Genomic DNA, 128,475 nt, shown 5'->3' on the forward strand with positions numbered 1-128,475 from the left:
GGTGGGACATGTCTAACATGTCTTGCTGTGGCTGCTAGCACTGCATCAGATTAAGTAAATCAGACATATTCCTTGTCCCATCTATTCCAATTCATCAATGTCTCCAACACATATATGGTTTTCTTCAGCTTTCTTGAAAGCTTTTGTTTGAATATTGGTTATTGTAGCAATATCCCCCTGCAGTGGCTTCCTTCTCTATTTGCCATAATAACCAGATTTTCCTTTTCTCCCAGACTGTATTATAAAAAATCAGTCACACCTCCATTAATTGGTCCATCTTTCAGTTTTTAGTGATCTATTGCTTTCTACCAGTCGGTGTGTGGCCATCTGTTGGGTGCAACATTGACGTGTACAGATATGATTGATTGGTTTTCTCCTCCTTTTTCATTGTCTCTCTTGATCTCTTCCTCTCTTCTGTGTTTCTGCTCTCATTTCATTGCAGTTTGGTTTAATGATATATATATATTTTTTTCAGAGAGTAATAGAAGTGCCTCCATCAATAAGCAAAGTTTGCTTGTGCCCTTGGGCACAGCCCTGAGACAAATGGGTGATGCACAAACTGCACCAGCCTTGGAGTGGTCCCAGGAGACGCCATGACTCAGAGTCAACCCTTGGAGGCATCATTTCCTCCTGTTTTCCCTCTGATGGGATTAAGCTCTGTTTGTTCCTTGCCTCTTTTGCATACTCCCTCTTTTGGTTCCCGAGAATAAGCAAGGATAAAAGAGCACTCCGGTTTCTCTACATAGACGTCTAGGTGTGAACGAGCCCATAACCATGATTGCATTGCCATGAAAATACTCTTACGGGTCACTGGGAGTTAGATCATGCTTGATTTCCCTTCCTGTACTGAAGAGGGAGAAAAAATGCCAATCCATTGTCCTTTTCCCAAGATAGGAACGCACAGGTATGGGTAAGGCAAAGAGGACACAGGACAAGTGCATGATTCACCACTCATTTATGCCAAAACTGACCAGGAGTAAATCAAGCAGAGTTACAGTGTGATAAATACCAAGGTGATGGGCTGAGATTCACACCTGACACCCAGATGGCTGAAGAAGCCCTGGTGTCCACGGGGTAGGTGGGAGCTGTTGCTGCAGACTGGGAATCCTGACCTGAAATCAGAAGCAGGGCAGCACACAAAGACAGGGAGTCGGAGGTGAACAGTAGAGATGGGGCAGAACTGCAAAGCCGGTATTTGTCTCTATGTCCAAGCTTGCCCAAAACTCTGAGCTGGTTCAGTGTCTGGGCTTTGTGCATTTTAATATGTGTCACTTTCAGAGGCGCGAATGGCTGTAGAAATTAGGTGTGGAACAAAATTCAGCATGAGTCTCATACTGTTCCAGCTTGTGTGTGTGTGGGTGGTGATGCCTTGGTTCACCATCACGTACGTTAATGAGTGACAAGCAGTCCTTCAGAGTCATGTTCCCAACAGACTCGTGATCTGAGGCTTTTGCTAAGTGCCCAGGGGGAAGCCTGAACGAGGTGCAGAGAGTGGATGGACTAAGTGCACTTTCCGCTGTTGGTGACGGCGTTTTCTAACAAGGTGGTTTCCTCCCCTATGGGAGCACGCTGGGATGCTGAGGAGCTGCACGTCCCACTCCCAGCAGCAAATGTCCAGCCCCAGGACACTCGCTTTTCACCGCATGTTCCCAAGGAAGACTCATTTGAACCATGCGCCAGGCCACAGCTGGAGCAACATCTCCATCCGTGGGACTGTCTTCTTGACACACACACCAAGTCCTCTTCTCAGATCAGGCACTGAACTTGTCCATACCTTGCACGTCACCTGTGTGCCAACAGGACATTTGCAGGAAACCGTCAGCAGTTCTCTGTCTTTCTCTCCTTCTTCTTTCCTCCCTCTCCACAGGTGTCACTGCATCCTGCGTCAAAACTGGCAGAAACTACTGTGCTAAAAAGTTCACGCAAAAAGCCTGCCCGCTCTACAGCTCTATTATGTATTTGTAGACTTCTCTGGTTCCAGGGCAAAAGCAAAGGAGTATTTGCATTTTTTTTTTTTAAAAATCATTAATTTATCTGCTTTTATTTTTCTTTTGCTGCTTTTGTTGTCGCTCATGTTACACACAGAGCCTGGCCATTCGGGTAGGTAGATAGATCTCAGAAAGCTTAGTGCTGCTGTCCAACACAGCCTCTGCCAGGCCGAGGGAAAAGGAGATACTCGGGAAGATGCAAGTCTTTCAAAGGACACTTAATCACACGAGTCACTTCGGGTGGGCGAGAGCAGAGCAAATCCATGCTTTTGCTGATGCTCTTCTTGCCAGCTCTGTGTTCTCGGCTGGTTGAAAAATCACTGTCTCCTATGGGAGACATCATCGGGGCGCAACTTGTGTCACTGCCTGATGTACCTCAGGATAGCCCAGAAGTCATTAGACCTATTCTATCCGACCAGTTTTAGCCTTTTTTTTTAAAAAAGTTTTTATTCTTTTAATATCAAAAAAAGTAGACTTCTCTCGTGTCTGCCTCAGAGGAAGTAGGCTCGAATCTGTTTCTCCACCCAGAGCCCAGCAAAGGGTTTTTTGCCTGTTTTATTTGCACGTGTGGACATCGTAGACTCGTATGCACTCCTGGCAGCGGACATAACAGCACCAGTGGAAGATACAGTGGCACTTCTCTTTCCGTTTCTCAGTCCTCGTGTTGTGCCCGCGGCCGCAGCACAAAAGGTCGCAGCCGTCAATCCCATGAGAAGTGACATTACAGATCCTGTCACGGGTCCCAAAGGAACCCGTCTCGGGGTTGGGCTCACAAAAGTTCGGTGAGTTCTCGTAGTAAACCAGGTCCTTCTCGGTTGGAGCCTTGAAGAAGTTGTATTTGGGCCTGAGGGTCTCCACCCAGCCGCGGGATTCTCGGTGTTTCTCCACCACCATTTCAGAAGCGCTGTCGTACTTGTCCTTGAGGTAGTCACCGATGACCCTGAAGTCTGGCTGAGACCACCAGCAGGTCTTCACTTCACAGCTGCCCGAGAGGCCATGACATTTGCACTTGAGATGCATGAGTTCAATAATAGACTGAAAAAGAGGAGGGGGAAGGCAAAGAAGAAGGAAGACATTAGACTGTATTCAAAACACATATTGCATTCTGCTATTTAGCCAGGTTTTCCTAAAGAATTGCGGTGTTTTCGCAGATAATTTTACACACTTACGAACAAAAATCACCTTATCCTCTAGTCAATGCCCTGCAGAGATGCTGGGTCTGAAGAAGATAAAACCTCTGCAACTTTATTGTTTTCAGTGACTATCTCTGATTCCTACCCCAACTTTAAGCATCTACCAAGTGCTTTCACCAAGGGCTGAAGAGATTTCTGTGCATGCTAACTTCTATCTTATCAATGTTCACGTGTGAATGTTACAGTACTGTCACCCAAAACCACAACTCAGACACATCTAGGCAGAGAAGTGAAGAACACACAAATCTACTGAAACAATGTCTTTGTAAATGCAATATACAGCTATTCTATTGGAAATTGAAGCAATATGAAATATCCTGTCTAGCATGGAATTCCTTCTTTTACATACGTTTCATGTTTACTTAAGCAAACAAAGTTCTAGCCTTGCTGTGGCTATGTTCAGAAACCTGAAAAGTAATGCGTTTTTATTTTTAAAACAGGTTTATAATTTTTCTAAAACCATTTCAAAGAAAACAAAATAGCAGCCCAACTTTGATTTTGAAAGGCTCACACATAGAACCCTGTCCTGGAATAAATGCAAAGGTAATTATTGATCCCAGAAGTTTTGCTTTTGCCTCTTACAAAATTGGTCTAAAGGTTTCTCGAGGTGTTGCCCTCCAGTACTCTGAGGTGGGAGATAGCCTTATGCAACTTGTTTGATAATCTGTGTTTTCAGACTGATCAGCAAATTTCTGGGTACGTGAACAGACTAGTGCCAGCCTGAGTCCAAAAGATTTGCCATGAATCAGCACCTTGGTGCTCACCAGGTGCTTTCCTGTGTTATTTACGGAGTATCACCCACCGCAAAGGCGGTGGTAATTAGCGATGAGAGAGAACCACAAAACGTTTGGTTCATATATTCATGCTGAACTTAATCAAAGCTTCTGGCCTAGTCGTAGGGGTTGAGTTCATATGGGAACTAATAAGAAATATTGCCTATGGGTCAGGTTTAGCTGGAAACACTTCAGTATCGAGGCCTGGAGATCTGTACCATGCGTGCTGGCATGGTGAGAATGGAAAACACTAGTGCTTTATAAAACAATAGGATTTCAGATAATAGTGTGACATTTGCTCTCTGATCTTTGACACCTGTAAAATGCACAAAAATAACTCAGTGTCAAGGAATAAGGCTTATGGTAAAAAGACCTCCAAGCCTGTGGTCTCAGGGATGTTTGTTCAAAGCTCAGTTTTTCCAAGAATTCTCATTTAAGGGCAAATATCTTCTTTCCACTCTACCCAGCTTCACCACAGCCCTCTTTATCTCATCTATCCCAGCAGCTGCTACCAGCAATGCGTGATACCTTGGGGTACATGGAATAATTTGGGCCAGAGCTGGAGGAAACCATGTAACTTCTTGTAGGTATCTTCATTGCAGACAATTTTTGCTTCTGCTGGTATTTCATTTTGAATGGCTGTATTCCCTACCAGCTCTGCTGTGGTGTGAGGTGCAGTAACTCCATCAGGATTTAATTGTGTCCACCTGAGGAGCTCACACTGAACTTCTAGCCTGCCTGAGGACAGCTGTTTCCCCACACAGTACAGTTGTGTTGGCTTTGCTATAGCTCACTGCACAGTCGTATGTCCTCATAGACATGTGTAAGGTTGTCTCCTGAGGCAACAAGACCATATAAATCTCTTCTGATTACAGTGAGGTATCTTTCTTCCACTCAGGGATAAACTAGCTCAAGTTTACCACATGAGAAAAAATTCTGTTATCTTAGAGGAGCTGTGGCATGGTCTCCATTTGCAAGAGCTTTTACAAATTGTTTCCTGTTTTTCTAGCATTTATGGGCTATTCTTGAGATGAAAAAGAGAATTTTTTCTTACTGGGATTGTTCCTCCTTATGGCCAAAGATCACTGTGTGTGAGGCAGTCATTGTGATGAGGGCAAGATTTTGTGCTTACAGTTCCCTTATTTATTATACTCTGTGACTGAAGTGAAAACACATTAGCTGTCTTTGGGTCATGGTCCAGGTTTAATCAGGAGGCACCAGAGTCACATTCCCTCTCCTTTTCTTTAAATACTACCCGGGGAATGGAACAGTGTTGAGAAGAGGGGTGGTGGGAAATGCTGCCCTGCTCTTCCCTGCCCTCAAACCTACAGAGCAGGGTGGTGGTCCCAGGGGAATGGACAGTTGCACTAAAACTAGGATTCAGTTGCCCAAACACACGCATCTAATGCCATTTGTGAGCTCTAGTAGTGTCCAAGGCATCAGTTAATAGATAGTGGAGGACCTGCAGGAGACCCAGACTTTCCCAGTAGCAGCTCATGGGCAGGCTGGATACTTCAGGATATCTCAGTTTACATTAAAATGCCTTTGCTTAAGCAGCTGAATCCTCTGGTCCATCTCTCCTAACTTCAGATATCTACAGTATGGACATCTCTGGCTGTACATCTCACTTTCTTCCTACAGCCAGCCGAGGTGGACAGGCAGAGCTAGGGCATCTTTAACTGAGATATTTCAAATGACTCCCTCAAGCTGGGATCAAATAGCATCCTAGACCTGTCTGAATTGATCCATTCTCTATAAAGACAACTGGAACACTGACTCCAAGGTAGACGTTTACATTTGGGTGGGCAAATTTATTTATAGTTTTGATAGGTCAAGTACATCAATCACCTCCCTGACAAGAACTATCATAGGGTAAGTATGAGTGTTTCATGATGTAAACCAGCCTAGATTTAGGTTTGGTTATTCCATCCCACTGTTCATTGTAATAAAAGATTAAAGAGAGATCGAGAAAGGAGAAACTAAATGTCCTTACGGTCCTTCCAGCTTCGTTATTGTGCCTGTTCATGGCCGATCGGGCATCTGGTCTGTTCTCTCGGGCGTCCGCAAACTCCCGAGACACCATGCTCCCAAACTCCACGTCCTCGCTGCAGCCCCCCCATTTCCAGCCTTCCCCAGGAGAGCCCTTGTGGCGGGTGTCGCAGCCGCAGATGGTGGCCGAGCCCTCGGCGCAGGATCTGGTCACTGCGAAAGCCACTCCGGCAGAGGCAATGGCGTGGACAAAGGCTGATTCCCTGGTAGCTGTGGAAGAGAGAAATCAATGAATAGTGGCCAGTGAAGGCACCACCCATGGCTACGATCAGAATACCTTCTCTCCAGTGCATGGCAGAAGGACAGGAAACTCTCCTCTTCCCTGTGGTCCGGCTTGGACCTACTCCAAAGACATTTACTTATACTAAGAAATAAGCTTCTTGTGTAGACAGGACCAGGCTTGATTCAAGGTCAGCCAAGAAGTGTTGACTAAAGTCATCTTAAGGTCTTAGGATGGGATCATGGCAAAACAGTGCAAACCTGAGCTTCAGAGGCCATATGGTATATACTATACGGTACTTTGGAGGCAGTGCACCTCGTAGCCATAGCCTGTGCTACAGTCGTCGTGTCAAATGTGCAGAATTTGGGCTGTGTTCCCATAATATGGAAAATGCAGGTCTACACTTACTGACAGCCTCCACCCTTAGTGGTGGGACCAGCACCAGTTAAAGCACCTCCTCTTCCTTGACTGGGAGAGGTGCTGATGGCTCGAAGGTAGGAAAATGCGAGGATGGACAGATATTCCCCAGTCTTCACTATGTGAAATAAATATTGTCCCCCCCCTCCATCATCAGGCCACCTTCTTTTTTCTAGGCTGTCTAGCTCACTTGGCATTCAGTATATGGCATCTTGAACCTACCCAAAACTTTGCTCACTTGCCTAATTAAGGTGACTGGGAATGAACTTTCCTTTTCTGCCCATTGCTTCAGGATGGGGGGGTGGAATCAGCCAAAAGATTTCATGGTTGGGGTCTGAGGAGCCGTGGTCTGTGTGGAGACCTTTCCTCACAGCCCTTAATCCTAGTTGGACCTGGGTGGGGAAGGGCAGCTCAGCATTAACTTGTTTTTCCTGGATGTTAGTGTTTTTTTCTACACTGTGCTGAAATGAAAACCAAACATTTAAAACTGCTTTGCGAATGGGCAATATACCAGAATATCAGTTTTTATTCTCCAACCCCCCAGTTTTGGTCTCATTATGTTTCTTCACTCACTTGAAAAGACCCTGGAGTTCAACACCACATCTCAGAAAACACGACTGCTATGTTTTTTAGCTTCAGAACAATGGCATTTTTATCGTGAACAAGGCTATTCTCAAATCCTTGAGGTAGTTCTAAGAAGACACATGGATTCTGATAACTGGTCTCCCTTAGCCTACACCATTCCCCTCATTAACTCGTCTCATGCCTATACACCAGTTAGCCACGAAAGCAGGTTGTCTCTGACACCTTTCAGATCCATAAAGGCAGGTCAGGTTTTCAGTTGATGCATCTTCTCCAGTTTCTCCTGAGCTTTGCATCAGCTGACGAGGTGCCTCCTCAAAACCACTCAAACCTTCTCTGCAACATATATTGCTGATCTGAGCTTTCCCTCAGCATTTTGGCTTAATCTTTACCTTCAAGATGCTTCCAGGCTTTACTAACACTAGGAGAGTTTAATATGCCAAGCCAAAAAGCCAGAATGTTCTGGGGGAGAAATCAAAACTGCATGCTTGCAGAGCAGTCCAGGCTAGATTGAAGGCTTAAGCAAGAACTTGTGCAGCACTACTTCGCTTTGGGAAGACTACCAAATACAACAATATGCAAATCAAATAATGTGCATGAACTTACAAGCCGAAGGTATGAGCAATGTCCTGGAATATGATGTTGATGCTCATCATGAGGCTAGTAAGTCACTGAGGTCTAGAACCAAAAAAAGGAAAGTGCAGGAACCCTCAGCTCCACAATGTGATTTTGAAAAACCCTTGTTCAGCATCTGTCCAGCCTGGAGGATCCCAGGTTCCTGCAACTGATGACCATACAGTTCCTGAGCTGTGTGAAAGCTCAGCTTTTCAGCGTGAACAGATGAGTCCAGTTCTAACAGGACTGGGGACTTAGCATCTTGCACTTGCCTAAGCCCAGATGGAATCCAGAAACCAAATCTTGGGGGTAGGAGGCTTGGTGTGGTGTCTCCGAGGGCACTAATTACCAGCCCTGTGGTCTGTAAAAGGCAAAGGCTTCTTGCAGAAGCCAGTCAGATAAACTGGTGGGATGAATGCTGAGGATATAGTGCCTGACCAGAAAATAGCTAACACACCTTCCACCTCCTTCCATTGTGGCCCAGTTAATCTTGAAACCTTTTGATATGCTGCTGTGCCATGGACAGGAAAGGAAGAGGATAATTCTTCTTCTTCTTCTTCTTCTTCTTCTTCTTCTTCTTCTTCTTCTTCTTCTTCTTCTTCTTCTTCTTCTTCTTCATCTTCTTCCTCTTCTTCTTCTTCTCCTTCTTCTTCTTCTTCTCCTTCTTCTTCTTCTTCTCCTCCTCCTCCTTCTTCTTCTTCTTCTTCTTCTTCTTCTTCTTCTTTTCTTCCTCCTCTTCTTCTTCTTCTTCTTTTCTTCTTCCTCTTCTTCTTCTTCTTCTTCTTCTTCTTCTTCTTCGTCTTCTCCTTCTCCTTCTTCTTCTTTCCCCTTCTGTCTGACAGCTGTAGAGGCTAAAGGACATTTCTCTCATCTCCTGTGAATCACCCCTTCCTCTACTCAGAAGGAGAGACCTGGTCCAGGCCTTCAACTACCTGGGAACGTGCCATAGGTGCTGAATTGATGTTTCAAATGCCATGGAGAGCCCTTGTGGTTTGCCACACTGAGACAGACAAGAAAGCTACTGCAGCCATGGTGTTTGTGTAGAAAAATTTGCATGAGGATGAGAAGAATGGTCTTGGCTCAGGAGCCCAAAGGCGGTGGATCCCACCTGGACTTCAGCAGGAGCAATTAGCTCAGAACAGAGGTGATTCTCTGTGCATACAAGTGCAGAGCTCACCAAAATCCAGGGAGCTTTAGGCAATGTAGCCAGAGAGTCTGCAGAATTTCTGCATTTGCCATGGTCTGGAGCACAAGTGTGATGGGAGCAGCTGAGGGACCTGAGGGGTTCAGCTGGAGAACAGGAGCTGAGGGGAGACCTCCTGATCTCTGAACTGCCTGAAAGGAGCTTGGAGCCAGGGGGGGTGTTGATATCTTCTCCCAGGTAATAAGTGATAGGATGAGAGGAAATGGCTTTAAGTTGCACCAGGGGAGGTTGAGGTTGGATCTTGGGAACAGGCTGCACAGGGCAGTGGTGGAGTCACCATTCCTGGAGGGGTTGAACAGATGCGGAAATGAGGTTCTCAGGGACATGGGTTAGTGCCAGAGTTGCGTTAACGGTTGGACTGGATGATCTTGAGGGTCTCTTCCAACCAAAATGATTCTGTGACTTGGTTGCAGCTGAACAAGGGGTTACGGAAGCACTGCTTTGGTTGTAGATACCCAATTCTGCCTAAATCCCAGATCTGTTACCTAAACTCTCCACTGGTGCTAGTCCTTACTGAAAGCCTACCGCTCCAGAAGGGTACTGATAGGATTTTCTCTAAGAAGCACCGGTTCTACTCAGCTCTCCTCTTCCCAGAAAGAGCTCAATGTCTTTTTACAGCCTGTACATGCCGTAATCACTCCCCTGCTTTTGAAATGCAGCCACCCCTGGGGTGGAGTGCAGCCACCACTTAACAGCACACAACAGGAAGCAAATAGCATCGTATCTGATTGTAACTACCTGGGGAATGTAGGCAGGCAGAGAGAAGAAGCTGAAATCTGGCCCCGGGGCACTGAGGTTAGGAGTTTGTCTCTCTTGAGAAAGTTGCAGCCTGATCTCTTCTTAATGACTCCACGAAATTAGGGCACACTGGGTTTACATCTCCTACCCCTAACTTAAGGCACCGAGTTCAATATTGACGCAGATGAAAGAGTGCCGTGGCGTGAATCATGTCCTGCCACCCCCTAAGTTATAGGACTGTCCTCCAATTACTAGAGCAGACCTGACCCTGCTGAGCTCTGAAGAGCTCCCCAGGTTGTAGCCGGAGGCGGTGTGGCTGCAGGAATGGAGAAGGAGTGTATAGAGATACAGATAAGCAGAAGGAAAGCATGCACTTGTAATGGAAATGAGGGGTTATTAAGGTGCCATATAAAAATGCAAGAGACTTTAGCAAAGATAACAGGAAAGTGCAGTATATTTGTCAGGTCGCCTCATTCCTCTCTGGGTGGTTCGGGTAGCAGGAGACAAGCAGCTCGTTAGGACTTGAAGAGAGCTTCTGGAAAGTCATCTGGCAACAGAAGGTTAATAAGGACTAATACTTCATGGGGATGTTGACTTAAGAGCATTTTAACCACTTTTTTTTTCCCTTTCTTTCTTTTGCAGTGCAGCACAAGGTCACCAAAGCTCTGGCTTCAGCTTGTTTAATTCCTGCTTGCTCCTGACTTTCCCTGCAGGGCTTAGAGACTTGAACTGCTGGTGTTCCAAGGTAGCCTGTTCTGGACCCTTTTTGGGGGATGTCTGCCAGTGAAAAAGGTGCTGAGACATATGTAAGGCCTTTAGGGATGCTTTGTAGCTGCCCCCTCATGCAGAGCTCTCCAAGTCACTGGTCGTTTCCAGAGATCAATTCCTAAGGAGCCCAGTCTGGGAAGCTGAGAGCCTGAATGTCCCATGCAGAACACTTCTGATCACCCTCCCTCAGCAGAAGAAACATGTTGGGATGCAAAAACACATGGCTGGGCTGCATCAATATGAGAATTCAGAGGCCTGAGGATGGGGTGACCTAAGATTTGATGTCCTGCTTTCTCAGGGCTTTTATATGTGACTTTGGGCAAATCCTTTAGTCAGTTCTTGCCTCTACTTGCTTATCCATACACCTGAGAACAATCCTCTCTCTCTCCTCAGGAGCCTGCATGTCTTCAGGATTGTGGGAAGAAGGTGTTGGAGCTAAATAGCAGGTCATCAAGTTATCGGATGAGGAAGACAAATGAATAATCACAGAAATATCTCAACTGTCTAATATATGAAAGCCGCTTTCATGTGTTCTTCTGCCCAGACAATGACTTATTTTCCCTGAATCTTTATCTGAATGACTAAATGATTAACCCCAGGTCAGGTAGATATCCCAGAAATGGGATGGACCACGGTGGTGTAAAAGGATGAACATGATGGTTTATTTTGGTCTTTAAAAGCTACAGTCTCTTTTTACCACCTTTGTACCATAGTGCTGAGCCCTGTTGTCCACATGTTTGACACCCTAAATCTTTCCCTGCACAGTGTCCTGGTGGTAACAGCAGGTTCTGGGGATGGGGCAATGCAGGTTGCAAGTCCTGTGTCCTGGACCACAGCTTGAAGAGCTGGATGGTATTTTAGAAAGGGGGCACCACTGTTTCCACTGACTGCTCTTTAAAAGAGAGAAGTGAGATCTGTGCAGAGAAAGAAAGGAAGAAGAAAAGAAAACAAAGAAAGGAAGAAAGGACAGAATCATAGAATGACCTGAGTTGGAAGGGACCCACAAGGATCATGGAGTCCAACTCCTGTCCCTCCACGGGACAACTCCACAGTTCACACCATGTGTCTGAGGACGTTGTCCAGTCTCTTCTTGAACACTGTCAGGTTGGGGCCGTGACACCTCCCTGGGGAGCCTGTTCCAGTGTCCAGCACCCTCTGGGTGAAGAACCTTTTCCTCATGTCCATCCTGACCCTCCCCTGGCACATCATCTGCCATTCCCTCAGGTTCTTTCGTTGGTCACTAAAGAGGAGAGTTGAGTTCCTACCCTTCCTCCTCCCCTTGTGAGGAAGCTGCAACCACCATCAGGTCTGCCTCAGTCTCCTCCAAGCTGAACAAGCCCAGTGACCTTAGCTGCTCCTGAAACAGCTTCCCCTCCAAACCCTTCACCAGGAGGGGAAGGAAGGAAGGAAGGAAGGAAGGAAGGAAGGAAGGAAGGAAGGAAGGAAGGAAGGAAGGAAGGAAGGAAGGAAGGAAGGAAGGAAGGAAGGAAGGAAGGAAGGAAGGAAGGAAGGAAGGAAGGAAGGAAGGAAGGAAGGAAGGAAGGAAGGAAGGAAGGAAGGAAGGAAGGAAGGAAGGAAGGAAGGAAGGAAGGAAGGAAGGAAGGAAGGAAGGAAGGAAGGAAGGAAGGAAGGAAGGAGGGAAGGAAGGAAGGCAAAGAGAGGAAGGGAGCAAGATGTCTTGCTTGAGGTGGTTCTCGATGGTACATCTTGCGAGGAGGGAAGCAGACCTCAGCAGCTGGAGAACAGATAGCCAAGCAGTAGAGATGGATCCTGCTCTAAGTGTTTTCCACTCAACACACAACCGTTCTAGATGGTCCTCCTGAGTCTGTGGAAACTCCTTTGCAAATGGAACCTGGATGTCTCCAGGGCAGCTACTGGCTCTGCTGTGTGGAGACAAATCTTCAATTCCAACAGCTCTTTACTGCCCCTGACCCTGGCACCATCCCTTTTGAAACATAGCCCTTGGAGTAGAACAATGACTTAATGCCTTTTTTTTTTTTTTTTTTTGGTCTGGATAATATGTAAACGACACAGAAAAGAACAGAATTGTCTCAGATTGTTCTGGAAGACATATAGTGAAGGAAAAAGTTCCCACATCTTAAGCACTCCTCCCAGCCATCATTAGCATATCTACTCCTGAATAGAGGATCCTTCTCCCCGTTCCACACTAGGAAAGACACTGCAATGGTGTGGCTGCAACATACGAACTTCTGACATGACAGACGTCTTGACTGCTCTTGGGAGAGTCACTTAGCAAGCTGGGTAAAACAGAGAAAATCTCATATCTTATAGAACTGCAGGGAGGACACACATTTTTCTCCTCTCAACTTCCTTTTTCAAAACTAAAAGACACGAGAAAGCTACTTGTTGCATCAGCTATTTCAGACACCCATCTCTGAGGGGCAGAAGGTGTAAAGCCTTTCCAACATTTGTCTGGCAGGGCATGTACCCAGGGAGTTTGAGGAAGGGCTTCAGTTCCCTCCTTGGCACAAGGGGACACAAACTCATAGCTCTCACGCTAGGATTTGCACAACAGTTGACACATTGACTCTGGGTTTAAAAAACAAAAAAACCCCAACAAACCAAAGCAAACCAAACCCAAATAAACCCTGAGAACCAAGAAACTGGAAATAAAACTGGGGCCAGACTAGTGTTTCTGATATTTGGAGCCAGCACAGCCCTGTCCTTTACACTGAAGGCCTGTCCTGACAGCTTGTTGTGGTTGGGGTCCTTCTTGCAGGGATTGTAGGGGAGGAAGGAGTTGTCTAGTGGATGAAGATGGTGAGGAATTTGTGAATCGAGCTTTGAGAGTTTTGGAAGCCCAGTCTGTGACTCAGGGTGAGGTGAATTTTGTTTTTTGACTGTAGTATAAAGAGGACCAGCCAGCTGCAATGAGCAATCTGTGGTTTCCTCCTTGTATCCATCAAGAGAGCCATCTTGGTGAGATATGGGAGGGGAGCTGTGCCGTTCCCTTGTGGGGAGGGTCACCCATAAACACCTCCATGGTGAAAGCTAAGCCAGAAGGGCTTGAATGAAATACCATGTTGCATGATTTTGGATGGAAAAGAAGGATGCCAGAAAAAATTAATACCAAACGCTCCTCACCGTGCATGCGTGAGTTGAAGTACTGATGGTGCAGGTCAATGCCTGCTCCTTGTTTCCAACTACACTGAAGCCGAGGTTGGAGGAAGGCCTCATCTCTGAAGGGTACCTCTCAGAGCTACCTTGAGCCAAAGCCTCATCAGATGCTAAGTAGATGATGACCCCCCAGGGGAAGTGGGTTGTTTTAGGCTCACACTGACAGCCTTGCTGGCTCAGCTACCTCCTGAATAACAGAAGTGAAATCCAATGGGACTGGTGAATCAGAGCTCACAGGAGCTGCAAAAATACACTCAGAGATCACTACGGCATGAACAACATTTCCTGTTGGCCCTGAAATCTGTGTGCAAGGTAGGCAGGGACCATGTGCAGCAATGAAGCCTTGTATGTGCCAGACACCAGGAGAAGAAGATCCTCCAGTCCTCTCAGTCCTGCTGGTCTCTGTGCTAAACTTGACAAAGCCATTAGATCCCTCAGAGCCAAGAACCAATGAATCAGGACATGGGAATGATGTCCTCCACCTTACGATGCGGTTGGCACTAAAGGGAGCTTGTAAGAAAGGTGGGACAGACTTTTTAGTGGGGTTGTGATATGAAAGGGGTGATGATTTTAAACTAAAAGAGGGGAGACTCAGACTAGAAGGAAGACATTTTTGACACTGAGGGTGGTGAGAGCCTGGCCCAGGTTGGCCAGAGAGGTGGTGGATGAACCATCCCTGGAGACATCCCAGGCCAGGCTGGACGGGGCTCTGAGCAACCTGAGCTGATGAAGATGTCCCTGCTCACGGCAGGGCTGGCACTGGGGGAGCTTTGAAGGTCCCTTCCAATCCAAACTATTCTATGATTCTAAGAAGTGAAGAGTCACATCTCAGAACACAAGACATATTTCTCCCCAGGGAAAGGAGGAGGGAAGGTGGGAAAGAAAACGTTAAAATGCGCTTTTTTTTTTTTTGCCAGATCACAAGGAAACAAATCGTTTGCGTATTAAACATTGGCATGGCACCAGGTGAAAACAGAGAACAGGGAACCCTTTGGCAAACGCCAGCTGACAGATCCATCCACACTGCAGAGACAGTGCCCAAGCGCTGGAGGGGAACAACTACTGTTCCCATTCTAGGGGAGGAGGAGGAGGAGGATCACAGAGGTGTCACGGCTGCTGTGAGCCTGACATTGCTTGTGGGGAAAACACTGGGAATGTTGGAAACAAAATGTTGGCTCTCGTGGCCTTGGAGGCAGGCGAGCTTCAGTTTCACCACATTCCTTTCGATTGTAGAAATAGAGGAACCTATCTCAGATAAATCAACTGGAAGGGTTTTACATAAGCTGTCTGGCCCAGCCTCAAGCTTCCTCTAGCAGCTCTCCAGAAAGGCAGAAAGCGCTCATGTTTCCCCTGACCCATCCTCACCAACATCAATGTGTTGGTCTCCTCCAGGAACATCTCCTGGCCTGACACCGAAGGTTCCTCAATGACCCCTTTACCCCAAAATGGGATCTTTGTACCACAATTGCTTTTTTCTTTTGTAGGTGCATCTGCTACCCATTAGGGAAAGTGGAGAGGAGAAAGTTGTGGCCTTGGATGCTCTGAACACAAGGACAAAGGAGGGGAGAAGTCAAGCTTCTTAGTGGGAGAGCAAATCATTCATAGGGCACATCTTACTAGGTGTTGGAGAATGTTCTCCAAAGTCAAAACTGCAGGAAGAGCTCCTGAACTTCCTTAAAGCTTTCATTTCTTTACTTGGTGTCACTCCCAAGTCTAAACACCAAGCAGCCAAGTGGCCTGATGCTGATTTCTATTTGATCACAGAAGCATCGATCAGGAAGTCCTTGTTGTTAGTCTGAGAAGATTCTGGAGGCTTTAGGAAGATTAGAGCCTGGTGGCACCTCACAGGGCTACAAATGCTGTGCTCTCTGGACATAAGTGATTCCAAAACTGCCTCAGTTTCTCCTGTTTGCAAAAATTGGCAAAGTTCACATATCATGACACGTAAATCAAACACTCATTGATTCATTCAGATGGTAATCACTATTGACTGACACCACAGACCACATCTAGCATACTGTCTGTACAGGACAGAGACAGAAAGCTCAGCTTACACTCTGTAGCCTGAGCTTTGATCACCATTTCAGAGTACAATGTCACGGAGGAGAGGGACAAAAGGGAGGACCTTTCTCTGCACCCAGTATTGCATGATGCCTTATTACCCTAGAAGTGATGCTTGTATCACTCTTTTCCATAGGGTCTTCCACAAAAACATCAGTACCCTGAGCTGCCTCTGTCCTGACCTGTGTGGACATGGCTACTTTCTCGTCTGGGCTTATAGCCATTGCAAGTCTCAGAAATAGCTCCAGGACTTTCCAGAGCAGCTCTTCATTGCACAGAGAAGATGTGTTCAGAGCTATATAAACTCACACAATCTTGTACAGAATCACAGAATCATTTTGGTTGGAAAAGACCCTCAAGATCATCGAGTCCAACTGTTACCCCACCGCTGGCACTACCCCATGTCCCTGAGAACCTCATCTCCGTCTGTTCAACCCCTCCAGGGATGATGACTCCAGCACTGCCCTGGGCAGCCTGTTCCAATGCCCCACAGCCCTTTGGGGAAGAAATTGTTCCTCAGATCCAACCTCAACCTCTCCTGGTGCAACTTGAGGCCGTTTCTTTGTGTCCCTGTCTCCCCTCATCTCCTGTTCTCCAGCTGAACCCCCCAGGTCCCTCAGCTGCTCCCATCACACTTGTGCTCCAGTCCCTCACCAGCTCCATTCCCTTCTCTCAACTTGCTCCAGCACCTCAAGGGCTTTCTTGGCTTGAGGGGCCCAAAAATGCCCCCATTATTTGAGGTTGGGCCTCCCCAGTGCCCAGCACAGGGATGCAATTGCATGGGATCCTTTGGAATAGAACAGACCTGAAATAATCACATGGGATCCCTTGAGTGCAGAAGGATCACTAACTCCATTCCTCAAAGATGTGTTTCTAAGACTACAATTTCACTGTAGATTTACAGACTGACCTGAATGATTTGGAACCACACACTAGTGAAACCCAAATACCCACTGCTGTTATCTGGTGTGTAGCCTTGTCTCAGGTCCCCCAGTCTTTAGCAGAATTTCCCAAGTGGTTTTTTCACCAAATCTGGGGAAGCCTGCTTTAAGAAACACCAGTCCCTGGGGGCTGCAGGTAATTGAGCCTTTCAAGCCTAACCCTGACATGGGGTGGCTCTAAGAGCAGATGCAGTGATAGGAGAAATGCAGCTTCGGAGCACTCACAATGGAGCAAGTGATGTCAGCCAGGAGCTGCCCCACGGGTCCATGCCCAGCTGATTCTGCACTGTTTCTCATAAAAATCCATCTCCGGGGTTTGTTTGAAAAATCAGGCCCCCAAATGCAAAGACTTATGCAAATGCGAAGCATAATAACAAGAAGCTAACCACGCTTTTGCATATCTTAAAGGAAAGGTTAGGTTTGGGTCCCATCTGTGTTTTGAACGAAGTTCTGGTTGAGCTCTTGTTTCCTCTGAACCAGCGTGCTAGTGTCAACACATCCCTGGGAAGATGAAAGGCCCTAAAAAGACATTTGATCAGATTAGCTGTGATTCAGATCATTGGAGGGAAATTATTAAATGGGCAATTCCTGCCAGGGAACATGAAGGTGATACAGATAAGGGGGAATGCTGGATTGAAGGAGGTTGGATTAACACAGTTTGTAAAATCCTGAAGGCCAAGTTCCCCTTAAACACCTAAAGAGCACTTCTTTTTCTTTTTCTTTCTTTTTCTTTCTTTTTCTTTCTTTTTCTTTTTTCTTTTTCTTTTTCTTTTTCTTTTTCTTTCTTTTCCTTTCTTTTTCTTTTTCTTTTTCTTTTTCTTTTTCTTTTTCTTTTTCTTTTTCTTTTTCTTTTTCTTTTTCTTTTTCTTTTTCTTTTTCTTTTTCTTTTTCTTTTTCTTTTTCTTTTTCTTTTTCTTTTTCTTTTTCTTTCTCTTTTTCTTTCTCTTTTTCTTTCTCTTTTTCTTTCTCTTTTTCTTTCTCTTTTTCTTTCTCTTTTTCTTTCTCTTTCTCTTCTTCTTTCTCTTCTTCTTTCTCCTTTTCTTCTTCTTTCTCTTTTTTCTTTTTTCTTTTTTCTTTTTTCTTTTTTCTTTTTTCTTTTTTCTTTTTTCTTTTTTCTTTTTTCTTTTTTCTTTTTTCTTTTTTCTTTTTTCTTTTCTTTTTTCTTTTCCTTTTTCATTTTCTCTTTCTTTTTCTCTTTCTTTTTATTCCTTCTCCTTCTCCTTCTCTTCCTTTTCCTTCTCCTTCTTTTCCCTTATACCATGTCATTTTCCCTTTTCCCTTTTCCTTTATGCACTTTTTTCTTTTTTCTTGCTGTTTGCTTTTGTTTATCCTTGCACCCAGCACAACAGAGCTGCAATCTCCGGCACTGTCCTCTCGCTTCCAAACCTTTCAGATTCTACCCAAAACAAGTAGAGTCAGATTGTCAGATGCTGGAGCATCCTGGGAGCCTCGTACATGGCTCTGGGATCAGGGCTGGTGCTCCCTGCTGCCCTCCCATTCTGTGTGAGCCGATGGCTGGAATGCAATCCCTAATTAGCTACTGTCAAAATAACCCCAGGTGACCACAGGTAACCAGACCCCCAAGATAGGCAAATCAGCAGGATGGTCTGGTATCAGTAACCAAGCCTAATACCTGCAAAGCAAACACCCCTCTATCTCTCTCTCCATCGCCCTATCTCTCTGTCGATCTAATCACCACCATGTATGTCTCCTTACCTACCCTGCTTAATGCCAGCACATTTTATCTGTCTTTCTGTTGGTTTGGTCATGTGTGAAACACTCGGTGTCTGACCCCACCTCCTGCCATCCCAGAAATGCCTTCTTCGGAATATTCCATTGCCATCTCAAGTCCTGAAACAGCACAGTCCTCTCAGCCCTTCGAACCACCCCAAATTACCCCGACCCCTCGTCTCCCCAACGCCCGACATCCCTGGGAGGCTCTAGACAAAAGGAGGCTGTGCACCAATTGGGGGTTATTAGCAGAGATACAGCGTGCTCATTGTGGCAGGACGGGGTCCTTAATGAAAGGGGAAGGTGGAAAAGGAGCTGGGGTGAAGTTCTTCAGGGTGTGCTCCAGGTTAAAGGATCATGGGGGTCCCTTCTAGCCGCCCCCCCCCCCCCCCCAAAAAAAAGGAAACAACCCCAAAAGGCAAACCCCAAAGAGTGCTATGAAGAACGGTTCCGTTGTTTAAAATTATACAGGGAAGGAAAAAAAATATACATATAATTGTATTCTGTTATCAGAAGCAACATGGTCGAACAAAAGGATCGCCTTTGCCCACCTGAGAATGGAATGTGAGGCTCCATTTCGCTGCTCTGATCATATTTGACAGCCCCCCTCGAGACTGCCTGGTTGGTATGGCAAATCGTCCTTATTACCTGCTGGGGTGAATGAATCCTCCTTTGTGCTGGCACTGTCACGCTGCATTAGGTTGACAATGGCCCGAGATATTTTATATGAAATTTGCCCTCACTTGTGATTAGCCAGCATCAACTAAGTCATAGCAACCTAGAACTATGCATTGGCCGGGCCCCGTTGTCGGCCGAAAGGGAAATCCCTATTCAAATGGTTTAATAAAACAATCTAAAGGGCGTGTGAATCGTGAAAAGCATTTTCACTTTTCTCTTTAGCTTAATCTCATGGTCGCTGGGATATTGTGCTCTGAGCAGACCCCAGCAGGGTGTGGGCTAAGGTCCCCCATCAACTTCTTTTACAGCCTCCTTTTCTGCGAGTTAATGATATACCGGTGTGATTGCCTCCCGCAGCAAGAAGAAACACGCATTTGATGAAAAGGATGGACCTCCTAACACATCCTAAATGGCAACAATTTCTCATCCAAAGGTCACAGGTCATAACCTGGATTTTGAATCACCACCCAGATCTTTTTCAAAAGCCCCTGCTAAAGCTGGGGGATTCTGCGAGGCCGTTTTACACACACAGAGACACACACACACACAGACACCGTGTTATCTCTGGAGGTTCCCGCTCCCCTTGAGTTTAGTGTTTGGAAATAACTGGATTTTTCCCTGGTTTTGGGCTACACTTTGCTGCTTTTCACATCTGCTCAACCCTGGGTTGAAATGCAGGAAAAGCACAAGAAATAGGTGGGCAAAGCAGAGATGCATCATCGCTCTGTGAGATGCCTCCTGAAGCATGAGAGAGTTGGGGTGCTCAGCTAGAGAAGAGAAGCTCTGGAGAGACCTTATTGCGGCCTTTCTGTACTTAAAAGGGGCCTGTAAGAAAGATGGGAACGGACTTTTTAGCAGGGCCTGTTGTGATAGGGCAAGGAGTGATGGTTTTAAATTAAAGGAGGGAGATTCAGGCCAAACATGAAGAAGAAATTTTTTACAGTGAGGGTTAATGAGACCCTGGCCCAGGTTGGCCAGAGAGGTGGTGGATGCGCCATCCCTGGAGACATCCCAGGGCAGGCTGGACACTTCCAACCCAAACTATTCTGTGATTCTGTGATCCCAAGAGGGGCACCCAGAGCTCAGCAGCACCCAGGGTACCAGCAAGACCTTTGGCTGAATCAGCAGCTGGCCATTCACCCCAATTGTGGCACACTCCCAGCCTCCAGCAAAGCTTTGAGGTCTCAAAACTCTCCCTACTCGCTTGCACAGATCGCAAAGCTCCCCCAGTGCTGACCCCTTGATAAGCAGGATCTACCGAGGACAGGAGAGATACAGCCACAGAGATTTATTTGTGGATGGGATGGGAGGAGGGGGAAGGAGAAGCAAAGGGTTCCCCTTTTGCATTCTTGCTCCTCTTCCTCACCCAGGCTGGGAAGCAGAGGAAGGCAGCAGGTGCAAGGTGTCCCCAAAGCAAGCTGAAAACCAAGTGCTCATCTTAATGTTTACCCATACAGAGGAGCACTTTGCACTGCAAAATGAGGCTGGAAATCCCCAAGAAAACAAGCTCCCTCATGAACCTCCCCCAGCTGAGCTTCCGAGTACAAATGAAAGGGGAAACCAGCACAGAACTGTTTCGTTTTCCCCACCTGTCTTTCCTCTTCTCTATCTTTTTTCCCTTGCCCTCCTGAAGCCTCGGGCCTCTGTTGGTTGTATTGTCAATATTCTCCTTCGATTTTTTCCCACCGGAGCTCAGCAAGAATGGGTCTGCAGGGAACATACACAATGGAAACAGCCCAGGTTCTCATGAGGGACCCTTTTGGCTTTGGAAATCCACGTTAATATCTCCTAAAAGGTGTTCACATGAGCTGTGGTATGTTTTCACTGCAGCTTTCCATGTAATTGTAAGGTTTCTGGGGCAAGGAGTGATTTGGTTGTTATGTGCTTGTACAGTATTCAGCACAATGGGGCCCTGATCTCTGCTTGGGGCCTCAGAGTCTACTGTAATACAAATAATTAACCATAATAGAGCTGGGTGAATATCTTAATAAAGGCAGGGAATCAATTTGAGGCAATTAAGCAATTTTTCAGCTTGCAGAATTTTTTGCTTTACAGGCTCAATTTGGAGAAGGGAGGAGATTTTTTGGGTGCTGGGGGAACTGCAGGGAATAGCTCAGCCCCATGCAGCAGGCTTTGGCGAACTTACTTTATTTCTTTCCCATTGGATTCAGTTTCACCCAGTTGGGGAGGCAGAAAAGTTTTATGCATCTCCCAAAGCACAAAAGCCACATTTTATAAATATCTTGTGAGAGGAAGCGTGGTTTGGAGGCTGGGTTGATGGTTCCTGGTGGAGAAGGGGCTCAGTCCTAAACAACATGACATTCCAACAGCTCATCTGCTTTGCCTCTACCCCAAGTGCCCACCTGTGAAAATTGAGAGCAATCACTATTTTCCTGCTTTCTGATCCCAAGCACTTGAGGACGCAGCTAGCTGCTAAAGCAATGGGGATTGCAGATTTATTTAGACAGGGAGGAATAAGAAAGCTGCAAAGGCCCTGACACAGACTGGATGGTTTACAAGCAATTAGAAGTCAGCAGATAAGCTTTGGATGACAGATATTCTGATTGTAGCTGGAGTTCTTGTATAATTTGCAAGTGGAAAAAGGAGCTAAATATAGTGAACATTTGTTTAAAGTTGTATTCCGTTCTGTACTTGTCCATCACAGAGGGAGTGCATGTGAGGGTACTACAGCAAGGGGCACATCTTCTAAGTAGCCTCAAGAACTGAGCTACAGCACCATTTTCTGTAGGAAATAGCTATAACCTCCATAAAAACATCTGCTGGCCTTCTGCAGACATCAAACTTTGTCATGCATAGATCTTTTATGTCCAAGCCTTTGCAGGGACTCTAGTGACCAACAGCCTTGTTCTAAGAGGCATTCCTTAAAACTTTTAGTCCTAGAAAGACACAATCAGAATAATCACAACAGCAAAAAGTGAAAAAAATGAATATATCCCTCCATACAGCATTTTGCATTGGCTGTATGGCTATTATAAGTCTGTCAACTGGTGGTCAGCCTGTTGTTGGCCCCAGACATGGGAAAATACGTCCTAGTACTGAAAAATTGCAGAAAAGACTCTGCATCACAATGCTTTCAAAGTTGACCTGACTATCTACTGCACCTATGTCCTAACAATGGTTCATTTTAGCTACCATGAGGAGCTAGTCTGTCATCCTGATGGTCTGAAAATGACATCAGTTTGATTTGGGAAGTTAAAAAAACATGCAAGGTGAATACTTGGCTAGGAGACCACCTGATAATCTGTGACACTCAGAATAAGACAGAGAACTTGGGTTGTTGGTGAATGTAAGACCACAGAAATGACATAAATGGAAGTGTTCCATCAGCTTCACTGTCAAATGTTAGACAGACATTAAATAATAATAAAATCAACAATAAAATAGCCATAACTTGTATCTACTTGTGATTTAAAACAGTGAAGCTCTCTCGCACACAAACAGCATCTACTTTGCCCCCACCAATGTGAATGGGCTTTGTGTCATGGACAACTGTCCACCCATGTGCCTGTGCCCACACTGGTGAAGTGAGTGACATGCAGTTCTCATAGAATCATTGAATGGTTGGGGTTGAAGGGACCTTCAAAGCTCATCCAGTGCCCCCCCTGCCATGACAGGGACATCTTCACCAGCTCAGGTTGCTCAGAGCCCCGTCCAGCCTGGCCTGGGATGTCTTCAGGGATGGGGCATCCACCACCTCTCTGGCCAACCTGTTCCAGTATTATCACATCATCCTGTGATGTGGGCAAATGCCACATACAGGGACAAGGAATCAGCTCAAGGACTGAACTGTTTTCAGATGGAACATCCAGCCTGGGTTAGAAGAATGGTTTGAGTTTTCTGATGCCCACCAGGAAGCTCTCAGACAAGGTGATTTCTGTTCCTCACTGAGCCACACTCATTTTTTAATCAGTGACCCCCAAACAGTTTCAAAATTGTGTAGAGATGTTGTCAAGACTCTGCTACATGATCCCTCCCATAATCAGAATTAGCACAGATTTTGCAGCATGAGACAGCTACTTGACCTCAAAAAACCCACCAAAACAAAAAAATTGCTGTAGAATAAAGGACAGTAAACACCTCCAGACAACTTCATCAACCTGCCATCATTTGTATTCATAAGACAAGCCAATTCCTTATGCTTACCTTATTTTCTCCAGGTTTCTTAAGCTTGAAAAACACCCACCTACCTAATTAGAGAGATGCAGCTTTCTCATCCAGCCCCGTGTCACACACTCATCAGCCCTCATGACAAGAGCTGCTGGAAGTGTGCAGGGATGCTCTCTCTGATGGAGACGATCTCTTGCAGTGTGAACTGCACATGGATTTTGCCCTCCCAGGCAAGTAAAGAGACACACAACCAGAATATGAATAACCACCAGGTGGGATTGGAGTCTCTCTGAAGACATATGGGGGCTGTGAGCAAGTGGGAAGAAGAGGCAGGTGCTGGGGGTTTAGATCCAGCTTCAATCTCTGTCTCTGGGTTTGCCTGTGTTAACCCGTTTTAAGCCAAATGATAACATTTGCTTTGATGAAGCATTCTCTTCCTCAGGCTTTGCTTCATTATGGTATTTTTGCCTCTTTTCTTTCACACTGTGAAGCTTTTCCAGAGCCTCTCCACTCTGATTGCAAGAAAACTTGCAATTCCAGCTTATACTTCTCATTCTTGCTGCTTTTAATTCACCAAATGCCTGCTTGCCCTTGTGTCAGCCCTGCCCTTGTATTTGACAAGTGGACGCGATGTTATTCCTGATTTTGCATCCTAAATGATCCTGTAGCTCTGCTACAGGTTGTTAAAGAGCATCCACACCCCACAGCTATGGGTGTGTGCACCCCGGAGTTGGTGGGAACAACTCATGGCTCCTTATCCAACATATTAACTTGGGGAGGGTAAGGAAGGGTGATGACCTGTTCTGCCTACAACATCTTCAGTGACTTTAGTGGGAGTGGAAGGCATTTGCCAAACTGCTGGAGGAAGCCAGTACCTTAAGGGTTATACTGACAGTGCACATCGCTTTCATCCCTGACTATCTTACAGCAACAAAAATCAAAGCCATGCATCCTGCAGCCTCTTGGGATGGGAGCTGCTGAAGATTCCTCTCTTGCTGTTAAATGTAAGCAGCACTGCTGTTGCCCTGTGTAATGAGTGGGGGTAGATGAGATGTGAAGTGCAGAAAAAATTTAAAGAAAAAAAAAAAAAAAAAAGAACAAGCAAGAACCCTTAGGAAATGTCTTTGAAAATTAGTTGCTGAATAAATCGGGTGAAGTAAAAAGTATGTTTTGGCCACCAGCGGAACAACATGGGGCCTGATTCTTCTCTGGGCCTGGTGTAAATCAAAACAATCTTTTTATAATTCAGTGTAAATGGCAGCAAAGTTAAGTCAGCATCATTAGGGGTACATCTCGGTATAGGATAATTTTTTCCTACGAAAAGCTTACTTTTTCTAATGAGACACCTCACTTATTATTTTGCATGAAACTGATATCTAGATGCCCTGGCAGGCTCAGGCCCTGCTCCAGGAAACCTTAAAATCATAGATATCAGACTTGGACCTTGCACCTTTCTGCCCAAAGGCAGGATCCACTCTGCCTAAACTATCCCTGACAGATGTTTGTCTAACCTGTTCTCAAAAACCTCCCAGGTCGGAGCTCCCACCCCTTCCCCAGGCAATCTGTCCTCATGCTTCACTACCCTCACCGTTAGACCGCTCTTCCTAAAGTCTAACCCCAGTCCCCCCCGGCTGCGATTGAGCTGGACATGGAGGAGAACTTGTCAAATTAACCTTGGCAAACCAAAGGAGGAGGAGGAAGCACGAAGAGGAGAGAAAAAGTGATGCTGTGAAGTTGTACAGTGGTAGAGCTGGGAATAGAGCTCAACTCCCTTGACTCCATGACTTAAGCCTACGTAAGCGAGGGAGTCCTTACCTTATTAATCCCACTGGGTACCTTGCCTTTCTCCTGGCATTTTTTTTCCTCCCCTCCCTCTTCTCACTCGCTTCCATCTCTCATGTTAATTTTCCTTGCCTTTCAGCATCTCACATGTGCCCGCAGAGGGAGAGGCTGTTGTAACATACGCAGTCTTCGACTGATTCATCCCTTTGCTTATACATGACTAACACTCGTGCTATTTGTCTAACTATTTCGACTGATGTACATTTAATATGTAAAAATTTAATTAAAGTGTTATTCATAAAAAAATATCTGGGCCAGTTTAATTTTTTTTTTTTTAAATACCCAAAGGGAGTATTCCAATTAGGGATTAAATGCCAGAAAACACTGTCAGATTCCCCCCCCCTCCCATCTCTAATCAAAGCAGCAGGTTTTGATATTATAAAGAAAAAGCCACCAAAACCACAACAATATTTACAGGCATTTGCTCTGCAGGTGTAGAGATCAATCCCAAGAGAAGCTGAGAACTTCCAGCTCTCAGTGGAAACCGGTGGAAGTTACTCTGAGGAGAAGCCAACTATGTATGCAGAGCCAGCTCCTTACCTAGTGGATCTGTGCTAGTGCTCTGATTGGAGAATTTGCTAAATCTTTCTAATCAGCTTGGTCCTGCAACCTTTAATCATGTAAATGGCTCACGTCTTCAGTGCAGTTCCAGACTTGCCAGCAAAAGGGAAATTGGGATTTGTGCTGGCACAACAAAGTTTCTGACGGTTATGGGCCTGAAAATGCATCCCTCCAAATAGATGCTTCTCCCAAGTTAGCTGGGAGGAGAAAAAACTCTTGGGCTTGCATATTACATGGCCCAACAAGTCTCTTTAGTGGACAACGTCATTCAGGAGCTTAGCGGATATATTAGCGTTTGCCGTTTCCAAATAGGCAAGGACTATCAAAATGAAGGAGTTAGGTGGAAACAATGGCCCAAAAAACCACAGCAATCATCTTAATTTGTTTATCCTAAGAGGACCAACTTGGTCTTGGGAAAAGGCTGAGATCAAACCCCCCAGTCTTCAGTTTAACATCATCCTGACCTGATTCACAACCTTGGTCAGAAGGTCTGGTTTCCAGTAATTTCAGGTAACTGTGTAATAGTGGTTCAGTTCAAAAGTCTGCCCGGGACAATTCCCCACAACAAGGCTGGATGTGTTAACATGCAGTGCACACCAGGCGGTATAACAGTGAGGAGACAGAATTCTTATGTGACTCAGAAAGAGGTGCCACACCAGTCAGTGCTGATGGTGGCCCTTGGTCTCCCTCCTCCTTCCCAGCCTCATATTGTCAACCGAAAGTCGTGAAAACTTGTGCTCCCTAACAAACTCAAGACTTTCAGCATGAAACAGCAAAGCTTCAAGAGCAGCAATGATCAAAATGTTCAGTCACCCCCATCCCAGATGGACATCTTTATGCCAAAACTTCAGCTGCTGTATGGCTGACATCTGCCTACAGGTTTTTGAGACCTTTTCAAGGTTTATAGAAATTTGTGAAAGTCTTGAAATGCCTCACTGTCATTCCAGTGCAAAAAGTCTCAGAAACCAGTGCAAAAATCTCAGTATTGTCCTCGAACTGGAGTGCCTATTTGCTACATTCATCAAAGAAGTCACAAGTGCCGTGTCAAAAACGAGGCCAATGGAAATTCTGTGTGTTATATGTAAGGAGAGGTCCCCAAACTCTCTAGCCGAAGGCTGTGGATGAGTCATGAGATCCATTCTTCAGGAAGACCTCCAAGCCCATTTAACCCAAGTCTCAATTTCAGGCATTTTTATGAGGTTGTTGCAAAGGCTCAGTCATTTATGTCTTCGGATTGAGATAGTAAGGTACCTGAAGTATGTGTTAGTACGTGATTCACCTCCATGGAGCAGCAGCCTTGCAGTGCACAAGTAGGAGCTGTTAGATATGCTAATACGCAACACAGGCCTCATCTTGAAATCTTAAGAGGGGATTAGAGCAGATGAGTCCTCATTTAGTTTTCCACAACAGTGGTAGAAATAAATCTGGCTGCTCTTTTGCTGGGTGTTAAAGGGGGATTTCCTGGTGGGTGGGTCCCCTCAGCGGAGTATTATTGTCTTGACAGTGGGGCGGAAAGGAATGGATTAAGCAACTGGCAATGGGATGTGGAGCCTTTGCATGTGCTGACAATGGATATGAGCTGGGGAGGGTGGAAAGCTGTCAGTAGACTATAGGAAATCAGGTTTGGTTCCTGGCTTATTCCTGGAGACCATACTATCGCTCTTGAGCTGGGCATTACTCATCAGAAACTCAGTCATGGCTCCCACCCTGAGTATGTCACTGGCGACCAGTGATGGGGCCCAGGTGTTGTGGACACTGCTGGACCTCCTGGTGTGGAAGGTGGTCAGCCAGTTGGAGCTGCTGAAGCTGGGTCACCCATACACTGACCAACCCTGCAGTGGAGTGATAACAACACTGGTAAGAAATGTTAACTCCTGCCCATAAATCACTCCCAGGTCCCACCATCCTCTTGGTTTTCTTGAATATGTGCATTTTTTTTTTGCTATGTTTCTTGTCTGTGGTGAAGATTTTGACATGCTTTTCTTCTAATCTGCATGTTTTGTCTTCTAGTCTGGATAAACACAGGCGCTATGGGCGTCACCATCAACTTTGGTGCTAAATTTGGGGGATTGGTGCAAACCTGCAAGGAGTTCAGGAACTGAGAGCAGAACTGAGCAAAACAGAGCTCAGAATGAGTTTCCACTTCACCCTGGAAATATGGTATCATTTAGAGAGGAGATATTTAGGTGAGGATCTGCAGAGATTCTTCAAATTTCAGGGCCTGTGTTTGCCCCTGTTTTAATGTTAAGTGAAACATGCTGACCTCCAAAGCTCTAAGTCCTGTTGAGTAAATACATTTAACTTAAGAAGCAAAACGCCCATGATCCGCAGATTCTCATAGTCTCACAGAGCTGCTTAGGGATCAAACACAGAAATGAAGAGCTCCCAGGTGGTAAGCCCTACACAAGGAAGACGCATAGAATCATAGAATCATTTTTGATTGGAAAAGACCCTCAAGATCAAGTCCAACCATTAACCACTGTTACTACTTCACCTAGTCCTTTGACTAAGTCAGGTGAGAACCATTTTCAAGGCAAGGAAACTTGTGTATTTGTTCAGCTGAGTATCTTAAGTTCAAGGCAGGTTTGGGTATTATCTTCAGTGAGTAGCTGAAGTTAGAGCTGCTATTGCAGGAACGTCTCTTCAGCAGCTCCTGAATCACATGTGACTCTCCAAAGTTTTGCGTATGGCTCTTTGCCCTGGCTATGGTATGTGGTTGGTTAGCAGGAGGGCTATGCTGCGTGGGGGCTGGAAGCCAAATATCACTGGGCTGTATTACTCTGGGATGTGGCTTGCTTGCCCAGACCAGCTCCAGAGAAGCCAACATCATCCTCTGAGGTAGTCCTGGTACACCTCTACACCAGACTTTCTGATGTACATCACATGTGGCTCATAAAGTAAAGAAGATCCACCATCTCACACTCAAATTCATCCCAAAGCTGTCTGATCCAAATCAATACCAAGCTTAGCTCTTCTGTCCTTTTAAGACAGGCTAATTGGCTCAGTTGCCCAGTGAGAATTAAGAACACCATTCTTCTTCTGGCAGGGTTGATGGAACCAAAGAAAAGTCTTAAAACATCAAGAGACACAAACCTCACAAAAGAGGTGTAACCCTGGATTAACAAACTAGCGGTCAGCTCCAAGCCTCTCAAATGTCAGAATACCCAGCCCTAGCTAGAAAAAGCCTAATATACTTTCAGCTTTTGGTCAACCACTTTAGTGGTCAACCCCTTTAGTGGTCAGCCCCATAAAATAGGCTAATATGTGTAGTTAACAGTTCAGAGTGCTTGACGCAATGACCTCACTGAGTTGCAACACAGGTGATTACAGCCTCTTTTCCAGTGGAGCTATAATGCTGATACATATATTTTTAAATTGCATCTTTCCAACTCTGCAGATTTTGAACAACTATAATTTTGTAGCCAGCACCAGTGTATGAGGCTTGTGCCAGAGTTGTAATGGTGAGAGTGGCTGTTTGAGCAGAGTATCATCCATTTCTGAAGTATCTACCTGAAACGTCAGGTTAAACATGGAAATATGTTTGGGTTCCTTAAAAAAACAACAAACCAACCAAAAACTAACCAAGTCCACAAAAGAAACACCTTTTTTGCTTTTCTTTTGCTGTTCTTTTTGAGAAGACACTGACATAAGTCAGGTTGATTTAAAGATTTCAGAGAAGTCACAATAGCCTTAACAAGAATAATGAACAAAAGTATTAATGACTGATGGAACAAGAGTATTCTGAAGGTTAGTGAACTGCTTTGGTTCAAATGAGGAGGTTCTAGGGAGAGTTTCTAACTCTTACAGTTGATTATTCTTGCATATTGATTATTGATTATTCGGTATAGCTCCTGAAACCTTAGGACAAACATTGGCAACATGGAACTGGAAACCAAGACGGTGCTTTTCTGCTGTCTGAGAAGTTCAAAAGCTTCAGTGTCCATCTGGCCTCTTGAAATCCAAAACAAGAAGGCAAGAATCCGCTGTCTTGCTTAAAGGAAGTATTTTATGATAAGACATTTGTATGTTCTTCAACTCTTTCCTGGTCCACAGGGATCGGTGACATGATGTGGAGATGTGTTTGGACCAGGATAATAATTAATAAAGCCATGAATAGAACTTTACAAAAGCTATTATTTGATAGTGTCTTGCCTTCAGGAGCTCACTAAGTTATTTCTGATGTGTTCAGGTGCAAGTGATGCTCACGTTAACTTCTGGTTGAGAAGACACTGTGACAAGGCGAGCTAAATACAGAGAATATTCCTCATTGTAGGTGCTGGGCACAGAAAATACTTGAATCACAAATCTCACCAGAGTGCTGCTGTGCTGGGCACAGGCTGATCATCTAATACAGACTGTCTGTGCTCCACAGACCTCCCATCTACCTCTCTGAAAATACATCTATATCTTCACATTCATCTACCAAGGAATCTATATCCAAAATGCAGTTAGGAAAGCAGACTGAAATTGTTGCATGAACCGAAGCATCTTTCTCCACCAAAACCAACAGCACTAAAATACTTTTTCACCTTCTGTTTCTTCTCTAGGAAGGGCCTGTGCAATTTCCTGCTGGAGCATCTTCATGACAGGACCCTGTTTATAACGGGGCAGAATGAGTTGTGGATTTGGGGCTTGTCTTGTTGCAGCTCTCATTTTATAGAGCTGTAAGGCTGCTTTATGAATTTAGAGGGGTCCTTAGGAGAGCCTTACTAATACTTTGTTCTCAGTTAATCTGGATTCGGGAATGAAGGAGTTTGGCAAGTATGTCATGCCTAAGGCCAGTAAGGAGGGTCGAAAAATCAAATTACTATATTATGGGAAATTCTGTTTTATTTTATGTTTAAGAGTTAAAAATCAGATGGAAAAAATTTGGATATTTTTTGCTTGAGAAGATAAAATCATTCAGCTTCAATAATATCAAAACACTACAATAGTCTATAAAAATATCAAGGTACAGCAGTGTGTTTTTTTGATAGTTTCATGTCTTTCTATTTGACATCTCATTCAAAGTAAAAATAAGTAAAATGTCTTCTTTTCAAGAACTCAAATTAAACTATCTGAAATGAAAAAACAAGAAATCAAAAGCTGTTCATTTTTGCTTTGAAATTGATGAGGTTCTGTAAAACATCTCCATTTTGATGCAGCTGCCTTTTCGGACGGAAAAGTGGCCCAGAAAATAAATAAATACACTTGACGAGATATAATATCTCCTAGGCTGGATCCTGTGTGCCTAGCCTAAGGGGTCTCCAACTTTTTTATGGCTCCGGGTGAACAGAAATATCTCCTTGTGCCCTCCCCACCCATTCACACTCCCACAACATCCCTGTGGCAACAGCTTCCCTGGGAAAGTAGCATGATTAGGAAAGGATAAACCATAATTATTAGCTATCATTTAATGTGATTTAGCACCTGGAAATAATGGAGAGGAGATGGTGCCAGATGCTTAGTCAATGAAGCCTAACAGGAAGCGCTTCATGAAGCATTACTGTCCCGTCGATCAAAACTGAGAGCAACAGACCTAAGTAGGCCAATAAAACTACCTAAATTATGTTGCAAGAGCTGCAGGGCCCTACATATGACCTACTTTGGTATCGCTCTCTTTGAAGTATCCAGTTGTTGCTGTGGTGCACTCCGTCATAAGCGGAGATGTAGAGGAAGGAGGACGTGCTCCACTGTCTCCACCACAGCCAAAAGCACAGCCAGAACCAGAACCAGAATCTCTCTTTTCTGCCTTGCTACCCATCACTGATCCAGGCTGGGTCTGGAGAAACCAGCCAAATAACACGTATGCTTTGTAAACTGGTTTTCTTCTCTAGGAAGGGTAAGATAAGTCAAGCTGAAATGAAAAGCGAAAGACAATCTCCATTCCTCGGCCCATGACCTGCACCCAGTCTTGAGTTCCATCTCAAGCCAAGCTCTGTGTTTCCCAGGATATGTCTGTGCTTTGCTGTCAGGTTTTAGCTCCAGTCCCTCCCTGAGGTTCACCATGACGTCTTCTACTTCCTAAAAAATCCTTCCCAAAGCAAAACAAAACCACAGCAGTTTCCTTCAAGTCCTTCCCTAAAGCATATCTATACTGTGACGTATCTATAACCTTCTTTTATGGGCCCATCTGCTGTAGGCAACACTTTCTAGAACCATCTCGGTGACCCATGAGAGCACGGTGAAGGTGAGCAGGAGACAACACACCGTGCACTTCCCTGCTTAATGTCTTGGGGTCTACTTCACACTGTCCTCAGCTACGTCGGCTTCACCCATCTCATGCTGTTTTTTCCAAAAAATGACGCTTCTGCGCAGCACCTCTGCTTACCCTTGAGTGGTGGAAGGCCCTACCTACGACAGCTGGGTGCTGACTCCCATGAAACTCTCTAATCCTGTGACTTCGCACGCCCCAAGACTTTAGAGCCTCCCAAAATCCTGCTTTCCCTTTACTCCTGCTTTGGCCTCAGTGCTCAGTCTTAAGTCAGCTGTGCCTTAATAACTGCTGTAACCACATTGCTCACATGTGCAACACAAATCCAAAGAGTCTTAACAATCCTTTTGAACCCTTCCCTCTTCCTGGCAGCCGACCTCTGCCTCCTTGTTAATCCCATGGATCTTCTCGCATGATGAGTCCTTCCTTTGAAGGACGTGCTCCCTGAAAGATGAGGGAGCAAGGAATGAGAGAGGTTGATCCATCGAGGCGCACGCTTTCTCCTGCATCAGACCTTCACAGGGAACATGCAAGAAACCATCTCCTGCCAAAACATGCTTTGGCTGTCTGCCCCATCTTCTCTGCAGGAGACAGCCCCATTCCCCTCCCATGCAAGCACACAGAATCACAGAATAGTTTGGGTTGGAAGGGGCCTTCAAAGGTCATCTAGTCCAACCCCTCTGCACAAAAGAAGGCACGAAGGGCATCTTTATGTGCCCTGTTTTTGCCCTTGCTGCCCTGACGTATCTGCTCAGGGAGGAGAGATGGGAGGAAATTCTCTGCTTTTTATACAGGAATCCAACCAGATGATCCCACAGCCCCTTCTGGCCTTAAAATCCCAGCGTCTATTCAGCACTGCCAGCTCATAACACATCTCACAGGGAAGAAAAGCCACATTCACGGGCTTGGATCTCTCTTTGTCAGACGACTTTGCTTGTTTTGGCTGTTTGATGCATAGGAGCGCGGGCAGATAGATCTACCACCTCAACCGGCAGAAGTCACCCTTGCGGACCTAAGGACGGTGAACCTCATCTCCAGAGACATCCCAAAGTGGTGCTTAAGGGTGAAACCCACCGTGTCCTCCTTCCCCCCCAGATGAAGGCAACCAAGCCTCCGCCATCCCCATTTCCCTCCCTGGCTCCCGTCCATGCGTGTGTGTGTGTTTGTGCCACCCCTTTGTGCGCCGAGGGCCCATTTGGGGCTGGGATTCTCCTGGGACAAAGGGATGCTAATCAGCTCCCTCTACTGTTGCCTTTTGTCTAGGACTAGCTCCCACGCTTGGACTTGGCACTCTGGGATGCGGCAGAGGGAGCTCCTTGTTGCAACCAGCCTGAGCCCAGTTGGGGAATGCAATGTACCCAGCAGGGAAAGGGGAGGAAAGGGAGGGGAGCGGGGGAAGGAAATAAATCTATAACTCTGCTCAGCCCCACTCCCTGCCAACCCGTCGCATTGTGCATGCTGCCCGAGGCAGAAGTTTCCAGTGCCTCCCGCCACCGGGAGAGAGACACCACCGGTTTTGTAGCCACAGGCTGTCTTGTTCCTTCTTCCCTCCCTGATCCCCCGTCTAATGTTTTAGTCGCCAGAAAAAAAAAACAAAACAGTAAAAAAAAATCTCCATGTCAGGGCTGACAGATGAGAGTTGGTGCAGTGGGAGGGAGGAGAGGGAGCATAGAAAGCAAACAGGATCAGCTCCTGGCATTGCTGCCATTTCCTTTTCACCATCCCCGCTCTCCCGGGTTTGCAGCCCGTGTCTGGGTGTTGGCTGCTTACAGCTGTTTACATGGGCTGTGTCATTTCCAGAGAACCGTACAGATGCACAAGAGTCAGATCTTTATCCTGGGATCACTTTTTGAGATGGAGAGGTGATGAGATCAGGGTCTCTTGCTAAAAAGCCTAGGTCACACTTAAGACCACCAAACCCAAGCCATGTGCAGCCTCCAGTTGACTCACCTGGCTGCATGGAGGATGGAGAGGCAAATACAGCCAGATGTGATGCTAACCATAATCTTCTGACTGCTATCCCACTGTACCAGAGGACTGCCCAGTGTTTGCCCTTGAACATCTCTGAAGTGACAAGAAGATGAACTGACCCCTACTTTCCCAAGTAGCAAGGGGTAGGACAAGAGGAAATGGCCTCAAGTTGCACCAGGGGAGGTTTAGATTGGATATTGGGAAAAATTTCTTCCCAAAAGGGTTGTCAGACATTGGAACAGGCTGCCCAGGGCAGTGGTGGAGTCACCATCACTGGAGGGGTTTAAAAGACACATAGATGAGATTCTCAGGGACGTGGGTTAGTGCCAGTGTGGGGTTAGTGGCTGGACTCAATGATCTTGAGGATCTCTTCAAACCCAAATGATTCTATAATCCTGTGATTCTATGACTGTGACCTGGCCCTAGCAGCAGCCCCACCAGTAAGAGAAGGAGCTCCTCTACCACCTCACTGGTGTCCTGTTCCCAAAGCTAAGGGACTAACACCTCGGAGACTTTCCTCAGCATCTCTGTTTGCTGCCATCACAATTTTGCTCTTGCCGAGGCCCCGTGAATGCTGCTAATCCCCCAGTACTGATATGGGCTACAAACCAGAGTCGTGTCTACGGCTCATCTAGATCTCCCCAAACTGCATTTCCTTGCTGCTGCTGCTGCTGGGACTGAATTACCTACATGAAAAACAGCTCAGAAATGCTGCGACAGTGAATATGGGCTGTTCTGTACCTGTGGGCTGGAATGTGGACTCAGGCAGCGCAGTGATGTACAGGCATTTATGTCTCATCACTGGCTCTGAGATCAGTTCACACTGACACTAAATACAACCAATGCTTCTGCCTTGAGCCAGGATCTGCCAGTCTTCTTCCCAGCAGCACTGGCAAATCTCTGGCCTACAGTATATATGCATCTTGACGGCTGAGCGGAGCTTGCATACTCACATTTTCAATCCTGATCCTTCCAGTTTCCTTCCCCATAGTTACAGGGTAGAGTTTGTAGATCTCCGTTGTTGATACCAGGGCAGCTGCCCAAATTGCCATTAGCGGAGAGGTAGACGGGGTGTGGCTGGAAATCAGATCCTCTTGGGAAGAGTTTCATGAGAGAGCAGAGAGTACCTCCTACATGTAACTAACCTCCTGGATGGATCAGTATCTTGTGGCTTTCTGCTCATGCCTTACTTTATTGCAGAAGTGGAGAAGTCTGATCTAGAGCAAGGAAAAGGGGGGGGAAAGCACTTGGCACAGAGACAACTGAGATGCCAGAATGCCATCAGGAACAATATGACGAGGTCTGCTAATCATCTTAATTTTAAATCATGCAAGACATTATGAGATGGTATTATGCCTGAAATAACAAGGGACTGCCTGGATTCGGTGGTCCAGGAGATCCTTTTCAGTGCCATGTTCTTGCTTTAGTTAAATGGTCTCTCCAACAGAAGCTGGATTTCAGGACAGGTTTCTAACAGAAGAAAGATGAGGGGTGGGTATATTTGCCCCCAAAATGGGCCTCTGAGAAGTGGACATGGAAGTTTGAGCCTGTAGCCCTAGGCTCCCTCTATAGTCAATGGAGAGAAATAAACATCTTGGTATGATTCATGTTATCCTGAGATAGGTGTCTAAGATAGGTCAGATGAATTGCTCCCTGGAGATGCCGATTACTCTCCACTGACTGCAAAGGGAGCCTGGGGTGACTAGCTCAGACTTCGACATCTAACTTTGGTAGATGAGATCAGGCCTATCAGAGAGCCTAGGGAGCAGTATTGTTACGACACAGCAAGAAAAAAAATAGGGAGAAGACTTGTGTCTCCGAGGTATTATAACTGAATTTAAAAGTCTTGTTCCACTCTTGCTAAACCCAGAGAAAAAAAAAACTCATATGGATTTTGCTAGACACAAGATGATGTTTCCCATCCACAGTAGCAACAGAGACAAAAGAGTCAGCCCATGAACACAGCTACATTTTGGCTTTCTTGAGACAGACAAGACATGGAGTTTATCCCTAAAATGTTTAGACTCCAAAATAAACATAGCTGCAAAATAGGCCTAGTCTGAAACAAGCCTAGCTGCAAAGGTAACAGTGGCCAGCATCCCGCATGAAACTGGATGTGACTTGAATCGCACATCTCTCATGAGCTAGACAAATGCCTGAGCTGCCCTTCATGTGGTCCCAGGGAGCGGGAGTCTTCTCATCAAGAGCCGGTCTCCCTGGATTCCCTCAGTGATTGATGGAGAGATGTAGAAACTTCAGGGTGTGAATAATTTAATACTAACTGTCTAGAATACAGCAGAGGAATCATCGCCCAGAGGACCCCAGCATCAGATGGAACTCCCTTGACCTGTCTCGCTGTCTGACATAATGGACCCAAACTTTTGCTGACCTACTGCTCTTCTGCAGGCCTCGATTTTAACTTTTTATGAAATGAGAGTAGCAAAGAAGATGCTTTGTTCTGTAAGAGTTATTCTGAGCCTAGTAAAGGAAAATATAGTGGCCAGTTTTCAACAGCAGAGTGGTGTTCCATTAGAAATGAAAAGGTTGGTGAAAGGAGACATAGATAGGTTGTCTAACTCCTCGTGTCAAGGCAAGATGTCTTTTGAGAAGAGATGCCATAGCCAAATTCGTATTTTGGTTTTATTCCAGAAGTCTTTAGGGGAAATTCTACCGTCTGCATCATGCAAGAAGTCTGCTTGGATAATCTGACAGACCTGGCAGGCTGTAAATGTGCAGTGTGTTCTCTACTGTGGGAAGGATGAAAGCATTTGAGATCCAGAGACCTCATATCTCTCTACCAGTAACACACTATTATTGCTGTCCCTTTCCATTGACAAGTGCCCTTCAGAGAGATTATTTGGTATAATTTTCTGAGGGACATTCTACTTTGTCTATAATACTGTGTCATCTACAGGAACATCAGGAGTGAAGATAATAGTAATTCATGGTCTCCCTGGATAATATGACAGGGAGATATATACCACCCAACCCCATCGCATCGCATCCCATCCCATCCCATCCACCTTGATTAGAACTAGAAGTTCTGGAAACCAAGACATCTATCCATTTTAATAATGAGGCAATCAAGTGGTTTTCAATACTCCCTATTTCATTCCATGCTCATCCTGGTAACTGCACAAACAGAAGCTGTATGAAAATGAACATCCCTTTGCTGGACAGGAACAGGGTTAACCCAGGGGGACACGGACAGTGGTCACTATGCAGCTTTTGTGGCTCTTGTCATTTGCCTTTTAGCAGGGTCGACAACCAACAATTGTTTCCGGAATGAACTTATGCCTCCCAGCCTCTGCATCACCCATTAGGCTCTCATTTGTCCAGTGGGCAATTTGATATATGTCCTCAGAGGACACATCCGACGGGCGCAGACACTCGACAAAGCAACGGGACACTCGCGCACCCGCCCTGGCTCGTTCAAACCCCCTCGCAAACTCCCTGACGTATAAAAAGGGACGGTGGTGGCTTCCCAAGGTCGCACGAGTGTTAAACTCTAATAAACAAGCCCCGTCGGCAAAAGCTGAAAGAATCTGAGCCCTCTCCAACAAAGCATTTAATCCAGTTTGGCATCACCTTTGACATTATTAGGGATCGCAGTGACCCTAATCCAATCAGATTGATTAACTAAAGCGGAGACCCCATAAGCTGACCCCCCTCTGGCCTCTGCTATTTAGTCCTGACCAAACAGTGGGAGAGACGTGCCGTATTTACACCACAATGGGTCCGCGCTGAGAACCTGTTTCATTACAGAGCGACTTAAACTCCCATTACTCCATCAATGTATCATTCTTCAATAGTTCATTAAAAGCTGCTCCTCCACAATAACTATTAACCATTTCTCAGTCCAGCTGGCAGGTTTAAAGCCCCAGCCAGTCTTTAGCAGAAGGAGGTAGGAGTGAGTGAAAGAAATAGATAGACAAGGGCTCCCTTTTAAAATTTAAACGAACTGGGGGCTTAAATAGTTTGAGGTAATTTACTTTTATTGAATGGGGGGGGAGGAGAGGGAGGAAACTTTTATTTTGACTTAATTATGTGCTGAGGTCCTTTAAAGAGAAAGGGCCATGATAAGCTTGTATTGTATTGCTTCTCTTGAGGTCAGTTCATATTTCTGCCCAAAAGAGTTTCAAAGAGAGCTCGCGTGGTGTTGAGAGACTAGAAAATGCCCCACAACTTAAAACATGAACAGCGTCTTCAGTCCATAAATGTTAAAAACAGGGTGAAAGACACAGTTTCCAGTAAATAGCACTTGAAATGGAAAATGCCCATTAGGTTGGAGAGTTCATTTTCTGTTGCTAGTGATGGTATGTCCCTCTACTACATCCTCCAAAGTTTTATCCTGTATATTTTTAAAGGCAACTCATAAATCTTCCCTTGTCCTTGGAAAACTGAAAGATGTGGCAACTGCCTTAAAAACTGTCAAGCCTCTAAGGTAAATGGCTGGTCATGAGTTGTGGCTTAAGGTCTTGTAGCTATGGCCATATTCTGCTCCACTGCTTCACGCAATACAGGTGAAGTGACCATATCAGTCCCAACGAAACAAGTGAGAAGAAATTTTTTCCTCTAGAAGTTACTGCCTTAAAAAAGTTCAAGTGACGTGTTCTGTCCTCTGTCCAGTAATTGAGATTTGAACCTCTGAGAATTTACATTAACTGTAGTCTCTAATATATGACTGGTAGACAAGTAAATAGGTTTAGATAGGGGGGAAAAGATCAGGCTCAATTATTTTCCTATATATGCATCCTGTTCTTCGCACTCCCAATAGTTTAGGGTACCTGAGCCACCTATTTCCCAGCCCTTAGCAAGACAGACCCAACAGTGGCATCTATCTGAATGTTTCTCCATGGAGCTGCACATATGCTTATACACTCCCAGGACACAAAGGAGGAGGCAAACCCTCTTCCAACAGCCCCGTAGAAATTTCACCTCCTGTTAATGCCTGAATCATTCCCCATGCAGGTAACACAACACAGCGAGGAAGGGGACTCTGTTCCTTTCGAATAAGAAACATTTATTCCACAGCCAAGGACAGGCAAAACTGAGTAATTGAATAGCTGGATGGGATGGGGACTTATAAAGAGCTAGAGGGACATAGGGGCAATCCTGTCAAGTGTTGACCCCAAATAGCAGCAGATATGGTTCTCCTGAACATCACCATTCCCTTGTAGCTGGGCTCATGAATATAATCACTGTTTAATATGTGATTCATTAGGCCTGGCTACGGAAATGTAGAAAACAAAAAACAAAAACAAACAAAACCCCCCCCCAAACCAGAACCAAAACCATAAATATAGTTGTTGCTAAAACACGTGGGATATCTTTCCGTAAACAGGCTGATGGGGAAAAAAAGCGTCTGGTTTTAGATGAGATATCAGAATATGGCTCTTAATGGGACCAAAGTCTGGTGACAGTTTGGCACCGCTGAATCACAGCTCAAGCCTGGCCCTGAATTAGTAATGAGATAGCAGAGCAGCAAGGGCAGCCTAGACACTGAGGCAGCCTCGGCGAGATTTGGGCCTAGAAAGTATTTCCTGAAGGCATAAAATCAGTCCTTTTCAGTGAAAGAATTTCAGATAGTCTTGTAAGGCAAAAGGGAGTTGCTTTAGTGGCTATTCCGGTTTGTGCTGAAGGAGGATGGGGTTCTTATCGACTCAGATGAGAAGCTACAGTTAGATCTTGAAGTAACTTAAAATTCAAGCTGCAAAGTTTTGCTTGCTTGCTTGCTTGCTTTCTCTCCTTTTCTCCATCTCTCTTTCTGGGTAGGAACTCAAATATGTTCCTACCCTGGGGGATCTGCCGCACAAGAATGTGACTGAGCTGTTTTTTTTTTCTCCCCCCCTCCTGCTGTAGGTGAAGCAAAACTGAAGGGTGGTTTGATTCTCCCTCAAGGAACAACATTCTTCAGTTATGAAATCGTCCCAGCCTTCTTTCCCTCCCTGAGCCCAGCTACTGAAATCCTGCAGTCTCAAGCAGGGACAGACCCTTCGTGTAGAGAATGTTGTGAGATAAGAGAGTTTTGGGGGCATTGGGATTAGGGCTCCTTCGGTCAGCAAGGAGGTGAGGATCGCTTTCCTCCTGTACAGGGTGTAATTGCTATAGGAGATTTGGAACTTCTAATCTGAGAGCATCTGTCGTAAAACGCTGACCCAGGTTTCCCAGATTGGTGGTGGATGCCCCATCCCTGGAGACATCCCAGGTCAGGCTGGACGGGGCTCTGAGCAACCTGAGCTGGTGAAAATGTCCCTGCTCATGGCAGGGCTGGCACTGGATGAGCTTTGAAGGTCCATTTCAACCCAAACTATTCTGTGACTCGATGTGTCCTTGTGGACATCCAGCCTGTGATGAGGCCAAGGTTTGGGTTATCTGGTTCACTTACTGCCTTTGCTCAGTGAATGATCTTGGGCAAGTCGTGTTGAGCTTGTGTTTCTGAGAAAAATATTCAGCTTGGCTGTGCTGGCCTAGTTCAACTGCTATAGACACCGTAGAGTGATGTAGCCAGAATGGGTGTTTTAATTGCATACAGAATATTGTGGTATGATACTTTGATATGGGCTTAAGTGCACCATGCTGTAAATCTTACAAATGTAATTATTTTGGATGATCTCTCACCACTAAGCCTGAATAGTGACACCAGCATGAATATGGTGTCTTGGTTCCCCAGCTCTAATGGGGTAACCCCATCAGCTGAAACCACCTGTTCTCCTTCTGGATTCTGGCTGGTGGAGGCCCCACCATGATACAAATCAAGGCTTTGCTCTCCCTTGGCTGCTGCATTTTTCAAAATGAATCCAAGAAGTAATGCCCAAGTGTCCTCTGAGTAACAAAAACATCCCTATCTCCAGATGGCAAGCACTGGGAGAATGAGCCTCAAGGTGAGTGTAGATCACCTACATATGTTGGGTCAGGACATCCCCTGAAACTATCTCAGGTGCTCCCTAATCTCCTTCTACAAGCTAAAATGATGCTACCCCACTATTCCAGGCAAAGTCATTCCAACTCTCAGACTGTCAGGAACCTGCAACTGTTTTCCTTCTGTGAAACGGAAGGAAGGAAGGAAGGAAGGAAGGAAGGAAGGAAGGAAGGAAGGAAGGAAGGAAGGAAGGAAGGAAGGAAGGAAGGAAGGAAGGAAGGAAGGAAGGAAGGAAGGAAGGAAGGAAGGAAGGAAGGAAGGAAGGAAGGAAGGAAGGAAGGAAGGAAGGAAGGAAGGAAGGAAGGAAGGAAGGAAGGAAGGAAGGAAGGAAGGAAGGAAGGAAGGAAGGAAGGAAGGAAGGAAGGAAGGAAGGAAGGAAGGAAGGAAGGAAGGAAGGAAAAGAAAGAGGATATCCAAGCCTTTTCTGTGGGTGCTGTCCTAAGAGAAAGCAGACATGTTCTTCCACAGATCTGGACAGGGTACCTGGACTCACCACCTGGGCAGGATTCAAATGCAAAACCAGTCTACCCCTTGGATGAATCCCTTGGTGCTAAAGGGAAAGGCAGAGCTTGACCCAGACTTACTGAGACCAGCAAAAGCAGGCTGGACTTTAAAAGGCATACTGTGATGGCAAAGAAGGATAAAACAGTTCTTATGGGCTAAAATAGGCTCAGGCTAATTTAGAGGGGAAAAGACCAGATACTCAGACTATGCCAAGTGCTTAAATCCCACTGCATTCAACAACTTAGGGGAAAACATTTCTAAAAGCCCCCACTTATATCAATGAGTGCAGTGTTAGAATTAGTTGCCTGAATTAGCATCCTGTCTGAAATTGCCACATTCGTAACCAATGAAAGCAGAACCATTAATTGATGGTGATTTCCTCAGACCTTTGATCTTCATTTTATCCTATTGTGGTATCAAAACTGATAGTATCTGATAAGTCCAGCCAACAGCCCATCAATTCACCTCCGCAATTATTGAGAGAGCTGAAAATGCGGCATGAAATTCCATGGGCTCAGAAAAGGAGCCAGACAACCAGCTTGACCACTGAAAACACAATAATCCTTTGTGTTCCTTGCAAGGGGCATAGGATCATAGGATAACTCGTGGGATGGGCCCTGAGAGGTCTCTAGTCCAACTTCCTGCTCCAACTAGGGTCAGAGATGACCCCACTCTCTACGCACTCAGAAATGGGGCACTTCTTGGTTCTATGCATCACCTGTACCCTTTCAGTAGAGCTTTGGGGTTGAAATAGTTGTTACCTATGACTGGATGTTGTTTGTACAATGGAGATGGTGGATAACCACCCTCCTTGCATAGGGGCGGTACACACTTACTAGCTATCCCCATGAGAAAGCTTAATAATCCTCTTTTCTCTACAAAAGACCCTCTGAGTCAAGTTGAAACTACTTGGATGAGGTCCTGGGTCAACAAAACTTTCCCTACCTTTGTCACAAGTCTCCTTTATCGAGACAAAGTCCTGTCTCCAGCAGCCCATTCTACATGACGCTTTATCACAAGCAAATGAGTTCACAGTAGATTTCTCAAGATCTCTGCTGCCGCTCCACCATGGATGCTGCTGTCACCAAACCCATAGCACTGCACTCACCTTTATCTAGCACAGGCCCAAAAATGGCTAAGCTGTCATTGACGGTCGTGCAGTTCCACCTCCTCCCTCGAAACTGGTGTTGGCATTCTTGGATTCCAATCTTTACCCCTTCTGCCACGCTGGGCATGATCTCCACATAGTTCCGACAGAAGCGTAGCTGCTTGGGTACGAGTCCTGGGATGCTCCCGCAGAGGATGGGCTGAGTCCCCAGGGAGGAATACTGGTGACCAATTGCCAAGGACCTGGGAGAAAAGAAACACAAGGAAAAAGAGATGCTGTCAGTCTGGCTTTCACCTTTGTACTTGGTTCACAAGAATGGGGACAGAAAATCAACATCTTCGGTTCCTCTGCATTCCCCTCTCCAGAAAACATCCTTTCCACAGTCATCCCTCCCCAAAACAACATCAACTCTCCTGAGTTCCCTACTGGCCCAACAAGGCAAGCAACTCTGCCTTTAATATCTTCTCGTTTCTTCATCCTCTCAAAACCTTAATCCATCATTGTGCTGCTTCTTCCCAAAGAGGCTCAGCTCATACAGCTAGTTTGCTTTGCAACCAAAGAGGGTCAAACCCACATTTCTTTCTTTGAAAACCAAGCACACTTGTAAGAGAAAAGGTAGGTTTTATAGGAAGTTTCAGCGGCTGATGAATCCCAGGAATTAGAGAGTCAAAAGCACTTTCAGAGCTACACAAAATAATAACACCAACAGTAGACTAAACTATACTCCAAGTATTTGGAAGGGGAACAATAAAAAATTGATAGCCATCACACAATTCAACAGCGTGCCTTATACATTTCAATTTTTCCAGGTAACTTTTGTGCACTGAAACCGACCCTAAAGTCACAGGTAGTTTGGGCCTTGAGAACTTATAAAAAATCCAATTCTGAGCTAAATGCTGCAGGAGTGCTACAAAAACACACCACCCCATGATGCTTTCATAAGCAGTTATATTTCCTGTGCTGTAGAGGAAAGGGGATGGAAACATAGCCCTGCTGGAATAGAAACAACCTAGGGAAAAACACTCCTATGGCTTAATATGGGTCCTACATCAATGCTATTCCCCTGTGTGAACAACTGCACTCATGTTACTAGAAATACTCGTGCATAGGTTCATACAAGTTTGGAGCCAGGACTGGCATATTGGTAACTTCCTTGAAAGTGTGGTCTAGAAAAGATTTTCTACTCTTTAGCAAAGCATTTCCACACCTAATTAATCCAGATATGTGCTCTGCAAAGCTGAATACTAGGGCTTTCTAATCCAGTTCAAATGCTCTGAAAATAAGTTATTAAAATGGCTGCCAGTGTCCTTGTGGTTATTAGTTTAACACATTTTCACTTTACTTTCACACCAGTTTCAATTTGGGAATTTTCAAAAGTAGAGCTGTATTTTCACAAAACAATGCCGGCTTTGCTGTGCTGTCACAGGATATGGAGAGCCTGCTTTGATCATCAACCTATACGTTGCTTTGGTTAAAGTGAGAAGAGTGAAATTAAAACAAAACAAAACAAACAAAACAAAAGCTAAAAGAACAATAACAAAAAACACGACAAAACCAAAAAACAACAACAAAAAATCAACAAAACTTGAGTGCAAATTCTGTGCTCAGCCAAATGGAAGTCTGTTGAAAGGAGTGTCCATGAACCATTAGGTTGGTTGAAGCCTTAGAGACAAACAAGTCAGCTATGCAGAGAGATCAACAGATATGTAGCTAATTATATAGATTTTTAAAGTGTTTTTACTAGTGTTTCTAATAATAACCTTGATTACTAAAACTGAAGGGATTTTTGGAGTATAATTTCCTTTTCTTCTAATTAAATCTCTAGATTGACTTTTCTGCTCAGAATTAATGACAAACAGAAACCTGCCTGGGCAGTGTGTATTCCTGTTTACATTCATTTTTGGTATATGATCGTCTCTGGGCTAGGATAAAAACTGTGTTAAAATGTCTGTCCTTTTTATCAGACAAGGCTACTTGCAGTCAATTATCTCCCTTCCTGGTGGGTACCTGGTCAAGAGGGGACAGAAGTGAAAAGAGTTGGACATTCAGATGGGCAGGTACTGGGGGATTTTAGGCTGAACTCAGTGGCTTTACTAAGCGTGCATAGACTAGGCTTTACATATCAGTCCTTTCTAGGCAAATGAGGCACAGGGACCTCCAAATGACTCTGGTAGGAGTCCAGAACCAAGGCAATCAGCTCAGCCAAAAATGTGCCCTGTCCCCCAGTAAATGAAATTTAGGTGGGCAGGATAGGAGGTATCTGGGAAAGCAAAGGATTTTCAGCTGATTTCCTAAATTTACATGCCTCCTTTCCACCTCAGCTCCACCTTTGAGGTATCAATCTCATTAGAGGACATTAGAGGACAACTGATCCTACTCTGGGGAGGGAAGATGAGAGAAATAGCATGAAGTTCCTCTTTTTCACTGTATTAAAAGAGGGAGGAATGCAGCTCACATTGACCAGGAACTGTGTTCATCTCATCCACATTCTGATGTCTGCAACATGGACATCTCCAGCTGATCTACTCACCCCAGCCTGCTTTTGTAATCAGTCAGTGGAGAGAAACAGGCACTTCAAGGTACGATTCATCCTCTCTATTTTAGATGTCTGCTTTGGGGTGAAGTGAATCATGGCCTTGCCTCCATTGACTGTATTGGCTAGACTATCAAGACAGCCTATCTCTTTGGTTGACTGGTTGAGTGGGATATGTCTGCACTGCAAAAGTCTCCAGATGAATCATGCTATGATATCTAACAACTGGGACGGCTAAATTCCTGGAAAAAGTCCCACCCAGGGAAGCAAAGTGCTGTGTTGAAGGACATGCAAAGAGGTCAGCTGTAGGAAGGAGGCAAGTTCCTGCAGGAGCCCACAGGAGAAGACCAAGGAAAGGACACAGTTAATTTGTTTTCCCTATCCAAGTGGCTTGATATGTGTTCGCTTGAGTTTAAGATTAATTCAGGGAACAACCAGTGGCAAAAAAGCATCTGTGAAGTGGAGCCCATGCCAAGCCAAAGAGTGTTTGCTCTGTGTATGCTTTTGTTTCATTGCTAAGTTATATAAAAATGTTGGATCACAGTTTCTGGACTAAACACAGCTCCTAAACCACTCTTTTAGGCTTCAGAAGGCTTGAGTGTGTTGCCTCTGTGGCCTTGTTGGGAACGCGGAGTCTTTGGGTACCACATCTCCAAATCTCAACCTATTCAGCCGCCTGAGTACTGGGATCTAGGAGGTATTCACAGATGCCAGCTTCAGGCTTGGGAGCTGGATGATCTCTGTAAACAATAGGGAGAGATAGATGCCTTCATTGAAGCCTCCAGAGAGGAGCACCAAGTTGCTCTGACTCATCCTTCAGTCACTGAGTATACAGAGAGTCCAGGATGTAGCCACCTTGCAGTGTCTAATGTTACCTTTAATGGAAACATCTGTAGAGTTTGTTCCAACAACTAGAGTCGCCAACATCCTTCCCAAAACTTTCAAAAGTGCCCTGTTCAGTTCCCACTGAGGACAAAGTATCCACTGAGACTGAATCAACCTGCTGCAGGGTCCATCCATAATGTTGTGAAGCCAGGAGGACTTTCTTGAGCCATTTTAACAGGACCTGGATTAAGTTTTAGGATTCAAGTCTCGTAAACTTTACTTTATGTGAACCACCAAACTCATTCCTGTCTCTGTGGTTTTTGGTGGTTACTACAGTGGTAGAACAAAAACGTCAGTCATAGGAAGAGAAGCTTATAGGTTGATGCCCTCAACTGTTCGTTTCCGTTGCTGGGAAGATCAGCTAAGATAAAAAAAATAAAAACATGTAGAAATACTTTTAATTGCTTTTCTCACTGCTCCCTTCTCAATACAGTAGGGAAACAGTCACACCTTGCTTTGATGTTACAGTCTGGAAAGTTTATATCTGCAAAAGACAATCTCCAGCAAGAGTCATGTTCTCAAGGCGTCATCAGGTGCTGAGGCAGTGTAATGCAAATTTGGCGTTTCATGGAGGAGTGCGTAGTCACTTGACTTTCAGCTGAAGGTACAGGGTGGAATCTCAAAACATGTCTCCATGAACAGCATCTCTGCCATTAAACGCCTCTAAGTACTTCTTCCTAGCTCCCTTGAAGACTCTGGAGTGTGATAACTTATATCAGACCACTCTCTTTTGGTCTCTGCTTTGCTTCCAGCTTCTGGGTATAAATGCTTTCTCCCTCTTTCTAAAGTCAATTTATCTTAAGGAGGACCAATTTATTTCAGCATCCTGTCATTTTTATTGATCATGAGGTATGAACCTTAAGAACCTTCCTCCTCTTCCCCTCAAAAAACAACAACAACCCAAAACCTTTAGAAAAGATTGGCAAAGTTTATAAAGATCAAAATCTTATTTCAGTGTTACTCAACCTGCTAGTAGCTCCCATCATTCATTTTTCCACACTGTTTCCGATGATTAAACCTGCCTTTTGCATTTTTCCACTCTCCTACCATCTGCTTCTAAACTGTCTTCTGCATGTGGGTAATTTTGAAAATGTGGTGTTGAGAAACGGGCCACGTGTCATCTATTGTGGTCTAACCAGGCATCATCTTAAGCATCAACACTTCCTGGATGTATTGACACCAACCTCTTCTTTTCCACTGGACAATTAACGAAACACTCAAGTTCACAAACACACTCATCCCCAGAACAGGTACTGCTCAAGTCTGAACCAAAGGGAAGGGTCAAAGAGCTGTTTTTTTTCAGACCAATTAGCTTTTTCTTCCCATTATCTCGGGAGGAGCCATGAAAACACTATTCTGTATGTCCACAGCCAAAGTTCTTGGCTTATCTTTAAGCCTTGCATGCCCTGAAGTGTTTAATTCTACCTTCAGTGAGCATTTTTCTTTGCCAACACACCTAGAGAGCTCTTCATTTCCCTTATCTCAATCTATCTGCTCCTTCAGCAGAGCCATTGTAAATACGTACCTGGCCACCTTCTTAATAAATTACGTGTACCCTCCCTCTTGGAATGGACACCCAGCCAGTTTATGAGGAAGAAATATGCAGGAAATATATGCTCATAGCTTTTTCAGAAAATGAGAAGGCTTCAGTTCTGGATGACCTTGCTGTACAGCACAACTCTACTGACTTTTCAAGGTCCCTACCTGCTCAGTATGGCTGTCAAAAGTCCTTGACATCAGTAGCAGTATGTAGAGGCATGTACACCTGCCTGTTTCTTCCTGAATTCAATTATTCTTGAACTCTGTAGGAGCTTTATTTTGCTGTTCATCTTGGAGAGGCCTTTTGCTGGCTCCAAGTGCTGCCAAGAGCTTCCTCAGCAGACATCCTTCTGGGATCCTGACCCAGGTGAAATAACTGCATTTATTAATGCTGTACAGAAAGAGTGTAACTTGCCTAATGAGCTGGTATAAGATCCAAAGAGCACTTAAGTCCCCATTGAATATTGAGAACTGAACAACGGTAGTAACTTTTGTCTCATACAGATGCAAGTTGGCAGCCAGTCCTGGTGCAGAAGTTAAGTCAAAGGATGTTCATCTGCTTGTAATAGAGGGAATTTGTGTTGGCTTGAAGATACCCTAGGTTTTCTTGCATGGGATCCCCTAATCGGAGGATTTCACACATCCTCCAAATCCTTTCTCATAATCTGTTCAGGTCTCCATTGTTTCATTGTCTTTTCCTTTCTCACCCTTTTTTTCTGCCCCTTAATGGTGCCACATCTAACTCTTTGAAGATGAATCTCAGCCACACTATGAAGAAGGGGACAAAATGTGCAAAGCTGTCTGTCTAAAAAGGTGAACACTCAGAAAGCACCCTTGGTATTGCGAGACAAAGATACTGAAAAATGTTGCTTGAGAAGTATTTATAGGTCCTGCCAAGCTATAAGGAAAACCCAGCAAGGGTTGTTTCACATCTCCTCGTACCAGACCAGAAGGGCTCACAGGGAAGCTGCTTGCATGTGGCGAGTAGGCAGACCTTAGACCATCCTACAGTATTAGAATTAGGCCATCTGAGGTACCCTACCCACAATCCCCCATGGACTGCTAAGGTTGGCAAGCATGAACTTCACATATTTGATGCTGCCTAAAAACTGCTGAACATCTCAACCAGTGCTAGGGACCAGATATAGGAGATGTAGTTGAGTTAGTGTGTTTTCTTTTACATTTCTATAGCATCCATCAGTTCCCAGCCTCTACAAAACTCTTCTGTAGAATTGAACCACCAGCCCAGAGGCCAGGTTGGTGGGTGGGCAGGCAGAAATATTAATAAATCTGCATGCATTTAATGGTACTCTTTTTCACAGAAAAACACCACTATTCTAGCATATGCAAAGATTATTTTTCTGTTTTGCTAAGAAAATGAAAATAAAACAAGGAGAAATTTTAGAATGGAAAGAAAAGGACACTTGCCAAACCCCATCAATTAAAATGGAAAAGGGTAATTCCACTAACTAATGGCCCCCCTGGATGGAAGTGATTTTCTTGTATGGTGTTAAAACTATCCCAAACTCAAGCAACTACAAAATGTAAATTTTAATTAATGTTTTAGTTGCAAATATTTTAGCTGAAAATTTGAAAACCACTTTAATGTAGGTCAGCAAAACAATAGGTTTAGCTCTAGAAAACATGAATCAAATAACTGATTATCACAACAAATATTTTTAAGTTAGAGGGGATTTTTTGTTTATGTAATACTCAGTAATATTCAAACCTAGGCCTAAGCAGTATAACACTAGTTGCAGAAGTAACATATTGTGATTGAGAAATTATGAGCATTTGTAATATTGATTGCAGTGGAATCTTCCACTTTTGATCTCTGAGGGTCTGGCTGTTACCAGACTTCTCCTAAGAGGTCCACAAAGAGACCTAAAAAATCTAAGCCTGTTGTCAGACAGCTCAAATTAACTGTGTGGGGATCTATTCTTCCAGATTTCTTTTTCCAGTCTGGAAAAACAAAAAAAAAGCCAAAACAAAACCAACCAACCAACCAAAAAAGACTGAAAACTGCTGGATTAACTGTTCTTTCCATCTCTTTTATGAGATATCTCTCCTTTCATCCTAAAGTAGAGCACGAGAGCTACATTTAATTATTTTTTCTCTTCTACATACAGAAAGTATGTACACAAATGTGTAGCTGGGCCTGATCCTGCAAACACACAGGCATGGAGGTAACTTTTCTCCCACGAATAATTCGCTAACCCTTGCCCTGCATTAATAACAATGATGGTGATGATGATGCAGCATTGTATTTCTCTAGCATCTTTCATCAGAGTTTCTCTGAGCGTGAGACTCATCTCACCCAACTTTGACCATTTAAAAATTATCCATCTCAGCCAAGTTAGCTGTCTACTAGAGTCCGTGAAGCAAGATCAGCATCTCCAGAGGGCAATTCAGCCCATCCTAAGATAGGTGCCTCAGATAGGTGGGCTGAATCACTGGAGATGCCCAGGAGGCAGCACTGGCTGTGGAAAAGTGATGAGCATAAACTAGATACCTTGTTTTTAGCAAGTTAGGTAGAGACCAGGGATCTCGCCCTTTTTAGCTGAATCTCAGAAATCACAGGATAGTTTGGGTTGGAAGGGACCTTCAAAGCTCATCCAGTGCCAGCCCTGCCATGAGCAGGGACATCTTCACCAGCTCAGGTTGCTCAGAGCCCCGTCCAGCCTGGCCTGGGATGTCTCCAGGGATTGTTCATCCACCACCTCTCTGGGTACCTGGGCCAGACTCTCAACACCCTCAGGGGCAACAATTTCTTCCTCATGTCTGGCCTGAATCTCCTCTCCTTTAGTTTAAAACCATCACCCCTTGTTCTATTGCAACCAGCCTCACTAAAAAGTCTGTCCCCATCTTTCTTATCAGCCCCTTTTAAGCACAGAAAGGCCACAATAAGGTCTCCCTGGAGCTTCTCTTCTCCAGCTGAACACCCCAGCTCTCTCAGCCCGTCCTCCCAGCAGAGCTGTTCCAGCCTCGGGTCATTTTGTGGCCCTAAACTCCTAGAGGGCTGGTAAGAGGACACAAAGGAAAGTCTTTGCTGAGAGACAGAAGGCAGCTATCTCTAACGTGGACCATGGCAGCTTATTTATAACACCCAATAGTGGTTTGAGTCTGGATTTGGAAAATAACACACTCGATGGCACCTTCGAGTGGATGCTAAGAAAGCAGAGTGTAATTATCTGAGTTGAGGTTTGGCCAGGACAATGTGTTCCCACAGGAACTAAGGCAACACCACAACACTCAGCACCTTCCACTCTCAGTGCAAGAGATGTTTCTTTGACTTTGTCTTCCCTTAGGATCTACAGAACAGAGCAGAAGGGGAGAGAATATGAGTATTAACAACCCAGATCCTTGCAAAAAGTCTCAGGAACTCTTTAATTACCCTAGGCAATTAACTCCTCTGTTATACATGTCATCTGAAAAACAATCCATCCAGCAGAACAATGGCCCCTCAAACCATATTTTCAAGCCTGGCTCCCGGACACAGTGACCCTGATATTGTTTCCATACCACATCCTATATTCTCCCTGGAGGTCTCTCTTCTGAGATCTGCCTCCCTCCAGCTCCATTTGTTTTATAAGATTTGCCAGGATTAGAGATGTATAAGCATTAACATTTTAATCTGCCACCTACACTGCAGTTTATGAGAGCTGTAAATCTGGTGGTTACAATGAACTCATCTAATGATATTGCTGATGGATAAATTTACCTGGGATGAGGAACAACAGTTACTTGCAAATGAAAGAAGAGTAATTTGAAGTTTCATGTAAACACCTTTGCTGCGTTACATCTGACTTCTCCCAGCCTAACCCCTACCAGAGTTTCATGACAAATGGAAAGTATGTATGTATGTGTGTTTGCAATACAACAACTGGCTGGCCTATGAGAGAACTTGCCTCTTTCTACCCAGCTTATGTATCTTAGGCACTGGAATCAAGTTTTAGCTGAAAATCAAATTTTTCTGGGTCATGTGAGCTAAATTAGGGGAATGGCAGGAAGAAAGAAGACAATTATATTAGGCAATGAAAAATGCCCACAGTATTTAAAGATATTTAGACTTCTACTATGAATTGCAACAATAATTAGGAGTGTGGCTAGTGCTAACCCTCCTAGTTCTCCCCCACCCCCAAAACATCCCAAGTTGAACTTTTTTTAAATGATCAGCAATACAAATTACATATTGTGGTTTCAAACCTCTCGTTAAGGCCCATCCCCCTGAATTGAGGTCTGTTCTGGGCTATGTCAGTGCTAAATACCTTGGAGGACTGGGCTTAAAGACCTCAGATCCTTGTGAAGATTGGATTTGGACTTCTAAATTGCTTAAGTGCTTAAATGCTTGGGGGAATTTTATCCTGAAACTCCTTAGTGATGAAGCCAATTTTGAAATGAGAACCACGGATGGAAAGAACTGTCATCGTGGTGTTTAGGCAACCCTATAAGAACAACACAATTTTCACTGTTCGTTTTTCTAATACACCAAATTATTCCAAGAATGCATTCAAAATACATATATCCTCCAAGAATATATTTTGGAAATGCATTTGGTCACACCAAACACATACCCTCACTCAGTCGTGCACGCATGTCTGCGAGATCCTTCTTTGGCTTTCACTGAGTCATCAGGCTACCAAATGTGTGAACTCACGCTATAATGTTCTCCCAGAAAAATAACAAATTGATTTCATTTTTACAGGCTACAGCATGCTATATAATTGGAGACACTGCCTTGTCAACTCAGACCGGTCTGACCCGACCAGAGACATTGCTTACAGCTGTTTACGAAGCCATAAAGTTTCCTTCTCTTTGTTTTTCCTTCCTTTTGCACCCTCTCTCTCCCCTTTTTTTTTTTTTTCTTCTTTTGCCTTCTCCCTCTAATGAATCCTACAGCTACTTTTTGTTCTGGTCATAAAATACTGTTAAGCAAAATGTAGGAAGCCTTGATTTGGAAAAGCACTTCAGAGTGTGCTTCAAGTTAATGGTGTAATCAATGGGAGTTAAGCACATATTTAAACCTGAGCATATGTTTAAGGACTTCTATTGTGCCAAGGCAGCCAGCAAGGAACTTTCTGTTGTGCTGGTGTGTGCTTCTTTTTTTTAATTATCGATACCAAATTAGAGGTTTTGATTGAGCAATCTCAGGGACTGTTTCCTTTGTTAGACCCAGAGCACAGCTCCAGTTGCATCAGGAATTGTTCCATTTCTCATTGTCACTGTGTCCAAATCCTGATCATTTGAAGAAGAGCAAACTCCTACGTTAGTTCATCTACTCTATTGAAACTGCCTGTTAGAACTAGGCGCATTTCTTTTTTTACATGAATCTATTTCCCATAAAAATACATCTATATCAAAACCCCCACCCTGAAATCTGCTAAGTATTTTTCACAGTAGTTTGCCACATTTGCCAAGCACTTGGAAGGACTTAAAGTTTCCTGACCGTTGTAAAAATACAGTTATGGAGGGTGGTTCTGCATACAATTTTACTTTGCGTAAATGTATTTTATGTTTATGTTAAAATACTCAGAACCTCAAAACTTAAGTGAAATACTTTGATTTCTGATCAAAAAAAGAATTTCTGATCAAATGTTTGATTTTCCATCCATGAAAAAGCTGTTTCCATTTTGAACTACTGAACAGAAAAAGAAAAAAAAAAACAAAATGAAAAAGATCCCAAACCTGAAAGAGCTTTTCATCTAGTTGCACCATCCATCAAGATACCATTTAAGTACTTTGCAATAAATTACGGCTGTGCTTCCTTTCATATCATCCATTCATCACCAATTCTACTCCTCCTTTGGTCTGAAATGTCTCAAGACTCAGCTTATTCGATCCATCTGAAATGCTCAAGGATTGATTAATACTGAATGGACTGTTCCAAAGTCATACACAGATATGAATGTATATTATACCCTCTTTGAGGGCATTTCTGTACACAAGATGGGCTTAGGACTAAGCAGAGTATTTCTCTGGATCTTGGTCCATACTTATATGGGAAAAGGATGTGAGAGTCGGTCAGGAAAAAGAAACCAGCTTTCCTCCAAAAAGACATTGAAGCTTTTCAGGTTTATATTTTTCTTTTTAGAAAGAATTGGAAAGGAGCAGAAGGCAGAGACCTCCTTAACCTCTCCTTCCTTCTATTTTGGAAGGGCTGCAGAAAAAGCTCATTGAACAGCAGAGAAAACACATGGAGGAAGGTCATGATGAACACGCCAACCCAAAGTGAAGTCAACTCTTACTTACAGCTCAACATGTCCAAGACTGCCATGAAGCTCAGAATTTTTTTGCTGCTTATAAAAACATTTTTTAAAATGAAATGGCCATTTTTTTTCTGCAACAGAACAACTGGATTTTTTTTTTTTTGCAAAGAAACTACTTTGCATGGGAAAAAATCCTTATGGCTCCTTGACATGTTTCAGCTAGATCTCGCTAAAATTAAGGAGGTACAGACTGATGAGTCGCTCAAAGGTACAGGAAAAATGCCAGTGTGTGTCCTGGCACTTATATACATTTTGAGAGAGAGAGAAAACTTTTCCCTCAAAGGTGATCTCTCACAACAGAAAAAAAAAATAACAACAGCAATAAACCTGACGCAGAGAAAGAAGTGAAAGATTTCATTCAGTCTGACATTTGTAGACACCTCGTGTCTGCTGAAATGAATATATTTGGTCTCCAGCTCAAAATTTATTTTGATGTGAATGGAATAGGCATGGATGTTTCAGCCATAAGGCAGCTCAATTTTCCTGGGCTGCTAAGCAAAACATCCCAACTTCCTACATCTATGTCAATGTTTTATAGTCTGTTTTCAAAAGGGGAAGCCCTATACATCTGTAGTGAGAATCTATTCACAACCAGCTTGCTTTTCTTAGCCATCTTCTGTGGACTATTGAGCAACAGGCCACCCATGCCAAGGGTCAAAAAGGGTGATTTGGGTGAAAAGCTTTTCCAGTCTTTTGAGTAACCAAGGAACAGACTTGATCTGATTTCTTGCAACACGGCTGGATAATTACAGCACCATGTGGGCATCAGATCATGAAGAGAAGGACAAAATTTTCTTCTCCGGGCTCCTCTCCCTAAACTTGTTGGAGTTCAGTGTTCGCACACCAGGAGCCATGGCTCAAAGATCTTGTCCAAGTGAGTCAGCAGGTGAGGTGCCTTGATCACAGAATCATAGAATCATGGAATAGTTTGGGTTGGAAGGGACCTTCCAAGCTCACCAGTGCCACCCCTGCCATGAGCAGGGACATCTTCACCAGCTCAGGTTGCTCAGAGCCCCATCCAGCCTGGCTTGGGATGTCTCCAGGGATGGTTCATCCACCATCTCTCTGCCCAACCTGGGCCAGGCTCTCACCACCCTCAGGGCCAAGAATTTCTTCCTCATGTCCAGCCTGAATCTCCCTCCTTTAGTTTAAAACCATCACCCCTTGTCCTATTCCTACAGGTCTTGCTCAAAAGTCTGTCCCCATCTTTCTTATCATCCCCTTTCAAGTCCAGAAAGGCTGCAATAAGGTCTCCCCAGAGCTTCTCTTCTCCAGCTGAACACCCCAACTCTCTCAGCCTGTTCTCCCAGCAGAGCTGTTCCAGCCTCGGGTCATTTCTGTGGCTCCTCTGGCCCCTTTCCAACAGGTCCATGTCTGTCCTGTGCTGAGATCCCCTCACAATAATATAACCATAACTGTTCTCCAGCCTAGTAACTTCTCAGTGTGACCGGTGACTCAGTGCCTGGCTGAAAAAAGCTGGTGACGGTAAGACTGATGAATGGGAAAGAAACTTGGGTGAGAGAGGAAGCACGTAGGAGGGGTACAATTTGGAGGAAAGAAAGAGAGTTTCCTTGGAGCAGGAGAAACTAACCCAATCTTTGTCTTGGAGGATGAAATAAGACGCTGGATGAAGAGCAACAACGATAGCAGTGGGCCCATTTTCCCTGGTTGGTGAGGACAAATGACCCCCTAGTCCTTGGGCAAGGTGCCTCCTGCAGAAGGACCTTTGGAGGGTGGCAGCAGCCAGGAGCCTCACCTGCAGACCTGTGCGCAGGATCGGAGCCTTAATGATTTCTTTCTGAAAGTGGCTGGGGAAACGCAGACAGTCTGCCAGATAGTGATCAGCTCACGGAGGGGTGATCACTATTAGGCAAAGATACCAGCTTTGACATGTAGGGAGGGAAGCGGCCAAGAATTTGGGAAAAGCAATCCCAACTTTCTGCCGCATGTTCCTCTGCCAAGATACCTCCTGTGTTTACTTTAGAAACCAGAGACGAGCCCTCCGCTTCATAATAATAATAATAAAGCTGCAGGGTCACTCAGCTTAACAGATGGATGCCTTCCAGCTTGGATTTCTCCTCGTTTACCTGCAGAACTGTTGCACTGATGTATCTGGGGCATTATGCAATGTTAATAATTGGGTTTCACAGGAGATCTGAACAGTGACAAGGGGAGGCTGTGGGAAGGAAGCTTCACTGGAAAAAAATCAAATCGACCCGTGGATCTCACGTGGAACCTGTGGACTTTGCTCAAGTTTAAGGAGCCTGAGTAGCTACAGGGACCATGCAGCCCTCTGCAGCAGGAACTTGTTGCTTGCCAGAAAATTGCTCGTATTCATGCAACAGAAGTAGCTCTGTCTCAGCAAAGAGCTGCAGGAGAAATGAACCAAATCGCTTCCTCTCCAGTTTCTGGATTTCCTGTGCTCATGTACTAGATCCTAAGTATCATAGAATCATGGAATCACTGAATAGTTTGGGTTGGAAGGGACCTTAAAAGCTCATCTAGTCCAATCCCCTGCCATGAGCAGGGACATCTTCAAGTAAATATCTAGCGGTGCCTTACATAGCAGGGTTAGAGAGAGAAATCCTGCAGGAATATTCCCTTCCATTTCTTTTCTATTAGTACTGAAGCAAAACCTTAAGTTGTGGATGTGATTGTGCTGAAATCCTCAAAAGCCTATGCACCTCAAAGCTTTTTGTGTGTGTTTGCAATTTTTCTCCTGTGATACAGAAGACTAAACCTGTGTCATTGCTGGATTTAACCTGCTGAGGTTTTATTTTTTGCTTTAAAAAAGTGAAATGTCAGGTTGCAGTACAAGTAGCTTATTTTTCCACATTGAAGCAACTTTAAGTACTGTAACTATTTACTATAGCTCTGCATGCATTAAAACATGCAGAAAAGAAACAAGAGAACTAGAGACCCAAAGGAGATGTTTTGACTGGCTGGATATATTTAACTGAACAAGGCACTTGGAATTTTAGTAACTTTTTTGATTAAGAAATAAAGATATTTCCATCTACCTATATTGTCTGAAAAGAGAAAGGCCAGTTTTCAAGGATTTTTATAGGAAGAATAAGTTAAGTCATATAGAGATGTTACAACTACTACCTCATAAGGCACTGCACAACTCTGGGTTTCATAATTATTGAAAAACTATTCTGTACAGTGTTCAAGTATTTAGTTAACATAACTCAGTCTCACAAGTTATTGTCAAGGTTCAGAGCTGAGCAAGAGTAAGAAGGGATCAGCTATTCTACGCACGACGGCATGGAGATGCCAGGGTTTTAAAGGTGTCTAAGCACTTCATCTACAGGACATTATCCCATTTATCACCAAATAGGAGGGCAAAGAGGCAGATTTCTTTGGACGGAACAGGCTATTCCTTAACTGCAAGGCTGAAAGTGGCAATGAAAGCAAAACCATGAACAGAACAACATGTTTACCTTTGATGCCACCATCAGATGTTTTCTGCCTTCTGTTCCCTTCCCTTCCTGCATGTACCCACGCAGAGACACACCTATTGACACATCCCTGTCCACAGAGGCACAATTTAGCATTTCTCTGCTCTAGTGCGCCTAAGCATTGACCAGAAACATCAAATGCCCTCAAGGAACTCTTTCTTACTTTTTTTTTTTTTTTGCTAATACCGACTAATAATATTTGGAAATCATAAGCTCAGAACTAGAGGGATTAAATTTCCAAAACCAGAGAGGTATTTCAAGACATGGGAGGGTCAGTTTGGTTGACTGCACATAGGCATCTCACACCCTTTTAGCTATGCTTGGAGGTCCTACCTGGTTCCCAGCTGCTGCACCAAAAGGGCATGGGTCTTCTGTAGGACCTTGTCTGGTAGCTACCAACCTCACTTCATTGTCTTGGGTACCATCAGGAATCTACAGCAGAAGTGGGTGCCTTGATGTGGCCCACTCAGCTGGGTGGGATTCAGCTCAATACCTTGTAGAAGACTACAGCATAGACCTGAGCTAGCCACCCTACGTTTCCCATGTGCCCAATGGAAAGAAAAAGGCACAATTAAGACACAATGATTTGGCCTGGTTTAGATATTTGTTTCAATATGAAGTGAAGTCACATGCTGGGCTCCACTGGCTAGTAAAATAGTTATACCGCAGGTGGGAATTCCTGACACTGTAGGTGTTCAGTGGGATGAATCCCACCTTGAACACAGGATTGTGTTTTCAGGTGATAAACAAGAGCATTATATTCAGCTGTACCAAACCCTTTGGCCAAACAAAGGCCTGGTTCTGGAGAAGCTCCAGAGAGACTTGCTGAGAGAAGGGGGGCTGCGGTGAGGTAGAGACCCCTCCCATGGGAAGTATAACAAATATAGGAACAGAGACCCACATCCAGATTTCATAGAATCATAGAATAGTTGTGGTTGGAAGGGACCTTCAAAGCTCCCCCAGTGCCACCCCTGCCATGAGCAGGGACATCTTCACCAGCTCAGGTTGCTCAGAGCCCCGTCCAGCCTGGCCTGGGATGTCTCCAGGGATGGTTCATCCACCACCTTTCTGGACAACCTGGGCCAGGCTCTCACCATCCTCAGTGTCAACAATTTCTTCCTCACATCTAGCCTGATTTCCACTGTAGCCCAAGCCAGGACAGAGGGAGTCTCCCTGTGACACAAAATTCTAAAGATTCAACACCTTTCCCTTTGCTTGCCTCCAGGTGAGGTAGTTTTCCTCAACTGGGGCATGTGAACTGGTGAGAAGCAATCCCCAAAAGCTAGGAATTCTGCCTGGTTTCTCTTCACCGGCATTGTAATCTTACTGATTCATCAACATATATACTTTCTAAGCCAGACCACCCATTAGCTCATCTCCTCTACAGCACTGGCCATTGCTGAATCATCTTCTTCATAAAGTCTTGATGCAAAGATATCCAGAGATGGGGAATCTACCAGTTCCCCTGGGGATGTCCTAATCTCTTTCCATGGTATGAGCTGCTGGTGCTGCTGAAGCCAATCACCTGTGGCAATGGTGGCAATCACAAACCACTTTGTGGAGACTTCTGCAAAAGGAATATGGCTTTAAAGACGTGGGCCTAGCAAGTGCTAATTTTGATTCCACTGAAATCGGTGAGACCTGAATCCTGTCTAGAATAGGAAACAAAAAGGCGAAGACAGTCAGTTCCCTATAATTTTTCATCTGGACTGGGTTTGCCTCCTTAAAAATAATAATTAGTGGCTTCACCCGCTCCCTACAAGAGATCATTTATTCATTCTCCTGAAAAGATGAGTTTGTAAGCAAATATGCTGGATGTCTCCTGGAAGTGCTTCTGCTGGGTATTCACTTTAACGAGGGTGATCTCACCAACTGCAGAGGAGTTGGTGGTGGGGAGGAGGGGAAGGTTTGCACTGTTTAAGGAGGCTTGTGGGGGAGGATGGGGGGACCTACCTCCCCTCCACCCCAAGCTGCTTCCCCCCACCACACTAACCTCCTTTTACTTTCTGAGCAGCAAGCTGCTGCTGCTGCTGTTATTGACACATATTTCAAACAAGCCCGTGCAAGGGACTCGAGACACATTACATTGCACATGGTGCCCCGGGCCACAGATTCGCCTCCTTACACCGACAGCACGTTTTGCTTCATAAAGAATGTGCAGGCCTTGTCCTCGAGCTATTTATCTGGTGTGCTCAGAAGAAATAAGAGAGAGGGAGAAAGCCCTAAATGCCCATGTTGGCTGTTAACCCCATAGTACATATACCCTGTAACTGGCCAAACATTGACCTCTGTCTGTTTGAGGTCTGGACCATCCTCTGCTGATGAACCTGGATGGGTGCCTGCTGTCCATCCCCCATCTTTCTGTTCACCTACATTTAGGAAAGTGGCTTCTTGCAGCTCTTTGTAACTTCACTGACCCATTCATACAGTTCCTAGTGTCTGTTTTATCACAGAGCACGACTGGAGCTCTCAGGCTCCAGTGACGTCCCACACTGGAAGAGGAAGATTATCTGGTGAACAAAAGTTGCTGATACACACCTCTTTCCAGGATCAGGGTAATCTCTTGCTGTTAGCAACATTTTTTTTTTTTTTTTCTGCTTTCTCTAAATCTTTCCATCATTGTTATTATGATGATAATAACAATAATTATTACTATTATGCCTCGAACTTGAGTCTGAGCTTAGGGCTCCCATTGTGTTCAGACCTTGATGGAGAAACGTCAAGAAGCCAATTCGTGCTGGAGAAAGCTCATTGTCTGCTTTCAGGCGGGACATGAAGGGGTGAACGAAACAGAGAAAAGGGGCCAGGAATGAGGTAGGATGAGAGGCAGCAGTAAGTGGAAAATGAAGAGCAGTTAGCAGAATAGCAGGAGTCAGCACTGGTGCCTTGCCTAAGCAAACCCCGATCCCCGTCTGTGTCCACACATGTCAAATCTCGGCAGGGAGAAGGGGAACGCTCCCTTGAATTTTCCAGCTGCAGAAATGTGTAATTTTTTTGACATAGCAGGGGGAAAGCCTTTAGCAGCTGCACACAGGTCTAATTGCTGCCATTGCCTCTTCACTGATACAGCTCTGATCCAAATACGTCAAACGCCCAGAAAAAAAACCCTCAGTGGCAAAATCAGGGTGTAGAGCTTTCCACCACAAAGAAAACCTACATTACTTGTACCTTGAGAAGAGATATCTGCAGTCATGTCCCTTTTGGGGACTGGAAAGCTGCCAGGGATCTGGGGTTAGGAGTTGCTAACATCGTGCCATACTAATAATTCTTCATTTCACGCACCTTTTTTTCTGTCTCTTTAGATTAGATTTGAAGCGCTGGAGGGCAGGGACTGTCTCTCGCTATATGCGCATACGGTGCTTAGGACAAGTAGCTTTTCAACTTCCTTGGAAGTGGCAACTGCTAACGTATAACAATTAATAAATAATTGGAAGGATCTCGAAAGTTGAGATGTGAAATGACAACAGACTGACTGAGAGGGACAGGGAAGGGTATAAAAATTTTGCAAAGGATTTTTTGGTGGGGAATGGTAAAAAAAGTACACACATTTCCTGTCTATGTACAGGAACAAGGAATTAATCCCTCCACCTGGACACAGCAACACTGAACCACAGCTTAGGTCAGCAAGGGTAAAAGAAACGTCTGTCCAGGTGGAGTGACATGAGAAAGTGAATGTAATTCCCTAAAGTGAACATCTTTGCTCTTATCAGGAAACGACAACGTAAGTGAAATCCCACAGGTTGGTTTAAAATCATAGCTCATAGCATAGAATCTCAGACTAACTCCATTTCTACGTGCACTCATAAACAATGTGAGAAGAGTGGGAAATTGTGAATACAGTGAATATAAATTAGCACTAAGTAAGGCAGATAAGAGAAGGTCAAGCCATCAGTGATTAATACATGGCTAGTAGTGCTAATAACATGAGAATGACCAATAAATAATTGTTTAATGTGCGGTTAGAAAATATACAGATATTCAAACACACACACACTCATACACAAACATACATTTATAGTTCCTAATAATGTATTAACCATATGCAGATAAACAAGAGATAAAGAATGAAGGGAATCTAGGGTATTTCTGGGTAACTGCTGTTAACATTTGTAATAAATCTCGAAGTGATGATGGAAAACAAGAGAATGCCAAATAGGTTAGGAATCTCCTGTGTTGTTAAAGAGCAAATGGATAACTGTAAATCTGTTATCTGGCCCAAAAGGGAAACGGATGATACAAGACAGAACCCATAGAAAATTAAAGAGTTGCAATATGATTAGTGGCAGTAACCACAGTTACATGGTAAATTAATTTCATGCAATTTTTAAATGAGATTGTTAAACACAGATGACAAAAGAAATTTTGTTGATATAGCATTATTGTCAGAATATAAAGAAAAACACTGAATAAAGTTTTCAAAGTGGTAATATACTGAATCAATATAGCACACAATAAATAGATGCACAGCTGACGGCTCTCCAGTGTCGTTCTGCTAGGCAATCATCATCAGGTGGGGCTGTTTCTAACTGAAACTCTCTGAGATCATCTCAGTGCTATTTAACCCTCTCACCAACACTCAAAAAAACCCTCCATCACATTATTATTTTAAAAGTCTGTAGCATACTGAAGCACCAGGCAAGAGAGAGTGAAGTGGAATCCCTCACAAAGTGAGGGATCAGGATGTGTCCACCTAAAGCCATCTTCATGGCCAACCATGTGGAGGCTCTGAGAGAACATAGAGATTTGGGGACAGACCCCCATGATGTGAATGCTGAACACAACTGGGCTGGTTAGGAAAGTGAAGTCATAGGAGGAGAGAATAACCTCTGCCCACAACACTGGTGAGGACGCTACCAAAACTCCACATCCAGATGTACTGAAAAGCTGGAGAAGACCCGGGGAAGCAGAAAGACATCTGAGAAGAATGACTGATTCATACCATCTGCAGTCCTCTGCTGCTACATCATTCCTCCTTTTACAGATAGTGAAGACAAGAGACACAGGATTGAAGTCAGTCACATACAGAAGATGCTTTGAATTTTAACAAAGCTTTTTTTCTGGTGACTCAGACAGTGCTACAGTTTTGACGGGAATCATTAATTACTTTCTTGATCTCAGATGCCATAGTATGCACTGATAAGTTCCTCTATGGTCTAAGGATAGTGATCTGAATATGGACTACAGGAATTTCAGAAAATGCCACCTTGAACATCTCTCTAAATGCCGTAGCTCTAACACAAGTTATTAGACCTGATGAAGGAGTGACCAGGTGTAGCTCTCAGATGTGATAGTCATAATGGTCCTGAAGAGACAGAATCACACTCAGATTTCCTTGAAGGTTTCCCACCCAAGTAGTGACTCAACCTCCTTATTGTTTCAGGTAAGGAATCTGACACGATCAGGCCCAAGATGGTCCATGGCTTCAGGCCATAAAGTCCCCTATCACCAAGTGCTATAAAATTCTCTGATCAGAGGAGCATTCACCACTAGCCCTCAAAGGGCTGAGTACCAAGATCTGCCGTAGACAATGGGATGTAATATATCTACAACCATATAAATAGCTGGTTGGATGAGAGTTGGATAAGATCATGGCTTTACAATGCTGCCCCTCCTGCTTTTAACTCATCTCAGCGTTGGCTGAAACCAGGATGTGGCAAGCCTTAAAGGGATTTATACCTTGAAATTGCCAGCCTTCTTCAGCCTTTACAGGAATAAGGATGTTGATTCTCACCAGCAAATTGCTCCCACTCAGCACTGGCTTTCCTGTTGATCCTTTTAGCACCACCTTTTTTGTTTAGAGCATCTAATCAGTTATCAGCAAAGGTCCTAAACTAAAAACGCTGTTTGGAAACATCACAGTTGTGGCCCTTTCATTCCATTGTCCTGCGGCATCCTGCTCAAAAAAAAAGGCTTTTGCACCCCGGACTCTCCCTGTAAGTGATACTCTACTCAGTTTGGGTTGTCATTGTGAAAGACACCCTGTGCTAGCAGAAGAAAAGGAATTGCCTTGCTGCAATTCTGATGCTGCTTGCTGCGACAGGACAGAAATGTCTCTTCGGTACCCAGAATGTGGTTGGCGCCAGAGCTCTGGGAACAGACTTAAAGGCGTGGGTTGGATTTGGATGAATCATGTTTTTAATCATCAAACACTGCCAATCAGAATTGCAGCAGATTTTATTTTTTTTGTTTGTTTGTTTTATTTTGTTTTGGTTTTTTTTTGCCTTAAGAATGATAATTTCAGGCTCCCAATTCCAGATTAAGCACAAATAGGAACTTCACAAGCGCTGACTAATAGAACCTCACAGCCCTCTTATTTTAGGTGGGAGAACCTTCAACACCAAGAGATTAAGTGATTATGAACCTGTCCTTAATGGATCTGACATGAGATTTGAGATAATAACCCTTCCAGTGTGCACATGGATCAATTATATCAGTGACTAACTTTAATTAGGAGAGATGATGACGTGATTATTAAGGCACGAGTATAGGACTGTGGGTTCAATACCTCATTGCACAAAAGATCCCCTGTGGACTTGAGGCAAATCAGGCATTTTGGTTTGCCTCAATTTCCCACCTGTGAAGTGGGAATAATATTACCATGCAAATTCATGGAAACAGCCATGTATTTAAGGAATTAAAGACAAGCACCATTAACAGTTTGATCATGGATTATTAATAAATGAGCCATACTTCAGTGGTAAATTGAAGCTCACACCAACCACAGGAACAGAAGTTAACTGATGGATCACTGGATGTGTTTTCTTCTGGAAAGGATGCAAAGATGCACATCATGTCTCTGCCTATATCCAGCACTTTAACACTAAGTATGACAGAGTACGCAAACTTGACCTCCAAGTCACTGTAGCATCTATGAACACTAGTTTTGGATGGGAGAGGCTTCAATTCTATTTCTATATAGGAATCCCCCCACTTCATCCATAAACCTTTCTTGTAGTCTTTGGAACAATAACAAATGCAGTTGTTTTCTACAATTCCAGTAAATCCTTGTTCTGATCACTGGTAGATTTTTGTTTTCAACCTTTCAACCTACTTTTCTAGGTAGGACAGATGGTGGGAAGCTGGAAATTTCCTTCTCTCACTCCCAGGTCAATGACATTTGTTCCCGATTTACCCAATGATCCAGTCAAGCCATGGATCAATGAGACATAAGCAAGTATGTAAGTACAGGATGTCCCAGGTGCTTAAACATGTGGTGAAGTGCTTTGCTGAACCAAGGTTTTCATAAGGATTAGATTTAACGCAATAAAATTGAGTAATCTCACACACAACCCAGGTTTTCCTGTGTTAGATGCTGTAACATTGGACCCTACCCTGAAAAAACTGCTGTTATATTTTAAATTAAGACTTTCAGAACTTGAAAGCATGAAAATCTTCATCTGTTTAAAAACAAAAAAACAAGCAAAAAACCCTTTAGATAAAACTTCCAATCAATTTATGTTCTGATCTACTTTACCAATCATAATAATCCATTTACGGGCTTAATTCAAAATTTGTTTACTGAGGGTTCTACTTCTTTGTATCAGTTACTAAGTCAGCAAAGATCTATGGGGACACTTTAGAATTCATAGACAAAAGTGGGCACATCATACACTTATATTAGATGGAAAGCTTGATCTATAGCCTGATCCGTGTGGTCCAAAGACTACTACTGAGTAGAGACATCCAATAAAGAGACGTCTAGGAAACCTCTGCCTCTGCAGCTGGTTTAGTCTGGCTTAAAGGGGAGCCCAAATAGAGACATGATAGAGTAGCCTGAGTTAGGAAACTGGAGTACCAAGGTGGAATGTTTCTGTCTTTGCACAATGGATATTTTAACTGATGTTAACTCTGTTACAGCATCTTCTTGAATGATGACCAGCAGGCCAAATTTAGCCAGTGAAACACAAGTAGATAGGAAGGTTAGATGAACCCAGAGAAGAAGCAGCTCATGGTTGTCTAAGATCTGGTACTCACGGAGCAGAAGGTAAAAGTCCTGACCAGACACCTTCAAGACAATCACACAAATACAACACAGATAAGAGTCCTGAGCTCTCATATTCACTTTAGCTCTCCTTGACCATTGTTAACTGCGGTCTGCATACTTCTAGTGTCTTCTTGTATCATCTCCCCTTCAAAACCAGTTTGGAGCTTCTGTTTCTATTTATTTTAAAGGTTACATGAGAAGAAAGAATCAAGGCAGTCAAGTCAAGCACCCTAATTTTTGAGAATGTCAATTTCGGGTTGCCTTTTCTGGTCTTTCTTTTCTTTTTCACAGAGACACGTAGGGAATCACGTGCTCAAGCTGTCCCTTGGGAAAAAGCCTGTATTCAGGTGGCCACAACTGTCACATACACTGTCCCAGGAGAAACAAGCCCAGAACAGATTGTCATCATCTGACCTAGGAGCTCAGGCATTTTATGTGTTTAAGGCATTTATTGTATACCCTTCACTTCAATCTTTTTTGAGTGAAATCAGTATTTCCTGGAAAAAGTTGGCTTTTGATAAAATAAAGCAGCATCTTGGTCATCTTTTGACACCCTGAGTCCCATGCATAACTTCTGCCAGCTAACTGCTCTCGGGTACCCATACAGCGCAGACAAGATCAGCTTAGCGCACAATCAAGATACAGGGATTCGATCAAAGTGAGGAGATAAGAATCACAAAGGCCAACTTTATGACTCTGTTACTGATAAGGTGACAGAGCAGGGACTAATCTAGATACTAGCATAATTGATAATAACCTTGGAGCTTCTCCGGGTTGTTTAATGACCTAGGAATCTGGAGAATGCTGTTGCATGGCAGAATTCCTGCCATGTGTCTAACACAATCTCTACCTCGGGCTGTGAGAGGAGGCATTAGGTCGGTTAGGTTGGATTGACAGGCCAATACTGAGCAAAAGGATTACTTCAGACCCAAATGTTGCACGTCTGGCATCTTGGATCCTGGTGCATCCAAGATTCTGGAGTACATCATCACAAAAGATAGAGAAAAAAATATATAAATCTTTAATAATTCAGCAACTGGCAGCCAATCCAAATTCACTAGGCAAATTTGCTCATATAAGCTGGGAACCTGCATGTCGTGCCTTGACCTGGAATCAATCATATTTCAGTAGCTATGGTAAAATATGCAAACAGTGACTTCCAGCTGAGACAAGTTCAGCACAGCTCGGTCAATGGGGTGTAGGCTCAATTTTTGACTCACCCGATAGAGTTACTGCCTAAGGACCCTCTGTGCAATGTGCACATGAGCCATGAAGTCCAACCAATGCTGGGAGAAGGGGTGAGGAGGATCTGTTTGCGCTTTTGGTTGCCAGCTAGGTGTGAAGTGTGAAATTCTGCTCCTGAGCTTGTCTCAGCTGGAAGGAACTCACTGCAGACATAATTCATCCAGACTCTGCCCTCTGCAGCTTTCTGTATAAATCTCATCCCAAGGCACTTTGGAGCAGTACATAATGTGACATGACAACGCTGCTGAAATCCAGTGATCTCTATCAGCTCTGAGAGAAGACAGGACCTCAGGTGGTGTCAAGCTGCAGCACTCCTGGGCTCTCAGGAAACAAGAACTTGGGTCCTTAAAGGCATTTAACAACCAGTCTGTCTCTACAGATACTTACTCCAACTCGACTTTGATGACATCAACTCTCCTCCTTCCTACCAACTCCGTACGTGTGCATTTACCCAATGATCTAAGCAACTCCACAGCTAACAGGACACAGGAACTTCAGCAAAGAGGAGTTTGCAGGTTACATATTCCCTTCTTCTACCTGCATCTTGTTAAGTCAGTCACTCAACTCTGACACTTTGTCCCATATATAGGCATTTCTTTGGCCATTTTACATGTCCTGTGAGAAGCCTCTTCTTCAACACCAACTCTTTTACTGCATGAGCATGCTGGTTGCCCAAATTTTCAGCACAGTGTTAAAGAGAGAAGTATCACAGTGTTCAAACAGTGTTGATCCTGGGAGTCTTTTTTAGATCTGCTATAGGTGCAGCCCTTACACACTCTGTAAGACTGGGAAATTGAGAAAATAACCATGTCAGACTGAGAGCATTTCCAAAGGAGAGGAATTCTAGCTCCTGCTCTGGCAAGCAGTAGGACATCACTCCTTCACTTCATCACTTACGAAAATTTAAAGTAAAGGATTGACCTTAGCTTAAGTTCTCTGATGAATTATTATCTGTTCTAATGCACTCTGGAGCTTCTCAAAAACTCATTCACAGCTCAAGTAGAAACCATCTCACCTACCATTAGCCATCTAAAATGTAGATGGTTAGTCTCACCTACTCATGCAGTTCCTAATAGATTTGATGGAAGGAAAAGCACTTGCAGGAGGCAATTCAACCTAACATATCTAAGTTGTCATAACCTTAGTGAGAAAATTCCTATTTGTGGAATACAGTTACTTGTTGGGCTACAAGACACATTTAATGACTAACACCATGAAGGTGCATGAACCTGATCACAACAAATTAGTGGAGTCAAATGCGAATTATGAATTTACACACTTTGTTGTACCTGGTACACAAGGCCACAAATTGGCAATTTCAACATTTTACATCTAAATAAGTGAAGTCCTCAAATTGAGTACATGGATTAATGCCTAGGGAGACCACACAGTTGTATCCTGAATTCCAGCTCTTCAGTAGCCTCTTCTATATCTCTGGATATCTACAACAGCTCCACCCAAGTCGGGGAGCTATAGTGATTCACACTAGCTGTAGATAAACCCTCACTGAATTCCGTACAAAAATTACTGATTTACCTTGGCTTTACCCAGCCTCTTCGTAAAATAGAAACCTCCATCACGAATTCTCCACGACCTTGCCTGGGATTGTGTAATATAAGTCAAATAATGACAGTTCCACCATTTGAAAATCACTCCTCTACACTCTTGACATTCTAGAATATCAGACAAGTTGCATTCCCTGATGTTTAGCTGATATCCCCTTTTCGTTCCTTCTCCTAGTAATGCAACTAGTACCCTGTAGAATGATTCCTCCTTGCTCGGTGGAGGGCTCAGTGTGTTGGATCATGTGGGTTCTTCTTCCCCGTCACCTTGCATTTCACACTTAGGCTGAAGGATGCGTGCCTGTGCAGAGCTGATCCGTTCACCTCTACCTATGTGAAGTTGTGCATGTTGACATGGCAACGCTCTTCATAAATGTGGAGATAGGGGCTCTACCTCCCTCTGTTTACTCACCAAGGTGATGAGAAGCGAGGTATTGGCACGCAATGAATGAGATCAAGTAATTGGCAAGTTCCTGCCTGCCAGCAGAGCTGCTGCGACTGTCCATGTGAGTGTGCTTAGCCTACACCAACTGGGAGACACACAGGCTTAAGTCTCTTCCTTTAGCCTTGACATTAAATTAAGTTCAGGCCACGTATGGGTGTTGTTGCACCGCTGATGGTTGGTATATGTGGAGTCACAGCAACTCTATTGCAATCAGTTATCTGAAGATAATGCACACTTTTATCACAAAGGAAGTTCGATGTTTTGATAACCCACGTCTTTAAATTTAGTGCAGCTGCTGAGGTGGTGAATTCAAGATTATGCTGTGCAACATCACAACTTATCCTTCTAGGTAAGACTAACAGCTTAATTTTCTTCTTCAACAACAACCAGATGCAGATCGATTCTGTGATTCTATTCGATCTAAATCACTAATAGTGGATTACTCTTGAAAGTGAGAATTATTTGAAGTCCATTTACAGTCAGTGACTAGTGCTAGGATACCAGTTTCTGGAAACAGTTGTCTTCCTTCATCTCCACACATCTACTGTCAAAGTGAACTTCAGCTGCTCTGAACATAGGCTAAACCTGATCCAAATTAACTGAACCAAAACACAGGGGGATGGTTAATTCTTTTCTTTCATATTTCAGCCCTCTGACTTCATGATCAGTGATTCCCAGTATGTCCTGTTATAGTCAAGAGCTTCATGGCCAGGCTAGCAAACCTCTCAAATATTATTCACATTTATCAGGATAAATGTTCATTGCTGCACACAATTAAGATAACATTATTTCACATGATACTGTTAACTGGGAAACAGACATCCTGAAGCAAGCCTGCTAACAGCTGGTTTTTGGGAGAAATTGCATGTGCGTGCTTGAAATTATCTTATTTTTTTTCCCTTAGTTTATCACATGTTGAATTCTCAGGGTGGAATTCAACTGCTTAAGCAGAGGTGTGTTGAGTGCCATTTGAGGTTCTTTACAGTATCCACCTGGCTCCAGCCTGCTTTTCTAAAGCATGTGGATACCTCAAATAACAAAAATCATCCTGAATGGCACTACACGTTTCTGCACATATATAACTGCATTGAACCTTAAATCTCCACTGATTGCAGCAGGACTCAAACAACTAGCTAGGCATCGATGTCTGTTATTGTAGAAAACCAAATGAAAATATCTGAATCTGAAGCTCAGGAATCAATTCAATTGGCGAAGTATTTCCATGTGAAAGACCCTATATGAGATACCTACACAAGGCTTGCAGATATAACATGGGACTTATGGTAGAGCTGCAGCCTTCTGGAGCAACACATGGACTTCAGGGAAATCTCAAATGGCTTTTGACATCTATGTTTAGTCAAAAGTATCAAACTCTCAGTGAGGCCTATTACTGTTCTGTTCAAAAATTCACTATGTGTAATACTGGACTAAAGTCCTCCTTTTTTATTTTGCTCAGACTGTATCAGAAATAAGGAATCACAACAGTGAGATTATGGAAAGGGCTATGTTTGGGGAATGAAACTTGCAGCATTGTACAGGTTATTGAAAGATACTGATTAAAAAAAAATACTGTATCAATTCATTATTTCTCCAACTCTCAGCCTCCCTTTTCATCTCTTGTGGGCTCATGTATCCAGCTACCTTGGAATTTGACCAATTCTCCTATTATTTTGGCTCGAATTAAGAGAAGAATCGCATGCTGCAGAGAATCTGTAGTTCTCTGAGTCATCATATACACCTATAGAACATGTATATAAGCCACTAATGATTTACCTACATGAGACATCATCACGTAGCAACCTGGACTGCAAATACATTAGGTGCTACCTATTCCTCACAAACCCTGAAATACAAATAGTCAATAGCACGTGCATTTCAATAATCTTAGTTGGAATGTCCCAAAAGTGACTCCTTCTTTGAAAGGGGGCAAGTGTGTTTACTTTTAGGTTGTAGTTTCTGAGATAGGCTTGTGGGATTGGCAGATATGACACTGGACATTTGGGAGACCTGAGCCTTTTTGGAGGGACAGGTGGAGGCCCCCCAGGTGGCACTAGGACCTTATGGCCTGCAACAAAATTCATCCCTCCCATTTGTCCCGCTGCTGACATCTGCAATGTAGAGGTCTACATCTAAGCAAGACATCCAGATTTCCTTTTCAGCAATTAAGAGAAATACGCCATTTTAGGGCACAGTTCAATGTGTTTTCAGTTTTTATTTTAACATCTTTAGGGTGAGAAAAGTATCTCAATATAAACACTAATTTCTCTTCTTTATTGACTATAAAGGAGACAGAAAACGATGTCTCTGTCGCAGATGTCAGAATGTGGATGTCCTAGAGTGCCTGCTGAAGGAATCAATACACGGACTCCACTGCATGATGCATTCAGATCTCCACTTAGGGCTCAATCTCACGGTCAAGCAAGTGAGGCTCAAATTACTATGTACTAGTTGACCCACAGCAATCCTACATATATGGATTCCTAGCCTACAGCAAATGCTAGCGAATGTGATTTAAATTAACCCTTTTTTATTGTGGGTAAGCAAAGTCTAATTACCTCACTTGCTGCAGGCTAGCAGTGAGCACACAGACACTTACCAAGGGTCAGCTGATGTGTGGTAACTCGTTACACCGCAGAAACTTGATCATGAGTTTAATTTGCTATAACTTCCACACACAGGCAAACCCTTAGACCTGGATTCTAATTTCTGCTAAAGCCTCGGGCAGTACAAAATGGACTAAAAGTTGTATTGAGCAGAGGGAGCCGTCACACCGATACCCCTCTCTGCTGGGAGATGATATGACATGGTGGACATCAGTTCATATTCCTCCAAAAACTTCAGTTTTCCACAAATTAACTAGCATAAAAATAAAAAAACCCTAAACTTCTGAATATTTTTCTGGATTAAAACATTAAGAGATACTTGTGTCAAATATCTACACATGTATTTCACAAGAGACAGCTAATATCTGTTGTAACACACCCCTACCTAATAGAAAACCATAAAATGCATTTATTTCTTACAAATAAGTTATAAATAAGACAATAGTACTTTTGTTTCTGAGCCAGGAATCAACAAGTAAAAGTCACCAAAGGTCCTTAGTCATAGATATTGCAACAGTCCACCTAGTCTAAGGTTTCTAAGTCAGAATCACAATCTCTTTGTTGTCAGAAGAGAGATCTTCCAACAGAGACACTGACCATTTCTTTTCCCTCATCCCATCAATGTTGTCTATTGCCCAGGTACAAGATAGACACGCTCAGCAGCAATCTCAACATAAAGGAAGACCTGGGCACCTCACCAAGCTCAGAGCAGGACAGATAAAACTTTGTTTCTTGGACCTCCAGTGGCTCACAAGGTGCTTTTGAAATAATTTACTCAACAGATCCTCCCAAGCAGATACTTAGATCATATGAAGGTTTTTTTTCAGCCTATCAGTGAAATGGGAACCGGTGATGGTTCACTGAAACCAGCCAAATCCAGCTCAGAGGTAGACCTGAACTACGGCAAAGTTGATGAATCGCCAAGTCTGTCAAGAGGAAGAGTGGTTTCTCCCTCCTTCTTGACAGCTTCAAAATCACGACTGAAAGCTCTTCCCAAAAGCGCATTTCAGTCCAACACAAGTTATTTGGATGAGCAGGGGAAAATGTAGTGAAATCCTCATTGTTATATTAAGAAACGAACCCACAGAGCCACATCCCAGACCCACTTTGAAATGGCTCAAACTATCAATCACCTAATGCTGGAGTTTCTCAGGATGGGACTCAGGTCACAGGCTGAGACATATACACATAGATTTTACATATAAAAATGCCCAACAGGGCTAATTCTGGCTTTACTGAATCCACAGCACACAGAGTATTCTGCAGTTAAACCTTATCTATCCAGGACTGCAGGGGTCCCCAGTCACCTCTGGGACCAAGCCCTCAGTATTTATGAGAAATACCTGGAAACATGGACCACTGTTATGCTAAAGAGCTGAGCTTGCTACTCCCATCATTCCCTCTGACTTCCTAAATAATGTATGTGGTTGGATTGGACTGTACGAACAAATGAAAGAGTTTCTTAAAACTTAGGTGAAACGTGACACAAAGAGCAGGAAATGAAGGGAAAGGTGTTTAAACAACATGGAGTTACAGGGAAGCAGATTAATGTTTTACTTATGAGACAAAATCAGTTTTAAGTTTTGCAAAGCCAAAACTTTGCACTTACTTCAATGGTTATCACTTTTGCCACAATGGTAAGAATGTGAAAACGATCCTAAAAAAAAGTTCCATGGGGCTTTGAAGCTCAATGCAGACCAGACCACTACTCTGCACTACCACATTAGTTGAAACGATGTCTCTCATTTGTTCAGGATGTTCTGAGGAAATCTCCCTGTTTCCAGGTTGCCTCGTCTGAATACACATCCACAAAAACCTAATGAAATGCCAAGGCTTGTGCTTATGTCTGGAGACAGAGTTGTTCTCTATGTAGAGGGTTGAAGAAAAGTAAGAAGGAAACTTCCAGAGATTCATGGCTTGGTTAAAAACTTCCCTGAAGTCAGGGTTGCTACAGGATTAGCAAAATTAGGCTTTAGAAAGGCTTGTAGGTACTAGTAAACTTCTCAAGCCGTAACACTGTGCAAGCAGCCTCTGTAGCTTCCTCAACCACAATGACCTCATATTTCATCTCTGCACTATAATACCATTGGTGTGATGTTTGTCAGTTGCGGTCCCCATCCTCCAGGCTATAGACCTGTGCCAGTTCATACCATTTCAGCTTTAAACAGGTTCTCAAGCCTGCAGGACTTCAACAGATTTGCAAAAACCACTCGGTTCACCAGGACTGAAATCTCATGCATGTTAATGGCATAAACCAATGCTCATGCCTAAGCTGGTCACCTGAAACAGGATTCATCTAATCTCAGATCTCATCTCATCACATCTCTGTAGTCATCAAAAAGTTAGAAATCCAGTTAATGATACCACCTCAGCTCCCTGTGGCTTCATAACAGAGAGAAAAGAAGGCTCCAGGGAGACTTTATTGTGGCCCTTCCATACTTAAAAGAGGCTGATAAGAAAGATGGAGATGGACTTTTTAGCAGGGCTTGTTGTGATATGACAAGAAATGATGGTTTTAAACTAAAGGAGGGAGGTTCAGCCTGGACATGAGGCAGGAATTTTTGACACTGAGGGTGGTGAGAGCCTGGCCCAGGTTAGCCAGAGAGGTGGTGGATGAACCATCCCTGGAGACATCCCAGGCCAGGTTGGACGGGGCTCTGAGCAACCTGAGCTGGTGAAGATGTCCCTGCTCATGGTGGGGGTTGGATTGGATGAGCTTTGAAGGTCCCTTCCAACAGAAACTATAAGATGATTCTATAAGATCAGCACCTCAGAAGAGCAGGTTGCTTTGTGTTGAGGATAGGTGGGGTGAATTGGTTTCCAGAGATGTTAGTCCCTACAAAGGGACGCTACACAAAAGCCATAAACTAGATATTACATTTTTAGATGTAAGAAGCTTGCTGAGATGGATCATACAATTTTTGTGAGCCTTATACAGACACACACACACAAAATTCAACAGCGCATTCAAAGAGAGAAGTTTTTAAATCACCTTTCAGCATGGTTAACGTGTACTGTTGGCAACTCAGCTTTACATTTCTCCAAAACATTGTCAAAGTTGTACTGAGCAAGTCACAAATCATCAGCTGCCCTCTGAAGGGTGCAGTGATGAAAAATTGCATCTATTTCCTCTACAAAGATCTTGGTGTACCCCTTGCAGCCACAAATGGATGAGCATTTAGCACATCAGGCTCGTAACAGTGCTCTAGTACTATAGAAAAATGTGAATTAGCAGACGTGAGACCAGTAACATTTTCCTAGAGTGGCTGAAACCGGCTGATCCAGAAGAAAATATAACTACACTTGTGGAACATTCTCTCCTTGCAGGAATCTCATTATGATCTTCAGTAGCCAGAGGTCACCTTAAGCCCAGAAATAAGTCTAAAAATACCTGTTGTCATTAACTATGACAACCCTGAAGATTTGTAATATATCTGTAAATATTGTCTTGAAAAATTCTATTGAAAAATTATCTTTAACTTCCTTAAGTTTTCAGCCTGATTATCATCCTGTTGTTTATCCCAAAGCTAAAAACTGGCAGGTTCTGCTTCTACCTCAGGACAGAATATAAAACTCACATTCCATGGGAAGGGAGGTTATTTTAATTTCTTTCTGAGGCCTTTTTGGTTTTTAGACCAGACCTGCCTACCCCTTCCATTTTCATTTTTTAATGGCAAGCTCTTCCTTTCTCCTGAAGTAACTTTGCAAATCAATATCTACTTCAGTTTGTTTATGTGCATAAATTGGAAGAGTTGTGCTGTTTGCACCGCAGAGGATTTGGGTCTTTTGCCTCTTATCTCCAGGCAGAATCTCTGAGGAAGGTCAAGGACCTGACAAACACTTAAGCCTCCTCATCAGCCACTCTTAAAATAGGGATAAAAACCATCCAGACACCAACTGGCATCATATCAATGACGCCGGTTGGGTGTTCAGGTGCTCAGTCATACCTCCCAACTTTAGCTGTCTAAAAGCTGGGTGTTTAGGCTGTTTCTGGAGTGGATGGAGAAAGATAGGCAACTCCAGACAGTGATTCATCACATCCACTAAAAAAGATACCTATCTCAGGAAGGATGAATCGCCTTCAGAAGATGCCCATCTTTCTAGAGGGAGGTAAGATGATTAGCTCAGATAGTTATGTATTACATGGCTAAAATTAAATGAGTGAATTCCATCCCGAGGTCTGTTAGAGGAGTGTGCTGTCATCCAATGGAGCACAGATACAACTCACTGTATGCTTGGAAACAGAAGGTGTCCTCAAACTTTCTGGGAAAGCCCTGTTTTCAAGACGGGTTGTCCAAAGTTTGTGTAATGCTTCCTTGAGCATAAACTGAATATTCCCAGTCTAACTTGAAAGAAGATGTCTCAGTATAGCTCGAGTCAGCCAGCCTTTGAGATCTTAATGAGACAAGGTCTCACCCCAGAAGCAAGTAGGGTTTGTTTGTTTGTTGGTTTTTAACTGGAACATTGAGTCCAGCCCCCGGAACATTTTGAAGGCATTTTTCCTTATTCAGTCATTTAAGTCCAGGTACAGTTATGCTCAGCCTGCTCCTAAGCACAGTTGTCTATCTCTGCAACTTTGGAAGGTTCCCAGACCAATATGCCAAAAAATTAAATGAAAATCATCTCTCCAGAACTGTGACCATCTCCCAGACCTATGGGAAGTGCATGAAAAAGTGCTGAGCACCCCCTGACCTCAAGGCAACCTGCAAGCACTGCTCATCTCACAACCAAACCACCTTTACTCCACATGGCTAAATAGTGTTTTATGTGCCCAACTTCATATCTCCACATGTTTAAACCTCTTCAGGGCTCAAGGGCTGGCTGTCATAAATGGGAATATTAACATTATGTCAGTGCCCAGAAGGTCTCTGACTACAAGGCAGGCAAAGCTTGTGAGGTGTCAGTAGACTATTTGCCCATGTTGGCTAAAGCTGGCCATAAGGATCTCAAATGGAGCTGTTCTCTGCCAAAACAGTGCAGTGGAGTCAAGCTCAGCAAATCATTTCTGGCAAACCAAAAACGCACTAAAATTATTATAATTGGAAATGTAGAAATGGCAGATTTTTTTTTTTTTTTGGTAAAACTGAAGAGTTTGATTTTTTTTTTTCAGGATGGATTTTCAAGGCTACTGAGGTTAGAGGCACAGACCCAAGTTACTGGGAGTTAAAACCAGGGTGTGAGCCATGTGAACACCCATGTGAACGTTCTTGCCCCCTGGTATATATGAACCATCTTGTATTTATTGCAGGGTAAGAGCATTCACACGGGCAGTTACCACAGAAAAACTGGCATCTTATTAGTTCACGCCCTAATTTACCTCGTGGTAATTTGTTCATGTGCCCATCCCCTAAGGTGCCATTCCCAAAGTGAAGTTAGAGGATGCAATGTCCCCTTTATGCTCATAGTCAGCAACTTAGTGGTTAGGGCATTAACCCATGGTATGGGAAAATGAGCTTCGTAAGTTTCCTCTGCTTGATTTGAAGCAGGGTTTTGAATTCGAGTTTCTCAAATCTCAAGCAGCACATCCTAGCCAACAGATTATGCTGTTCCACAGAACTACCAAATCAATTATTCACATTGATTGAGTCTTGGCCAACACTGGGGATTAGCCAGAAACCTCTGGAGCTCAGAGCATAAGCTCTCAACTCAACACCCATAGTATCTGAGACCTGGGTGCAGATCAGGATAGGTATTATATGGAGGGATTTTGCAAATGCTGAAACCCATTAAGATACACGCAAAAGTTCTGCAATTCTGCCTTTGCATGCCCCAAAACTCCATTCAGCTCCTCGCCAAGTTTTGCTGCATGTTGTCAGATATATGCAAGCCTTAACTGGGTTCCTTCTCTCTCCTGCAATGGGATAGGAGATGAGACCAAGAGATATGCCTGTAATTTACATACATTATTACTCTATGTCCCTGATAGCATGTATATTAATGTGCTATATATCAGCCCAACACAGGAAAGACTGCTCTTCGGCTTGATCTCAACCTATGTGACCCAGCTTGGTGCTGGTGCATAGAAAATGAACAGAACTGTCCAGATATTTAAGGATAAACACAAAGCTAAGCAGCACTTTCCTGGCCCAGAATCAAAATATGAAGCAAATTGCAGGTTCAAGACCTAAAGGAGCTCAGAGTATAAGACACAAGATAGAGATTGCTTCAAAGTCTGTGAAATTCAAGGGAGTATTTCCCTTAAGTTTGACCTGTCTATGGAGTAGAAGCTAAACCTAAAGAGAGGGATATATGCATAATATTCATAATAGGCACTTTTTTTCTCCAAAGAGTCACCAATGTCATCAATAACTGGACTTTCTGGGAGATAGACACCAGTCCACCAGGGAAGTGGGTGCATTTCTGCAGCAATCCTGTTCCCGTGCTCACAAAACACAAGGTGGCTGTTCCCACAAACCCTTCATCACTCTCATTCACTTTGTCTTCTGACCCTCTACTAAAATGCCTGCAATGCACAGGTGTCATCCGGGTTGGGGACATGTGGAATGTGTTGTCCTGGTATGGGAGAGAATCCGTGACTGTGAAGCAGGGACGTTCCAAGTAATGGAGTCCTCCACCCTCCTTGAACCTAATGAAGCTAACAAGAGGGTTAATTCACTGCATCTCTTCCTCAGTCATACAATGCGATATTTACTATCAAGAGATTCATTGCATGGCCCACTCTCCCCATGTTCTCCTTCCTCCCACAAAAGTCAGAGTGAGAAGGAAGGGGAAAGAAACACAGGATGAAAGAATGAAAAAAAAAAATTAAACAAGGAATTATTCTGCAGGCCCTGAAACTCGTGAGCACTAATTCTCTGTCCTCCTGTCTGGATTTCTGATGTCCTGGGAAAGTTGCACACACGTGTATACGTGCAAACGTATGTACATGGTTACTCCCATACATACACACATACACTGCAGCCTCTCAGGCCAGACACGAGGAAGAAATTGTTTACAATGAGGGTGGTGAGAGCCTGGTCCAGGTTGGCCAGAGAGGTGGTGGATGAACCATCCCTGGAGACATCCCAGGCCAGGCTGGACGGGGCTCTGAGCAACCTGAGCTGGCGAAGATGTCCCTGCTCATGGCAGGGGGGGCACTGGATGAGCTTGGAAGGTACCTTACAACCCAAACCATTCTACGATTCTATCGTTTTCTCCCTCTGGGAGGGCAGCAGTTGCATCTCTCCTCAACTGCCCATTTTTGTGAGACTTGTGGGTATCCGATATCTTTGAGAACCTCTGCCAAATGAAGTTTGTATGGCCAATAGGTTCAAGCATCTTTAGGAGGGCAAACAGGCAGCAGGATTGCTTAAGCCTTGCTTAATGCAGAAACCAGCTGTAAGAGATGCAGTAGAGGAGCAATGTATCTGAGAGCCCTTCCAAAAGTCCTTCCCTACCCCAAGCCTGCCAGCCCCTCCAGGGCCACAAAGAACGTGTCCCTGAAGGATGTCAGCCCCTTTGCACAAGCTCTTCCCTTACAATTAAAGGTCTACATTTAAAACACACTTTGAAAGGGGCTGAATTTTACAGAGAAGGGGACCAACACTGCCTGAAAAGTACACAAATTATACCTGAGGTGTCGACATCTATTCTCTCCTAGTATCGGTAATAAAATCTAACATAGAATAGTAGTACCTAAGGTTAAGTTCATGCCTAACTTAACATCCAGACAGTTTTAATTGCAAAACCTATGTAGAGAACTGAAATTCAGGCAGTTTACAGGGATGTTCACATCGCTTCTCTCACTCTTCCATTATATTGATGGCACCACATTCTTCTGGCATGAATGAAAATCCCAGGCATCTCTCTTGACATCTTTAAGATCAAGGAAATTTAAGATAAGCCAAACCCTTCCTCATTCACAGCAACAGAAACAGTCTGGGAATTTGAGGACTAGACAGCACAAGTGTGTGAATAAATGTATACAGATCTTATCAGCAAGGTCAGCAGAACCATAGAAATCTCAAGCTCAGGGGAAGACAATATGAGTTGGTGACTCTTGCCGCAGTGATTTTGGAATCATGATTGGCCTTGGGGGTAGTCTCTGTCACGATAACTCCACTTGGCAGCTCACTACTGGTTACAAAAATCAGTCTAAATGACTATTTTTATGAATTATGCTTCTTCAAGGGCACCTTTCTTGAATCAGCCTTTGTGTTGTAGGCTAGCATCACAGAAAACCAAAAAGAATAGGCTTTTGCAGAAATACAGATTCCTTAATTGTGGGATCACACAGAATGAATGCAAGGATTTGGGCTTCATGGAGTTTGATCATCTGACATAACCTCGTTCAGCCAAAAGTCAGGCACCCAAATAGCCAACTTGGTTCTCTTGAACACCAACATAGAGAGATCAGCTACTACAGGGAGAGTCATTGCATCCAAAGATTGACATCAAAGATAGGTCTGATGAATCAGAGTGAGGAAGTGTCAGCCTCCATTCATTGACTAGAAAGGGAGCTTAGATGACTACCTGAGATGAGATGTCCAGCTCTGAGACGGAGTATGACGAATCCCGCTCACCACGGCTGCAGTACGTAAGCATTACGTACGTCTCTACAGTAAAGTGAACCAACCTGAACTCTTCGCTCATGGTCTGTATTGTACTGACTCACATGTCCAGCTGCCCCGACTGTTCTCCTCACCCGTGTTGGGGTTTTTCTTTTTTGAAACAGTGAGTCAAAGGTATGTCCAGCACAGCTTTTCCTCCTGCACCTCTGGCTCTGCTTGGTGACCCCAGACTGTACATTGAAATAGGATGTGTGCAGCCCATCTCTGCTGTAGCAAACTGTCTGATTTTCCAGCTTTCTGATTCTCATCTGTCCAGGTCACCAAGCTTTTTCTTTAGGTTTGTGGAAGGCAAAGAAGAGGAATGACCAGAAGTCCCATGTCCTAAGGATGTGCTTTAGCCCCTGAGTTATTTTTTTTTTCCCCTGGCTTATCACATTTCATATCATATTTCCCTTTCCTCCCTCTTGTACTAGAGATGTACAAAACCGGGCTCTTGCATGCAGGAATCCAACCAAGAGCCTGTATTGCCTTATTCCTGGAACCTGTGTACAAGACAGAATTTTTCAATTTATTCTGTCTGGGTACCAGTGTCAGAGGCAACAGGAGCCACCATGAGCATCACTGTTGGTGGCAGACACCACCACTGGATCTGTGGTTGTAAATATGGGCTAGACTATATAACCCTTAAATTAGTTTCTGTATTACAGTTTGGAGACTTTTCTGGTAAACATGACGGTTTACTTGTAGTTTTAGAGGAGCTGTTAGAAAGCTGTACCGACAACACATTGCCTTGTATGATGACTGAGCCTGAACCTTTCATTCACCAGGAGACCCAGACTACATGTTGCGTCAGCAGGACAGATGGACTCAATGCTCCCTTTCTATCACAGACTTCCCTTATGCCTGTGGGCAAGTTGCACCAAGGGTTTCAGTGGCCACCGAATTAGCATTTCGCTGTCTCATTCCCAATCTTCTGCTAATGTCTCTTATCTATTCTCTTTCAACTCAGTTGTTTGCCCCATCTGTCTGGACCTTATACTCTTTCAAGCGAAATCTAGTTCCCACTGTGCCCTTAGTCCTCTATTGTAAGTGACTTCTAGGTTTTGCAATCAATCCACTAATATCTATGACTTGTCTTGTTAGAAAAAGGCTGTGATCCAGTAAGCTCCTTCCCTAACCAGCTGATATGCTTGGTAGTAATAGCTCAGTGCTAACTACGTCTTAAAACCAACACTCCTTCACAGTTCTGATTTAGGTACTGATTTAATCCAGCCTGGGGCACATGAGGAAGAATGAGGTGATTTCTGGATTGAATGATTTAATGATGATAGAAGCTGTTATACCTATTATTGCAAACCCACAGTGGGATGAATCTCGACTAATCTAAGGTGCCTAATAGTTAGACAGCTAAATCTGTACTGCTTAACTTCTGTTCCCTCTACAAAATGCAAGGAGAAATAAGCACTTCAATAAAAGCAACAGAGCTAATCCACTTTTCTTCACATTCAGAATGAGCTCAGGGTATTCATGGACCAGTCACTGCAACCCACTGAGAAACAGCAGCTCAATAAAATCAGTTAATTGATCAGGTTGCAGCAATGCAGTCAATAAGTCAAAGGCATAAAGCAAGAATTATGTGTCTAAATAGCCTTGTACTTCACTTCTTCGGTCCTTTTCCACTTAAACTCATATTGTTTTGTTCGAACACTTCCACCAGCAAAACTTTCCAGATGGTGACCAAAACACATCTCTGTTAATGCTGCAGAAAAACAGCTTTCAGGCCCTGGAAATCAAGCTGTCACTTTCTTTCTATGTAAATTTACACTATTTGTAAATGGGAGACTATCAAGGCTTTGAAAATGTCAGCACACTACTTTGTTCAAACCAGCTGGTGAATGGGCTAAGCTGGACTGAGCTTTTTGGTCCCTGCATCCCCCTCTACCTCAAATGAGGTACCCAGCTCTCCTGGTCTGGATCAGTAAGGCAAATTATTTCACAACAAATGCATCAGGTCCGGTCTTACCATGGAAGAACTCAAAGAAAATGATACTTCATGAGAATTCCCTTCAAACAACCCCTGAGATGTGGGATTGTCACTCAGTTCTTTTATACATATGTGGAAGGCAACACCAGGACTACAAGTGATGGGTTTTTAGAGATAATTCCATTGCTAAAGATCTAAAGCAATGCCCACCAGGATTTTCAAAAGGATCTCGCAATGGAAGTATCCTCTTCCAGTATTGTACATGTCTAGATAGATCATAAAATGCCTAGATGCTCCTAAGCTTTAGGAGCATATTCAAAGTAAAATTAAAAAACAAACAAACAAACAAACAAACAAACAAACAAAAAAAGGCTGGATTAATCTATCTCAAATGAGATATCTTGGTCTGACGTAGCCATCCAGGATCCTCTTCCAGGCAATGGTTGAGAAAACTGGCATAGCAGAGATATGATTCATCTGATACAAAAGCAAACGTCTACCACATGTCAGATGAGTTGCGTCTTACTTCTCGCCAATAACTCTAAAGGCAACTTGGCTAGAGACTGATACAGCTGCAAGGTGATTCTCCCTCTGGAAGGGATAGGAAAAAAACCTGGGTCTCCCCAAAACCAGCATTAACCAGGTTTTTATGCCTCTAAAGGAACAGTGGATCTCTCAGTAAATTCTACAAATCTCACCTGATGCCCAGTGGTGTTTCCCCAGTCGTCACTGGGCTTTGGATGGGGTCCTACCTGTTTAGCAAGAGTTTAGACTGTCCTATTTCTTGCTAGTTACTGTAGGGTCATTAAAAATATATATATATATAAAAGGAAATACTCCCTTAAGTGTGTCCCTCAGCCTGCAAAGGATTTAGAGTTTCTTTCTGTCATGCCATGCAACACTGTCTAGCAACAGGCTCTATTGTTGTTCTTCTGGAAGCAGAGGGACAAACTGAATGGTAGGCTTGGCAGCTGTTCAAGGAGTTTCATTCCCACCTTCCCACCCCTCAGCAAATATCTCTATTAGACAAGGTGCAACACCCTTTTGGAAGCAGAACGAACTCCTGCTCTGCTCGGTGTCATTTGGCTTCATCTCACAGCCTTGGCTACAGCAGAGATGGGCTTTGCCTTTTCTCGCTGCTCCATCCCATGATGTGAAATCTGTTCAATAACAGCGGCTTCCTTGGAAACGTGAACGTGCATAATCTCTGCCATAAAACTGCACCTTCCAAAAGAGATATAGAGGAAATACAAAATCTGGGAAGTGAAATTAAGAGATATAGACTGGGAAAGGAGAAAAGGTTTGATTTCAGAGAACTGAAAGTAAAACTGAGTCTCTTCAAAATGCAGATACAACTCTTTCATTACTAGGAGTGACCGTGCCCTCTGCTGAGATAACTTTCACAATGGGAAAGCAAGAAAACCATTTTATAACTATTTTAAAAAAGTTTGGGGATGAAATTCTATTACAAGCTTGAGTCAATGACTCGTGGATGTGGTTGGAGGATGGTGGGAGACTCTGGGTATGTTTTGAGGATAAGGAGCACTAGGAAGATGTATTTGTGCTCTGGCGTGTGCTGGACTAGAGGTAGAATTAAATGTTACAGAGAAAGCTGCAAAACACTCAAGCTGCTTAGGCTTTCATCAGCTGTGATGAGACGTGACGAAATATAAGGTGGTGTGAATTGGCTGAGGAGAGGGCTGGCCTAGAGGCTTTTAGTACCAGCCTGGATGGATGTGTGTTCCTGCAGTAGCAAACCATGGCTGCACCCATTCCAATTCACCAGCGAGCACTGTGCACTAAAGAGCTTGTTTAAATAAAGGAAGAAGGTGGAGAAAAAGTCCAAGAGTTGATTTTAGCCTTGTAAAATTAAGCCAGGCAATGGGAATTAGAAACAGAGCTCATATCTTAACAGCCAGGAAATCGGCAAATGAGCAAACTGTCAAAGGGGATTCCCTGTATTGGAATAATCTGACTTAACCTGGATGACAGCGGTGGAGGCACCTCTGAGCTGGTTGCCTCAACTCCTCCATAGTCACAGAGGATTTAACCAGTCAGGCTCAGTTAAAGGACTGAGACATGAATTGCACCATGAGAAAGTATCCATTTTTTTTCTCCCCATCAATGAAAGGAGCCAAGAACACCTGGTTTGCATGGAGACATTTAAATTGCAGACACGTAACAGGTGAAATGAATTCCACACCAAGGCTTTGCTCAGTTGCCTGCAGATGGGCATTGAGTGCCACCAAGATGCTCTACAGTTTTCTCGACTGGCCTCCATCTGCTGATGAGAAAGGAGCATGTAATGGGTGGTATACAATCCCTGCCAGGCCTCTGAGGACAGCCAGAATGTCATCAAGCATCTTGACTGGAAGTAGAACCCGCTCATGGACTGCTGGTGGGAGCCTGGGCGTCTTCGTTTTTGAACTAGATGTCTCTCCTAGGAGACATGCTTAAACTGAACACTAGGGCTGATGCATGGCAATCAGGAGAGTTTCCAAACCTGTGGCAGACACAAGGCCAGGCCAGAAATGTGAGGGTGGGTCTACCATTATTTGAGCTCGTGGAACCTCTAAGGCACTGTCTGAGACTTCTAGGCAAACCTTCTCCAACACACTTTGAGCCTCCAGAGCTCCTGTAGAAGAGGAGAAATGACCATCCCAGACACCTGGGGTGCCTTGTGAGGCCTGTGACCCGAGAAGGGAATCAGCCCACATGCTATGATATGATCTTGTTGGTGAAGCCTGAGACTGTTCAAAGATGCCATCAGAGAAGAGCATTTCACACCAACGGAGCACGGAGGAATATCCACATTGGAAAAGAGTAACAACATACCTGCTGAGGATTATCACTACACCAATATAAAGCATAACTGACTATTATTTACACCAGAACAGAAACTGTGATGAGACCAAAGACACCTTGAACTCCTTTGATGGCCCAGGCTCTACAAATGCAAAGTGCTCTCTGGGTATCAGCAACATCCAAGTGGGAAAGGGACTGTGAATATGCAGGTGACAAACAGGGACAAGAGACAAACAATGCCTTTGTGATACATAATGCTCTCCCCTGGTTTACAGGCTCTTTTTAGAAGCAGTGTCCTATGTTAGGAGTTCAGAACAAGGGAGTTAATGTATTGATTCTTCTTCCCTCCCCTTGATGTTTTGCAAGTGCAGGTAGAATTTAGAGTCAACTAATGAACTGATGAATTTTTACACATTGTGCCAAGATCATCAGAGGTCTTAAAGCAAACCTTGCCACTTTTAAAGGGACAGAAGGGGAGAAAAGCATTGTGAATGGCCTGGGCTAGATGGAAATGGCATAGACAGTGTCAGGAGTGGTTTTTCTGCAAAGCCACTCCTGTACCAACCCTCGGTCTGATCCAGCAAAGCTCTGGTGGAAACAACATGGGAGGGCTCCTGACCTTACAGAGTTTCCTGAGTATTCCTTTCCTTTCAGTATTAAGCCCCGATGAGTTGTCTTGGTTCTTACGGACTCTGGGTCTTCATTTGGCTCCTAGTGGCATCAGCAAAGCAGAGAAGTTTGGTGAGACAGGATGAGAATAAATCTTGCTGGAGTCTTGGGCCTGTGCCCCATCCATCCTTAGCTGAGTGCATGGACAAGACATACGTGTTCTGGCCAATACTTCTCCCCGTGCTATTTCCCCTTCCCTTTCACTATATTTTTTACTGGACTCTTTGGCCCTACAGGGTTTCCTGTGGGATCCAAAGCAAGATCATGAGGTCAATCCTGCTCTGGGAAGGAAATTTCAACACAGATGTTGGTGGGATCAGGACCAGTCCATCCCTGCTCACAGGAAGCCCTGGTGATGAGACTGCATGCTCAGCACAAAGCCAACCGCATTCACTGTACTCCATAAAGCTCAGCTGTCCAAATGGAGCATCCCTGACTCAGAGCCCAGTGGATTCCCCCTGTGACACCCTTGTGCAATGCTCGTTAAGTGCTGTCATTAAGCCCAATAAAGTCCTTTGAAATGCGGCTGGGCTCTTTGAGTCATGCACTCGAGGAACACAAGCACAGATGCTGAGCAAGGGGGAAGCGGGTGTATCAACCTGTGGTTGTCCCATTGGGCTTTTCTTGTTCTCCCGTACATACAAAGCAAAAACATTTACTCCTCGCGAGGTTTAGCACAAAACAGGCTCCTTCCCCTACTCCTTTGCACCAGTGACAGGGAAAGAACTGCAGAAACTAGCAACCCCTGTCTGGAGAGGCAGCAGCTTTGCTGCGGGCCTGGAGATGAGTTGGAAGTGGGATGCAAGCAGGAAAGGGATCCTATAGTTTTGGGATGAAGACATCTGTGAGTCAGCCTCGTTTTTCCTGGGTAAGAGCAACAATCCCTGATTTTCCTTTCCTAGGAGAAACCACAGATATACAGCAAAAGCCAAGGCTCCTCCAGCCGGACCCTTTGGATGAAACAGTCAAATGTCTTTTTTTTTGGCCACCAGAAAGCAGAGTTAGAGCCATTCCCCTGTTCCAAGTTCTCTACTTACACCAGACCTAGCTGTTTAGCTGAATCTGAGGATTTATGAGGAAGAAATTACAATAAGGATGGCAAAATACTGTCCCAGGTTGGCCAGAGAGGTGGTGGATGAACCATCCCTGGAGACATCCCCGGCCAGGCTGGACGGGGCTCTGAGCACCCTGAGCTGGTGAAGATGTCGGTGAAGATGTCCCTGCTCATGGCAGGGCTGGCACTGAGTGAGCTTGGAAGATCCCTTCCAACCCAAACTATTCTGTGATTTTATGATCTGGAAAAGAAATGCCATGTGCACAAGTGAAACATCTCGTCAAGACAGCACAAGAGCTCAGAGAGGATCACAGGACCCACCTATGTCATTAACATCTACTGCCCCTCGGAGCAGCTGTTTCATTATCCTGCCCTGGTGCTGTGAACTGCAATAGCACCTAAGGACGGGGGGTCTGTGCAGAATAGAAAGAAGAACAGACCTGTCTGTCCTCTGCAGGTCTTGGTGCTACACCCAGCCCTGCTGAAGGATCACTGTGATGTCCAGGGCAGGACTTTAAAATTCTTCTGCCTCTGCTTACTCACTTGCAAAATGGGAATAAAAACCATCACTTCTCTTCCTGGGCACATAGCAGAGTTTAAGCCATGTGAGTAGGTGCTCAAAGCTTTTCAGGTGAGAAGACTTAGAGGTGTTCAAATGTCTGTAAAGGACGTATTTTTGCCTCTGGGGCTACCTGAAAAGGGTTGGGGAGCAAAATGATTCACTTTATCTTATTTAGGAAAGTCTTGCTTGTTTGATGCCGTGCCTTCATTCAGTGCTTTGAATATCAAGCTGCTGGGTTTCAGGTTAACTTAGCTAATAAAGTCCTCTCAAAACTGGAAAAAAAATATGAATACGTAGTAGGACAACACAATTTATTAAAATGAATCTAAAATATGAGTGGATGGGGGCTCTTTAGCACACACTGCGCTCTCTGGGAGAGTTCCAGCCTCCCCACTGTGTTTGAAACAGGGGCTTCTTGCTCAGACCTTGCAAAATTTTCAGTTCCTGCCATGGCAGAGACTTCTTATATGATTTTGGTCCAGTCACTTAATCTCACAGCACATCCGCTCCACTCCTGGACTATACCAGAAGCAACATACATACCATTACACAGAATCACAGAATGTCAGGGGTTGGAAGGGCCCTGGAAAGCTCATCCAGTGCAATCCCCCCATGGAGCAGGAACACCCAGATGAGGTTACACAGGAAGGTGTCCAGGCGGGTTGGAATGTCTGCAGAGAAGGAGACTCCACAACCTCCCTGGGCAGCCTGGGCCAGGCTCTGGTACCCTCACTGAGAAGAAGTTTCTTCTCAAATTTAAGTGGAACCTCTTGTGTTCCAGTTTGTACCCATTACCCCTTGTCCTATCATTGGTTGTCACCGAGAAGAGCCTGGCTCCATCCTCCTGACACTCATCCTTTATGTATCTGTAAACATTAATGAGGTCACCCCTCAGTCTCCTCTTGTCCAGCTCCAGAGCCCCAGCTCCCTCAGCCTTTCCTCACATGGGAGATGCTCCACTCCCTTAATTGTCTGTTAAGAGTCTGTTTCTTGGGTTTACTATGAAAAACTGGAGATGGGGAAATATTTCCCTTACCCTCTGCACATCACACCCTAGGCATGGACCAGGCAAATGCTTTTTCTTACCACTTACATCTCCAGAGCAATGTCCCCTCCACCCAGTTGCCCTCTATCACCGTTGCTGTTTGGGTGCAAATCACCCATAGTGTGCTGAAGAAAAAAACACGCTGGTGGGCAAGTTGGTGTCTGAAAACAGCCTAAAACATCATTCTCTGCTTATACACCGCCTGGCAAAATGGGGCCATGCAAGATACTGTTGTAGATACGGGGATATAAAGATAATTCCCGAGCCTTGGGGCAAGAGCGCAACTGAAATGCAGCCTCTGCAGAGGAGCACGGCAGATATTTGACATTGCACCACAACCTGCGCCAATAGCAGAGGAAACGGAGACGAATGCCATCGCCTCGGAAATATCAAAATCCTCAGCTTCAGCTTATCAAGCAGAGAAGTGGGTAGATGCAATTCATATTTCCGAGCTCTAGAGATTGCTTTAGGAGCTCTGGTGCCAACGTGCATGGCTCACGCTGTCCCTTGGGTGACCTTCCCCAGCTCTGCCTGCCTCCTGGCTAACGAGGGATGATCATCTCTCACTTAACACGGTCTCTCTCTGCCAAACCTGAGCTTTGCTTTCTCAAGTGCGGAGGCTGCCAAGACTCAGCTTGGTTCTCCAGGGTTTGCAACAAAAGGAGAACTGGGTTTCTCATGGGATCCAGAACCCGGCCTGGCTTTCGCTCACCCCAGTGCAAATCTGCGGTTGTTCTCCTCACCCCAAGGGGGACAGACCCAGGAGAAACCTGAACCAGCTCACAAGCCAGGACTTCATCCATTCACTGTTCGTATTGCGGCGATGCCATCTAAGTCTGACAGGGGCAGGTTCACATGTTGCACCTGCGTATTTCTGGAGTAATGCCATTGGGTTACCTGTCTTTCTGTTGGCAAAGCTCCCTGCCACCCTGCTCCCGTGCACTTGCATTTCCTGAATTGCAGAACACAGAGATGGGAAGTTCTGTTAGATCACTTTTTCCAGCCCTCATGGGCTGTAAAGTGGCTACATCACAGACTTTGGCCAACTTCATCCTATGTGGTTGAGTAAACCAATAGAGCTTCTGTGTCCAGTCTTGGGGAATAAGCAATAAGAAGCCAAGAGCAAATACGGGTCACAGCCAGGAGAATATTCCTAACACACATCCATCATAGAAACATAGAATCATTTTGGTTGGAAAAAAAGCTGAAGATCATTGAGTCCAAGTTTAACATAACACTGTCAAGTCCACCTCTGAGCCACATCAACATTCCAAATACCAGCCTGGCATCTCTGACAACACTGCATTTACTCTGCGACTCGTGGTTGTGGCTCATCTCTTTGACCAGTTTGCTACGGGGCTGTTCTCCTCCCACTACACTCCAGATGTGATACAGATGTTAGAGAGAGCAGCATAAGAGACAAAAGCTCCACCACAACCAGGGGACGGAGGAAGGAGCACACACCACTGCCCAAATCAATGCCGACACACGAGGTCCCAGCCAGTTCCTGTCTCCTCTCATAAGATGTCCTCCTCCAGCCCTTCTCCAGGCACATCCTTTAACTCTCTGCATCCCCCAACATGCACCGAGCCACCTCGCACGCCAGGAAGAACATTTGAGATGCCACCTGGCAGGTTTCTCCCATTCCAAAGAGGTCTGCCTGTACTTCTAATTCATTCCCATGATCACCTCCCCTAGTTCCAGCCTCCCAGGCTACAGAAGGTTGAGATCCCCAGTGCTGAAGCTCTGTGTTGAACCAAACCCTTCTTCCTTCTGAATCATTTCTGCACTCTGTGTCTCCTCAGATCAAGTCAGGCCTCATGCCATTTATTAAAAAATAAAATAAAATGATTTTTCCATTCCACACACAGCCAGACCATCAGCCAAGGCTAGAAACAGTTCTAAATTTGTTCATGCTGCCGTTGTGAATCTGCATGGACACCAGATCCCAATAGGACAAGGAACAGGTAACATCTAATCCTCCCCCACCCATTAATTCTGCTTCTGAATTTCCTAAGTTTTCTTTCACTCATTCCAACCTCCATTCTTTAAAACAACAACAACAACCAAACACAACAACAGCACTAACATTTGAAAAACAAACACATTTTTGCTGTTAATCTGCCCTCCCAGGTGTGGAACAGCCTGTTGCTCCTACCAGTAGCTCTTTTAGGCTGACCAGCTCAATTCTATGCTGTGGTGGAGAAGGTCCTGTGGGGTTGCAGAGCCACAATAAATCACATCAACACCTCCCAAAAAACTTGCCACATCAGTCTCAATAGGAACCGGTGCCCTTTTCTTTTACTATTTTAAAAATAATTATTTCTAAAGCCGACTTCATCCCCCTCTCTAAATACATTATTTAGGAATTTTCTGTGTTTAAGAAGACCCAAGTATCCTTCCCCCCCCGTTGTTGCTGAAAGGATGTGGATGGAACGCAAGAGCATCACTGCTCTGGGGGATCCTCTTCATTTTACTTCACTGATTTTTTTTTTTCCCAAAAGTACATATTTGGGTCTGTGTGGATGCCACCCAGCACTGCAAGGCCTGATTTTAAACAGCTGCCCCTATGCCATGGTAGGAACAGCAATTTAAACAGCTCAGATAAGCAAGGAGCTCTATTTAGAGGTAGGCAGAAATTACAGTAACAGACACATGCCCACTTGCTCCCCCTGACAAACACGCACTGGATGTTTCCTCTAATTTCTTTCCTTTGGGAGAATAATTAACCAAAACCTACAGGGGAGTGTGGCTTCTCAGTCCCTGCTTTTGCTCCAATTGTCTGGAAGCTGAAAGCAGCGTAAGCACCCACAGCTCTGTGTGCTTTAGGATGAGTTTACACTTTAATTAGAAGCTATTATTCGAGGGGGGGCACAATTAGGGGATGGTTAATTACAGATTTTCTGCTGTAAGCAGTTAAGTCGATATGAGCCAAGGTAGGGGAGCCTTTAAAGAGAGATGGTGAGATGAGCTATTTGTTGCTTGCACTACCAGACAAAAAAAATTCCTGGTCCTTTTCTGCTGTCCTTTCAAAAATGAAAAACAACTAAAACCCTTCAAATAAAAGAGAAGAAGGAAATTAAAATAAAATAAATAAGCATGATCAATGTGCTAAATCAGCTGATTTGGAAAGCAGATTGTCCTTGACTAGGAGAAAAGAAACCAACACTCCCGACATTGGGATATGCATGTGGGGGACCCATATGGGAGTATAGGGGGGACCCCTGTGCCACCCCCCCAGCCCTCCTGTCTCCAGGGCTGCTCCCCAACATGGGGGTGGCCGCGGGTTTATATCTTGCTTAAGGATAAATGAAGAGGGAAAGGGGTGGGGGTGTGTGAGAGGGGGAATTTAGGCAGCCAATGTAACAGCACCCGGCCTCTCCTCCGACTCCCCCACCCCAATCCAAACCCTCCTTTGCATTTCCATGGCCTAAGGGGGGGGTTGATGTCTTTGCGAAAGAAACGTCTAAATAAACCGCTGGTTGGAACCGGGGAAGGATAGAAGCGGCATTAATATATATATATATATTTAAAAAAGAATTAAAACACCGAAGCGAACCAAAACCCAAAGAGTCGCCGCTGTGGTCACCCCGCACTACACCTGATGCCCCGGTTGGGAAAAAGATCTCCTGTCCCCTTCTCGGACCTCCTGTCCCTCTCTTAGACCTCCCGTCCCCCTCTCCATCGCCTTTTCCCCCCCGACAGCCGCTTCTCCCGCACCGAGACTGCGGGGTCGCCCCGGCGGGGACAGGGGGACAAGGGGACGGAGCCGCCCCCCTCTGCCCTCCTCTCCCCTCGGTGGGTGACAAGGGAATATTTATGTTGGTATTAGAGGAATGCGATTCCTTCTCCAATCAGGAATGCGAGCCGAGTTTCTAATTATAAGTTAGATGGTGGCTGGGAATAAAAGATTGCTTTTTAATGACTCCCGTCCAGGTGCTCTCTCTGCCTGTCTTCCCAAGAACACATTTGCATTTTATTGCTTTTTTTTTTGCCTTTTTTTTTTCTCCCATCCCAACGAATTTCCCTGCTTTCAGACATACCTGAAATAGTTGGAGAGGGGCTGCCTTCAACACCCTCACCTCTGCACCGCCGGGCAGCGCGGTACCGCGGGGCCCCGTTCGCACCTGAACCCCGCGAACCCCCCTTCGCGGGATGGGGCGGTGGCAGAGACTAAATACACTTTAAAATATATTTAATTATGACGATTATTAGCATTTTTTTTGAGGGGGGTGGTTGGACGCTCCGGAGTTATTTACAGCACCGCCCCGGGTGCAGAGCAGCTCCGCGCTACCTTCCCTCCCTCTCCGCGGCTGCGGGAGCTGGTGGTTCCCAAGCCGGGCAGCTCCGCACCCGCGCAGCCGGCGGCGAAGAGCGGGGTCCCAGCGGCCCCGCTCCGCGCTCCCTCCGCGCTCCCCCGCCAAGCTGCCTGCAAAGCCGGAGCCTTCCCGCACCCAGGGCTTCCCTGAGCCCAATTACCTCCGCGGGGTAATTAGAGCAGATCTTGCAGTTACATGCCTTGCCCAGCACCATTTGCTTTTTTTTTTTGTGGGGGAGAGGAAAAAAAAAAAAAAGCTCTTAAAGGCGTAGGGTGCAAAGCGCGGAAATTAAAAAAAGAAAAGAAACAAAAATGAGCTCAATCCGTACAAAAAAGTGCTTTATGCCGGGGCTGCGCGGGTCCCCGCCGATCTTGCGCGGGGCAGCGCCGGGCACATCTCCCCCAGCCCGGTTCAGCCTTTACACAACCAGCCCAGGTTGCTCAGCCTCCTCTCACCTCCTTTCTCTTCCTTCCCTTATTTCCACCCCCCCTTTCCCTCTAAATATTCCTTAAAGCGAAGGGGGGAAATAAGAATGTTTTCATCCTTTCCCCCCCTTCCTTCCACCTGACTAGCTCGAAATCACCTTGAAATGCTCATGTCAACTTGTATCATTATCTCTTTAATTCAGGCAGCGCCTTTTGTTCTTCACAGGAGAGGATCAAAGCACTTAAAAAAAAACTTTCCGATCGCTCTCTCTCTCCTTTACAGTAGGAGAAGGAGAGATCAGGTATAACCCAGTCAAAATAAACAAAGTGAATGCATAAATAAAAGAGGTGAAATGCAGGTTCTAAGAACTTGCTGGCGCTGGAACAATCCCACCTCTTTAGCTGAGTGGCAACGAAAGGAGGATTTCAAGACATCTTAAGCGCAGGGGTTGCAGAGAAAACAGAGGAGGGGAAAAATAAATGAAAATGAGAGGGGGAAAAAAAAAAAAAGAATAAAACTTACCACCAGATTGGGTAACTTGACAGAGCCTGACTCAACCCACAAAGAAACAGGAAATATCCAAAAGAGGCCATTGATGAAAAGTTGTCTTTCCTTTTTTTTTTTTTTTTTTTTTTTTTGTTTTTGTTATAACAACCACCAGAGTTGCCAAAAACCTTCCTTTCTTCTGAGGCAGGATGATTATTTTAATAATAATAATAATAATAATAATAATAACAATAATTTAAAAACAAACCCAAAAAAAAAGGAAGTCAAATGAAGTGAACTCAACCCGACACCAGGTAAATCCTCTCTTGCTTCCTCTACTACTACTCTCAAGGAACAAAAAAAAATAAAAGAAAATAAATAAAAAATCTCAGAGAGGTAAAAAACTCTTCTCTCAGCCAAGACACTGAAGGCAAATATTAAAAAAAAAAAAAAAAAAAAAAAAAAAAAGAAGAAGAAAAAAAAAGTTTGAAGTAGCTCTCTTAAAAAGGACCCAATCAGCACTTATTGCCAAAGGGAGAATTCTGATGCTTTGGCTTGTTCTGTCAATCAGGAGCGCGAAGTCAGGAATGAGCTAATTGCAAGGAGATAGTGTTTTAATACTCATTAGGGGGCACGTTGGCCCACAAGCCAAGGGATAAAATGTAGTTTTAAAAAGGGGAAGGAAGATTTAGGGGGTTTAAATAGACAGGGGGGACCCCTGTGGATTTGGGTAGCTATAACAACCTGCCCGGATTTCACTCCCTGGGTCGAAGCTACTAAAATGCAAAGAAAAAAAAAAAAAAGTGTGAAGTTTTTTTTTTTTTTTTCTCTTTAATTATTATTTTCTCGATTTGCTCCTTCTTGCCATTCTGTTTGCTTCTCAGATCCCTATTTCCTCACGGTGATGATCGGGACGCATTTGAACCAACTTTCTAGAAACCTTTGGTTAGCTCCATTTTTTTTTTTTCCCCCTCCTTTTTTTTTTTTCATTAAAAAAGAAGAGGATTTACACGCAGACATGCACGCACACACACGCACACCCCTTCCCCACCAGTCCAACCAGCCAGATATCCAAGAGCTCCCCCGAAGTCATCTGCTCAGAAATCAACTCCTTCCACGCAAATCTCGATAAGGTTCCTCCAGATCATCCCCATTTACAGGAGTCCCAGCCCCGGACTTTGTGAAGACGCCGCTGCAAACGACTTCATCCACCACATCCACCCCACGGGGCTCTAGTAATTGATCTCTTTTTTAATTTCTCTCTCTACATATTGCAACAATTTCTTTCCTTTCAGCGGCGGTGGCGGGGGGTGGGTTGGGGTGGATCGCCAGGTTCCGAAAAATCCTCAGGTTTTCGGTGGGGTGGAAATAAGGAAAAATCGTGGTTAATATTATTATAAAGATGTAGCTCCTTGAGAGCGCGGTTACATTTCCCCTGGAACAGATTGTTTAAAGGTTGCTGTATCTGTGAGCAAGTGTCACCCAGCTGACAGGCTTTCCCCTTATCCTGGGTCATTTGAAAGGGGGGCTGGAGAGGCGAAAACGAGGGGACTAGATGAGCTGTTTTCTCCCCGGAATAACAATGATGATTCTCTTTTACATTATTTTAATTTTGGTTGTTGTGGTTGCTACCTGTTGTGGGCTTTTTATTTTATTTTTTTTTTTTTTTTTTTTTTAGCGGAGTGAACTGGATGAGAATTAATTTATTTACTTTATTTTATCAGCGAATCAGAAAAACTCTGTGGCTCACACGGAACAAAGACAGGTACAATTTTTAATGACTTTGTTGGAGGGAGGCTTGCAACCTTGCGTTAGCTCAAATCAAAATGCGCTTTCTTCCTCATTAAAAAATTGCATATATATTTTCCCTTAGTCGGGAATATTTCTATTTACACACACAGAGCTTTATATGCATACATATATATATAAAGATATGTTTGTGTTTAGACTAGATGGAGAGATATATTCATTCTAGTGAAATTATACTAGAAACGCAGTTCATTCGGGGATATTTAAATCACTGGGAATTTGGCAGGGGTCGGGCCCTGATTATTTTCTTTGGGGTTGGATGACAAGTGATTGCAAATGGGAGCTCTGGCAAGTGCTCCCGAGATTTAATCGCCCAAACTCGAGTCGATCCGAGCGGCTGCTCCCTTGACTCCAGAGGAGGGACTGATGCTCTCGCCGGCTCTCCCAGCAAATCCACGCTGAAATTATATTGAGTGCATTAAATCCGACCCCCCCACCACCTCCTTCAGCAGATCCCCCACCCCAGAGGAGCCAAAGAGGCTGAAGAGGGAGAGTTTTATTGCATAAGAGGGGAAAAAAAAAAAAAAAAGGAGGAGGGGTGGCGGTGTGTGAAAAATAATCTTAAAGGACTTTCCCTCTGTATTAAGAGAAAAATCCCATCCCAATTATAGCATTACTGGAAAGAACCAAACGCTGAGGCTTTCAAAGGAGGGGGATTTCTCTGTCTTTTCAAGTGAAATTGCTCACGCTGCAGACGGGAACACACACACACAGAGACCCGGAGACACCGGGTCCCGGCAAACCGGGGCTGGAGGGGGGAGGAAGGGGCAGCAGACACATCCCTTCCAGGGGTCGAGCTAATCTCCCTTCCTTTTGTTCCTGGGGAGAAGATTTAAAACATCCCCCAAAGCCTCTGCCCCTCCCACCAGGAAGCACCAAGGCAAACTTTACCTGGAGGTACAAATTCAGCCACTCTCCCTTTTTTTTTTTCACCCCCCCTCTCTTTGCTTTGCAGCTGCTATTTTGGGGGAGGATGGAGATAATCCACTTTGTCATAGGCACACACACACAAGCAGGATGGTATTGATTCCTTCCGCAGGCAGCATTGCTACTTACTCTGACGCCAACTGCTTTTAATTACACTGATAAAAAGGTAGTCGGGTGTATAACAGCTATTCCCCTCACTTGGAGCCCTACTGTAGATTAGTTATCTATTATCAATGTTACCTTTGAACCAGGGCCCTTTAAGGGCCAGATTTTGCAGTCCATTAGAGTAAATAAAAAGGCTGCCATGGGCTTTAGGGATGTGAGCCTGCTGTTTTTTGGGTGCCCAAATCATCAGCTTTTTCTCCCAACAGCTGGTTTCAGGGCCTGATGTCAAAACCTAGCTAAGCTCATCCATGCTAGTCCATTGGTTTCCATCCCTCTCCCAAATATTTGGAGGTGCATTCAGACATATGTGTTGCAATGGGCAGGAACTGGCCCTTGGAAGGGTGACAGAGAATGGCTTTGGCTCCTTTGGTCTTGGTGCTGCTCATCAGTGCCCAGGGACAAGTTTTGAGGGAAGTCCAGGCTGCAACGTTGTGAATCTTCAGTGGTAGCCACCAAGTCTTAATCATGGTGGAGCTACAACCTGCTTTGCATGATTTTTTTCACAGTGCCCATCCTTACACCAACAAAGTAAACACCAGTTTTGTTCATGACTTCCCGAGGAGATGAAAGTCCATCACTCTGACTGTCAAAATGGGGAATAAAATCTCAACCATGCTCACAGCCGTGGGACCAATTCCTCAGCCCCCAGGAGACTGCTGCAAAAGGAGGTGGGTAACTCCAGTTATCAAACTGGCATGGGGAAAAGAGGATGGAAGGACATGGAGAAGGCCTCATCATCATGGGGTTGGAATGCCAGCCAGCATTGCAGACTGGTTCTATCTTGCTTACTCATGGGAATGGCCCAGCTGGCATCTTCAGGGCCCACTTGAGTTGCAAATAGAGCTGGATTTAGAAACATGACTGTTTCATGGTGCAGTTGCAACAGGGAACAGCTGCCCTCATCCATGTTCAAAAAAAGGCACATCCAGGGTGTTTCCACCCCAGGGATGTCCATGTAAAGAGATGAGGGTCAAGGGGAGGAGGTTTGGAGGGATCCAGGCAGACAAGAAGACTGGCAGACTGGTTCAATGCAGTCCATCATGCTTCTCAAATATTCTTTGTGTCACTTCTCTTGCTCTCCTTTCCCTTCTGCCCAACACAGAGAAGATTCATTGTGGCTGTAAGATGGGAGAGAGCATCCTCAATGAGAGCAAACATGGAGCCATGGAAGCCTCCTCATGCGGCAGAAGGTTTTGCTTGTTTATAGTGGAGGGCAGAGGTACATTCTGCCCCTTCCCTCTTTAATATTCTAATTTCCTCTAGTAAAATCTAACCCATCATCTGCTTTGGCAAATTTCCACTGGGATTAGTTCTTGCTGGAAGATGGTTGATTAATCTTGCCCATTTGCAATTTGTTCACTGGGTGCCTCGCACATCACTCTCTGGACACAGTGATCTTCATGGTTTGGTGTGGCTGCCAGTGTGAGAAACCCGCGACCTATTTTTCCTTCCATGGTAAGAAGCCCATGTTGTAACACGTTGCAATAATGGGAGCACCACTAAATCCCCACCAGGCAGCTTTGTAACCCACCCTCCCTAAAGCCAGCCCTGGTGAGGAGCCCCAATAGCATGTAGGAGTTGCTACAGATATCTGAAGACCCATACATCAAAACATGTTGTGAACACTAAACCTCCTCCCTCCACTAATGCATGGAAAATATAATTTAAATGCTGGGATCCTGAATGACTGGGTGATGGGTCGCTGGACATCTGGCTTTGCCGTGGGCCTGTTGACTTGTGGCAGGTCATTCTGCTTCCCTCTTTCATTTTACCTCTATGACTTCTAAGGTCCCTGAAGACTGAGATCCATGTCATTCATGTCATCCATACATGTCGACCAGAAGTCAACAGCAGTCCAAATAGCGACAAGGTAGGTTAATATTGATCGCATCAGATGTGGACTAAGGCAGAAGATGTGTAACATATGGCTCCAGTGATGGAACCGCTGAAAAGATGGATTTTGTTGCTGAACTCATGACTCTTCTTCAAGACAGGTCTCTCTATGACCAGCTGTTTCTAGAGAAGAAAGGTCACTGCTGTTCAGAAGTGGAGGTTGGTCAGTGTTGGAGATAGAGAGGGTTTTAGAAATGTGCAAAATAGACTGATAGCTTGGGTTTTACCTTGCCTCCCTACAGCTGTCCAAATCCTGCTTAAAGTACGTTGGCTGCCTCTACAGTCAATGGTTCATTGGAGACCTGAACAACTCAGACCAGTGTGGACGCTGTTCTGTGGTAGGTGGGGTGAATTGCTTCCAGACTTGCACTTCTCTCTGGAATCTAATTTTGACTTGGTGTCTAACCTTCAGATAATTCAAGTTAGATGAGATGCCTGCAGGCCATTGCCTCTTCTCTAATCTCTAAAGAGGCACTGGTGGCAATGAACAAATCAGGAGAACATTTGGGCTGGGTTTCTCAGCTCTTTAAGCTGCAAGGAGATATCCTCAACTGCAGGGAATGTTTGACACTACCTAAGACACCTTTGGCTATAGCTGCCACCTGCCCTGAGTTTTGTCTGCTCCTGGATTCTCATCAAAACAATTCTATATCAAGGTGTTATCCTCTGATCACAGTGCTCATGAAAGAAATGAAGGATGGCTGAAAGCATAAGATCCAGTCCTGATATGTCCCCAGGAGGACAGGAACAGTTAGATACACAGCGTGGCTTTCAGTTCAATGGAGGCAAAGCACCCAAGAGCAGAACTGCAACATGCCAAACATTTTTCAGAATGGAGCAGATCTGTCATGGGTGGTGATCCTTTCCTTTGGACTTTTATATACAGGATCTTCTGTTGCCTCACCTTGGGTGAAAAAAGTGTTATTTTGAGGAGGGTTCCTGTCTCACATTGTGTGTGCCTCCAGTTATTACCTGCAGGCACTGGTGCTGACTCTGTTTCTTCCATACCAGGCTCTGAAGGGCATGTCCTGGCCATCAACGAGCTGCTTTAGAAAGGCAGTAGGTGGTAAGGCTAGGCCTTGAACTGGTGGCGGGGGCTCTGCAATTGCCTTTGCCACCTGTCTGTGATGTGACTTTGTACTTCCCTGGCCTATGTCACGTCCCAGCTGGGTTGCTGTCCCTGAGGTGGTCACTTCTTTAGGACAGGACACCAGTCCTGCTGGGGTCTGAATGACAGCAAGACTCAAGGTGAAACCTGGGGCTTTCTGACTCCTTTCCCTATTCCTTGCCTCCATCTCCTGTCCCTTGGCCAGCAGACATCAGGCGGGCACCTGCCTTGCCTGTCTTCTGCAGAAGTAGGACTCTCACTGGTGTAGCTTTGGCCCACCTAGTGGTACAGCAGGAGAACAAGCATGGAGAGAAAAAAAAGCAAAAACGCAGCCAGTGCACAAGGATCTGACCCAGGAGGGCTCTGGTTTCCTTTCCTTATCTCAGAAGAGTTGGTAGAGCCCAAGATGGGGTAGGGGATTGTCCATGTATTGCCAGTGGGGACACAGGGATCCCAGAGAGGCCTGGTGAGCAGAAGAAGGTCTTGCCTTGGAAGGCGGGAGGATGAACTGTGGGTGCTACCTCTTCCCTTGGCTCCTCCATACATGCTCAGGAGAGGTCAGTGCTCTGGGATGGTGCTACCTTGCAGCTATTTCCTTGTCACTTGTGCAAAGTAGGTGGGGACACCAGAACCCCTGGACCCAGCCTTCTGCCCTGGTGAAGAATAGGTACGCAGGAAGGCAAAATATCTTCTGAGAGTGATGTTGGCAATTAGAAATAGCATGGGCATCACAAAAATATCCCCTAATAAATAACAACGGGAGGGAACCCAACATGCACATCCAATTTTATGGAGCAGCCAAGAAGTCAGTGCCAAGTTCAGCTAAGTATTTCCTTTCATTGTCCCTTCCTCCTAAACCCGCTGAGTTGGTCACCTTCAACCATCTTCTCCAGATCCTCTTGGAGCTCCTCAGGGTTGTAGCAAGAGTAATCTGTGCTTTGCTTGGTCTGTTTGCTGATGGTGAGGAAGACTTTTCCAGGTGGTCTCCACTAGCAGTTGCCTGGTTGTTGTGAAGTCACTTTGTAGACACCATCCTCTGACAGGTAGGAGCTGTGAAGGATAAGTTTGGATCTTCCTCACAGGATGAGATTTGAGGAAAAACAATTTATTTTGAAAGGCAAAATGAACATTTGAAGGCAAACTTAACTCCCTGAGTACATAAGGAGTCACCCTGTTGTTCTGGCACATTGAGAACTCCAGTTTTACAGAGGAAACAACCCAGAATAGGAGCTGAAGAATCTGATCAGTGTTAAGGACTCTAATTCAATAAACGTATACACAACCTGATCCCTACCTGTGCAATTTGTGTTTGTGTATGTGGGATTTCTCTAGGCCAGATTCAGATTAAAAACCTATTTATTAATCAACAGTGGAAGCTGGCAATCTCTAATAATAGAGTAATTAATCTCTAATATAGAGGTAATCTCTAATGACAGAGTAATTTATAGTTCGTACTTCAATGAATATCACTACCAATGCAATATCGCTGGTCTCAGAAGGAAACCAGGGGAGCAGAACAAGGCTTTTGGGGAAGATTCCCTCCAAATTCACACTCAGAATAAGGACTGTCTTAAAAATTGTAATTTCTTTACTCTGCTCCATCCAATCTCTCTTTAGGGAGGAGATTTTTTTTGGGGAATACATTGGATTAAAGAAAAAAAAAAAGAGGAAAACCAAGTGTTTGAGAGACAGAAAGATCAATAATAGGAACATTTATTAAATCATCGATATTGAAATTTTCTAATCCCAGTCTAACATACCACTCAAATAACCCCTTTTCAAAGGGCTAGCCACACTCCTTTTGGAGGTACAAACAAAAGGAAAATATTGAAATTGAAATTGGCACTTTATCCCTCTGTGAATTCAGTCATAACACCCTTCTTTGAAACTCAAGTGATACTACCACTAGTAATGAATGCTGGGATTCAGACTTGTGCTTGCAAATCAATGTGCATTGTAAACAGGGATTACAGCACGCTGCTGACAAGCACTGGACTGAAAAACTGCCCAGACTGGAGTGTCTTCTCTTCAGCCACAGAGCAAGGCTAATTAAGATAAATTAAAACCAGAAACTAGGAACCTAGAGTACAATTTGAAATCGTAGGGGCATCTGCTAGACTAACACTCCTGTTACTCTTGTCAAGGCGTCCAAACTATTTTTTAATGTTTTAAAAGTTTGGAACATCAAGATTTGGTCAGTACTGGGCTTATTTTAAAACAGTTTAATACGAAATATCACGATGGCAAAGGTGTTGTGATGTGTTGCATTGGGTACCAGCCCAATGGGAGATGGGAACATGGTGGGGGATGATGAGCTGGGCCAGAGCTTTGGTATGTGATGGGAAAAAAAGGAATAAGCAACAAAATCTCTCACACACACCAAAAAAAATCACTGTCAAGGGCTGTACAGGGCTGGATGGGGGATTGAGACTCTCATGATAAGAGGAGACACATTCTGATAAAAGAAATGAAAAGAAAAATCTGCCTACAGTCAGGGGAGGAAAAAGGATGGATTTGGCTGAGAGAGTTAAAACCAAAAAAAGGCACAAAATCCCTCAAAACCTCATCAAGGTGCTAAAACCTCAGTCAAGTGAGGTGTTGACAAGGGATCCGAGTTGATAAATAAACAGAAAGGAGCTCTCCCTTGCAAAGCCTGAATGACAAAGAGAGAAAACCAGGTCCTTGAGAGTGTCCCTGACCATTTTCATCACAAAAGCTGACGGTGGGGAGAAGGTTTTAACACAGGAACAAGTCTGACTTTCTCTCCTTTTCTTTTTTTTTCTCCTTTCTCCTCTCTCTTATAAACAGAAAGGACAAGAGGTCATATCCCCAGGGTTTAAAGAGACACTTCTCCCCCTTCCAGGGAGGGTGGATGTTCTTTCAGCCTGTTTACAAATTAGTCAAAGTTATGATGTCTTAATGCAGTTGCCGGGTGGCCACCTGTCCTGGGCTTTCTTCTGGTGCGTTTACTTCATGTGCAGGAGTGACACCTGCAGATGGTTTCTTGCCCAGCATCCAAGTCAACGTGTCAAAATGGGGCAAAATGCCACGAGTCCAGTTCTTTGCATCTGTTTTGCTTTGGTGTAAGCGATGGTGAAGATCGGTGCATGGGTTTGCAAAGCCTGCAGGATGCTTTGAAGAAGGGCTGTGCTTTCAGACAGGGTGATTGATGTACGTTGGGTTGTTGTATGGACCTAAAAGACACCTCAGGGAGGGATTTCTGCCAAAGGATTTGGAACATGGTGATGTATGGGAGCAAAAACAGGGGTTGCATCACCTTAGTTCACAGGATCAAAATTAAGTCCAGATCCTCCCATTCTTCACACTGCTTTAAAAGGTGGTTTCCAAGCCCTGGGCATGAAGCAAAGTGGCTTAAGCAGCAAGTGGTTCAGGAGGAAATGGTGCTAATGATGATCCATGTCCCCTGCACCTTCCTATGTGCGCTCTCTGATGCTTAATAAAGCTTGAGCTCAAATTGCAACCCTTTTCTCCCAGGGGGAAAGCAGGGAAATGCAGTAATAAGATCTTTCTTCACCTACCCGTACCCTTATTTTCATACAACTTAATCTCTCTGCAACTTTTATCTTTCTGCCAAATCGGGCTGGGATTGGCCGAGGGGGCTCAGAACTTGGAAGGGAGGAAATGAGCGGAGGGAGGCACATGAAATAATCAGTTAAACCAGGTTTCCCAAGGAAAACCAGGTTTCAAATGTGCCGTAGCACTTTGCAAGTCTTGCAGGAGCTGCTTGTGAGCCAGAACCCCCCCAGTGCCAGGCACTGTATGAACAGATTCCTCCACACAATCCTTTCCCCAGGCCAGTGTTCAGGAGGTTAAAACAAGAAGTTGAAGGCACGTAATGTTGGCAAGCACCCGGTTTTCAATATGAATGTAGAGCAGCTCCCTTAATGTGGGTTGTATTTGGCTGGATTCAGCAAGAGAGCAGAGCTGGGCTCTGCCTCTGCTGCAGCTCTTTTTTTTTCATGGGAATGGCAGGGAAATCACAGGGCTTGAAGAACTTTGCCTCCTAACAGCCCAGCCTGGCTTCAGTCCTGCCCAGAAAACCTATTGGCTCGGTGGAGTAAGAAGGGAGTAAAATCTGCAGGGCTCAGCCCCAGCCCCAGCTGTGCAATTAGTCCTTTCATTTTCCTTTCCTTTCCTTTCCTTTCCTTTCCTTTCCTTTCCTTTCCTTTCCTTTCCTTTCCTTTCCTTTCCTTTCCTTTCCTTTCCTTTCCTTTCCTTTCCTTTCCTTTCCTTTCCTTTCCTTTCCTTTCCTTTCCTTTCCTTTCCTTTCCTTTCCTTTCCTTTCCTTTCCTTTCCTTTCCTTTCCTTTCCTTTCCTTTCCTTTCCTTTCCTTTCCTTTCCTTTCCTTTCCTTTCCTTTCCTTTCCTTTCTTTCTTTCCTTTCCTTTCCCCTTTCCTTTCCCCTTTCCTTTCCCCTTTCCTTCCCCCTTTCCTTCCCCCTTTCCTTCCCCCTTTCCTTTCCCCTTTCCTTTCCCCTTCCCCTTCCTTTGCCCTCCTTTCCCCTGCCCCTTCCCTTTTGAATATTCTCTATTTTATTTTATTATTTTTCCAAGAAAAAAAAAAGGGTTATACTCTTTCTCTGCAGCTACGTCAGGCAGAAGAAGTACTTAGGTCTTCATGTGGCACAGGTCACCTATATGCCATTGCCCTGCTGGTGTCACACCAGGGATGGGTAGGTCCAGTGTCTGGAAAATGCCTTTATCTGCTAAGACAAGTGGTAAACCCCACAGACTGCAGTGGCGACCACTGCACAGATAATTTCTATTTTTAGGCAGCTGCTGGGTGCCCCTTGGTTCCTCATCCTCTCCTCACCTTCTCTCTCCCTAAGTGAACTCCTTGGAACTAAAGATGCACAAGTCTGAACCTGCAGATTTAGAAGACACCAGGCAATAAACCATTGGCACTCCAGACATCAGGACTCAGCTCTTTCTGCCTCTGTTTCTTCCTCTCAGAACTTGTAAGGTTTTAAGGAATAAAATATATTTGGAGTCACGAGTTGCTTACTGTTTTTCTGGACTTTCAAAATAGGTGGGGAAGATGGCTTCTGAAATATATTGCACACCATGAAACTTACTCTATGTTTGCAAAAAATAACATGACTCCAGAATTTGGTGCATTGAGAAGAAAAAACCAAAAATCTCCATCAAATATTGAGACATTTGGCAACTTAATTTGGAGATATAGACATTTGGAGAAGTAGCAAGTGATAGGACAAGAGAAAATGGTCTCAGGTTGCACCAGGGGAGGTTTAGATTGGACATAAGGAAAAAATTCCTGATGGAAAGGGCTGTTGGTGGAGTCACCAGCCCTGGAAGTGTTTAAAAGGCATTTAGACGAGACATGGTTTAGTGCCAGACGTAGGTTATGGCTGGAATCAATGATCCTGAGGGTCTCTTTCAACTGAAATGATTCTATGATTCTATGAAATGGAGAAAGTGACAGCTATATTCAGATGGGGTAGGCAAGGCTAGTCACAAGGAATATAAATTTTTTGAAATATTTTGAAGAGAATTCTATTTGTATTCAGTCCCCATAATTTCTTTGCAATTCTGCCATCTCCTTGAAGCTCTTTTGTAGATCTGAGGGCAAGGGACAAGTGGAACAAATCCACACCAGCTCAGTGTGGCCAGTTAAGGGAAGGTGACAGGGCGTGGGGGCAAAAAAACAGGTTGCCCAAAATGCCATTTTGCCATACCTGCTCCCATCCAATGTCTACCTGATACTTCCTGCACAGTATTGAACATAGAAGCTCTGGAGCATCCTTGGATACAAGAGGCAGTGAGTTTTAGGTGGGTTGACAGAAGAAAGCTCTCATCTCAGTTAAGCAGTTGGAAAATGCCCTAAAGGAAAAGCCTCAGTGACCTTGTTCAAAGGTACAGACGGTTATTTCCCCGTGTAAGGTTACAGCTGAAGAAAGCAAATCGGCAGTTTTTCAAGGGAGAGGTAGGTGACAAGTGAAGGTTAAAACCTTTCTCCTATTCCAGTATAGGGTTTGTCGGAAATGACAGGTCTTTTGGACCTGTGTGTGGTGGGAAGTGGCGTGTTGCCTTGAATGGTTGGATGAAATATTCTCATGAGCTTTGCACCATCAAACACCATAACGCATCATTTGAACCTACTTCAAACTCAGCCTTCTAGGGTTTTCCTGATAACCCTTCTCAATGTTGTTGTCCATCATAGACAACATGATGAAGGAGGGTCATCGTTGCTCAGTCCCTACAGTTAATAATTTATGGCATGCCCAAGCAGATTGAACACCCCGTCTTCTCCCTAGAATTATAAAATCATAGAATAGTTTGGGTTGGAAGGGACCTTCAAGGCTCATCCAGTGCCCCCCCTGCCATGAGCAGGGACATCTTCACCAGCTCAGGGTGCTCAGAGCCCCGTCCAGCCTGGCCTGGGATGTCTCCAGGGATGGTTCATCCACCACCTCTCTGCCCAACCTGGCCCAGGCTTTCGCTACTCTCAGTGTCAACAGCTTCTTCCTCATGTCCAACCTGAATCTCCCCCACTTTAGTATAAAATCATCACCCTTTGTCCTATTGCAACAGGCCCTGCTAAAAAGTCTGTCCCCATCTTTCTTATCGTCCCCCTTCAATGCATTCTGTATCATCCTGGATGTAAAGCAGTGGTCTGCCATCTCCTTTAGATGGAGGATTACTGCAGCACCATGATGCATGAAATATAGGGTTTCCCAGAGTCCAGGAGAAATGAGCAGCTGTCCCGAAGAAAAAAAATAGCAAAACCAGAAAGCAAATGCTGAACACTACTGAAAGAGATGGAAATATGAAGAGATGGGAAGAACAGGGAAAAGGAGGAATAAAAGCATGTGGACAGGAGAGAAAGTGTCAACTCCTGTTGAAGGAGGTAGAGGAAGACAGAACCATCCAAGTCAAACATACTGGTTAAAAAATGGCTTATGGATGTGGCAACAAAGTGGTAAAATATCTAGTGGTGGTTTAAGTTATTTGGGGTTTGATTAACATCAGGCAAACGAGACCGGCTGATAGCATTCAGTGCAGGTAGCAGGTGAAGTTGCCTTTGAAGAACCTAGATTGGTGGGCACCATGAAGGTCTTCTCCATGAGCTGTCACCACTCTGAAAAAAGCTGTTGTCCTTGGTGGGCAGTTCCCTGTGCAGGAATGATCTTAAAAACACAAGGAAAAAAGAAAGGGCGTCAGAACATATATATATAATCCTGGGAGTACTTAATGAGATTGCCTAAATATTAAAACTATATTCAGCTCCAGCCACCCTCTGTCAAAACAGACAAAAGAAAAAGAAGAGAGAGATGAAGAGGAGCAGATTTAAAATATCAGGATTTCATTGCTGAGAGCTGGTGAGTAAGAGATGTACAGTGTAATGAACAGGATAGAAATCAGTCAAGAAACTGTAACTTGTTCTGACTCATGATACCAGCCCAATGGAGTTAAAAGCAACAAAATTAAAACCAGTAAAAGCAGATGCTTTTATATATATATAGCTAATGATTAAACTGAGGAACTCATTGCCACAGGACAGCACGGGCATTTAGCAGGATCAAAATAAAAAAAAATCCCCAAAGAAATTTAAAAAGCAGTTTTACGCTCTGATAAATCAAATAATTTCAGATTTTGTTTTGGAGAAGTGTTGTAATAACACCTCCAGCATGACTTGGAGTCTCTGTTTTGGGCATCACTACAGGTCCTATGAGGATGCTCAGCCTCTGCTTGCATTGGATGCAGGAGCTTCTCACACGTAGTGTCTGGAACATCACTGCAACCTTTGAGTCGCTGCTTCCCAAACTGACAGACACAAGCATGTCCTGAACGTGACTACAAATGTGGGAGTTACAGAGGGAAAAAGAGGTCACCAGCAAAATACTGTGCTGCTTCCCTTGCTGTTGGGCAACGACTGGGGATTCCCAGCATGGGTTTTGGGCAGCACCAGCTGTGATGCACTTCACAGTTGTCCTTGCAATTCCTGCACTGCTGAGAGGACAAACAAGAGCCTGGAGCAAGTTGAGAGAAGGGAACGGAGCTGGTGAGGGGCTGGAGCACAAGTGTGATGGGAGTGGCTGAGGGACCTGGGGGGTTCAGCTGGAGAACAGGAGCTGAGGGGAGACCTTCTGATCTCTGAACTGCCTGAAAGGAGCTTGGAGCCAGGGGGAGTCGGGCTCTGCTCCCAAGTAACAAGTGATAGGACAAGAGGAAATGGCCTCAAGTTGCATCAGGGGAGGCTGAGGTTGGATCTTGGGAACAATTTCTTGCCCAAAGGGCTGTCAGGCATTGGAACAGGCTGCCCAGGTCAGTGCTGGAGTCACCATCCCTGGAGGGGTTGAACAGACGTGGAGATGAGGTTCTCAGGGACATGGTTTAGTGTCAGGGTTGGGTTAATGATTGGACTCAATGATCTTAAAAGTCTTTTCCAACCTAAATGGTTCTATGATTCTAAAAGGTCAGACCTTTGTGAAGGGGATGTGAACCCATGTGTCTCAAGGAACCAAGATGTGGCTGAGCTCCGTGTTTTCTGTGCCGGAGAGGCTGAATGAGCTCAGACCACTCCATTTCATTTGCTGTCAGAGTCCCTGGAGACAGAGACCTAAATGTCTGGTAGGATCCCTCTGTCCTGTGCTGATACAAAGCTGAGTTTATGTAGACCACAGCACTGAGTGGGCAGCAGTCTGGAACTATTGCTGCTCCTAGTGGCACCCATGCCAGAGGTGGGGAAGGAGTACAGACCCTTCAGCTACAACTTGCTGTGACACATTGATCCAAATTTGCTTTTAACAGCTGAAGAAGGAGCTTCATTGTTTCACTAGGTGGGTTGTCCCAGTGGGCTCCTGGTCAGCATCTGTCCCCACAACACATCAAAATGTCCTTGCTGAAAAGCTTTGTTCCAAGGAACTCTGATTTCTCCTCACCCTTAGATAGCCTTCACCTGTCAAGAGCTGCCAAATATAAACACTCACTGCCATCTAGTGACCAACAAAGAGCTCACACAAAATTCATTTTTTTAATTTCTCAGGGGCAACTGCAAGGGGATGTGGGGAAAGAAGATGACCAGTCGACCCTAGACAAAGACACTAAGACTATGCATAGGTACATGTGAAGCTAATTTAAGGTTGCAGCTGGAGGCATTATTTCATTACCCATTAATTTGCCATTTCTTAAGCAGGTGGGAAGGGAATATGAGCTTCACTGAAGTGTCCTTAACAGCTATTGTCTCTGGGGGACTTCAACTAGCTGCTCATGTCCTCAACAAAAGCTGTCCTATCCATGGAGAGTGTGATTTGGGGACACTTATTGCCTTAGCTCCTGTTGTTGTCTCTTTGGCTCAAGTTAGAGCTGAGCCACAAAGGTGCATCCACCAGTTTCATTCAGCAGTGTGTTAAAGACACCAAATTAATTGATAGTGTTGTATTTTGCCATCTGAGAGTGAACCACTGCTAGGAAGAATTGCGATTTAAGGGGTCTGTTTCTCAGCTATTCATCCTCACTCATCCCATAAGGTGAGTTGCTCCAGGATGGTCCCAAGCCACACCTCAGCTCCAAAATTTCAGCCTCATTCTCAGTGAATTAGAAAAATGGGACTGAAATTACAGCTAGCCCCTGGCTCATTCATGGTGAAAGCTGAAGTGAGGTTGTGTTATCGGTCTCAAATGCAATGTTTCTGAGAAATCCATACCTGAGCTAGCACAACATTGTATAATCATATAAAACTGCATGGACAAGGAAAAGAGCATTTCCAGCTCTTCCAGGCATGTACGGTCTTTCATTCTACATCTGCACACAGCCTAGCAAAACGCAGGTGCGATCCATGGCTAAACGTGGTGATAACACAAAAAAATGTCAGTGCATTTTCTGGAGACCTCCTTGTCCAAAGCGACCTGAAAATCTGGAGTTGTACCTTGTCCTGCTAGTGATCCCCAGGCCGTGTGTTGCCTGCTGGCGCTGGGTTGGGAAAGGTGTCATTTGCCAGAAGATGGCACTGGTTCTCCATGGAGCACATGTGAGAACAGGTGCATCCTTACCCATCCGAGCTGCTTATGCTCCTCAGCTTTGGTTAAAGCCCTTCCCCAATCCTGCAGGTTGCTGGTTTATCAGAATCACAAGAACAGCTTTTTCCCTACCTGGCCAGAGCCCAGGTCCCAGAGATACACGCCTCTTCCTACATTAACTAGTGCAGCCCATGCATGGTGGATTCTTTGCTTGTAATTGTACAAAAAAGCCACCTTTTCATTTTATTATTTTTTAATTTATTTTCCCTTCCTGCAGTATATCACTCCCTCGTCATAAAGCTTTGCTTTCTTAAGGAGAAAAAGCACCTGAAATAAGTGCATTCAGCTTGGCAAACAAGGACTATTTTAGGTTAACCCCCATTCATCTCTACTATTGCAGCCACTGGAGATGTACATCTGCTCACTCCTGGAGATGATAGGTCCTTGTTTCAAGACGCGCACAGAGATGATGGGAGAAGTGGGAAACCAAGAGCTGTTGCCCAGTGGCAGATGAGCAATTTTGTACGATTTCAGCAAGGTCACTGTGCTTCAGATCAGATTGTGGCCAATAGATGGGGCCATTTCCACAGCTACTACTTCCAGGTCCACTCGAGCAGGTTCTCCCAGTGACCACAGGAAGATGGTTCCTATGTTGATGGGATGAAGGCTTTTTAGGTATGTGGTTAGGAAATGCAGTCAGGAAGGCTGGCGCTTGGACCCTTCTTCTTTCCTTTGCAAAAGATGAGCAAGTCTCCTTGTTGCTTCACTTCTTTCACCCGAACTTTCCATCTGTGGTGATATGGGACTCCTCTCTGCCTTGAGAAAATGAAGCTATTAATAATTTAGTGACTCATGGCACTTTGAAGAGGTCAGATGCTCACCAGTGAATCACAGGATTCCCAGACTGGGATCTGGGACCAGTAGTGGATCTATCAGAATGGCAGAAAAAAACCCAGTTGACCCATATCTGGAAAAGCAGGAAAAATGGAGAAATACTAGTTGGCAAGAAGATAGGAGCTCCTCTGTTATTCCAGTTTCAACAGCACTTTTTGATCTCTTGGACATTAAGACCTCAATAGGTAAAAAGCAGAAATAAATACACCCAGAGAAGAATTTTCCTGCTGATTAATTGCCCTTGGACATGATGCAATGACCAAGTGGAAGAGAATAGTGCTCTGACTTGCTTTGGCCTGCTAGCTACCATTCTGCCTATGGATTTTATTGTCTGTACATTTGAGTTATTGCTCCTGTCTTGGTGGGGGGCGGGGGGAGGGGAGGGTTGTGGGATGGGATGGAAAAGCCCTCAAAACAAACAGAAAAAAACACCCCAACATCAAAGAATAGCCCAACAAGTTTCAGTTTTAATCCAGGACATATTTGAGTCACCCAACCATAGTCCAGCCACATAGGTGGGTGCTGGTCCTGTATTTTTAAAAGGCTCTTGCCACTCACATTCATGGAAGTATTTATGTTTCCAGCTTTGTGTCCCCTCACAGCATCACCCTTGTTGCTCAGGAATCACAGCAAGACAGAGGAACGTGGCACTGGTGTCCATCAGAAAGGAAATTTCAGCAAGACAAGCTGGCCCAGGACGTACACCATTTATACACCATATGGACCTGTTAGACCAGGTGTCCTATCAGTGTGATAAGTCTCTGTGAACATCTGCACACCACGGATTTGCATAAATGTTCAACTGAGGAAATCGTCTCTTCCTAGAAGAGTGAACTCATTCACTCCTCCGTAACAGGGAAAGGTGAAGTTCCAAAGAAACCCTTCCACTTTCTGGAGATTAGAGTCTTCCTGGCTGTCAAAAATAAGAAGAAACAATTCCCATTCTCTCTCTGGAAATTCAAGCCTTGGGCTTCTCAGGAAGAAAATACCCAAACTCTGCATTCTACCAAACACGGTTTATCGCAGTCCTTCTCTTCCTTCAGTCCTCATGCCCTTAATCTTCTCTCAAGGCTAATGAGTTCATGCAAAACCCTCTTCCCAGGCGCTAGGACCCTACTATTGCTTCTGGCCAAGACTACAAGGACACCTACTTCCATCATCAAGACCACCTTCAGCAGCTAAACCCTCGTTAACTACAAAACCATCTGTAGACCAATTTCAGCACTTTACAGCTTGGTCCACCAGTCCCAGGCTTTGTTGCAACTTGCAATTGCATGAGCCCTTATGAATACCAGAATGGTTTTGCTTCAAGACAGGGCCCAAAGGAAGGATGGACTATGTACAGCCTGCACTAAATGTGCCAACAAACCATGACCAACTCATACATATTTTTGAGGATTTAAAGTGGGTGGTTAAAATAGATGTGGATTACTTTTATACGCCCAACAACAAAGGCCAGCAGAAACATGCACTTGGAAGTTGCACATACTTTTTGGCTTTTTAATGTGCCACTGTGGAGGGAATGAAGGTCACAGAGAGTCCTCTTTGTGGGAAGCCCAACTACTGCACCCTTCCCTGAACGTGGGATCGCACAAACCTACCGAGACACCCACGTCAGCCCCTTCCTGCCACTATCGTGGTGCATGGAAACCCTGCCATAACCCTGTCTTAAGTGGGCTGGGCTTAGGACTACAATTAATGTTACTTGCAGAAAGATCAAAGAACCATAGAATCAATCATTTGAGTTGGAAGGCACCTTCATCCAGTGCCACCCCTGCCATGAGCAGGGACATCTTCACCAGCTCAGGTTGCTCAGAGCCCCGTCCAGCCTGGCTTGGGATGTCTCCAGGGATGGTTCATCCACCACCTCTCTGGGCAATCTGGGCCAGGCTCTCACCACCCTCAGGGACAACAGTTTCTTCCTCATGTCTGGCCTGAATCTTCCCTCCTTTAGTTTAAAACCATCACCTATTAGAAGGATACAGGTTGGTAGGGGTTTCAGGAGGTGTCCAGTTGAGTGATGGGTGAGGACAGGCATCAGGGGGAGGTGAATATGAGACAGTCCTTTGGCCTGGTGGTGGGATGCGGAAAGAATGCGTGAACAGATGAAAGAGAAGACCTGGACTGATAAAAGGTTAAAAAGGGGATTAAGAGAGGTTTATGCAAGCTGACCATGGTGATCTTTACATTTTCCATCCACATAGTTGGTTCCAGCTCACATGAACAATCAACATGGTGCTTAAGAAACATGAGTCTTTCAGTAGATAACCTGAAGGAGACCCATGGCGTATGGGTGATGGACCATGATGTATTTTGCTTTGCCCAAATCTTATGAAATCACAAGAATGAAAAGGTGGTCATATAGCGGCCAAGCGGTCAAGTGGGCTCACTCTTGACAGATGATGTAGGTGTGTTCTGTCATTTCTTTGCCGCTGAAACCAGCATTTTCTGTGTGTGGGGCACCTGAATGTGACAAAGCTGCATCTCCTCTCACCCGTGTTAAGATTTCTCATGCCTCCCATAGCTTGATACCCCTCTGAACTTGCATGAGGAACCATCCTGGGAGTGTCGTGCTGTGACTGCTCATAAATCAGCAGTATGAGAGTGGATGCTTCATTGGTTAGTCCCTGAACTATGGCCTAATACGTGTGAATACTGACAATGATTTACAGGCCAGGAGTGGTTTGCATGTCCACACACATGCTCACAGGTCCCGAAATGCCCTTGCGTGCTGGCAGCTATGCACTTCCCTCCATCCCCCAGGGCACCTTGGCATCGGACAGGTTCTGCCTCTCTGGTCCAGTGCCATCAGCTGTATAATGTGAGGGAAAAGAGCAGATTACTTCCCTCTTGCTCCACATTGAGTTTTAGCAACAACCAAAACAGGGGAGTAGAGGGCATATGGGTAATGGGGAATTGGCAGCAGGAAGAACCTGGGGTGAACCCCGCACATCATTTGTGAATGCCTGCAGCAATTTTAAACTGTCATACATTATTTTAGTATCACAGAATGACAGAATCATTTTGTTTGGAAAAGATCCTCAAGATCATTGAGTCCAACCATTAACTCAACCCTGGCACTGCCCCATGTCCCTGAGAACTTCACCTTCATGTCTGTTCAACCCTCCAGGGATGGTGACTCCAGCACTGCCCTGGGCAGCCTGTTCCAATGCCTGACAACACTTTCTGGGAAGAAATTGATAATATCCAACCTAAGCCTCCCCTGGTGCAACTTGAGGCCGCTTTGAATTCATGTGTGCCAGGCTGGCCACAATGTTGTCCGTGCTTGCCCAACAACCTGAGGTCTGAACCAAGGCCCCGTGGCAATATCTGTGCCACTAGATAACAAGGTGGAGGATGCTTTCTGCATTTGAGGGCAAAGAGCATGGCACAAACACTTCCAGATACCTGCATGGTGTCCTCCCTCCCAATATGGTGGCTGCCCCAACTGCCTTCCGTGAAAATTACATTTCCCTAGAAATCAAAAAGTCATAGAATAGTTTGTGTTGGAAGGGAACTTCAAAGCTCATACAGTGCCCCCCCTGCCATGAGCAGGGACATCTTCACCAGCTCGGGTTGCTCAGAGCCCCGTCCAGCCTGGCCTGGGATGTCTCCAGGGATGGTTCATCCACCACCTCTCTGGCCAACCTGGGACAGGCTCTCACCACCCTCAGTGTAAAAATTTCTTCCTCATGTCCAGCCCGAATCTTCCCCATTTAATTTAAAACCATCACCCCTTGTTCCAGTGCCCTGCACTGGAAGAATCCACAACGAATAATTACATACTGATATACAAAAGCTGATACTTTCCTCCAAATATACACATGCAGTAGTTTCACTCAACAACAAAAAGCTCGGACAAATGTTCCTGAGCAAACCACTTAACCTGTGACTCATGCATACGGTCCAGTTTTGTGGAGTGACAATATCAAACAAGAAACAGACTTGAGCATCCAGCATCTGCAGTGCACACAGCAGAACATTTTCCTGCTATCATCTATCTCATCCTCAGAAAGCTGGCACTGATCAAAAAAAACCCAGAAGTTGAAGACAGTAAAAGTAACATTGAGATAAAGTAAACTACTGGTCAGGACTCCCTTAAACTCCTTTGCAGGCAGGGAAGGACGAAAATGCAGAACGATGGTGGGTCTATTTCGTGGCTTCTTCCAAGGTCAGATTTGGCTTCTCATTTCAGGTCAAAGCTGAGGGCATCAGGAAAGATGTGCAAGTTAACCTGACACTTGTGGACCTGTAGGCCTCATAAACCTCCTGGAAAAACTCTTTGCTGAATCCAGCATATTCAGGTAACATTTCCTTACATTTAGGTCATTCCTTGTGGCTCCATGAGGTCCGGGCACATGAGTAGGAAATACGCAGTCACTGTGGGTCTATCAAGATGAGTTGAGTGATGGTCCACATGTTTTGTGATAGTGGCAAGTACCATGGCAGCTGAGCCCCCTTTACTGACATCAACCTAGGCTGCTCTCCTCCATGCTGATATAAGCAAGAGATGTAGATGTACCAGAATGTGGCTGCCTGAACCCTTCCCCAGTCCCCATCAATCAGATCTCCACTGCTTATAACGCAAACTTCAATATCTACTTAAATGGAGACCCCAAAGCTTGAATCAACTGCCTTGATGTAGGTGTCTAATGCTATTTGAGACACTCTGGGGCATCTGAGACATCCACACGAGCCTGACCTGCAGGACATAGGACCTTTTGGAAGGCTGCATTCAGATGGGGTAGCACCTGGACGCTGGTGGGGCATCCTACAGAGCATTTTAGATGGCAGTAGATACCTGTGGTTGAGTAACTGAATTGTGTCTCTACAAGTCAACACCAAAATTGAGGTGCTTTGATGTGCACCAAAATCCCACTCCTACAGCTGTTTCAAGGTGGAAGCTAATTCAAAGGCTTCCTATAATCATCAGAGCTTTAAATGCAGTGACCAATGAGAAGAAAACAGTCAAACTGGTGAATATCTGGCTACTGGGATCTGGAGATGGATGTTCAACCTCTGCATCATTTTCTTGGGCATGAGCTCTCTTGCCAGCCATCTTCTAACAAGCTATGAGTGAGCTGCCCTGGGCTGCTGCCAGTCTTGCCTTTGGCCATAGTCCTGACAGCCCCAGAGCTCACATGAAGCACTTAGGAAGCAATAAAATAAAACCATTTTGCTAGGGGAAAGCAGTGGATGTTCAGAAGGGGAACCACCGAGAACCAACATCATTAACTTTACCCAAGGTACTTTTACAGTAGTCACATTGTTCAGAGCAATCACGCTGTAAAGAAATGAAAGCTTAAACTGTAAAGCTTTTTTCTTAGCTGACAGTGTGGCAAACCTTTTTGATCTATTGGAAAGGGATACTTGGGTGGGAAGAGACCTATTAGTTGCTTGTGTTGCATTGTGATGTTCTCCACTGGGCATTTTTGGGCGGACTGTCAGCCTCTCTCTTCCTTAGCGTAGTTGTGCATTTAAGTTTTTCCTCTTTCAGACAGTGCAAAGGAGAGAACAAGCTTTGAAAGAGTGAGATGGGGAACTGGAGACCAGCTACGAGAAGCAGCTGAGGGATCTGCAGGCAGGTATGCTATCAGAAATGTCTGACATACGTCTCAATTGCGTATTTTTTCTGTACCTTGCAGACGTCATCAGCAGAAAATGAGTTGGGATTTGAATTTGAATTGAAATTCATGAATTATGGTCCTTGAAAAAGGGAGGGGTGACTCTCATGAAGCTGTAACTGTCCAGACTTGAAAAAGGTCCTGGGGTTTTCATCTACCCTGTCGACCTGTCCCAAGACAGCACCTCATCTGCCAAACCACCCCAGGCAGGAATGTGCCCCTAAGGATCTCCATACAGGTTGTTTCCAGGCTTTACATGAATTCTCAGTTAAAAAACATAAGCCTGGTAGCCAAGGCTTGAAAGACAAAGCACCCCACTCATCACAGCTGTGCTGTGTGGGGACAGGTTCCCAAAGGCAGGAGGGTGTATTGGCAATGGATGGAGAAGAGGAGCAGAGCTAAAACGGGTGGCCAACAGGCAAGTGTGAATCTTGTTTATTTTACATGGGTTAATGTTTTTGTACTGGGGAGGGATTTTGTGTGTTACTTTGCTTTCCCATATTATTAACTTTGCCTTTTCTCCCTTGAGTAAAATACTGTTTGTTGAACTAAATAATTTTTCTTGCTGAGTGGGGGAGTTTTAGCTCACCGGGCACTAGAGTGTTGCTGTATCTCCTCAAGGTTTCTGGGGCTGGATCCCAGGTTGGTGTTTTCTGAGTGACCCCTTCACACTTGAGCCCAGTCCATGTTGTTGCCAGTCAGGCCAGCAGACAGGTCACACTAATGTTTAACTCCAGCCTGTGTCACTGCATTCAGAGCCCGTTGTCGCCTCCCCTCTCATTGAGCAGTTTATTCCCCATTGACCCCATCACCTCTTGGTCTCCCCTTCACCAAACAAGTCTATTCCTCCATTACCCTTCACAAGTGCTATTTCAAGATCTCTTTCCATCTCAGTTGCTGTCCTGTGATGCTCTCCAGAAGGGACACATCCTTCCTTGAAGTGGTGGGAAGCCTGAAATGGGTCAAGGATTATTTTTGCTAGGAAGGACATAGGAATTCCTGTGCTGGGATGAGGACAGGATCCTGTAATAGGGCAAATCCAGGACTACGGTGTGATAGGGATCCATCTCATGGTCCCTGAGCAAAAGCAAGAGGGAGGTCCATCTCTTTGTTACCCTTTGCCCACAGTGGGGTTGGCTATTTCATCCAAGGGACTGGGCTCATCTGGAGTAGCTGGGCTGTGGGCACTGTTCCACAACCTTCTCCAGAACCTCTGGCACAAGGACAAGTGGAGGAGCTCATGTCTGAAACCAGGGCATAGAGATACATGCCAGCTCAGACCATCAGTATTTGCCTCAGTCTGCTTCCTTGTGAAGAAACCACAGACTGCCCCATTCCTCCCATTTTTAAGATGCAAGTTAAGCACATTTTATCCCTGGAGACAGAGACTAACTTCTTCTGCTGATCACCTTCTCTAACCTGGCAGCCATGACCTCTCTCCATCATCTAGCACAACGTTTGCTGCTTAACGACGAAAACATTTGTTGAGGGTGCAGTGTTGGCCTGCCTCTTCAGACAGGAAGGGGATCTTTACTTCAAAGGTTGCCCATCCATGCCCTGGAAGGCTGGAAGTACTTCCCAAGTGACAAGTATCCGCTGGAGAGGAACAAACACTCCAAGTGTTTGTAGACCATTCTCTTATCACTTCTTACCTCTCTAGAGGATGACATAAAGTCAAGGCCATTGTTCCTAAGTGGACTTGAAGTATATTGACCATACTGAGTCATGAGCATTTCAAGACTGCTGTGGGGAGTCCTCTGTCCAGACTGCTGGCTGTTATTGTCTGAGATGTGTCTTTTTTCATCTAAAATGCCACATTTTCCCAGTGTTGGGTTGCCTGTCTGTGTACTTCAGCAGATAGGAAAATCATGGCATCCTACTCAGAGTGATGGGAATGTGTCAAGTATAGTTATAAATAACATCTCCCCAGCATACTGGTGGTTGGTGTTTTCTCTCATCAGCTCATAGACACCTGCCTTGAAAAGGGACAGATCATGTTCTTTGGGACATGGTTACGTGCCAGTGTTGGGTTAACAGTTGGACTTGATGATCTTGAGGGTGTCTTCCAACCAAAATGATTCTATGATTGTATGTTCTGGAAGTAACCAGGCTGGATTCTCAGGTTAAACTACATGTAGAATCAAACTCCTGTCAAATCAGAGGAGCCTGGAGTGAAATCAACATTACCCTCAACCAATTAGTGTGCATATTTGTCACTGTCACATAGAGACAGAGATTTTTAGGTCAAGATATAATTATGTGGTTTGATAGCCTGAATACAGTAAATCAGAAAATTGGATCCAGTGATTTCTGCCTTGACCCTGACAAACTCTGACTTCTCATCTGGATGACTACAGGTGCCCCAAGGCTCAAAGTAATGGTTTATTCCTGGTATTAGAGATGCTGAAGCAAGAAACCTCTCCTACATAACACCAGCAAGTCAGGGACACTTGTAAATAGAAATTCGCCACCTGACTTCTAGGTCCACATAATCTCTGCTGAACCTATTCAGACAGCACAGGGTGCAGGGGTGAGATGTGCAAGTTTGGGATCCAGATGTCTGGAGTTATATGATGTTGAAGCAGCCAGGATACGAGGTGCTACTGAGAGTCTGAAATCCTGAGTGGTGATGACTCTCAACTTGCTGCTTAAAAGGGTTTGGAGTGAGTTTTGCATGTCAGGTTGCAGTCACTTGTGTGATATCTGCTAGTCAGCTGATTAAACTGTGGGAAAATGGTCTGGGGTTGAAATATTCATTTTATATGCACCTGTGTATGTGTATACACATACTTTTTGCATGCGCATGCACGTAAGATAGTGTGTATGTACACATATATATGTATTTAGGTGTGTTATTACTCCCCTGGTTTCCACCAATTTGAAGTCAAAGCCTTGTAGTCCGACATTTCTCCTCTTTCTTATTCTCCCAGTGTCAAATACTTTCCCTGCACACAGCTGAGAATTCAGCCTGTCACATGAACTGCAGGCAAGGAGCAATATCTGTGTGGGTTTACTTGTTGAACGACGTTAAGTAGATGATTAACCATTAAAGCAACAGAGTTTGCTGACCCATTAACCACATAGGAAGGCCCTCTGGTTTGCTAAACAATGGGTCCCATACAGAAAGCACCTCGACTTGTCCATCTCATCAGCGCCACTGCTGACAGACCTGTGCGGATATTGCGATGTAATGACTCAGTTCGGGCTCTCACACAACCAATCGCCTGCCGAAGGCCAGTGCTCCCCACATTTTCATCTGCACCGTGTTGACCTTGGAAATTAATCTTGCCCAAATTCATGCTTTGTGTCAAACCCTGGGAGACTCAGTAGCTGCCACTCATTTTTTTTCACCCTCACTTTTGCATGCAATGCATCTTGGCGTTGCAGAAATGCTGTATCTGAATTCAGCAGCAGCTAAAGCACAAAATTCACTCATCTGGAGGCACAGGGCAAACACCCATAGGTTCTTGCATGGGGCAGGATTAATAATTCCTTTCTAGTTTAGCATTACTAATTAATCCCTGCATTGCATACCATCCTTGCCTTGTCAGTCAGATGCCTTCCCAATCAAGATATAACCCTTGTGATTTTGCTCTGTGCATGCTCAGCTGTCAAATACTTGTTACCTGTCATTCTCCTTGGTGGGTACTACCAGAAATTCAGGAAACAGAGTGTCCCACCTCTCTAATTTAAAAAAAAAGAAGGAAAACTGGTGATCTGATTGTATGAAGAGGGAATGTCTTCCATCTGGATGTCGTCAAAATTGTACTGTGACACAAAGACCAGATACTCTGATAGACCTGGGTCACATCTGTCAGCCATATCTTGTTGTCTTGGATAACCTATGTCCTCTCAAATGGCCAAAGATGCTTGTGTTAAGACAACTGATTCCCACATATGGATTGCATAGATTATATTGCCTCGGAGTAGGGTGAGAGTTTAGATGTTAAGGGGAGAAGAATTGCCCTTTAGGTCCCACTGCATATATTGCATAGATCTCCAATAGCTATAAAAGGAATATGACATGAATGGCTAGGTCAGATCAGACAATCATAGAACAGTTTGGGTTGGAAGGGACCTCCAAAGCTCATCCAGTGCCACCCCTGCTATGAGCAGGGACATCTTCACCAGCTCAGGTTGCTCAGAGCCCCGTCCAGCCTGGCCTGGGATGTCTCCAAGGATGGTTCATCCACCACCTCTCTGGCCAACCTGGGCCAATGTTTCACCACTCTCATTGTAAAAAATTTCTTCCTCATGTCCAGATGGAGGTATCTAGACTGTAGATCATTACATCAAATCCAGTGAATCTCATTTAAGGATTGAATGAAATGCAGATTAAGCAAATATATGCCAGCTGGTGAATTTTGGACCAGATCTGAGTGATACCCAGTTGGTGCATGTAGGATAAATATCCCACCCCATAGACGGCATGCAGATCTCAGCTTACCATGGCTTTTGTGGATCCTGCTTTTCAATACTCTGCTTACCAACTACCCAACCTGCCCACATAGTAATGCCATATCACAGACATCAACCAGACAACACAGCCTGGGACTCTTCCTAAGATTTAGAATCTTGGATGCCAGGAAGGTTCAGCCCATCTGCAAGAGCCTTGTTGAGATATGAAGCTGGATGATGTTAGATGACAGGGCTTTGGGTTGTCACTCAAACTGGCTGTATTAGATCTTAAGCTTGAAATATAAGACACAATGGCTACAGGGAGAGGAGAGGAGAGGAGAGGAGAGGAGAGGAGAGGAGAGGAGAGGAGAGGAGAGGAGAGGAGAGGAGAGGAGAGGAGAGGAGAGGAGAGGAGAGGAGAGGAGAGGAGAGGAGAGGAGAGGAGAGGAGAGGAGAGGAGAGGAGAGGAGAGGAGAGGAGAGGAGAGGAGAGGAGAGGAGAGGAGAGAGGTCTCCTGCATCATGCCTGTGTGGATGTCCAAGGTGCCCAAGGCCAGCTTACTGACCACAGACATCTGCCTTCCATCTGCCTTCCATCAGGTACCCAACAGACACAGGACATCTTTGCTGCAGATCTCTGAATGGAGAGGAGTAGGTCCTATCGAGGGTTTCTGTGTTTTGCCACACATCCGCCCTGGAGCATCACAGCTGACAAGCCCATCTCGACTTCTGAACCTGAGTTTTCTTTCAAAAGGCTCATTTTGCTCACAGGTATGTAGATTCACTCATAGAATCAGAGAATCATAGAATGGTTTGGGTTGGGAGGGACCTGAAAGATCACTTAGTCCAACTCTACTGCCATGGGCAGGGACGTCTTCCACTAGACCAGGTTACTCCCATTCAACCTGGCCTTGAACAAATCCAACTCGGGTCTCATGAGCAAAAATCTGTCAGTCTACTCCTGCGCTGACATGGATATAAATACACCCAGCTCCTAGACACTGGCTGAAGACCAGACAGATGACAACCTTCAAGACAATGACATTTCAGTTACAGCAGTAAATCATAAATCCCACTTTAAAAGAAGGCTAAACACTGTGAAATAAACCCCTTTCATTGGCATGAAACATCCAAAAAGTGAAACAACATGACCGAAATCACCCTTCGTCTAAAAATAAAAGCAAAGAGAGGGTTTTCAGTAGTGCTGGAAAATACCCGACACGCGTTCAATGGGTGGGCTTGATATTGTGACTACAAAAATATTTTCACTCAGTTTGTTTCTGGCTGTTTTGCAGCTGATGTTTTGCCAGATCTCTTCAGCATTCAATGAGATGGGTTTGCCAACTTCGCCCTATGGTTTGAAGACACGGTGGTGCCGCCGGACTGCGGAGATGACCTCCCAGTAAATGTCCCAGAAGTAGCCCACCATTCTGAACCACTGCAACTGTCAACATGTGCAGAGAAACTTCACAGAGCTGCTTAAAATACAACCAATGTCTTCTTGCTTCAGTGTTTCAGACGGGGCGTAGAGGGACCGAGGAGCAGCCGTTTTCCCATTTTGCTTAAATAAGCGTGGCTGCTCACAGGACGGAGGAGCATGGGAGGACAGGTCCCTGGGGACACTTCCACCATCCAAGTGCTGGCGGTGAGTGGTTTTGGACAATGCTCTTGGCTCCTCTCCGCCAACTCACATGGCCCCAGCATGGGGGGAAGAGAGGGAGGTAGAACCCAGAAAACGGGGGCTGGAAAGTGGTGACAGAAGTTCAGGTAGATTGGAAAGACCAAAAGGTTTATTTTCTTTTTATTTTTTTCCCAGGCTTTTCAATAAAAAATGAAATTGGAGAACAGAAAATGCCCTTTTGGCTCAGCTCATAACAGTCCGTTTGAGCTCATTTGCTGGTTTTGTTCCCTTCTCAGGGCATTTCACTCCTCCCTTTACTGCCTTTCCTTTGCACAGGGGTATTTTTTTTTTTTTAAGAGAGCCTATAATTTTCAAACAAAAAGGTCATATTTTGAAATTTCCAAGGAAATCTGTTGGCATTTCAGACCTGCCTTGAGAACGTTGCAGGGAAATGTTTCATTTTTTCCCCAGAAATTTTCTGCTACCTTTTCTCCAGCCCACAAAATTTCAACACGAATTTATGAATATCTTCTGTCCCTCCTGAATCTCCATTTCAAAAACATTCACTATTAGTTTAAAAAAAAAAAAAAAGAGAAAATAAACTACCCAGACCTGCTTTTTATCCACTATTATTATGATTTCTTGCTCTTTGCTATGTTAAAAAGTGATCCAGCATCCTGTCTCCCTTCTCAGTGGAGCCAAAGGAGGGAAATGGATCCAGGATGAGCATCTCCAGCCTCGTCCACCAACCCACACCCTGGTCCTTCCCTCACTTCCCATGACCACACATTGACATTCAACACACACCAGCCCATCTCAGCAACATCTGGTCCCATGTCGCAACCCACATGAATAAATGCAAGTCCAGGAAAAGTAGGTGCTATGACCTGTCATTTACCAACAAGGAGAGACCTCAAATGACATGGTGGCAAGAAACTAGGAAGCAATAAGGTTTTTAAAAATGTATTTTGTTAGAGCAGTAATTAATTGGGGGAACTTCAAAAAAACCCACGGTAGATGGCAACATCCACAGACCACTGGGATGGCTAGAAACTGTTACAAAACCTCAATTAAAAATTGATTTGCAGACATCTGAAGAGGTTTCTGTGTACCTCTTTCCAAGCAGACAGCAGTGACCGCAGCCAGGGACACAGAAACAGAGGCCAGCTGGACTCTAGAAATGCAGCCTATACTCCTCACTCTCTATTTCTTTTTCTTCTTACTCCTTTCCCCCTTTTTTTTTGCATATTATCATACCCGTCCCTTTCTGTCTCAAGGACTGTGCATGCCCTTCAGTTAACCAGTTTAATGTATGTTCAGGCTTGACTTGAGCATATTCCTGGTCATTGCCATCAGTCCCTAAGATACAGAGGCAAGGTGGGTGACCTTAAAGATAGAAGAATAGGTTATCCCAGGGCACCTGTCACCCTAAGGATGAGGTAAACAAGAGAGCTACAGGAGCAGAGTTAATGAGGCCTCCTATAGATATGCAGATGGAATCCTGACATCCACCCTCACAGTAACCCTTGCTTCACCTTCAGCTCCCCTAATGCCTACCTGCACAACCTCAATTTCATAGAATCATAGAAATATAGAATAGTTTGGGTTGGAAGGGACCTTCAAAGCTCATCCAGTGCCACCCCTGCCATGAGCAGGGACATCTTCACCAGCTCAGGTTGCTCAGAGCCCCGTCCAGCCTGGCCTGGGATGTCTCCAGGGATGGTTCATCCACCACCTCTCTGGGCAACCTGGGACAGGCTCTCACCACCCTCAGGGGCAACAATTTCTTCCCTATGTCTAGTCCGAATCTCTCCTTCTTTAGTTTAAAACCATCACGTCTTGTCTTATCACAACAGGCCCTGTTAAATTTCCCTATCCCCATTTCCCTCCCCCAGTTCCTCGGCCTCTCCCTCCACTGCTCACCAATTCGTGTCTCTTCTATCTGTATTTCCTATGGAAGCAAACTGTCACCAAAACCCCTCAAATAATGTCCAGTAAATCACTGTGTTTTACAGCAAGGGTTCAGGCAGAATGCGAAAAGAGTCCCTGCTTGCTTGGCACTATTTCTTCAGGCCTGAAAAATACCTCCTGCAGCTCTGTCTAACAAAAACACATTCATTCCTAGCATGCCTGATTGTCATAAAGACAATAAGGACTTTATTTTGCACTGGGACTAATTGCATTAAAAAATCACTCTGGTCCAGACTGAAAAGTCCCCAATTCTCCGTGAAATCACCAGGAGGAAGGTGTCCGTGTAAAGGACAACCTGTCTGGGTTTGCTCTGAGGGGCTATTTTCATAGTACTCATGTACTTAAGAAGAAAAATCTTCACAAGAGCAAAGCACAACCCAGGAAAGATATGCAAGGGAGCAGAAGGCAGAATAACCATTTTTGAGTCATTTTTAAATATTTTTGCCAGCTCTTGGGAACATCGGTGAAAAGAGATGTCTTTTGCTGCTAGAGAGAAACGATTTTAGCTGAAGAGATGCATTTACTGGGCTTTCCGTTAGTGGGAAACTTTATAATTTCAATTCTTTAACGATACAGAACAATTAAAAAGCTTAAAATGTTTTTTTCACAAACATGGTGTATAATACCAGCAAGCTCTGAGGTTTGGGGGACCCCTGATGGTGCTTTCCTGCAGTTCAGGCCCATTGAATCCATTTGAGGAAGCCCCATTGAGTCACCCTCCTCTCTCCCCCTCCCTGCAGAGTCCCACTGTCTGAAGGGCAGTATCCCTGCCTGCCCCTGGGCAGGATTTGCTCGTGGATTCACCTCATCAATTGATAGGTTGAGGCCAGTTGTATGAGGTTCAATAAGGTCAAGTGCCAGGTCCTGCACTGGGGTCACAACAACCCCAGGCAGCGCTACAGGCTCGGGGAAGAGCAGCTGGAAAGTGCCTGGGGGAAAAGGACCTGGGGGTGTTGATGGACAATGGCTGAACATGAGCCAACCTGTGCCCAGGTGGCCAAGAGGCCACCAGCATCCTTGTTTGTACCAGCACTGGTGTGGCCAGCAGGCCCAGGGCAGTGACCGTCCCTGTGCTGGGCACTGGGGAGGCCAAATCTGGAATCCTGGGGTCAGTTCTGGGCCCCTTGTGACACACCCTTGAGGTGCTGGAGTGAGTTGAGAGAAGGGAACGGAGCGGGGGAAGGGGCTGGAGCACAAGTGTGATGGGAGCGGCTGAGGGACCTGGGGGGTTCAGCTGGAGAACAGGAGCTGAGGGGAGACCTTCTGATCTCTGAACTGCCTGAAAGGAGCTTGGACCATGGAGGGGGTTGGTCTCTTCTTCCAGGTAACAAGTGGCAGGACAAGAGGAAATGTCCTCAAGTTGCTCCAGGGAAGGTTTAGATTGGATATTCGGAAAAATTTCTTCAACAGCTTTTCTGTTTGTCGGTCATTGGAACAGGCTGCCCACGTCAGTGGTGGAGTCACCATCCCTGGAGGGGTTGAAAAGATGTGAAGATGAGGTTCTCAGGAAGAATTTTGGGTCAAAGGTTGTACTCAATGGCCTTGAGGGTCTCTTCAAAACAAAAGGATTCTATGATTCTATGTAGAGCTCTGCAAAGGCATCTTTCCTCATCACCATGGGGACTTTGTAGTCCAGGAGTCCAGGGAGACCCCTAAATGGGAGACACAAGTGCTGCTGGAACCTATTGAGCTTCTTTTGGTCACACTGTCCTAATCTGGATTCATTGCAAGCCTATGCAGACGCTGGGTTATCGCTGCCATCACACATCACTCCAAAGACTGAGAGTAAATGTAACACGGCATCAGCAGCTCCTGTGGGTCAAGGTTTTAACAACATGCCTTGGGGTGTAGGAGTCCTTGCAAAAGATGCAGAAGGGTGGACCAGCTGCAAGTGTCTTCAGCTGCTTGCAATGCCCGTCCACCTCTTGGGGAAAGTCTGTGCAGCCACTTTGAGCTCACTTGATACAAACAGGTGATGAACTTGGTCCTTCTTTCAGCTTAAATTGCAAGCAAGAGCCTCTTAAATTAGGTGGAAAGAGGGGAGATAAGCCCTTGCTTTTCTTGCAGGAGTGGCATAACAATAGAGCAGAATCCTTGAAGTTCACTCTTAAAAAAAATAGAAATAAAAGGAACTGCTCCTGCCGTGGAGTGGGGGCTGGACTAGGTGACCTCCTGAGGCCCCTTGTAAACATATTTTATGAGATTGCCCGATTATACTGAGAGCTGGCAATGCTCAGGAAGGATCTGCGTGAGCCTGTTACCGTGGGCCAGGAGTAAGGTGCTTGCTAATGCTTAATAAGATTTAGCTGCTGTGTAACAGATGCCTATTGGGACTTGTTGGTTAAGTCTCTTTCAAAGTATTTTAATATGGGTCCTGTAATCAGTTAAGAGAGGGGATGTCTGATGGGAGGGAGGTTTAGGGAAACCTATGGCTTGTTGAGATTTGGTACGAGGGGCCCTGCTAGGGGTCAGTCCCATGACTTGGTGGCTTGCTTGGTGCCCTGCCCTGATTCTGATTCTGTTCTCATCAAATGGCGTCATTTTGGGGTAGATTTATATAGAAACAAGCAAAAAACCTCAACACGTAAAGCCCAATGAGCTGTGGCTCCACGTCTGGCATGTTTCCCACAGATCTCAGGGGACAAAACTGATGGTCCCCACCTCCTGCAACTGGGGACACACCTGTGTTCCCACATCCAGCTCTGCCCTGCATGAGCAGGAGGGTGGAAAACTGCTTGCAGAACATCATGGCGCGACAGGGTCTCATTTGCTTTTTTGTCTTCAATAATGCTGTATTAATTGACTGCCGCTGGTTTTGGTGCCTTTTATTCATTTGGAAAAGTGAGGAGAGACAGGGCAGGAGTGGGGGTCAGGGCCATGCTGCTCCTTATTTGCAGTGATTTGTGCTCCCCAGAGCCCTGGGGAAGCAGGGATGCTCTGAGCCTGGCTCTCAGCAGCCCATCTGAAAGCAACAGGAGCATTTTGACCCCGTCTATACCCCTCAAAATCATTGACCCTGGCCAGAGGACTGGGTGCAGGCAGGAATGAGGTTAAGGATGGAGGTGCAACACAACAGCGCGTTGCCTGAAGCTCAGAGCTGTCCCCAGGGTGACTCTAACTGCATTCAAGCCTGATGGAAAAGAAGCGAAAAGCCTGGCTTCCAGCCTGCGTGTGATCACTGGAAGGGAGGAAACACCCTGAAAGTCCACGTGATGGTGAAAAAAGAGTAACTGGAAATGAAGGCGGTGGCAGCAGGGGGGATTTGCATGGTGTGATCCCCGAGATGGTGGAATAAACGACGTCCCGTGGGCAGGCGGTGTTCGCAGGTCTTGTCTGTTATTTCAGCCTGCATCCGGAGGGCAGATAAATGCCAGGCCCACTTCTAATTAAGGAAACTGAGGAAGGGAAATGTGAGTGGCTCGTCTCGGAGGTGATTTGTCGGGAGGAAATGCAGCTGAAGGCTTCTCATCTATCCCGGGCACAGCCTCGGATACCCAGACGGAGCCTGGGGAGGTTCCCCAACTCTTGCTGCCTTGCTTGAGTTACTCCGATCTGGGAGTGAGTGCCAAATATCTGGTGGGGAACCCATGCAGGACTGGCAGCGAGGGATGAAAGAGGTGACCTCATGGGTATTTTCCTTCCCTTTTGCACTTCTCTGACTCAACCGCCCCACTGAGCTGGAGTCGCTGCCCTGGAGAGGTTTGGTTCCTGTGGCAGCGAGACATCGGCGAGCTGGTCAAAGTCCTGGCATCTCTAACGGGAACTGCTTGGAGGGGAGATGGAGCCTGGCTCTGTGCTGTGGAAAAAAGCCATAGGGAGGGAAGGGGAATCCTGAGTGAAAGAGGCACAAGGTTTCCTGAAAAAAACATGACAGGGATGGTGGTGAGGGCTCCTCTGGGATGGGGAAGCCTCTGGAGTGATACAGGCAGCTCAAGAGCTGAGTCATGGAGAAGGAAAACTTCAAGTCATGCTCCGGATCCCTCTGTGGTATAAAGCACCCGGGAAGAGCCTCGTGTTGCCCGAGGATGTCCCATCAGCTGTGTCACGAGTTGGTGTCACCCACAGGGCTGGGGGCAGGGCTCACCCCAGCAGCGGGTGCAGGAAGCCAGGACCCCTTTGCAGGGTGCCAGACCCTTTGCTGGAATCCTCGCAGTCATTCCCCCACCCACCTCCCATGCAGGATGCACATTATGGAACCACAAGGGTGGGATGGGGGTTAGGGAGAGGATGTGGGTTTTCTGCAGATGCCAACGCAGAGGCAGGTCCAGTGGCAATCGCTCTGGGGCTCCTTACCCAGCATTGGCAATCACAGAATCACAGAATGTCCTGAGTTGGAAGGGACCCACAAGGATCATGGAGTCCAACTCCTGTCCCTGCACAGGACAACCCCACATTTCACACCGTGTGTCTGAGGATGTTGTCCAGTCTCTTCTTGAACACTGTCAGGTTGGGGCCGTGACACCTCCCTGGGGAGCCTGTTCAATGTCCAGCACCCTCTGGGTGAAGAACCTTTTTCTCATGTTCAACCTAAACCTCCCCTGGCACATCTTCCTGTCAATGCACCCTGGCATCTTCTTTTGATCCTAAAGACGACAGCACGGTGCTGGCAGCAGCACCATTCCCTTTTGCAGTTATGGCCCTTTGAAATTGCCATTTGAAATGCCTTGAAACTCCTTGGCCACTTGGTTGCTTCACTCTGGCTACTGCATGTCCCCTCCATCCTGGATATAAAGCATCCAGCTGAAAAATACCCAGTTAAAAAGCCAAGCAGACACCAACGTGTCCGTGCTATGTGGCACTGCCCTCTGCTGTCGGTGGCTATGGGGACACTGCCCAAGGCCACTAGCCCTGAGTAGTAGAAACACGCAGCTTTTGTGTCACCATAGGGACTGCTGAAGGACCTGGAAAGCCACAAAGCTGTCTGGGAGGATGCTGAACCCAGGACTGGTGTGTCTTCCCCAAGCATGACAAACAGCATTCGCAGGCAGCAAAGCCCTGGAGGAGTCAGCACTGGCTTGGGCTTCCCTTTTCCCTCAGCTGAAAGCAGAAGTGGTGACTATTTTTGGCGCTGTCTCACTTCGGAAAGAGCCATGCACGCCTCAGAGCATCCCCCCCAGCTACAGCACCTTGCTGCGGGCAGAGGAAATGAGTAATGGTGAGGGTCGCGCTGCCTTTCCATGACCGGACCTCTGCCTTGGGGCTGCCTGGTGTAACCGGAGTTTCCTTCCACGTGCTGGGCACACCAGCTTCTATGGGATGTGCATAAAGAAGGACTCTTAAACTGTCTTTTCCATTGGAGAAACACTCAGGCGAAGCGCCTCAATTACATATATATATAATGTTGCTTGTCCTTCCCTCC

The 128,475-nt window shown here is 44.9% G+C and overlaps 1 protein-coding gene across 1 annotated transcript; it reads right to left on the bottom strand.

Annotated features, from left to right (window-relative positions):
* Positions 1-2,543: 2,543 nt before the first annotated feature.
* On the bottom strand, positions 2,544-92,815 carry WNT3A (Wnt family member 3A; the record flags this gene model as incomplete). The annotated part of the gene is made up of 4 exons (XM_082044902.1): positions 2,544-3,023; positions 5,948-6,213; positions 42,326-42,567; positions 92,745-92,815. 4 exons carry the CDS (start codon positions 92,813-92,815, stop codon positions 2,544-2,546), a joined length of 1,059 nt encoding a protein of 352 aa, XP_081901028.1.
* Positions 92,816-128,475: the final 35,660 nt, after the last annotated feature.

Source organism: Streptopelia decaocto (assembly GCF_964273445.1).
Source record: "Streptopelia decaocto genome assembly, chromosome: 2".
In the NCBI taxonomy this organism is placed as follows: domain Eukaryota; kingdom Metazoa; phylum Chordata; class Aves; order Columbiformes; family Columbidae; genus Streptopelia; species Streptopelia decaocto.